General features: G+C 45.3%; 3 protein-coding genes across 3 annotated transcripts in view; 1 reads left to right on the top strand and 2 right to left on the bottom strand.

The window, feature by feature from the left end:
• Window positions 1-9,120, bottom strand: part of LOC144097753 (uncharacterized) — a 10,146-nt gene extending 1,026 nt beyond the window's left edge. The window contains exons 1-2 of the mRNA XM_077630390.1: window positions 8,088-9,120; window positions 7,366-7,598 (exon numbers count right to left, since the gene is read on the bottom strand). Of these exons, the coding sequence (XP_077486516.1) occupies window positions 7,366-7,598; window positions 8,088-9,071 (1,217 nt within the window). The 5' untranslated portion in view covers window positions 9,072-9,120. The remainder of the gene's footprint in view (window positions 1-7,365; window positions 7,599-8,087) is intronic.
• A 60,962-nt stretch (window positions 9,121-70,082) lies between these two features.
• On the top strand, window positions 70,083-89,986 carry LOC144097752 (uncharacterized). Its single transcript, XM_077630389.1, has 10 exons — window positions 70,083-70,413; window positions 72,197-72,396; window positions 72,473-72,499; window positions 73,449-73,511; window positions 73,614-73,685; window positions 73,882-73,956; window positions 74,471-74,533; window positions 75,043-75,458; window positions 89,251-89,496; window positions 89,765-89,986. Exons 1-10 carry the CDS (start codon window positions 70,172-70,174, stop codon window positions 89,984-89,986), a joined length of 1,626 nt encoding a protein of 541 aa, XP_077486515.1. The 5' UTR covers window positions 70,083-70,171.
• Window positions 89,987-95,388: 5,402 nt separating this feature from the next.
• LOC144097751 (sodium-coupled monocarboxylate transporter 1-like) lies at window positions 95,389-136,033 on the bottom strand. Its single transcript, XM_077630388.1, has 15 exons — window positions 135,674-136,033; window positions 129,956-130,021; window positions 129,805-129,856; window positions 128,047-128,114; window positions 122,467-122,624; window positions 120,348-120,488; window positions 120,142-120,271; window positions 109,864-109,952; window positions 109,156-109,265; window positions 109,009-109,076; window positions 108,197-108,283; window positions 106,768-106,940; window positions 101,789-101,892; window positions 96,130-96,224; window positions 95,389-95,472 (listed from the first exon to the last, which is right to left on the bottom strand). Exons 1-15 carry the CDS (start codon window positions 136,004-136,006, stop codon window positions 95,389-95,391), a joined length of 1,758 nt encoding a protein of 585 aa, XP_077486514.1. The 5' UTR covers window positions 136,007-136,033.
• Window positions 136,034-144,179: the final 8,146 nt, after the last annotated feature.

Genomic DNA, 144,179 nt, shown 5'->3' with positions numbered 1-144,179 from the left:
CAGATGTGGCGAAAGTAGTCAGGAAGAAGCGATTACACATTTTAGGGTGGCATTCAAGGGATGGAAGACGTCGTCAATGATTGCTATAGCATACACGAAATTCTCTTACTTAAATGCAAAAATCTATTTTGACAAAAATGTTGTTTGGGAGTATTGCAAAATCGGGCGTTATTTTTAAAGAATTTTTTTCCTTGCTTTTTCCTGAAGAGTAATAAACGCCTTAGGCGATTCTTGAGGCATTTATTTAATAAATGTAGTTTTCGCCTGTTTATGATTTCTTTACTCGTGCTCTCTTACCTATTTCACGCAACGATGCCACATGAAAACTGTTGACTGTAATTACTTCTTAAAGTTACGCGTTAGTAAAACAAGTTCTAAAAGATTCAAAGCTTTATTCAATCCGAATGCACTTGTTCATAGAAACAAAGGTAAGAAGCACGTGAATTTCTATTATGAATTGGTATCTCCTATACGTGACATTTGAAATTCAGGCAGTTGTTTAAAACTCTACTCAACATGATTACAGCATTTAGTCCCAAAGTGGTCTATTCGTCGCATAGTGTAAAAACCGAGATTCGGGAACAGGAATGTTTGCAGCTGTACTAAGTAAATTGTCTAGGCCGCCCAACAAAGGCTTTAGCCGTCAAAATGGGGTTAAGTTGATGAGTGCGGCTTGTCGATATCGATGAAGCAGTCGCACCGTGAAAAACGCTACGCCGATGTTACCCTACATTGTAGAGAGGCGCAAAAAGAGCGCAAAGTGGCGATATACAGGACAGCGCGATAGCAGTCGCATGGTGGAAGCACCTTGCTTTTATATCCTTTTCGGTACACAGAAATAACATCAACATCGCCAACGATACTGCACGCTTACATTAACGACAATAACTTATTGAACGATACGGTTAAGACATATATTAGTGTGGGCATAAAAAAAAAGAAAAATAATGTTGCCCGGCCCGTGCAAATTCGCAATAAACGAAGCGACTGCACGCTAGGGCTCAGTGCTCACTGCAGTAACGGCATTGTTTCGGACCTCTTGCACGGCTCTCTTAATGAAAGGGTGGAGGGGGCGAACCTTACACGCATAAGCAGCGGTGGAAACTGTCTCACTTTCAGAAGGCTCGAGGTCGGGGGCAAGTGAAGTCTCTACGCACACGTGTCTATTGCATCATTCTCTACAGTTTTCTCCTGAACAGTTTGTAGAGGACTGTACAGTACAGCTTGCGCATTGCCCTGGTCATGATCTGAAGCTTAAGCCGAAAATACCTTTAGCCGAAAAGGTACTCTTATTTCTCTACTAATCCTTAAACGTCCCTAAAAACTATTGAATGTTCCGTCTTCATAGTAGGCCCAACTTTAGAGCGTAGTCCCCGTAAAACGAATAATTCCTCGGATGCAACCTTATTAAACACAGTCTGGGAAGGCGGAGAATTAGGTAGGGGATGTCATAAGTAGTATTGGAAAATGGAGAGCATGGTTTACGCATGATATGGCTGATTTGATACCATTTGAAGAGGTCTGTTTCCTGTATGGACGCATGCTGGCTGTTATTGATGATGATGAAGTCATGGTGGATGAGATGGCAATGGGGGTCATGTCTACCTGCTTCAGATATGAAAAGTAGGCGTATTTATACACAGATACCTAGAATTTTCTTCTGACATACGTCTTGGCATATTATGCCACACCCAAGGGTATGCCTTGCATTTTGTGAGGTATATAAGGAAAATATAACTAATAATAGCTACACCCCAGCTGATATGCCTATTTATTGACAAATATCTAGACATATATGGAAGGTACGCCTATAGAGAAGTGGCAGGACGAAGGCGTGCACACATATGCTTGACTTGAAGAGTGCTTGGAATTGGACGAAAGACAACTGTAGGCAAAGACCGAAGAAAGAGCGTGGTTTGCGTCTACTCAACTATATCTAATCTTCAATTTTGGGCAACTTACCATTACAAGTTTTGGAAGGTGCGCTACGGACTTTTATGTGACACAGGGTGCGTCTAGTCGGATGGAAATTCGTGTGATTGGGCCGTTAGTTTTTATACTCGCTGCTACTCGCTATGCATGAGGAAATTGCGAACATTGCATAAAGCGGTTAGAAACTACCTAGAACTCATTTTCACATGCTATCTTAGAGGCTTCGTACGGCCTGTAAATATGCCTTCGGCAATGGCGCTCAATAAGTGCCCTCTGATTAAGGAATTGAATATACAGGTGTCGCCGAAAGCCTGCTGCAGAAGATGAAGTCGAGGGCAGTGAGAGCTGGGGCAGAGGTCTCTCGAGAAGAGGTGAGACCTGTGGCGGTGCCGTATGCACAAGTTGACCCACAACCTGAAAAAGGTGGCGAGTAGGCATGGTGTCCCGCTCGTTTTCACAGCCTCCCTGAAGCTCGGAAGTGTTTGCCCTCGATTAGAAAAAAGAAAGCAAAAACAAAAAGAAACAGGCTGCGGAACCAAGCACGGGCGACAATTCATGAGGTGTACCGAAGGGGTAGTAAACGAAATTCCCCTCTCGTGCGGTCGTTCCTATATAGGACAAACCGGGCGCTGTGTCAATGAGCGAATCAGGGAATATGAAAGAAACGTGGAACAAAATAAAGAGGGCCCAAATTTACCAAAACATATTAGATCCTGCCCTTCGTGCTCTTGTGAGCCATGTTTTTCAACGGTGCGGATTCTGGCCAGGAGTGACAATGTAAAAGCAAGAGAACTTATTGAAGCATTCTATATCAGCAAGAAAGGCAGTTTGTGCGTCAGTGAAACATCATTATCTTTATACAGGGCGGAAAAACAGTTTTTTGAAAGATGTTTATCGTGTACTACTTGATGTATGAATATGCTCCTTGCGCAGGCGCCGGTTGACTGTATATCTAGGCATGTATGTGGCTTCCCCAAATTAAACCAGTTGTGAGTGGCGATCTGTCTCGTTTCCTTTTCTTGTGTGTGTGTGTGTGTGTGTGTGTGTGTGTGGTTTTGGCGCCTAAAAAGTATAATGTTCAAGTACCAGCTTGCCCAACAAGAAGTCTTCTTAATGAATATAATTCGACAGAGGCACCCAAGACTGCTTAGGTATGGGAATTCAAAAGCATGTCGTGTACGCAACACCAGAGACCCTCAATACTTTTACTGGTCATGAAACTTCTCCGTCACGCTATGGGAGAGCTTTGTGCGCTGCCAGCGGCGGCCGCAGTGCGGCGCTGCGTGTAGCCGGGGTGCATCGGGGAGGCGAGAATCAAGGTGGCAGCTGCTGTCATTACTTAGTAGCGTGGCATGTGAGCTCGCAGTTTTCTGCTTCGCGCTGTGCTGTGTTTCATAAAATGTGCCCTGGGTGTGCCTCAAAGTCAGGTCAGGATGCCGCGTACTTGTTGCGTACCTGGATGCCGCTCCGGGTACAGGGGAACTGAAGACAAAGTGTCGATGTTTTGCCTGCCCAGTGACAGCGATAGGCGTGAAAAATGGAAGCGCGCCATACCACGCCGAGAAACTCCTGGCTTAAGTTTTGACTCCCCGCGTGTGCGTGTCTGTGAAAGGCACTTCGATTCGAGTGACACTGTACGTGCAGATCAATGGGTAGTTGATGGCGTGGTTGTGACGTCGCAGCGCGATGTGCCAAAACTTTCGTCGGGTGCCGTGCCGAGGATTTGCGAAGGCCTCCCTGCGTATTTGTCAAATCCGACAAATTGCAGAACTCACTCGCGTCGACAGCCTAAGGTTACCAAGCAGGGCAGAATGATGGGCCTGTTGGTATGACATGTTAAAGAAAAAATACACCAGCCAAAAAAAAAAAAGACGAGCACACAACAGCCAAAAAAGACGAACACACAAAGAGAGAACGACAGAACAACAGGCGGTCTGTTGTCAATGAAGAATTCAGTTGTTAGTCCAGCCGTTGTCCTGTGTTGTTCTCTCTTTGTGTGTTCGTATTTTTTTGGCTGGTATATTTCTTCTTTAAAATAAGGTTAACAAGCGTCGCAGGGAACCGTCGGTTGATCCGGAGAGCTCCGGCGGTATCCGGCACACGGGAGGTCCATGAGTGAAATTTTCGCTTTTATCTTTTACGTACGCACTGAGGTGAATGGAAGCGGACGTGCTGACGCTGCATGTCAAACAGAGGGAGCTGTATGCAGCTTCTCGCTGTTTAAAATATTGAAGCGCATATCGGTTGCTTGGAGCACAACTTCAGCACTGCCAACTAAAGCTCGCCGGGGTGACAGCTAGAGAGATGAAACAACGAAATCTGAACAAAATTTGCGCGAGCTGTCAAAGCGCGAAAAGTTAATATTTGATCAGTGTTTGATGAAAGCGAACGTGAAGTCGCCAAATGCAGTGCGATAAGCTTCAAATAGATAGGCACATGGCTCACCGTTTTATTTATTGAGATTTGCAGATTTTTCTTTCTTCGCTACGGAGAAAAAAACTTTGCAAACAGGTACAAGAAGGAATGGCTTCATGACTAGATGCTGCTGAAGGAAAATGTACACATTTCTTTATGAAAATGGTTTCTTCTCCTGCCCCATCCTCGCACGTTATAAACTTATTTGAAGAATCTAAAACCAGAGGTTGGATTTGACAAGAATTTGTTTCATATTTTGAGGGAAAAGCTCCAAGGTCTGTCTGAAAGGGAGCGCCGAGGTGTGCTTTTATTAATGACGGTTTAAAGTGGTGACTAATTTGTATTTCCTGACACTTCACTCTGTATATTTTATCCCCTTTCAGGAGTTATGATGCTTGATGAAATGAACGTGAGGAAGAGTGTTCACCTACGAGAAAGTGACATGAGGCTTCTGGGCAAAGTTGATTTTGGTGAATACACCAGGGAATCTGGCCACTTCAAGAATGGCCATCATGTTTTGGTGTTTCTGTTCCGGCCATTCCTGGGCGGCTGGTCACAGACCGTAGGAGTGCTCTCTGCGTCTGGTGCTGCTCCAGGCACAGTCCTTGCAAAACTCTTGTTGGAGTGTATTGTTCACCTTTGTAACACAGGAGTCGTTATAGATGGAGTCACTTGTGACAATTCCGAGCTCACTAGGTAAATATTTTAATGTATCACGCTTATTTTTTTGCTTTAAAAATTGTTGTCCTGTTTTCATGAATAAAACTATTGTCCCCATCTTTCTTCATCTTTGACGTTGGAAACGGTTCTGACTTAGTTTACCTTATTAATGACGGTCTCGGCCATGAAGAACAATTACTTGATTCGATTGATAAATTATCAAAAGAGTTGCAATAAAAACAATAATAAAAGCAGAATGAAAACTACAAAATACTGTATGAGCAACCTTAAAGTCAGATGTGGCACGAAGGCGCTGGCAGTAAAAAAAAAAAAGCAAGAAACTCTTATGAAACAGCACTCGGTCTTAATTGCTTATTCCGGGATTTACATCACTGCTTCATTCATGCTGGTTCTGGTTACGAAGAAAATAAGTTCAATAAAAGAGAAAATAAATGTTTACAAGTAAGCGTCTATAGAGGAAACAGCGGAGAAGCGTGGTCGCGAGTTGTAATCACTGCACTTTCGGAAGGCATTAAGGCCGGTCCGAGTCTTTAAAATTCTGTGGATCGGCTACAGAAATTTGGACTAAATACTTTAGGAAAAGAATGTTTTACTAACATTGTATATTGCATAGCGTAAATAACATGTTATTATTGCCATCAAATTTCTAGTTCTAAAGCTAGATTTAATACTAAGTCCCCTTAATCATCGTTTACCCAACCCAAATTTCCTCCAAGTTGTGCGAGCACTGCCACCAGATATACGCCTGTCTTCACGTGAGCAGGCATAGCCAGGGGCGCCCGCGCCCATTGCCGGAGCATGCATGCGCTCTGCACCTCGTACCTTCAACGGCGAACGGATGCGCCAGCCCCGCTTCATCAGACCGGCAGGTGATCATCTCCGTCTCTTAGATACGAGCCAGCACATACCATGCTGGTGCCTGTATTAACTGTTTTTTTCTAATAGGGACCCGTATTTCGTGAGCGCGGCCCGCTGGCTTGCTGCGCAATCGGTTGCGTCCGAGTTTGCTAAGTGTTAGTTACCAAGCTCGGTGGCCGCCAGTGTGCTGATAAACAGTCTTATTTTTGTCTGTGCCTTCATCTGCCCGTACACACATCCTTCTCAAAGTAGCATCCCTCCGAAGATGTATTTATTGGCATTTTTCAGTTCCGTCGTAGCCCGCAGAGCGCCAGCGCCGGATTCACTCCGATGCCCCAGAATGGCGAGAGCGCCCCTAGCGACCACTCTCGTCCCTATATGAAACTTTGGGGGGAGTTTCATGACAAGTAAAAGTATTGAGGGACTGGCAAAACGTACACGTTTGATTGCGGTTTGCGAACTGAGTTAATTTCAGGTGATGAGTCTATCGTTTTTTTTTCTAATTATGACACTAGCCGACAACTGTACAACAAACGGTTGTGTAACAAGTTTGATATGAAAGTTTGTAAACGCATACAATTCAAGGTGCATATGTCGTCGGTTCGAATCCCTGTTGCAAGCTAGCCTCTAACTTGACCAGCACATGTAAGCTATACGCAACGAAAAATGTCCTTACATTGATCAAAGCTGAGATTTGGACGTGTTGGTAAGCATTCATGGTGGGTGAACAGCGCAACAAAGTCGGGACAAAGGCAAGACATGAGCTGATTAACAAATTAGTTTATTGAAGAATGAAAAGTGGCAACCATGCACTTTTCGATGCGCTGTTCATCCACCATAAATGCCATTACGCCACCCAGAGTACTGTAGAACACACACGGCTCCGTCAGAATTTTGTTGGGAACGTCGGCGAAACTGGCGTCACATAGAAGTCGGCCAGTGGCGGATAAATATAGATGAACGCTCCGCTTCTGATCCGGAGTTCCCGGGTTCGAATCCGACCGCGGCGGCTGCGTTTCGATGGAGGCGAAACGCTAAGGCGCCCGTGTGCTGTGCGATGTCAGTGCCCGTTAAAGATCCCCAGGTGGTCAAAATTATTCCGAAGCCCTCCACTATGCCACCTCTTTCTTCCATTCTTTCACTCCCTCCATTATCCCTTCCCTCACGGTGCGGTTCAGGTGTCCGCCGATATGCGAGACAGATACAGAGTCATTTCCTTTTCCCAAAAACCAATTTACCAATTTGCAATTTACAACGACATGTATAGGGTTGTCTGAAGTGGGGGTGCTCGGCTTGCTGTGTGCGTCATATGGCCGCATGATGTCCTGAACCTTTTCTATTCCGATCGCTCGAATTTCTTTCATTATCTTCGACTACACACAAAGACACAGAAACGCTGCCGGCTTTTCTCTTAATAAGACTACTAATGCTTTCGCATTAAAAGCAAACGGTTTCCTCAATCTTAGAAATCCTCCTTACCTGCTGCACCAGGAAAACAGCGTCTTCTCGAAGCATGACTCCGCGGGCAACTCCCCATGGACACAGAGTTGTTTGCAGGCCCGGAGCGTAGCGAACCGGTTGGGTGAGCGGTTGCACACTTGTGTGTGATCCGTTAGGGTGCGGACGCAAGAGCGAGTCGTGTGCCGGTAGTATGTCTCATCACGTAGCGCAGAGCAGTACGTGTAGAAAGCCGCGCCGCACCTGTGTATAGTCTGTGTTCGGAGAGAAGACCCAACAGTGCTGTCATTCCCTATTTTTTCTACAAAGTCATAGAGTGTGCCAGCTGACAAACAGCGGCTCAGTAACCGTAGAAATATAAGTAACGTGCTGGCTAACTGCAGAATGGGTTAGTATTCTCAAGATTACACGCTTCCGGAAAATTGATGCCGACCCTGAAAATTGGGAATGGAAAAAAAGACTGAATTTCAAAGCATCTATAGTTGCTCGCCATCCAAGTTAATCCACAATTGCTTTCTCGCAAAGACCTTCAAAAACCTCCAAGACTTCTTAGCCTGCAGTTCGTGACCCCACGCTGTTGCCATCACCTTCTATAGACACCGAAATATTTCAGAAAGAGTTTAGATTGTTGACTAAAGAAAATCGCTCCTAACTATGTCACTGAAGTACCAAAACGGCGGGATGGAAGCGGCGGCTCTTTCAGTAATATTCTGAGAGCAGTCTCCGAGTGTTCGGATACTTACAGGCCTGCGTATCGGTGCTGACAAGATGTTTGGTCGGCGTTTAATCATAGTTGTGGCTCGGGATGTTTCCTCCGCAGGACGCCAGTGGTTCGGTCGTGAAGAGGCGAGTTTCCTTGTTTGGGATGACCTCTTGTGTTTCCGTTTTTTCTTGTGCTTGGAGGCAATAGTCGGCACGGTAGTGGCAAGAGATGTAAGCTGCTCTTCCTCCTGTTTCCTCACATGTGTAACAGCTTCACCCGCTGCAAAATATTCCTTCTTCTTTTCCTTCCGCGATGTATGCCTTGCAGTCGTCGCTGTGGTCGTCACTGTACTGTCGTCTTGCTTTTCGGCACTCCGTTCGGTAATCGTGGTGGTGAAAGGTGTGCCGTCACGGCTGACTGGCTGAGCCGGGTAGGTTGGTGCTTGGGGCTCCCACTTTGTATCGATCAGCACAGCAATGACGCTGGCGAGTGCCAGGAGAACAAGAAAAGCCGTCAAGGTGTACCTGGAGCGCGGCTCATCGTGATGCCGCTGCTCTGGAGATGCCGAACTCGCAGGTTGCGGGTGTGAAGCGCGGTCGAACTCGCCGCCGTACGAGGAATGGGAGAGCTCCAGTCTTTCACGTCGCCGGCTCCAGAGGAGCTCGCGGGAGCTAGAGGACAGGTTCTGTCCCTCCCTGCGGGCTTCGCGAGTGCGGCGCCGCCCGTCCGCCCGCAACACTGGGTTAAATCGACGTGCACCCTCCTGGTCATGCGTGGGGATCTGCGTCATACGCTGTAACGATAGTTGTCTACTTGCGTCCAGAGATATGGGGCTTCGCAGGCACAGCTGAGGATCACGTCGGGAGCTCTGCTTCGATCTGCACGCAGGATCCTTGCTAGGCACGAAGCGCGAAAAATCCTCTTGCTGCTGCTGGACTTCATCTGAGGAAAAGTCGCTACTGACACTCAGGCCATAGAAAGACAACGGTCTGGATATAAAGTCTTGGCAAGGTTCAGCTTCCATGACTGTTTCTGCAGACAAACGGCGATAATGGCGAGCGCTTGGCCCACTCCGCCGCGTGATCAAACTGTGTCGTCGTCTTCGTTTGCGCTCGTCGAACTATTAATAATGAGTGAAAAAAAAACAAACTTCCTGATGTATGGAGTTGAAACTGGCCACAACTTGGAAGAATAAATTGTAATTTCAAAGTTGCAATGATCTTGAAGTTCACAATAAAGATACAACACAAGTTGCTTCTCTAAGAACACAGGTAGCCTGATATAGCAGAAAGCAGAAACCGATCACCATCCTGAGTTGTTGTGCCTCTCTTTTTTTTAAGTGACAACGATTACACTCTCAACAACATAGTCAAGTTTAACCAGTTTTAGATACGCTGTCCTGTGAACTGCTAGAAGAAGGAAACTAAAGATAAAAGCGTGTTATAACAATCGCAGAAACATTTCAAAAAGAAGTAGAAGAAATAGAAAAGCAGTAATTTCAAACACTGACATTGCTTAATTGCAGATTTTCAACATGCCTTTTAAAAGGAGCGTCTCTATTTGTTGTGCCTCATTTCACGTCTGATGACGCATATAGGAGAAAGCAGTTTGACTCGAGAAGATGGAAAGAAAAAATTACGATACGCACGTATACAGGACTAGCACCAAGGAAAACAGTAGCGCAAAAGACGAGGACGAAGGAATGAACAACACGAGCGCTGACAGGAGCGCGCTCTTGGTGTCCACTCCTTCATCCTCGTATTTTGGGCTGATTTTCCTTAACGATGTTTATTGCCTCAGGGCATCAATGGACGAAGGTGTAATGAAGGATGCAGTACTAATTAAAGTAATGAAAAAAGGTTAGCTGATATTTTGAAGTCTAGTACTGAGCGATGGTATGGTCCCTGCGTCCAGGCAGTACATGAAAGGCTGCTTTTCCCATTGCTGAAAATGGAAAATTAGCCCAGGTCCATACTCTTAACAGGTGAAGCCCCGAACACTATCATTCCTGAGCTAATGCTGTCACTGCGCAAAACTCTTTTCCGCTTTCACGCCATAAAAAAAAAAACAGTAGTTTTATGTTAGAGAAAGGTGTTAGCCAAGGGAATGCAGCAACAGACCTACTAGCGGCACAGGTGCAAGCATTTCACCACAAAGGCAGTTGTTGCAGTATAATTTCGCTTAATTTTTTCCTTTGTACACTACTACGGCGCTCTAGATAAACCTACTCACACCCTACGTCCTACGTGTAAGACCATGGCACTAAGGTCAGTTTTGCTCGACGAGTAGCGGGTTCATTAATAAATCCCCCTATGAAAACAAAAAAGCGTATCAGTAAGGTTGTAGCCTTCATGTGACGCAGGATTGGAGAAAACTAAGAATAAAGAGAAAAGTGTAATGAATGCTACAACGTTTAGAAACGTGCAATAAAAACTAATTTACAATGTTGTGTCGTCCTCAACTTTGTACAGGGTGTTTCACCTAAGACTTTGTTTAAAAAAAAGCTTTTTTAGTTAGAAGAGTGCTTTTTTTCAGCATAGCATTGTCAGCGGTGTAGGACATTAGAAACAACATAAGATGTGCTAAATAGCTGGCTGGTTAACTAATACCGATAGTTAACTTTTAACTCTTCCTGTTAGGCTTCTTAATTATTGAGAGGCGTGCAGGCAACCGTAAGTAATATCCATATCAGTTTTATAATTTCGAAAATCTCGTTTACCCTCGGCGCCGTGGCCCAACGAATTTTGGCTATTTCGACGAGTTACGTGCATAGGAGGGGTTACTTTGTCTGCAAGCTTCTCGATAGCACATGCATTTTGGCGCGATGTAGCAAACATTTGTTGGGCCATAGCGCCGAGGGTAACCGCGATTTCAAAATTCTAAACACGGATATGGATATTACTTACAGTGGGCTACACGCCCCTCAATAATTAAGCATCCTAAAAGTAGTAGTTAAAAATTAACTATTCATTATTAGTCAACCAGCCTGATAGCTTGCACTTCTTAGTTGTACTCTGTTGTATTACACCGCTGGGAATATTGTGCCGAAATAAGCGCTCTGCTAACACAGCAAGTCTATTTATAAAAACTTTGTAAAGTCTTAGGTGAAATACCCTAAATACACATTGCATAAAACAGTGCATGTCTTACCTCATATAATATTTTGAGCACATTTGCTGAATGCAAGGTACAGTTTTTATTCGATTTGTTAAAACTTCTCAACGGACTACAATTTTCCGCTGATGACCTTTGAACCTTATACGGTAGAAAACTGACTTTTGATTTCGTCGGAGCCCCCCTCTACGCCCTTGTTCTTTTGCTACTGAGCTCACGGAGAAATCAAAGTGGCATGGTGGTCTTCTCACATTACGGCAGGAATGGAGATAAATGTTTTTCTAGACGGGTGGGCAGCGCGTCTAACAGGTAGGCTGGGAAGAGAAGATTAGCTTCCAGTGATAATGTTAAACATTCGCGAGCCTGACTGTGGAAACGGAAGGGTACACGAAGGTATCGTTGGTTTGCGGTGAACTGGATTAATTGTGGCAGTGATGATATCGCGCTACTCTGCCATCTCCTCTCTGGCTGCAGAGCGAAGACGACGACAAAGCAGAGCGCACAACGTGCTGGCTGCATCGAGCGGCTTCTCCTTTCTGCCCATCAGCGAACAGTCTGCTTGACAGGGACGCAGAGCATTGTCATGTCGGGGGTGTACTTTTTCCGTCCGCACGACGGCACGTTATTCAGGAGTGCCAGCCCCCCGACTGACCAAGGAAACCTGCCAGCGATGCTTGGCGCTCGCGGGCATCGCATCCTTCCAGCGCGGGCCACCCAAGGAGCCGACGGTAACGAAACGTTTTATGTGTTTCCCTTAGCTTTCAAAAACTTACCTTTCCTGATTTTAGCATGTACCTTGACTCACGCTTTGTTCACGCTCCTCTGAGTCTTTGTAAATCAGCGGTAGTACGGGACTTTGTGCCTACGTGGTGCGATTCACTTGATTTGCGCGTAATAACTTGTGGCAGCCGCCTTAATCTCGTGAATTATTGTCATTATCAGCCCGACTATGTCCACCGCAGGAGAAGTTCGTCTCCCATACAGCTGTAATCAACGGCGTCCTATGCAAGCTGCGGCTGCTTTTTCCGCCAACCTAACTTGCGCCGCCCCCTGCTACGTCTGCCTTCTCTTGGAATCCACTCCGTTACTCTTAAGGCACAGCGGTTATCTTGCTTTCGCATTACATGCCTTGCGCAATCTCATTTCTTGCTTTTGATTTGGGCTTGAATATAATTAACTCAAGTTTGTCCCCTGAACAAGTCTACTAGCTCCCTGTTCTTTAACGTTGCACCAATCATTTTCCTTTCCATAGCTCGCTGTGTTGTCCTCAACTTAAGTCGAACCCTTTTCGTTAGTATCCAGTTTCCAGCCCCACAGGTGAGTACCGGTGAGATAGCGCTGTTATGTAGTTTTCTCTGGAGGGGTATTGGTAAACTTCCATTCATGATTTCAGTAAACCGTCAAAGTGCGCTATACCCACTCTTATTCTTCTAGTTATTTCGCACTTATTTGGTTTATGGTTTACGGGGTTTAATGTCCCAAAGAGACTCAGGCTGTGAGGGACGCCGTAGTGAAGAGCTCCGTAAAATTCGATCACCTGGGGTTCTTAACGTACACTGACATCGCACAGTACACGGGCCTCGAAAATTTCGCCTCCATCGAAATTCGACCGCCGCGGCCGGGATAGAACCCGCGTCTTTCGGGCCAGCAGCCGAGCGCCATAACCACTCATCCACCACGGCGGCTATTTCCCAGTCGTAACTCCGGATCTGCGACCACTAACTGCCCAGAGTAGACGTATTTGCTTACCAGTTCCAGCACCTCACCACCGATTCTTAACAACAAATATATACAAATTAATAATTAATTTATTTATTTAATAATAAGTACTCGATCAGAGAAGAATGCTTTGCATACTTTGTAGAGCCAATGGTTGTATGTAATGCGTTAGAGAAATTTTCCTGCTTTAAGGCCGCTAAGACTTAACATTACTAAAATCAAAGGTGTGTGCGCTTTATTGGCCGAACTAGTTATTCGGAACGAGTTCGCCACATTGCCGTGCGATATTAATGCGGCGTAAAAACTTGTCCGGAATTTTTGTTTTTCTTTTATTCGGTCGTCCGTGAGTGTAATAGAAATTACAACATACTGAATGATTTACAGCTAAAGCAGATTAACTTTTTTATGATGGTAACCTAAGAAAAAGCAAAGTGTCTGATTTGTCTCCTTAACATTACCTTACATTTCTTCACAAATAGGCTGCAATTCTATTGCAACATGACCTTTTCTGCTCTGGAGCGAGAGTAAGACCAGGCACAGAGGTTTTTCTGAGGAGCAAAACGTGTTTACGCAAGCTTCATGGCACCCTCACTGCAAGAGAAGTGATATGTAGCGGTAATCTCTTTCTATATGAAATAACGTAGTGGGTATTTTAAATTAAGCTTGCTTGAGTTCTGTAACGCAACTGCTGCGGTTTTACGCAAAGTGCTATCTCACAAGGTTGTGTTATTTTTTAAATTTTTAAGCACGTCTAAGAAGAGGCTACTGTGCACATAGCGGAAAAAATGGCATTTATACTGACGACATGATTCGAATCAAAAGAGCTACAGCTATAATACGCGACACACGACAAAGAAAAAAATGCACATGCCACATCAGCGACAAATGTGTGACAAAACTTCGAATCGGTAAACAGCATTGCTGTCGGATTGAGGGTTGTTGTATATCCCCACCGAAAAACCATAGTCAGCTTCTGGCTACGTGAACGTGAACGAGAGACTTGTGCGTTGGGGCTTGTGGTCCTTGCTGGTCTAGGTGCGAGTTCACATATAGGGCGAATGGCAAGGTGCGGTAAGCCGTCGTTTACGCCTGTTCATCTTGGAAAATGCGAAAGCCTGAAAATAGTTTTCTTCCCTCAGGACGGGCGACAAATTGGATGCTATCGAGCACAGCGTTCCCGGATCAGCACGGGCCCGTAGCGGCCGGCGTCGAACCGAACAAGCCGTCCGCATCGGCAAGTTCGGCCCGGCGGCAGCGTACCGCTGCCGAGGAGAGTGGCCCCACGTCGTCTACCCAGGTTGAGGACGGCACGTTCGACTGCAGCAGCTCGGCGCCGTACTGGATCCCGGAGGACATCAAGCATTACTTCGTGCATCGCCACTCCTTGGCTGGGACGCACACGAAAGACGACAGTAGCCAGCAGACGGACAGAGCGCTGCGCGCTATAGGTCGAGAGCGGGAGCTCCCGACGGACAACCACGACGAGTGGTCCAGGTAGGCTTGACGAAACGGAAAACGTCTTGCAGGTGGCAGGAGAGCAACTTATAACCACTGAGAGTGTTTGAAGAGGAGGGCTGGGTTGGGGGGAGATTTACGAGACAGTCAATAGTCTGGACGGATTAGAGTTTACCTTATTATCAAGGTCGGTTAATGAAGTTCAGAAAGAGATTAGAGGGGAATCAACAGTGTGTGGAGGGAGGGTCACGATCACTTGTGCCCATAATTTCTCCCTACGAGGCGCTAACTGGGCCGAAAGGATAGCTAGAAGGCAAATCATATTTTAATTTTTGAAAATATCAGTGAGTTCCCCACCTAACTTAAGAGATGATATCATTAGCCCAGATATGTAACTCTAGGACAAAGGTTCCTCTCATCCCGTTCTATTAAACGTGTCTTGTGCCAGCTGCGGTTACCCTTATTCCCGCAAACTTCATAAGTTAATCTGCCCTCCTGATGTTCTGCCACTCGCTCCTCTGTTTATCTTTTCTTGGAATTTACTCTGTTCCTTCAAGCAACTACTGCTCATCTATTCTCCGCTATATATTTCCTGCCCATGCCCATTTACTTCTTTTTAATTCACCTAGTACAGAACCCACGCTTCTTTGCCTGCTTTAATTTCTTCTTTAAACGTTACCTTTCCAACGTTCCAATTAACAAATACGTACTGAAATAACCAGCTCGAAAAACAACGAAAACATTCCTCTCAAAGTTCATGCATTTTGCGTAGGTTATTTGAGTATGAATGCTTTCAAACTAGCCCAGTTCGCCGTCCTAATTAACAAATATAGCAGGTATATACAGCAATAACTGTGCATAACATACGTCATCTGCAGCAAATACATAGCATGTCAATATAATACACGTAAGTATAATTGCGTGCCAGTGCAAGGAACGGTGTGACAACCAAGAGATCGAGCACCAATGCCCATCGCCCATGCAGGTGGCGCGACACGTTGTGCCGCGTGCCACGGAGCGCCGTGGTCACGGCTGTTGCGAGCGCCACGATGATCGCGATCGTGATTTTTGTGGCGCTTGCTGGCGATCTTCGAGGCGCCGACTTGGGCTCCGGAGGTGGTGCGCACGAGTCGGCCATCTCTGGCAAGCACGACACAGGCGGAGGGGCTCACAACGACTTCCTGATGCCAGAGCCCGGCGACGACAGCGGCTTCGACCAGCAGCACACAGAGAAACCAGCGGCTGGTCGGGAGCACGAGAAACAGAAGGGCGGAAACGAAGGCCCCGACGAAATAATGGACGACGCTGGAGCCGAAGAAGCCGCCGACGCTGAAGCTGGCAGCGACGAGAAGATATCGGTCAGGGAAAATGCTGAGCCGGCTGGAAAAAGTGCGGTCGAAGAACAGGAGGTTGTTGCACTGACGAGCTTGAACACACCGGCGAGTATTCACGCAGTAGAGATTGCATTATTTGCTGGTATGAATATTAGGCTAGGAAAGCACGACGCTATAGGGGTGAGACAGTGCGTAACTGAGGCTTTACCATTGATGACAGTATGGTATATACCTCCCTTTTCAGCCAATATTATCTATGAGCCACTTCAGTATGTTTATGGTGATTTCTCGGAAGTGTGCTAGGTGTGCTCGTCACTTCTTCCTTGTAGCAAAGCATGGGTGGGTTTCACTATTCACAGCAGGTTCAAGGCAGAGATATTCTTTTTCAAACTGCGCGTAGGGTGTAGCGAAAATTCCAAACTCTTCAGGTAGTTATTTATTTCCAGCTTTTCTGTTCTGCAGGATATGATGCTGGCTCGAACACGGTGCTGCCTACTGTTTTACATGTATTACATCATTTTGTAGCCGTGTTCACTCGAAGCTTTTGTTAACAGTTTGCGGCTTTGATTACCGGTCTCCTTCTCCTTTCGGTTTTCTCCTACTAAGCCGTTAGCCTTCGGTTAAGGTATAAGGCGACTTTCGTCACCATCATCATCAATATCCGTCACTGCAAGACAAATATATCTCCTATAAGTATACAACCAACCCTTTCCTGTGCCAGCCGCAGCCACCTTATCCCCGCAAACTTCCTAATCTTACCCGCCAACCTATTTCCCGCCCCATGCTTCCCTTTCCTCCTCTTGGTATCCAGTCCGTTACCATTAACGGCCATCAGTTATCTTTCCTTGACATTTCATGCCGTGCCCGAGCACATTTCTTCTCCTTGATTTCGACTAGGATGTCATTACCCCCGCTTTTGTTCCCTGACCCACTCTGCCCGTTTCCGGTCTCCTAACGTTACACCTATCATTTTCATTTCCACACCTCGCAGCGTTGTCCTCAAGTTGAACCCTTCTCGTAGCTCTCCATGTTTTTGCCCCATATATAACCGCCGGCACAGCTGTTGCATACTTTTCTCTGCAGGGATTTTGGTAACTTTCCATTCACCATATGAGAGTAGCTGTCACGTGCGCTGCACCCCATTTGTGTTGTTCTAGCTATTTCCTTCTCGTCGTCCAGATCTGCGGTCACTACCTGCGCTAAGTAGACATATTCGTTTACCACTTTCATAAACTGCTTTTACCTTCCACGGCGACTTTATGGGTGATTAATGGCAGTTACAACTTCAAGTGCGATTTCTCGTTTCTGGATCTGTTTAGCTGTTTTTTTTTCTGGGGAGAAATAAGCCGTTACCACCAATACTTGTCGCAAAAACTAATCAGCTTTGTCTAAAGCTAAAGTCTTGTCTTCCGTTTTTTGACAGCCATGTTCTTATATATGAATTGAAATTTTGCAGCTGATGTTCCGTCTCAGTTCTTGTGCTACAGCTTTACTGAACACTTTATTCCATGACTGCTTATACCATCTGCACCTTCATGCTTTGATAAAACTACAGCTCCGTGTGTGAGGGAGGTGGGATTTAGGAATAGCCATGGTATTTGTTCGGAATGGGACCCAATTTTGTGTATGGCTTTGCAGGATACAAGGAAAATATTGAGAGCATTTACTGTCTGTCATTGCAAAGTCATCTCTGGAGTTGTCCTCCTACAATGAAATCAGCAATGCGAACCACAAGGCATTCTCGGTTGCTAAGGTGAAGGACCCATGGCCCAACACTTCAACAATGTACAAGGGCACCCGACTGCTGCCGCAGTTTTTGAAGCATATTGATGTAGGGCATAGTTTACCGAAATCATACACACCAGCACTAAGAAGCTTATGGACTGATATTTGAGGAAAAAATTTAAACATTGGAGGAGATTTAATGCAGACAATGGTCCTGAGACAATGATTTCTCTGCATATATTTGTTCCGGGCTGTGTTTCATGTGTTCCGGGTTAGTGTTGTGTACCAATAACTCTTGACTCCGAGTGTGCCTCTTATAGTCACCGCGCAATATCTCCGATACTTTCGCCTTCTCAGGTCTTTCCTTTTTTTTTATCCTTCCTCGGTCATCCCGGAAAGCCAAATGATCAGAATTTCAGTTAATCTTTTTGACTTTTCTCACTCCGGCTTTTCGCCTAAATGAGAAGGAATGAACGCGAAAGGAAACCGATTAGCATAAGTGTTTGCAAAATAGATTCTCTGCTCCTTCAGTTGAACATCGCGTGTGGAACACCTACCTTCACACCGTGTCCGGTGGGACGCAAGGAATTCTACTACAGCGTCTCCAGAAACGCCTGCGTGCCGCTGGCCTTGGACGCAATCGGAGTCTGCGCTCAAGGTTCAAACCGGTTTGCTTCCATGGAAAGCTGTCTACAACATTGCGTCGATGGCAAGAAATTTGCGCCGGAATGCAACCAAAGCGCCATCTTCAAGGAATGCCAGAGGTGTGTACACACGTGGGCTACATTCTTGATGACACATTCCTGATGACACAGCGTGCAGAATAATCTCAGGTGTTCCGGGACCATGTTTCATTTAAGTTAGAAAAAGTACGACAAATAAAAACTGAAATAAACGACGACGTTTCAGAACCTAGTCGGTTCCTTCACCAGGTGTGACTGCGGGCGAGTTACAGCTTGCCTTTTTAAGCCATGTTTAGTCAGCGGATGGGTCACTGACCGTAGACCGTATATGTTGAGGGAGGAAGGGTTCCAAGAGAGTGGTTAAATCCCTTTCCCAACCAGACAGACCTCTGTCGCATGTTTTCGTTTGGAACCATGGTGACTGCGAAAACTATCTACGCTATAACTGCAGCTAAGGCGATTGAGAGAAAAATTCATACCGTTAACGCATCATGCAATCTTGTCTCTCACTCAGCCGGATGCTGCGTGAAAATACCAAAATGGGCAATAGTAAAGAACAAAGCAGTATTGTGAGCAATGGGCTGAAACTACAGAGCATTTCTAAGAAGACAGCCCAGCTATTTTTGATGGAAATATCGATATGTAGGCGCTCTGATATTTCGGCAGCGTGGCGAACATACACCAGAAGATTTGAAATATTTTACGAAGGCTTTTCAGCATTTTGCTGATCACTGTCGGATGCTTCAAAGAGCACACAAGAGAAGGTATGGAAGCTCCGAAAATTGGTATTTTGATCTTGCAGGTAAGAGTACTAGCGGTACCAGTGGGGCTGCAGTTCCGCGTTCCGGTATAATAGCTTAACGGCTCACAAACCTCAAGTGCCTAAACAGTTTCCATTTCTCTACTGTAATATGAGTGATCACTATGCAGGCGAAGGGGCAGTCACAAAGCGACATAAAATATGCGCCAGGTTTTCGCTCTCCTCTCCAATGCTCAAAACCTGATTCAAAAGCACGCTGACGAAAAATAAGAGTTGAATTATATCAAGACGGTACCGCGTTATAATAACCAAGGGACCGCTCTCTCAGAAAAAGATGAGTATAGAAGCTGGAAATAAAAAAAACTACAGTAGTCGCACCAACCTGCTAAGTTCGTAGCTAAAATGCGTGCGTCGAGACCGCTCAATTGCGAATCCCGGAGGCTAAGCAACATCGCCATTCACACAAGTGCTCCACTGTACCATTGAGAAGCAAAGCGTGTAGCCTGGTTAATTTTAAGAAATACGACGGGCTCTAATCATGTTAACTCTTACTAGAGGTGCACGTTTTAAGTAATCCTGCCCCTTTATATTGGAGAGGTACTGTGTACCGTATACTTTTTGCCCGGTTACACTGCGCCTTTAAATTTACCGTCGTATGTGAGGTATTTGCAGGTTACGCTGTAAGTCATCTTTCTCTCACCTGGGAGTAACTTACACGCGAAGTTGTAGCCTACATATCTGACTGCCCGCGAAGGCTCGGGTGCCGCTCAATACGCCCCTCTTCCTTCCCCCCTCTCCCTACAGCTCGGCGCCTCCACTTGCATTTCTTGCCCACCATATGACACGTTTTGGTGTGTCTTCGGTGGCTGCAGTGCAGAGATGAGTCACACTGCAGGTATCTCCGCTCTTTTTGGCATTTGGTGGCGGCCAGCTGGAACTGCAATCTCAGTTTTGTATGCGCAATTAGTGCTTACAGCATCCTCAACTAATTTGTCGAAATGTTTTGATTTTATTATTGGTATTATTCTTCACGTTATACATTTATTTTAATTTAATGAATGCAGAGGCGGGTTCAGTGTGCAATATCTGAATTAGCTTAGTGTAAACAGAATTAGTCTGTCATCAGTAAAGTTCAGTACGCACACGATGGTTCGCAACCTGCACAAAGTAAACGCCACACTTGAGTAACGCTTCCGGAACGGTAGCAGAAAGAAGACAATTCTCTAAAATCATTTATTTTGCTGCGTGAATGTCAGAAGACACCTTTCTTCGCATTTCGAAAAAAAAAATAACCTTGTTCTTGGTCAGTCCAGCGAGCACGGCCTTGCCAGTTCAAGCGCGTGATGTAACAGCAGTGTTGTAGAAAATGCATTTAATCGTTCCAGATATTGTAGAGTCCTTATTGCACGCCACCTTGTATTTCACGTCAGCTTCGGCTATCTGAGCCTTCGATTCTGTAACCATAGAAAAATTTCTCTGTGGCTCAAGATATAAAAAAATAAATTAAACTCTACCAGAAATAAATAGATATTGATACGCTCACAGTGCATGAAACTACATGAGAGTACACATAAGAGACTACATACGCAACATATTTGACAAATATATAGATTAAACGCATGATTATTACCAAACACGCGAAATAAACCGATGAAGGGTTAGTATGAAGTTATAAGAAGAAAGTTTGCTGCGCTGTGAAGTAAATAGCTTGGTAACATACTATAACGCGCAAATATTTAGTGGATCAAGCTTAGCGCACGCTGGCACACTTTTCCGTAAGGTTAGTCGACTTACAAAGCAAAACAAAACATAAAAAAATGAAATGACTTGCATACCCTATAATACTGTGCACTCTGAAAACCTACGCAAGTCAACCCGCGACAGCATGCATATAAGCCGAATAAAAAGCGGCAGTAGTATGACTGCTGGATTCCTGCTGAGACCATATAACTGTTCGAGTTTTAAAATATTAATATGTGGAGTCTCGAATCATCTGCATTACCCCGAACGCATAGGCGCCTACAAAACAGCAACGTGCATTGCCAACCAGAATTCTTGGAACACGAAAACCTGAATTCTTACCGCATGAAAAGGAACGCGTTACACGCCGACGTTGCGCGGCGGAGAAGTATACTCGACCATGCGTCCTCCGAGCTCCCGAAGGTTATATCCACAACAGATTACAAACTACAGCTTTGGAGACGTGCTCACACATGTACACGGTTGTCCACTTGCAACTTCCAACACTGCTACATGCAGCCAGAGCTCTGCGAAACGCCTCTCGCGGGCGCGTGGACAACTATTACATAGGCGCAGTGAGCGTTGTGGGTGGGTGTTCAAGCCTTGTCGTCTGCTACAGCGCGTCCCTGCGCTTGCCTCGAACTGTAGCAGCTGTTGCCGGCACTCTGTAGCAGACGGCAAACCAGTATCCTCCACCCAAGGCTCTCACCGCACGTGCGCAAAAGTTCCCCAGGCACCCGCGAGAGGCGCTCCGTGGAGGGCTTGCTGCACGTAGCAGTGTTCGAAGTTGGAAGTGGACAACCGTGTACCTCACCGCGATAACAGTACAGTTAGAACAGAGACATAGGACACCAGGCGTGCTACAACGCCACAGAAGAGAATTCTTACACCCCGGCTGCTCCACAACCAAGTGCGAAGCGCTAAACATGGCTGCATACGGCAAACAGCAAACCGGTTCCTTCCCTGTTTCCTTTGCAACTTGCTGATGTATGCTTGTAGGAGAGGGTGGCTACGCCGGACGCAGGTGGACTTGAATAGAAAAAAATATTTTCTTTATTTTTTTTGCACATTATCGGGGTTACTGAGTGGTCGCCTTTAAGAAACAAAAATCTGTCCTTTTTTTTTATGCCGGTGGGGTAACCAAGCAGTTTATGAATTACTGTATAGTCTTTAAGTTACAAATTCCCGAAAACCGGTGTTCTGTATGAGTTGTACTGCAGTTTCTTTCGATATAACGCAAAAACGTCTCTCTTGTGGATGGCGTTCAAAACTTTACACCAGTCAAGAATCACGCAAACAATAAAAACATCTCCACTCTAACGCCAATTTTCGAGGCAATTACTGTTTGTAATTTATATGAAGCTAGCATTAAGATAAAAAATAGTGCGCTTACTATCTGTTGAGTACCAACCTGTTGCACTATTATCTATGACCTGTGGAGACGAATGTTGCGTATTTTGAAAGGTCCACTCGTAATCCAACATTAATTCAAACCTTACTACCACATCACTGTGCCTGGCACTTCGCTGTTGCGCATGAGTAATCCTTATCTGTGAACACTCGTTACTTGTGCGAATATCTGTAAAAATATTTCTTACTCTATTCGGTTTCCAGCTGCACTTGTATTTAAATCTCTAGCAAAGCGACACTGATTCAATTCGGTTTTGAAAATGCAAAAGATGCGCAGACAGTGCACAGTAAGCTTTTGTCGCAAATATGCACTTCGGAAGGTTATTTTAATAGGTCACAGTTCTCACAATTGTGACCACCAACGCCATTACACTTCTTGGAAGCGAGCTCATTCGGCTGCATACTTTTTGGCAAACGCATGATGTGAGCAGTTATGCAGGCCTTCATTAGGACCTCGCCATTACAGGCGAGACATCGTCAGAACATGGTGGTACCATGACGGACGGAGATGTCGGCGCTGGAGCTTTCCGCGGGGTCACTGCCCGTCCAACGACACGGACGTCTTCGCGACGTCCGCTGATTGCTCCCGCCGATGCTCCGGTGGCAGAAGGCAACCTAGCCACTGCCGCGTCCCGGCAACCGTCCTCTGCGCCACCAAAGACATGCGCTTCGCGTACTTTGCGGATGTAAAGCGGGCCGGCTCAAAATCAAAGCAGTGCCGGAAAATAACGGCGCCTGGCGGGCACCGATGCCTTACCGGTTCTAACCGGTACATCTCGATGCGCGCCTGCAGAAAAAGCTGCGAGCGCGGTCACCCTTAGTGTGCATTTGTCTCGGAACAACACTGAAAATAATATTAAAATAACGGAAATTGGATTTTTTCACTCTTTGTTTGCACAAAGAGTCATAATGAGTGCAGAGTTTGACTGTGTGAATATGTGCGAGAAGACTGTGCCGTTGCTACTTTGGATTTTCTTTGCTTTTCAGTAGTAATGCTGCAATGTTGAAGTAGGCATGTAGTTACGTACATCGTTAGCAGATGCTCATTGCATGAGACACACACAATCATTGCCCAATATGATGCGGCTGTATGATGATAGCAGCTAGAATTTTTATACGTGATGTGGGGAAGAACATCTTCTCTCGCATGAGACGAGACAAACGTTGAAAGGTAGGTTTTCATCTTCAGTGACCAGTTCGTCCGTCTTGCACACTTCCACGAGCCTTATAAAGAAGCAAAGCCTACATGAAGAGTGTCGCTTCATTAAAACAATAGGCTAAAAGATCTACAAGTGTGCTTGAATAACAGTCTCCTTGGAAGCTCGAAGTGTCAAATCATTGATGTTGACAAACTTTTTGAGGACATGGTTTTCAAGTTAAAACTTAAGTCGCTGCCTAGAGGCGTGGCCTAACCTGTAGTCGGACATTTTGCAGGTCTAGTTTGGAGGTGCACAGCACACTCTTAAATTTAAGAGCTTCAAGTAAGACTGGCGAGTAATTCATTCGTGAAAGACATGAGAGCGCAAAAATGGCAACACGGATGAGTAAGGGGGGAAGAGGACGAGCGCTCGTCCTGTTCCCTTACTCGTCCGTGCTGCCATTTTTGCGCTCTCATGTCTTTCACGAATACGCACCAACAAGCTCAGTTGCAAGTACTTCTGTGCAATTACTTGTTTCTTGAGAACTGAAATGTTAAAAAATGTGAAGAAATTTCTCATTGCACCTTACAGAGCCGACACATCAGTGGCTTTGTACTTCAGCTGCGAAATAATATGTAATACATAATAAGCCGTGGTGGTAATGATTCAGACAGAAGCGAAAAGCAAACTCACGTGCTCTTCCCTAGACCTTAAAATATACCAAATGGTTGGAGCGAATACGCCATCAGAGACAGTAGTGTGCATCGTGACCTCAGCGTAATTCATTACTGGAAATTCTCAAAAGGGAATTGTGGCGTTCGTTTGAAGGGACGGCGTTTGTACCATTCTTCTTTGAGCTGCCCTGCAGGCAAGAAACACTAGGGATGACGGAACTCTAAAGACCTTGCCAACTCTCACTCTGTTCAGGAGCAGCGGTAGCAGTGGGCTTTGCACCCGATTGCCCAATCATTAGTGAAAAAGAGTTAGCCGGGGTCGGATCTTTGTAGCCGAAAGCAGACCAATCCTATACACGGAAAGGCTTCTTACGACCTCCACCAGGTTATAGGGGCTAATTTCTATTGACAGCATCGAATGGATACGGAATGGGCCAATGAGGGCGTGGTGTTGTAAATCGATATATACTGAGTGTAAAATATCCCTTGAGCCTCATTTTGAGAATCGTTGTATTCCCTTACAAGAAAATATCACTTCGTAAGAACGAAATTTAAGCTTCCAAGTAGAAGCTCCCAAATAAATCGGGATAAACCGCTATGTAATAGCGAGGTTTTATTGCACTTTGTGATTGCTTTGGATCACAATGTGTGGTACGTGCTGTTTGGCATAAATTTGAACTCGGTGTCACAAGGTTAGTCACAAACATCGCTGCGCCGAAATCGTGAGACTCGAGGGCACACTACACGGGGTTAGCTGAAGGCTGGTTTCAGTTGCATGACTGAAAGGGAATGAAGAGTGCGGGCTCCCAGAGCAGCTAGCCTTGTCCATTGCTTTCCACTTGCAATGTACGACGCCTTGGGAACAATTCGCAGCGCCCATATTTTCTTGAGGCGTCAAACATGAGCTCTACAGTTCTACCCGCTGCCGCACTTCTCCCGATCCGCCGACATGGCTGAGTGGCCGAGGCGTTCGGCTGCTGACTATGAGTTCGTGACTTTGGTACCAGTTTGGATGACCACATCTTTACTAATTTAAAATGTTCGTCTATTCCCATTTTAGTGCTCGTTTAAGACAATCGTCAAGAACCAAATTATCCTGGCGTTGTTATGGATGGCCTCTTTCATAAATCACATTGCGGCTACGGTGCGCAAAGGACTGTTAGCAAGTATAATTTTTCGTGATTTTTCTCATTCTTACACGTATACCTCACGACGAGTGTTTCCGAGATTTATAATCGACTTAAGAGCAGCAGTTGTTGCGTGTAGTTAACTGTTTTAAAGTTGAAATAGGATTCTTGACACTGTTTGTAGTTGTTTCCAGGTAAAATTCTAATTACACTTCTCTTTATGAGGAATGACAATCACTTCAGTTAAGTAGCGATGACATTTGTGTTCTTTTACGACCACGTGCTTCGACGTCGTGCTGTCCACATGATACGTGTTGCTTTCACCAGTTGCCGCGACTTTATGTCCATTACTTTTCGCTCTTCCTACGCGCGTAATTAGGGCACCGCAGTAACTATAGAACGTACCGCATTACTGTAGTGATTCCCGTCATCATTGCACGGTTGATATTAACATTGCTTCGCCGATACGAAACATGTCGACGCAGTGAATATGTTAGTGTGCGCTGTACCGTTCTCGAGCTGCAATCGCTGCGGTTTTCATTATAATCGACATCAGGCTGAAAGAAAGAGATCGATTCGTCGCATTGAGTGGAAAAATAAGTTCACCCCGGCATTCGAATCTGAGAGTGTTTACCTTTGCAGGGCATTTTGCTGCTTTTCAGAACACATCTAAAGCAGGCTGCTCACACCCATGGTCTAAAAAGGCAGAATTGTATAAAAGTTGGTTCACATTCGAGCAGCAGAAAGGTGCCTACTTTACGGCGCGTAGCGTGCCATGAGCATCGTGCCATTAGTATAACAGGAGGTTCAATAGCAAGGCTCTGTCATAATTCACCCTTCCGACCGGACTTATAGACACACAGGGTTGATGCTTTAAGCCAGATGGAGGGCAAATTTATTGAGAGTAGAACAATTAGGCAGATACGCTCATTACAGATTCTTCTAGATGCAACAGTACACGGGTGTTCACTTGTGGTTGTAATATTATGTGCTCTAAAAAAGACGAAAGCGCATGTTCCGTTTAAGGATGTTTTTACTAAGGTCTTAAAGTTAAATGCCTCACTTGCTGAAAAGCTCCCATTAACGAAAAAAAAAAGAAAACCCGCCAAACACTCTTAAAAGATGAATAGAAGGTCGATATGATAAATTTTATGAAGAAGAAGGAGAAGAAGAAGATGTGGTAGTGGATGGGGAAGTGGTATCAAAATGTTGCAATGGAATTGCCGCTCTGTATTGTCTTCTCTTCCAAATCTATAAATACTTTTTCAAAAACATAAACGTGATATTGTGCTTTTACAAGAAACATGTTTATCCTCTTATAAACCATTTTCAATGAGAAATTTTCGAGTTTTCAGGACAGATCCAAATGTTGGCAGAGGAGGTGGATTGGTAACCATGCTTGCTAAACATTTATGTCATCAGGCATCTATCTGTCAGGAAATTCTTCTCCCTGACTGTGAGCGTTAGCGATCAAAATTTCATTTCCGTGTTTTGCCGATATTAGTTGCTAATGTCTATTTTCCTTTACGTGTACGCACGACAGACTCTTTAGACAGCTTGGTGACTGGCACAAGCAATGCAGTCAAGCAGTGCAGTCTTCGCAGGAGATTTTAACGCTCACCATAGTGACTGGGGAAGTCGTAGTGATTCCTGCGGCCAGCTTTCTGGTCGTGGCTGTCTGAAAATGCTGTACGCTGCTGCAATTACAGAAAAATAACCTTAATGCGAGGGGTTGCTCACTCAGACATTGACTTAACTTTATCAGCAGGTAGGCTAGAGGTGACTGATTGGTCGACACAGGTTTCGGGCGCATCTAGTGACCACTTTCCTATAACTTTCACTATCCAATTATCTCCGCTCAAAACTTGTTGTGTAACCCATAGATTTGTCAACCACAATATTTATAAAAATCTTATGTCCACCTCAATTTCCCCTCTAGTTAGTACAAGCCTGGATGACAGAGCGCAGCAGACGGTTTCATTTTTGTAAAGATTCAATAGACCACTCAATATTCACTGTGCCCGCAGCAGCCACTAATAAAAAGCCGTCTCCTTGGTGGACAGAAGAATGTGAGGCGTATCGTCGGAGAAAAGCGGCCTGGAAGAAGCTATCTTGCAACCATAGCCCAGCTAATTGGTTAAATTACAAATTCTTCTCTGCATCTTTCAAAAGAACAATTGCAAAAGCCAAGAAGGAATATAACGAAAATTTAAACACATATCTTTCAAATGCTTGTAATCGGAAAGCCCTGTATAGATTCATGGAACGTAACAAGCGTTCTGCAGTCCATCTCCTGAATAGTTCAAGAGTTTTAACACAAAAGGCACAGGATACCCTGGAGCGTATTGCTCAGGGATGGACGTTACGTTTCCAGACGCTGAGAAATGTCCCTTTGGGCGCAATCTCGCCCTCTTTGGATTATACCGAAGTTGACGCGCCAGAGCTCCTCTCAGCAGTCCTGACAATGTTGCATCCCGCAGCTCCTAGACAAGATGGTGTCACTGTTGGTATGATTAATATTTGACACAGGATTTTACAAGCAACCTCTTAGATATCGTCAATGCTTCGTTGGAAAATGTGTGGATTCCAAGCATTTGGAAGAAAGCGAAAATGAAAGATGTAGGAAAAGGATACGTCTCACATATTATTCGGCCAATGACGCTAACTTCAAATTTAGTCAAACTAATAGAAAGAATAGTGAACAGTCGCCTCTTAAATATGTTTATGACGTCAACGGTGTCAGCTCAGCCCAGATTGCCTTTCGTCGCCGATGCTGTATATAGTCGGCGCATGTGGATCTACAGAGCAGAATCCAGATTTCGCTACGCAGACGGAAGTTTCAGCTTCGGTGACCCGATGTAGCAAATGCCGATGACAGTGTAGAACATACTATATTAGTTAACAGACTTGCTCAGCTACCTCCTCCAACCTAAATTTATGCGTGGATATCTGGATTTCTGAAGGAGATATAATTTTACTGCACAGAGGGAACCCTATGTTCTAATACATATTATTAGTCAAGACGTGTGCCCCAAGGATCGGTGCTATCCCCGCTGTTTTTTAATATTTTGGTTAGTGGCATCCCCAATCGCCCTGATATAACAGTTTTTGTGTATGCAGATGACAAAGCTCTTTTCGCCTCGGCCAGGGATATCCAATCCCTTTTCCAGATTCTTCAGGGATATTTGGATGCTCTTGGAGTATGGTTCACGGTATTAATTTATCCCTGAATGTTGACAAATGCGGCGTTGTGGTATTTCCTCCAAGCACGCCATTGCACATTTCATTAGTCCAATTGTCTAACCAGATTCCGCTAGTGAAATTCGTTAAATATCTAGGTGCAACTTATCACCCAGCATTAGATTGGAGCCTTCATATGAAGAACAATGTGTCTAAAGGAGAACACGCTCTAGGCCGGTTGATAAGAATTGCCAATAAAAAGTGTGGGATGCGCCGCGACACATTATTGTTACTATACAAAGCCTATGTAAGACCTGTACTTGAATTTGGTTGCATTCTGTTCTCTGGTAGTGCAAACTACAAGATTCAACCCTTAATCTTACTGGAAAAGCGCGCTCTACGTCTCTGCCTTGGTCTCCCATAATCAATTTCAAACGCCCTGTTTTATCTGGAAGCCCGTATCTCTGATCTAAGTTCCCGCTTTCAAATACCCCCGGTGCGAACTTTCCTCAGGTCGTTGGACCCGGTGACTGATTACAGTACTCCTATTTTTGTGTCTCAGCCGGCCTTATTCTTTCCTCATCATTGGCAACGGTAGCAAATGCCACAAATTATGATAACGGCGAACCTCTTAACACCGATTGGTGTTGATCTCAGTTATTTGCAGTTCTTTGCGGCGTGATGGCACGCCGGCAGCAGTGGAATTCCATTTTGACCACATCTTCCCATTTCATGCGAAACACATGCCCGCGAACATTTTAAACGGTCATCTGTCTGATCACATAGCGGAATATCCCTATCATACGGTGCTTTCTACCGGTGCCTCCGTCAGCTGCCAAAAAGCTGCAGTTGGCATCTTTTCGCAGGATTTGGTCTGGAGCTATTCGGTCCGAATCCCTGATTATATTCCTATAATCTTTACGGAATTTTTGGCTCTTGGAATGGCCCTGCACAAACTTCCACGTCATGTGTCTCACGTTATTATTCTCGCCCATTGTTTGTCATTTTTAGTCTCCCTTGAAACTTCACAAAAAAAATTTTCTGAGCCATTTCCTGCGATTCTTTGTCCCATGCACTTTGAAGGAGGTCCGTTTTGTCTGGGTCCATGGGCATGCAGGTATTCATTCAAATGAGCTGACTGATTACTTAGCAAGGTCGGCTCTTGACGGGTCAGTGACACATCCAGTCCCGAATTTCAGCTTCCTGACGATTTCCAAGTTTCAGCGGTTCCAACACATATAAGCCAGGTTACGTGATCCCTCACTAAATACCACTGATTATCAGCACTTAGCATATAATTGGTACGTCCGTTCGTGTTAAACCAGGCTGCGCGAGGTATTAATGACGCAGTTGCGGTGCAGGATTCCCAGTTTGAATTTATATCTATGCAGGTCTAAGCTGACACCGAAGAACCTATGTGACGCATGCGGGGAAGTTTAATCTGCAGACCACTTTCTCCTCTACTGGCCACAGTTCGCACTTCAGAGAAAGATTTACCTGAAGGTCCCTCTCTCCAGGTTAGGGCTCCCGTTATCTCTGCCAATGTTATTATCGTTCGGTGCGAGCGCCAAATGAATTGCATTCGGTTCAATTTGTGGGATTCTCCATGATTACATAATTGCAACTGGTAGGTTAATCTGCTAATTCTTTTAAATTTCTTCGAGCTCTTCTTTTTTCACCAAAATACTGTCTGTCATTTTACTTTAAATATTCTTCTGTCGTTTTTATTGATACATTTCTTAAAATTCACGCTTCGTGCTAAAATTTTGTCGTAATCTTCTATGGAAATTTTCTTGTTTATGCCACTACACCTTGGCCAATCCCCCCTAGTGGGTATGTGCCATGCTATAAGAGGAAGAAGAAGAAGAAGAAGAAGTGGAGTTTCCTGCAGGTTGAATATCCCCCCGTGTTGATGTGCCATCGTATTTGAGGCAACGACAACAACGGCACCGTCACCACCAATGCGTAAGCTTTGATTTATGGTCCCTTTTGAAGTGTTAGACCCATGAGGAAGCATCTGCAGCACATACCTTCTGCAACTGCGTCATGTAAATACTGGTAGCATTTATCAGCAAGCAGTGACGAGGAGACCCCGAATCCAAGATACGTGATAACACTGATCGAAAACAAAATAGATCAAGCACGCATTGTTCTCGTTCATTTCCCTCTGATTATTGCGTGAGGCTTTGTACCGAACTCTGCATTGGTTTGTTGATTCTTTGTGTCATGATAATTTGGCAGAAATGACTTAAGAAGGTTCACCAGCTGCGAGATAATTCCAGGACCTGTAAAACAAAATCATCGGTCTTTACATCAGTGAAAACTATACTTCAAGAACAAGGACAGAAAATTCCAACAGAAAAGAAAGCCGGAGAAATAACAAAGTGTACTCATGACAAAAGAATTATATAAGCACTGCAAAGTCCTCTGATATAGTGATTCCACCCAGGAAGGCGGTAAAATGCAGCAGTTGGGGTTTTGAGATTGTGACGTATAAAGAAGTTTACTACACAAATTTATTATGTTATTATTGTGTTTTCGTCTTACTAGTTTTTTAGGTGTCAAAAACCTCCGAAGCATACTTACAGCACGGTCAGGCGCGTGGACAGTGAGCCTCATGTACAGGACTATGTTGGCCTGTTATTTTAACGTACCGGAGAACTCTATGGTGGCGTGCTTTAGCCATTGACCATATTACGTTAGCGAAATATTGAAGAAGTGTTTCATGAGAAGTTTTGTTTCTGGAGATGATTTCTCTGCGCGTCTGTATTCGAACGGTGATTGCCGCTAGAGAAGAGCAAATTTCACGCCGCAATCCACAACTTGCTAACTTAAGAGCCCTCCGAGGCTGAGGGATGAAAGAACGCTTCGCTCTCGTAACTGCCAACGAGACAATGGCCCAGTCGCGATAGCAAATGTGAAACATGCTGTCGAGTAACCATGCGCCTTCTCATAGAGAAGGCATTTTTTTGTGCAGCTTGCTGTGTTACGAAATCACTGTGCGTTCTTGTCCGCAGTTTTCTCTTTAGCTATACGTACAGTTTGCGTCGTCCTTGTGTAGAGCACTCCAGCAGTGTGATCCACGCAGTAAAAACTAAAATTAGAAAACAGCCCATGGCTTCCGAGCAAAGCGCTCTTCATGATCTTGCTTGCTATTCTATGGAGCTCTACCTGTAGGCAAGCGCTGCTTCCAAATTGTAGAAACTGCGACAGGGTGTCGGTTTTTGTGTGGGAATATGCGCTGCTTGAGCGCTCTACACTAGGGCGACGCTGACTGTACACAGCCATAGTGCTTGTTATTTTGCTTAGATTTACATCACATCTAAAAGTAATCTTTCGTCACAGCGTATGGCTTAAACGTGCTCCGTCTCTACGACCTGTCCAACCACTCGTCAGATGGTTGAGCTCTGGTCGTTACTGACTTTTTAAAGGAATATGCTGCTGACTTTTCTCAATACTGTTACCAAGGCACCTAACCATGTGGATATTTGACCACCGAGTAATCGAACTCGCTAAAGCTGCACTCCTTTCAGATGCTGCAACGGTTGGCTTCGAAAATGTGCCTTCAGGTAACGCAGTCACGAAATACAGAAAAAACGTTTGCGTCATTACAGTAGCTTTCTGTAGTTCATGCTGAGTTCCTCCTTAATGTGTACCTTTCTGCTATTTTGATAGGAAAATTTCGAAGGTAAGGACTGTTTCTTTGCCTCCAATTAGTTTGCCTTTAGTAGGTATGTGCAATAAACCATAAAAGGTGTGCTCATTTTCATCAAGATACCTTTGCCATGGTTGTATGGGTATAGCTAGCACAGTTCTTAAGTAAACGTCGTTTATTAACTTAAACATCCAACTTTTATGAAGCGTGCACTTTATGGCATTAAGGCTCGTGTATTGTAAAATTGCGCACTTTGAACCGCACCAATTAGTTATGTTTGCACGCACACAAATTCACAAAGAGAAAAAATCGCGAAGCAGCTAGTGAGGGTCGCTATGCGAACATAAAAGCGTCTTCCTGTTGAAAATTCAAAGTTGCATTTCAGTATCACACTTCTCCAAGTATTCACTTACTCCCTGCACTGTACGCCACAATGTCATTGCAACTTATAAATTGTATCGAAGGGCACTAGGTCGACAGGAATACAGATGCGCGCAGCCATCTATATTCAATGCTATCATGCGCTGCAGTCCACCTGACTGTTACTACTACGCGAAACTAGCAGCTCAGTAAACAATGAAAGCACCATTGTGTTAGAGCCGTCCTTTAGTGAGGTTACCGTAAAAAAAGATGAATAGAAGCAATTCGCATATTCTCTGAATGCCAAACTCTCACTTCGTAAATAATGATTTGATGAATTCAGTGCTTTCAGAAGCTGCCAGTTAGGTACTAGGAAGAAAAATACAGATGTTATTGAGTCGAGTTCTGCGCAGTTGTGTGACTAAACTGTCATTTGGGCATCTGCGTAATCACAAGCCGAGACAATGTTGTTGCTATACGTGGCATTTCCGATTGGAGTTATAAATATAACGCTGGCTTTACCTTCTTCCAGGCATATAGCCGAAATTTCTATTGGCCTGGGTTGCCTTGTTGTCCTCTCCATGTCGACCCTTGTGTATTTCTTGATGGACGAAGGCAAGTTCCCATATTCCACACTTTCTCATTGACGTGTGGCTGATGAGGCCTTCAATGCAGGGATGATGTTCCTAGATTTTCAAGCTTGTCTGTTGTTGCGTGCACCAGCTTGCTTTAGAATGGTAGCTTTTCAAGGGCAGTGAGCCATATTACGAAGGACAGGGGTTTGCTTTGCTAAATGGGGAACGGCTGCGCTGCGCAAGTGCGGACTTGATAGACTCGATCGAGATATATGGCGTGAAAAGCCGCGCTATCAGCAAGAGTCTTGCAAAACTAGGTGCTCAAATCGTGCACTACCGTCTCAACGAATAGGCTAAATGGAAAGAGAAAAAAGTTTGGTTCATGAAAAGGACACAAAAGAGCCAAATAAAAACAAAGAAATTGAGTCCACTATTCTCACGCGCAGTGCGAGGTTAACTGTAACAGACGCCGACGGTTCAATAAGTCGCATGAATATGAGGTTGGTGGGGTCCCGAAAATGTCGCGATGAAAACGTGTAGACTATAATCAGGCTTTATATAAAGAATGAAAGGTGGCATGTGTGGCGCGAGGAATTGCAGGCATTTATCATGGATGATGGCTTGACGCGAACGTTTATCAGCTATGAAATGAGCAACTTCCTTGAGCAACTCGCATTTTGTTTTAGCCGTCTCGAATATATTGAACTAAAACACTGCGCGCAATTTATAAAAGGCTTCTTACTCCTATTCGCGCCATCTCATGTATGATTCATACAGGGTGCGTCGCATGCGAGAAATCCACATTGGAGCAGCGTAGCCGCATAGTGTGGTGGAGCGTGGCACATTACGTCAAGATTAGTGTAAACATATTTTTGCATGGCTAGAATGCACTGTCACATGACACAATGATCATGCAGCTTTCTCTCGTGTTCCAACAGCTGCGAGTCGTGTAACTCAGTGAACAAAAATACAAACAACAACAATAACTAAGGTGACCAACAGCCCTTGTAGATTGCAGCGTCGTACACAATAAGTGTAGGCGGTGGTAATATTTTTTATTCCAAATATTTCATGCCAGCCTCAAGCGGTATCTTGACGACAGAAATAGCCCTGGTTCGAAATAGCAAGCTTAAGGCCACCCGTCGCAGCTCCCAGCAGACACGTCTGGCCGTTCACGTGGCGGCACCGAATGCTCCACGAATTCGCCGCCGCACAGCTCCGGCCAGTGAGTCGATGCCTTTTGTTCTGAAAAGAATGGCGAATGTATCAGGCGTTCTGGACAGCGTAAAGACATGTGCGCACTTCTCAAAACTTACAAGAAAATATCGCGCTTCAACGCAGACTGTCACTGTGACTTCGGAAGTTACCATTGCTTACACTCATGAACAAACAACTTTTTTCTCTGTATTCCTTACCGAGTACAGCTCATGGAAGAAATCATGAATGCTGAGAAGCGTAATGAATAAACACCTAGTGCTGTCGCATTCACCAGCAGTGCGTAAATTGTCTTAGATAGGGTAAAGACGTCTTTCCTAGTAACGTTATGAACAAGTCGGCAGACTGAACGTGTTGAGAGAAACACAATGTCGTAGACAGCTCTACGACGAGAATTACAGGAGTGGAAACGACGACACGTCTATACTTGCTTCTTGTCTACAGGTTAACCGTGTTATTGCGCAGTCGTATTGTCACTTGACTTCTTTTTTGCTTGCTGTGTGTTAGAAGCAGCACTACTTTGTGCCCTGGTTGCTCCCGGCCGGCTGCCCAGTGGAGCCACCGACCAGAGCTGGGTGCCATGGACACAGTTGCCAGATGCCAGCCTATGTGACTATATCATCCTCGATGTGGAGCCCAACCATGACGGATCGTACAACGGTAATTAATAATCTGCCACATGTGCTGTATCGCCAGACCAGGGGCCTATACAGGCTTATTTAGAGAACACGAGGCTACTGCCCGTTGCCTGAAATTGCGGTGCGAGCACACAGAGCCCCGGAGTACAAGCACACAGGACACGGGAGCAGGAGCACAAATTTCGTCATCGTGCCAAAGTGTCAAGGGTGCCACCTAGCGAGATATAACAATATGCATACAGAGGGACGAGAAAATTGTTATACCATAAATTCTTCCGTAAATCCTCCTCCGTTTTGCATTTTTTTATTCAGCCAACGCCTTCTGATGTTAATTCCTGCAAAATCACGCCTCCTCCTAGGAATTTTTCTCCACACTAGAATTATCGAGGTTTGGTATTTGTTCTGCATACTTGTACAGCAAAATAAAGAGTGTCCTATAGCAACCACCAGCAGCAGGACAGAAACGGGGCCTTGTTCTATTATTCCATGTCGTATATAACAACTACCGCACGTGAAAAAACCCCAGGTGGTCGAAATTTCCCGAGCCCTTCACTACGGCGTCCTCACAGCTTGAGTCGCTTTGGGATGATAAACCGTCATCATCAACAATTATAACGACCACCATAACACGAAAAATGGATGAACAAATGCAGTTATCGTTTTTTTTCGCGAGGGGGCGCTTTATCGACGAGCATAAAGAAGCATGAGCAAAAAAGCCACTACATCTTAAGGCATTATGCCAGTGGGGTCGCATCGCGAGGAGACAGCAAACTGAGATGTCAAAACGCATCCAGCGACGATGCTCACGCTTTTCCCTGCAATGACATTCACAAGTTGTTGCGGCAGGTGCCCAGTACATGTTTTCGGCACAGACCTCTGTTTGGTTTCTTCGGCTTTTGAAAAGAAGCCCAGGTGAGGAAAGAACCTTTGGCCTTACATATTCGACCTCATTTGAATCGGGGATGCCGCGGTCACTCAGTAGTCATCGTGCTCGACTGGTGACACGAAAGAAGCGGGCTCGATCGCGGCCCCTGCGGTCGAATTTTGATGAAGGCGAAATTCTAGAGGCCCTTGTACTGTGCGATGTCAGTGCACATTAAAGAACCCCAGGTGTTTGAAAATTTCCGGAGCCCTTCACTACCGCGTCCCTGATAGCCTGGGTCGGTCGCTTTGGAACGGTAAACCACCATAATTCATAAACAAACCATCACTTGAGTCTGTATTAGAGCCGGCATTGAAGCCTTGCTTTGAACTCCTCAAAAATCATATTCCGTGCCTCTGATCCTGTTCAGGAAGCTTACAAAAGCCGACATGCGCTGACACCGCGCGTGCATGTCTTCACTGAATTGCTGATGATTCTGATGTTGATAATTATGATTTTTATGGCGCAAGGGCATCTATGACCATAGAGCGCCATGACACAAGGTATTTTTGACCGCTCAAGGTGGGGTCAAAGACCCATTTTCAAAACATTCCACTTCAGACAAGCCGAGAACCAGGCCAGGGTAAAGCTTGCAGTCATTGTATTGCCAGTGGGTAAAAGGCAAAAATTTCGATGGAGGCGAAATTCTAGAGGCCCGTGTACTGTGCGATGTCGGTGCACGTTAAAGAACCCCAGGTGGTCGAAATTCCCGGAGCCCTTCACTACGGCGTCTCTCATAGCCTGAGTCGCTTTGGGACGTTTAACCCTCATAAACCAAACCAAACCAAAAGTTAAGCGAGTTAAACTGCGTATTCCCGCTCTTGATAGGCTGTATTGGTGTAGTGAGATGCCAATGTTCGCAGAATCAAAACTTAGCCGAATTGAAATCAATTTAGTGCATGAAAGATGGTAAAAGGACAACAGACAACACGAGCGCTTGTGTTTGTTGCTCCGTACTGTATCCCGCTTTAGCGCGGAATTATATCAATGAAAAACCAACTAGCCCAAATTCACGCGCTTACAAAATTAGTTGAACTTTGCACGTTCCTTCAGAGCTGGAATAATCGAACCAAAATTTAGGGATTGAAATGCATCTTGAACGTGTGTATTCCGCACCTGAATATGCCTAAAAATTTCACACTCGTAAACAACATAAGAGAATTTTCTTAAAAGGCATTTATTTCCATTTAAATGACTTCATATTCTGCGCGACGTCACTATTGCGTTATACGCCTTGTTTGCTAGGAATGCCGGCTGAACGACAAAAGTTTTAATGATATATGCACGCATTATCGACTCTCGTGCAGCAAATCTCGTGTGATCTCAGAGTACATGTTTTCCTTGACATTCCCTTAGAATGACAACCCAGTGAGGGGGCTGGCCATTGTATTCAGCCTATGCCCAAGCTACAAGCCAGAACGATCTTGCTGGCTAGTTGGTTCATTGCAGAAAAAAGGTTAGTACTGCGCGAATGAGACACAACACGAGAACAGGAACAAAAACGACAACACAGGCGCAGACTTCCACCTGTTAATTTGAGACCGAAATGCAAACGCTATGCAAGGCATGAACGCAGGCCCACAACCATTGCTGTCATTCACAAAAGACCTGAAAAAAAACTAGACAGCATTAATCACGTTTTTACGTTGCAGAAGGACCTATAAACCACTCAGCACTCAGTCAGCATGTCCCCAAACACTCCATGTCAAGAAAATGATTAAAAAAGAGTAAGGAACCTAACATTCAACCTGAGTAAAGAGGGTGAAAAATACGTGAAGTGACAATACAGGTGACCCAACAGACAACAAGAGTAAAAAACTATGCAAACGCGTTAAAATTATAGTGTGACATATTAAAAAAAAGCATGAGAGCATGAAAACAACAAAGAACACGTGTAAAGGTGAAGATTAAAAGCAGGTAAAAGAGTGGGATGAGGTGTGAAAAAACAAGTATGACATAGAAGCCAACCAATAACAAGTGTAAAGGTGAGGATTAAACTAGATAAAAGTAGATTTCCGTCTTTGAGGTACATACCTCTTAACCAAATAAGGACATAAGTTAAAGACGTATAGATAGAATTCTAAAAACGTGATTTCACTCGGTGAAAGCGAAATAAACGAAGTCCTGACACACTTTTCACCATTTTTTACGATGTGATATTCATTGACCACCTCCCTTCCCGTCTTATCTCTAGATTTAAACAAAACGTTGCGTTGCAGAAAACTGGGTTGGAAGGCACTTTTTTCGTTTCCTTCTCTATCCCTTTACAGTTCTTACAATGCTGCGCCAGATGACCTCCAATATTGTTCTTCACTGCCAAGTTATGTTCGCGTGCCCGTTCATTAAAACACCTACCAGTCTGCCCAATGTAAACTCTACCGCGAGTGAGAGGAATTTTGTAGACAAGGTCCGAATCGCACTTTGTGAACTTCTTTTCGTGACTGGTATAGCACTGCGGCCTGGTTCTCTTTTCAGTCGACATCAAAGGGCAGACGCTGCTCAGCTTAATCGGCGCAGAAAAAACCAGCCTGACACCATATCGGTTCACTACTTTTTTGATGTTGTGGGATATCCGGTGTATGTAAGGCATCACCTGCAGGGGCTTTTCCTTGTCCTTTTCCTTCTTTTTACGGCCTTTGAGCATCTGTAATAAGCTTTCACACGCTGCGGTGATGCGGTGGGGCGGATAACCAGCTGCGCGGAAACGTTGAACTTGCTGGCTAAAGATTTCTTCTGTTTTGTGCTTTCATGATTTTTCTAGGGCAGACTGGCATTCTAAGATTACGTTGGCACGTTTTACGAGCTTAGAATGTGCGCTTCCAAACGGCAGTGGGTTCTTTTTGGTTCTCGGACTGTATGACCAGCAGATGTGTTGAGAGGCACATTCGAGAGTTAGATCAAGGTAATGCAGTCTGTTGTTGTTAGCTTTTTCTTTTTTTTTATGCCTCACCATAATTTATGTTGTTGTTAGCTGACTCGTGGGTGAAGATTAAGACCTCGGAGGAGGTGTCAAATATCCCTAGAATGGCAGTCACCACCTCAACAACGTTATATTCTGGGGACTGGTTATGTATAACTAGGTAACCATCAACGCACCGTAAAACACACAGAACCTTGCCACTGGACAATCTTTCTTGAATGCGCTGGTCAACCACTGACAGGTGAATATCACAGAAGACAGGGGCTACAGATGACCCTATGCAACTTCCAGCTTTTTGCAAAAAATCTTTGCCTTTAAACTCAATGAGAGTGGAGCTAAGATAAAATTTTAACAACTCAAGAAGATGCTGCGTGCGGACCCCTGCCTTATTCTGAAAACCTTTTTCCCCACCATACCTCCTCCTATTCTATTAACTGCTTTTATTCTTCACCTTTACACGTGTTCTTCGTTGTTTCCATGCTCTCATGCCTGTTTTTTCATATGTCACAGCATGATTTTATCGCGTTTGCATAGTTGTTTTACTCTTGTTGTCTGTTGGATCACCTGCGTTGCCACTTTGTGTATTTTTCACCTTCTTTACTCAGGTTGATTGTTAGGTTCCTTACTTTTTTAAAATCATTTTCTTGGCATGGATTGTTTGGGGACATATTGACTGAGTGCTGTGTGGTTTATCGGTCCTTGTGCAGCGTAAAAATGTGATTATTGTTGTACAGATTTCAACCAGGCCTTTTGTGAAAAACAGCGATAGTTGTGCACCTAGGTTCATGCCCTATAGAGCGTTTGCATTTCGGTCTCAAATAAACAGTTGGAAGTCTGCGCCTGTGTTGTCGGTTTTGTTCCTGTTCTCGTGTCGTGCCTCCTTCGCGCAGTACTAACCCAGGCCCATGCCTACAGCCAAGGCGTACAGGGGTCGATCACTAGTCCGGTATTGGTTGGGTACCGGGAGTCGGCTCTTCCTAACGCAGCGACACACAGGACCTCTGGCATAGCAACCTATGCCCTTTTACAAAGTGGCAACTGACTTTTTCCGTTTCTGGCTCCGCCAGTTTCCGGACGCGGATATACGCGAAACACCAGTGGCATGTGTTAGTGCGGCGGTTGCTGTTTTAGAGCTCAGTGCTGACCAGGTAGAAAAAACATCTCCTAGAAAGTGGCAGCCTTTCGTTTCGTGTCCGTTGACAAAAGAAGTACAAGTCTTGTGAATAGTGTCGCCGTTGGCAAGTACTGCCGACAAAGGAGTGCCTCGCAAGATGGGGCGTCGTACCAAATGCGCGCTGAACCAATTGCGGCACTGTTGAGACACAGCGGCAAGCCCTAGAAGATTGCGTCGTAGCAAGTACTTTTTGGCTCCTGATCTACAGGACGTTTAGGGTGCGCCCGCGCCAGCGCAACTCGCGAAGGCGCTCAACCTTTGAGCGCCTCGTGGTCACAGTAGTGATATACGTGCTTTGGAAGCGACGTAACTTGGCCGAAGTGCGTGGAAGACGGCATCGCGCCATGTTTCCGCTCTTGAGAAGCGTGCGCCTCATAGTGTGGGAATTCAGAGAAGAGCTGACAGTAGGCGGCGAAGCGATGTTCTTGCGGCGCTGGTCGACCCAGTTTATTTCCATACATGGGAACAGAGTCGTGCTCCCACCCATGCAGTACTAGATAATATTCAATGCGTATGCCCTGAGTTTGTCGTGGTAACGGGCACCATCCCCTTACCTATTTATGCCTATATATGGGAACAAGTGTAGTACGCAGATGGTAACTTTCCCCCGTCCTTGCCCCTCACTCCACCCTTCTCCTTTGACTAACCTTTTTTCTGCAATGAACCAACTAGCCCGCAAGATCGTTCTACTTCGTCACATTTCTTCTACTCCGGGCTATGTTTTCTGTAGGCAAACGAAGCGCGATGCTGTGTCGACGTGTGTGAACCTCATCGCTGTGACCAGCTGTCAGTCCCGTGTCCTGGCGCACTGCTTGAAACGCAAGATAGTGCCGCCGCAAGTACGAGTCTTCTTCGGACCACTGGAGCCATCGTGGGGCCACGTAAGGAGAATATGTACGGTGTGGAAATTAGAGTGCTGGAGAAATGTGAGGCTCTATTCCAACTGGCTGCAGGCTTCACTTCAACAGAAGTTTGATGCTATCGCCACAGCTACCAGATACGCGGAGTACAAGAAGCAGGCAGCGAATGCCAGAGAATTCCTATGGAAGCATTCGAGACTGGTCCTTCCACAAAGGCCTCGGGGCTCTCAGACTGCTAACACGGTCACCGTCCTTGATGGAGCCGTACTACCTGGAGACGTACAGAGGATCCTAGAAAAAGGCCCCAAGTTCTCCCTTGAGCCTCCCGTCAAACGCTTTCACCTGGTTGCTGTCGTACTACAAGTGGGGGAGCGTGTTCCTGAAAACCATCGGGAACGAATCATCGGCGACGGAATGGACTGCATTTAGCGCTCTGTAAGTCACCTACCTGCTAAAAAGCCGCCTATCAAAAATGTAGTCAAATATTTGAAAGAAAATGGCCTGACCATCATGCAGTCGGACAAAGAAGGCGGCTTAGTCGTCTTACCTGTCAGTGCATTTGACAAAAAGGCCACGGAAGCAATAAGGAAAAACTTCAAGACAGCAAAATTAATTCCGAAGAAGCAAAAACGGTTTGCACTCAAGCTACTGCAAAGCATGAACCTTGAAACTTTAGCCAAGAAAATAAAGAAGAACGAAACTGGTAGTCTACAAGTATTGTTCAGTGGGAAAACCTATAAAACGGAGTGTCCTTTACGAGCCATCGTTTCCGAAAAAGAAACCTGGCAAAAGACGATTGGGGACCATCTACAGGGTAATCTGAATACGATAGTGGGGAAAGACCCGTTTCTCGTTCGGAGCTCAAGTAAAGTGGTGGCGTACTTGGATCAATGCTTGCTGAAAGCCACTACTGGTTCCTCAATTGACATTCAAGACCTTTTTTATTCTTTGCCACATGATGGCCTGTTTCATGCAATCCCCCAAAAAATACAAAAAGGAGGGGAAATGGGTTTTGAGAATAAAGCAGGGGTCAGCACGGAGCATTTTTTTTTGAGTTGTTAAAATTTTATGTTAGCTCCACTGTCATTGAGTTTAAAGGCAAACATTTTTTGCAAAAAGCAGGAATTTGCATAGGGTCATCTGTTGCCCCTGTCCTCTGTGATATTTACCTGTCAGTAGTTGTACAGCGCATTCAAGAAAGATTGTCCAGTGGCAAGGTTTTGCGTGTTTTCCGGTACGTTGATGATTACCTAGTTATACTTAACCGGTCCCCAGAAGATAACGTTGATGAGGTGGTGACTGACATTCTAGAAATATCTGACACCTCCTCCCAGGGCTTAATCTTCACCCACGAGTTAGCTAACGACAACAGACTGCAGTATCTTGATCTTACTCTCGAATTTGCCTCTCAACACATCTGCTGGTCATACAGTCCGAGAACCAAAAAGAACCCACTGCCGTTTGGAAGCGCACATTCTAAGTTCGTAAAACGTGCCAACGTAATCTTAGAATGCCAGTCTGCCCTAGAAAAATCATGCAAGCACAAAACAGAAGAAATCTTTAGCCAGCAAGTTCAACGTTTCCGCGCAGCTGGTTATCCGCCCCACCGCATCACCGCAGCGTGTGAAAGCTTATTACAGATGCTCAAAGGCCGTAAAAAGAAGGAAAAGGACAAGGAAAAGCCCCTGCAGGTGATGCCTTACATACACCGGATATCCCACAACATCAAAAAAGTAGTGAACCGATATGGTGTCAGGCTGGTTTTTTCTGCGCCGATTAAGCTGAGCAGCGTCTGCCCTTTGATGTCGACTGAAAAGAGAACCAGGCCGCAGTGCTATACCAGTCACGAAAAGAAGTTCACAAAGTGCGATTCGGACCTTGTCTACAAAATTCCCCTCACTCGCGGTAGAGTTTACATTGGGCAGACTGGTAGGTGTTTTAATGAACGGGCACGCGAACATAACTTGGCAGTGAAGAACAATATCGGAGGTCATCTGGCGCAGCATTGTAAGAACTGTAAAGGGATAGAGAAGGAAACGAAAAAAGTGCCTTCCAACCCAGTTTTCTGCAACGCAACTTTTTGTTTAAATCTAGAGATAAGACGGGAAGGGAGGTGGTCAATGAATATCACATCGTAAAAAATGGTGAAAAGTGTGTCAGGACTTCGTTTATTTCGCTTTCACCGAGTGAAATCACGTTTTTAGAATTCTATCTATACGTCTTTCACTTATGTCCTTATTTGGTTAAGAGGTATGTACCTCAAAGACGGAAATCTACTTTTATCTGGTTTAACCCTCACCTTTACACTTGTTCTTTGTTGGCTTCTATGTCATACTTGTTTTTCCATCCCTCATCCCACTCTTTTACCTGCTTTTAATCTCCACCTTTACACGGGTTCTTCGTTGTTTCCATGCTCTCATGCCGGTTTTTTCATATGTCACACCATGATTTTATCGCGTTTGCATAGTTTTTTTACTGTTGTTGTCGGTTGGGTGTCACCTGTGTTGTCACTTTGCTTATTTATCACCCTCTTTACTCAGGTTAAATGTTAGGTTCCTTAATTTTTTAAATCATTTTCTTGACATCGAGTGTTTGGGGATATGCTGACTGAGTGCTGCGTGGTTTATAGGTCCTTCTGCAACCTAAAAACGTGATTAATGTTGTCGAATTTTAATCAGGTCTTTTGTGAATGACAGCGGCGGTTGTGCGCCTACGTTCATGCTTTACATAGCGTTTGCATTTCGGTCTCAAGTAAACAGTCAGAAGTCTGCGCCTGTGTAGTCGTTTTTGTTCCTGTTCTCGTGTCGTGTCTCATTCGCGCAGTACTAACCTTTTTTCTACAAGCTATATTGGGGTCATAATAAACAAAATGAGAAATGCAAACGCCGAGTGCTGTAAATCGAATACTTGCGTAGCGAATATTCGTAAGCTGGGCTGCTTTAGAATTCCAGCGTTTCCAAGTTTAGAGGACAAATTTGCTGCACGACTGCCGTAATGATTCTTACTAACCCTAGGGCAGCATGTTAATGGCTCTCAAAATATTCGCTAAAGAAGAAGCTCCACATTGACGCATTTGCCATGTTAGGCTAGGAGTTTCACAAATGTTTGCTTCACTGACAAATTGCTGGAATGACGTCGTTTGAGGGTTGTGTCTCTGCACTTTGTTCGTGAAGTTACTGGGGTATAAGTGGAAGCGATGTCTGCAGTTTTACCGTAGCGAATGGCAATGTGATGTGGGTACCCGCATTAATAAACTGAACGTTAGCGAGCCTAAAGCCCCACTCAGACTAGCAGGAAACTTCTAGCAACAGTGCTGGGAGAGCATCGCTGTCGTCGAGTTATCCGGAGAGTGAAATCTTGGGTACTATCGAAATTGTGCAACGATAGTCCCGTGGTAGGTACTGCGGGCAATATTATGATCAATAAAAATCTGCGAATGCAAATGTACCGTTGCCAGCGCAGCAGACGCCCCATGTCTAGAAAGCTATCACATCCCATTCGCCGTTTTCACCAGCGGGATTGTGAAATCGCTCATGAACCCATCTTATGGTTGGAGGGGAAGCCCGTGGTCCCTCGAGAGAAAAACCATTCGATGCGGGAATCGGCTGCGGAGTGCGTTCTCCACTGCGAAGTGTTACGCTAATATCAACGGCGCCAAGAATGCAGATTTTCAGTAAAAAACCTCCCATGTTCACTCTCAGTTCTTAGTGTGAGAGATTTTGACTCATGGGCAGACATGCTGTTCTAGATGTCCGGTGCCGAAAAATAGTGTTCGTCTGCTGGGTTCACTGAAACCCGAGAAGCACCTGTCACGTTTGACAGGAGGCAAAGTGGAGAGAGAGAAATTTCCCTCTCGACTTGGTGAGATGGGGAAGAGGCCGGAAGCAGGCTAGGGCAGGAGGAACCCAGAGTGTCCCTCCCTACATCCCCTCCCCCCTCCCCTGGTCCCCAAGAGTGATGCCCAAAGGGTTAACATACGTCGGGACCAGTATCACCTTCCCCTCCCCTCCCCCCCCCCCCTTCATAGCGACAACCACCACCAACACACAGGGTCTGGCTACCGTTGTTTGAGGAGGTTCCGTTGCGGGTAGAGGAATGCGCAATGTGAGGGTGGTTGCCACGGGAACCACGCCACCGGTGGCTACCGTGGAAGGTGGAGGGTGAGAAGGAAGGTGGGCTGAGAAGAAGAGCGAAGGTATAAGAGCGGTGGGTGGGCACACCGGACGATGATGATATATTTTTATGGTTCAACCTAGTCATTCGGTCAAAGAGCTCTATGGCACAAGGCATTTTCTCTCCACACGAGGTAAAATCAGACTCGATTTCCAAGCAAGCATTTCCAAGTGCCGTAGGTACCAAGCTGATGGTGAGAATTGATTTAGAGGGGCTGCATTGAAACAGCGGCGTAAACAAACGGACCCAGAAGCACGCAAAAGGGAAAACGAAGTCATACAGCGTAAACTGCAGGAAGGCATAGCCTTGCGGTTGATGTAAAGAAATGTTTGAGGCATATCACGGCATGAAAAGTGTAGTTAACGTCAAATGGCGCGCATTTTCGCCATATCAGCGCATCGATCGCCTGCCAATATTTTACTGTTCCTTAATGAGGCTGCTGTTCCAACTCATAGTCCGTCTTCTTAAATAGCCGCGGCAGGTAGAATCCGAAAACTGCTTTAGAGAAGGCGAGAATAAAAACGCGTGACTTAATATGCAACTTTAAAATACTTGTTTTTGTCAAAGGAGACATTACTTGCTTTTCTCACGCAGATTCGCAATACCATTTTCTCATGGATTACAATACAACAGCCAAGTTCCTCTTCACGCTTTCTTCGGAGCCATTCTTAGAAGTGAAGGCAACGTTTCACAAGAAGAGCTTCCGGTATGCTGCTGCACATCTCTACGAGGCTCCAGGAGTGCGAGGGTTTGGGTTCTTAGACGGCGACCGCGGCACCCCTGGCTGGGCAGTCAGAGAGACGGCGATAAATCACGCTGTCGAACTGTATTCGGTGAGTGCTAGTGATGATGTGAGTCTTGAAGCAGTCAAGTGTTTCTGCTTGAGGCACAGTCTACAGAGACGGTCATTTTTAACAAGGCCTGCAGCACATAGGAGAAACGTAAAGACCCAGGCTGAAGAAAAAATGCAGTCTTGAATAGATGCGAGAGGTATGGAGGGAAAATGATCACAGCCTTTTCCTTAGCTGGAACATTTATTGTAAACTTTGCTGTAAAATTTAAGTTGGTTTTCCTCTCCGTTTCATTTAACATGGACAGCACAGCCTGTCCAGCTTTCTCGTTGAAAAAAATTTGAAAACTGAAAAATTGTGAGACACTGTTATAAAGATATTGGAGGTAATGGTCCGTTTTTGTGATATATAGCAAAATCTTTCTTTTACAGCGTTTGCATCGATCGCATCGAACAGTTAAGTCTGCCATAAAAAACAATGGGGAACGCTTTTGACGATAGCAAAAACGTGAATAGAAATAAAAATACGAGGTGGCCGTCGGGTGATCTGCGGCTATAGTGGTCGTTATAGTGAAATCATACATTATATGAAAAAATTGCGTTCATAAACGGTTTCCCGCTCAAAAATGCTTTTGTCCAGAATTGCTGGGTGTGTATCTCAGCTTAACAAGATATTTGAGATTCGAGGCGAAAAAAAGATCGACACATTTCTTGTGAGATCGCTCTTTTGATTTTCTTACTTCATGGCACTTTTTATGCTCCCTGGATGTGCTTGTAAGAGTTATGTTAATCTAGTAAATGCTTATATCAAAAATAAAATTTCTGGTAAAGAACCGTTTAGCGTGCCGCGAGCCACAAATGACAGTGAGTTCCTAAAACAAAGCTGTTATAACTGGTGGCCACAATTTTCTGCCACCACGAGCCTTTTCAAGCACTGCATTGGTTGCTTAATCTTTAACGTCAGCGTTATGTCTACGGTAAAAGTCGATAATTTCAGCTCTTACCAATGGGTTCGAAAACACTTAAGATAGGGTAAAAGCTTAAATTGGAGTGACATAAGTCCCGAGCGCGATTCATTGAAATGACAGATGTGCCTTGAAGAGGTCAGTAAAATTAAAAGTATTTCCTCTTTCTTGCACATATATGCTACAAAAGTGTATGTACTTTGAACCCAAAAGTGTTGGCTGCTTGTTGCTATCGTGATTCGCAGCTAAATTTGTAATACCCAGTGCTCCTCATTGACTCTATGTAACATATTGTTTGTTTCTTAGCGTTATTTTTGTGAAATGGGTAGGAACTTTAGTAAATTGCCTTTGTGATGCATAATAGCACGCCTTGGCTTTCCATCAGGCGACAGGAAATGTGATACTCTGCTTAATGCGCCCCTAATTGCACTAATGGCAAAATAACTGGGAAGAGTGCTCCTGCTTAGTACATCCTACAGAGTACTTGTAGGCGGAATCGTTTAGTGTTGTTTACATTCTTTTCGGCTATCTATGATCTTACGTACGTAGGTGGGGTAGGCTATTGAACAAATATTGTGTTAATAGAAGATATAGTATTTTCGTGCTGATAAGGCCGGCTTCTTTCCGCCTCCTATTAGGACAACACGATTTGTTTTCTGGATTAGCAGATTCCACGGGCGTGCAGTGATCACATAAGTCGTGAACTGTCTAAGGCATTTCCTGTACAAAAACAGACGTACACAATGGTAGCCGTAGTGGCCGTATCATTCAAGGGAAGAACGCCCTTTATAAATAGATTACGAGCCCTAGTGGTTGTACGTTCGAACAAAGTACGCCCTTTATTAAATCACAAAACACGCCCGCCACGGATATTTATTTGCTCTAGAACACTGTATTCGGTGAAATTATTCTTTCCTAGTTTCCATGTTTGTAGCACTGCCAGATATGAACGTGCTGCATTTCTGTGGAACATTCAGCTCCATGGCAGCGCAGAGAATGGGCTTGTTTATATTTTTATGTGGCGCCGCTTGCTCTGTGTTAGCTGATTTCAATATTACTCAATTCTTTGGCGTCGTATCTTTTCTGTAATGTCTGCACTCATCTTTCTGCTCTGCGCAAATATCAACTAGCCCATCCGGCAATTTTTATGACTTTTTTTGCCTCAATATTATTGTCTTTTTAGCTAACCAAGCGAACCATGGCTCTTCCTGCAAATGCGAATTTAGACGCAATTTGTGGAGAAGAATTTGTTTGGTGCCCGCACCAAAAATCTTACGATGCAGTAGGAATGCAAGGTAGTCCAGAATGAACACCTAAATTCCTGTTCGCGTCCTAAAAATGGGCAGTACCACGTCTAAAATACTCGTTTTAGTTTTCAGGGATGACGAAAATTATGATCAACGGATCGCCATTTATTTTTTCGGCTAGCTGAGAGCGGTACTGAACTAAGCGCCTTTGTAAAAGACAACGCAGTCGCTGCCTTGATGCGACCGATAGAATAGGCGCCATGGCGAAGCCCATAACATGAATATTTATTTTTCTTTTGATTTTCTTCTTTTTAATTTTCTAGAGGCTGCGAAGGAGCCTCGTTGCAGTAGGATACGAAGAAAGCGAAATATCTAACTTCCTGGCCCTGCGACCGGTCGGCTTGCGCCAGTACTTCCAGAACTTTTCCGAGCTTCTATCAGCGCTTGATGGGTAAGGAGTAAAACGAAGGTTTCATCGCTTAAAAAATATATACACATGTTGAACTAACTATAGTAGCTTGAACACGTGTTGTCATAAAAATATAAGCAAAGAGTCTATTGACTACCTAGCATATAACAAATCGTGCTCCAGTGTCTGCTTTTAGTTCAACACCAAAATTTCACGCAGCCAAGTTACGCGCCGTCACTACCGTTATTTCATGGTTTGTTTCAGCCATTGTTTCACTAAAGATGACAATGAAATCGCAGTGTTCACAGAGTCAGTCGATAAGCATGTTTGCAGAGAAAACACAATAATCTCAGAGGATTTCTCAAGAAACCAACACTAGGAAAAAACTGCGATGCTTATTGATTCGCTTCGTGCTCTTAGCTCTTAACAGCGCTGCATTTGAGCCGAGGCTAATGGAAACGAGGGGCGTCAAGGGAGTGGTCGTGCCCTGTAACTCTTCGGCGTTAGCGTCTGTCTTCCAGTGGGACTTGCACGGTACGCGTTACGCCAGTGCAAAGGCGTCTTGGATGTGTTTACTCAATGGCCAGCCGTGTCGACATCCACAAAGATATACGTCGCCAAGACGCAGCGAGCATTGTCAGAGGTCCAAATAAAACGAAGATGAAAGACTTCGTTACAAAATATCTTTTGCAGTATGTGAAGTGTGGAACTGAGGTTACCAGCGAAAACCAGGTTTAGCATACACCGCAAATTTAAGGGTATCTGCGAAAATTATTAGCGAAGGGCTCGCGCGGAGATCTTCAGAGCTTGCACAGTTTTCGCCGAAGTAGGAGGAGAAGGAAGAGGTATGAAATCAACGGATATGCATTGCTGATGAAAAGCAAACAAAACTAAATTCAGTGCAGGTGGCTTGACAGCTAGCATTTCAACGAAATGAATGTGGACTTCTGACATTCTCATATCTTCTATATGCATGTTCTGTCCGAACAGGTAGAAAAAATAAATGCACGAGAAAAAATAATTACAAAAAGCTTGTCTCCATCATGCTTTCATGATGACCACATGCGCAAGAATTTAGCAATTATCTTTTCTACTATTTTACTGACGGAAACAGGGTTGTGGACTTCCTCATCCTGATGTCCATATCCGCTCCCCGACCCACATGCGTTGTTGAGGCAGTTTCCGCCTGGGACCACACGAAGTGCTTCATGAGGGATGACATACATCCAACCATGGTAAGCTTGCGGCGTTTTGCTTGTGGCCAACAACTCGCGATTCAGTCACGCGAAAAGGTGGGTATTACTACACGTCAAAACAATCTATTTTACTATAGTGCCCGCGCATGTCTTAATCTCTTACCAAGTGGCCTACCACTATACCCTCCAGGTACACAGCTGCTTGCATTCTGATGCTTACTACACTAAAAAACATGAAGTTTCCATACGAGTGTGACATAGTATAAACGTTGCGACAATATCGTTATATATGTTGCGACCCCTCGTAATAAACGATGGTTAACATAAGCGAAATGACTCAGCTGAAAAAATTCACAGCGTGCGCCCTAACGTCCTGAAGGAAGGCAGACGTTTCTTATGGCAAAAAAGGCTACACTTTATTTCAGTAGAATTGAAATGGGTGGTTTGTATCTAGCGAACGATTGTGGTAGCCGTAAGGTCACCCTATCGGCGCCACTCCACTGCACAGATTCCTGCGGTTTGGAAGACCTGCCATTTCATGTTAGACTGCTGTCACACACGTGGCGCTAGAAATGAACAATTCTCTAGATACCTCGGCCTGTTCTTCGCAGGACAGCCATACCCTGAACACTGTGGCTGCTAATTTTCAGGACATTGCACTACTAGACAAATATTAATGTCTTTTTCCTTTGAACTTCGATGCGTACTCGCCTCAATTCAGCAATTGGTTATTGTAATTATCTTTTTTACCCATTAGATTTGACTATTTTCTACACAAAGTCCTTGCCGTCTTTCGTTCGCCAACCCCATCCCCATCGCTAGCAGTCTGCCAGCGCTTTAAAATAGCCTGCTAAATGCGCTATTCGTCCTTCAATAGCTTCTCTCTAGCTAGTGGTGCACCACGTGCCCTGTATGCAGGCGCATTTCCGGAGCTACCATTACCACTTCAATTGTTTTTGAAGACTGGTTGAGTGCTACTACTGTCACCTATTAATCTTACCTACCATTTCCGTTCGGTTTCTTCTTTTGTATGATTTATTATGCTCTCATGAACAATTGCTCCTGTCATGACCCAGCTGATATTCTTACACCCAATTTTCAATCACCATCCGGAAATAGCTTTAAGATGTCACGTTCCAAAGAAACACTATAAATTACGTCAGGTTCCGGATTAATTTAGGCCCTTGCAATTCTCAAAACGCATAAAACGTTTTGCGCACTGCAGTTTCCGCCTTTAATGCGATTGCATGAAATTCCTGACACCTAAACTCTGCTGATGTCCGGCACAAAATTCGCTGATTGATGGACAGAGGTTACGTGACCTTGTAACGTCCTCAAACCTGCCCCCCGTGGCATGTCGAAACTTGGCTACGAGAGTGTTAGCAACCTGCTCACTGTGGCAGGCGTACATGAGTTAAAGACTGGTCGAGAGATTTCACGTGAACTCATGACATCATCACTAAATGCTTTTTACCAAGCTAGTTTTTAGGCACTAACCTAGATAGAGAATAGAAATCAAACATAAAAACAAATACAAATATGCAATTGTCGTCATCATCACAGCATAGCGGATGCCTGCTGCGGTAGCTAGCAGTCCGAGTATGGTGCCTGATGGCCCGAAATTTCCAAAGAAACTGACACAGGCACGCGCTTAATTGGCAACAGAAGCTGCGAGAATTATGAAATTGAATGCTATCGCATTTCAGACCATAGGTGACTTAAGCGCCCCCGAATATTTCGCTTCTTCGAAATGCAAACCATGGCTGGAACCAAAGGCCTTATAGTCGTGTTCACCAGGCGAATGCCAGTGCTGCTCTGCTCACTCAGCGGCTTTTTTAAAGAGCGTCAGCTCTTACTCATCACGTTTCTCGATTTCTTGGGGTATGCTATCACCTCCCTTCGGCGTGAAATTACCTTAGTGCGAGGAATTCAAGATGGCGGCCCCCATAGTAAATCAATATAGCAAAACAATTGGTGATTGACTGGTGACTTCATTAGTGTATCGAATTGGTGATTGATTGGTAACGCCAGATGTATCTAATTTATTTATTGATTGGTGACGTCACTGATAAAGCCCAATAATGGTAATTAATTGCTGACATCATTAATTAATCCAAGAGGGTGGCAGAACGCTCGTTACTTCAGCGTCTTCCAGATGGTGGCGGCGGCTCTCTTACCTGCTACTTCTTCGGGTGCGTGTAACTAAGGCGTTGAAGACAAAGAACAAAGCGTCGACGTATCCTTCGCAGCACTCCTTTACGCGCTACAGACAACTGCGAAAAATTGATGATGCTCCTGCGCTAAAACTTTATTACTGGTTCGCCCTGTGTACTCGGAAGTTTATTGTGAAAGCTGTTCGCATAACTCCAAATAAAATATCCTGTTCATTGGAGACTATAACTAATTTAGAAAAAAGCGACAACTTGAATAACTGCATCTTTCCTAACAAGGCAGTACTATAGCCGATAAAGCTCTCAAGAAGGAAACTATGTCGCTCCTTTATTGTACTGCCGCTCGTATCTTGATTCTCTACTTTTCATCCATGAATAATAACACCGTTAAAGCAAAGCATTATTTTTAGCTTACCACGAATTAGGTGGTACACATTTACGAATCTGTTATCTCGAAAGGCAGAGCCCTTAGGTCTTGTAACCGTTTTTAGCTGCTTAGTTTTTTGCATTGTCAGGGGAAGAACGCTGTGATCTGCTATGTTCAGAATTCTGGCGGAAGCACTAAGGCGAGTGAAACGCTTGTTTGCTCATATTGAGATGTTCTTGTCGTTGTGTACCTACGTATGCACACGAACATATATATTTTTTAGCAAACCTTTCGCTTGCACGGGCAGAGAGCAACAAGCTCTAACGACGAATCATTCCGCATCACCTGTCGGAGACAAAGTTGTTAAGAATGCGTCACTTAAATCACACAGCAGCCGTTACTGTTCTGCGTCAAGATATAGCTTCTTCAGCTAAAAGATAATTTATTCTTGGTTCTTGAGATGAAGAAGTGATTCTAATATTCAGCCTAATTAATATTTTGGAAGTCAACTACATTGAAGCCTCTCGTTTGGCAACTACTTATTGGTTGTCACAAAACAGGCAGTATGTTATGCATCTCCATACACCTGGAAATTAGCTGGCACCTCTCATTCATTACCCCGAGCTCTCGGACAAGCCTGTAATTGTTCCTATAATATTCTACCTCAGGAAAGCCGATATGAGGCCGCCCCATCCCTTACTGCATATTGTGGTTGCTATGTCTCTAGAACGTCATGCTGCCATTGGAACCCCTAGTAACCGTGAAAGGAGTTCTAGTTGAAACGATCCTGAACATTCTTGAAATAGAGCGTTTCACAGAAGAGAAACCGCTACGACACCTCGAGTTCACGACTTATCGCTACCTCGAAGGGTTGAGATTAATATGAGATTATGATCAAGGGAAAGGTGTAGCAACTGCTGGAAAAAGACTGTAGTGTTGGGACGACGAGCTTGAGAGAAATCGAAAAACTCACGAATTCCGGCAGTAGCTTCGTTCAGAAACAGTGTCTGTTACATGTGAAACACTAAGGTAGATGTCCTTTGAGAAAGACTATTTGAAAACATGGTAGCCTTGACGTCTGTAGAAGTTTTTCTTTCATTTGGTGTTAATTGTGAAATTGTTTTTTTCGTAACGTCTAGCGGAGCTTGCTTGCCGAGTAATAAAATTTCGGAATTTAGCTTTATCTCCAACTCTGCACTTGTTGCCCGACATGCTCCGCAGTACAATACTCAGATTGTTTCACATAAGGCTGTCGGAACGTCTTTTTTTTTAAATAGGCGTTTTGTGTTAGCTCTTTTCTCGGCATAGCATTCACAACGGTGTAGTGCATCAAAATACACTTAAAACTTGCTAAGTAGCAGGATGGTTAGCAATTACTGAATTGCTAACTTTCTGCTATTGTGGTTAGTATCCTTATTACCTGAAGGCTGTTATCCCGCTGATAACCATCTATATCAGGTTCTAGACTTTCTAAAAAAATTCCTTATGTCGCTGCAGCACCTCCAATTCTGGTGCCGCCGAGAGAGCGAAAAGGTTACGAACGGGAAATGCTTGCACTTAGAGAATAAATTATATATTAAAATAGCCTTGCCAATACCATTACACTAATTCAATGCAAATTTTGGACACAAGTATCTGGGTCTCTTTCACTTGAAGCGATGGAACGAACCGATGACGGCGTCTCTGCTTCGTACTTCGCGAAATGGCCCATTAGTTTGTGGTAAACAGTACCAACGATTCCGTACATAGCCGATAAATTTTCGGCATTCACACTTAGATCTTGCAATGGGTATGCTGAGCTTGCCTTCGCTCGTTTGTGCGTGCAGGAGGGATGTCTTCGTTTGATCGCCAGTGTGGACAAGCCGACGTCGCGGTTTGCCCTCACTCTTAGCCTCAGGATCGACGCGTTCGTGGACGTCGACTACCCTCCTTCAGCTGCAGTGGTCGATGTCACGAGTGCATCGGTCGGAAAAAGCTGCTACATACGCACGAACCGGTTTATTCGGCGAGCGGTAAGGGCCCATAACGTGTGGCCAGCACCATTCTTTTCTATGCCTTAAAAAACATTTACCAAAGTGTGCACCGGATTTATCACTAAATACACAGCCCAATGTGAAACGGGCGCCACACAATTGCCATATGCTCACCACACAAATCATGTAGGTTTATAACAACTTGCTATTACGGCTGGAGAAGTCAGAAAAACAGTGACTATTACGTGATTTTTATCCCTTACCGTGCTTTACTGCTTCTGCATAAACGTATCTGGACCTCTGTATGGTAAAGATTAGTTTTAATTGGGTATTGATAATGTGAGCGCGACCACAAGAAACCAGAGAGCGCTGTCTTCCTACTGTATTTCTTCGGGCGGATTTTATTCTTCGCCTGGTTTCACAGAGTCGCAGTTGAACGCACGTCAGTGTCTTGTACATGTGCATCCCCTGAAAGAAAACGGAATCCACCCTTCCGCCATCGTGCGATGTCTGATGGCCACTTTGTGATTTTCTTTGATAGTGACAAAGACCTTGCTTTATTTACACGGGCTGTGTAGCGGTACCTTTGTGTCTGCACTTGTTAGTTCCTCGGGCTGGACGCAATTTTTTATAGTGCAGTCGTAAATTTACGAACGGATCTGTTTCGGCTTTTCTCTCCTCTATCCTGTTTGTTTTCCGAAAAGATTTCCTTGCAATGATCGTTCATCAGATGGCCTAAAACTCGGTCTGAATCCTAATATCGCTCTTCTGCATGTATCTTTATATCTAGAGTTTATACTCGCTAATTGTTACGGAGAGAAGTATTTCATAACTCTTCCGTTTTCCCATGCATGCCTCAATTAGGTGCAGTCATATTTCCCGCACAGATCAATTGTGGGATCAAGGCGACACTGGTAATTTGTGAAAATCATATGGAATGAAATTACGATCATGACTTTATACTACCCCGCAATAGTGGAGCCTTATGATAGATATAAGCAAAAAAAGTTTTATGACAGATATCCTTGACGCTTCATGACTTTATGCTGTGGCCATAAGGAAAACCAGAGGGAGGTAATTCTCCACATTATTTCCATGCAGGTTTGCCCTGCAGCTGAGCAACAGAACAACACTTTTTCGTCCATTGGTTTCTCCGGATCTTGCAACTTCGCCGCCAGCTTGTCGCAAAACGAGTGGCTGGTGAAGAGCTTTGAGACTCCTGTCAGCATCGAATACAAGGTGAGGTTTTTGCGAAATTACGAATACTGGTACATTCGGAATGTTTTTCGGATCACTAAACTAGCGCCATAGAGAAAGATTTTGCTCTAGTCATAAACTGCAGCATTCTGTTTGTAAACAGGATTTGCGTAGCCCATACCCACTACAGTTATCCACTCTGCGTGCTGTATAGTGAAAGATTGTATTTTTCTTGAATAGTCTGCTTTGGTTGGGCCCCCAAGTAATGCTGGAAAACGCGATTCAAAAAGCCTTGCTGAAGTTGCGGTCTCGAGATCTCTTCTTGTAAAGGCGCCTTTACCATCCTCGTGTGTTTAGTTTTAGCTGCGTGGATAATGGATGAAAAAGTGCAAAGGCTAAATAAGAGCATTGGCGGTACAGAAAAGCCTAAGGTGACGGTCGCACATCTGCCCACCGAATTTTCTTTTTTTCCACAAAAGATTTGACCACTCCAGTTTTTCTGGCAAGGGTGACCCGCGAACGGCTCTTAAATTATAGGTATCACGAAAAATTGAAACACATATATTAGAATTGCTTTATTTGGCCTCTCTGAACGAACGATAGCTGAGAGATGAATGCGCAGGTTAACAAATCAAATCTTTATTATTAAATCTAACAAATCACATTGCAATCGACTCAGCATGGGAAAAATATAGCAGTCATTTTAGACCCCTTATTTCTGGGCTTGATGTAATATATTTTCTGAAACGTGCCGCTTAGAATATGTCCTTCCAAACACACGGTGTCAGCGATGTAAATAACTCTTTGTTTAGCAACTTCTATTTTTTTATGATAACAAAATTTAAATTAGAAAGTTCGTTAAAAAATTATTCCCTTTGTAAAAGTAGCTAGTAAGTTCTTCCAGGCGACAGCTCACCGTGGCTGCAAACTGCTACGTTTATAGGGCAAAAAAAAACAAAAAAAAACAGACCAGCTGGACATATTATTTCACTTCGTAAAAATCGTGATAAGGAAACGGAAAATTAAAAAAACAAGAAAATAAGCGCACAAATAGTGCGCAGGAACAGTTAGCAAGAGAGAAAGCTCAGGAAGGCTGCGGTAGAAAAAAAAGTAGACTAGCTGTTGTCTGGAGTCTCAGGAACCGCTTGAAATAACAACAAAACGAAATGGACAGGGAGGCATTTGAGTTCGACAATAAGTAGTCCGATACATACGGAACAGCCTTTTGTGCTTTGAAAGTAGCAAAAAGTAAAAAGAAACGAGGTTATTTTGTAATCATGTCTAGAACAGGAGGAGTTTATAGATTCGAGCATCTTATCATCTCTGCGTCGCCGCCTGCAATGCTTTTCTGAAAATGTGTTTTTTTTCTTCTCGTGCAGATGACGCTGTCCTACAGAGAATTAAGTCGTAAGAACTACACTTCCCTGAGCTGGCTCCTTTACAACGTGACATTACATGTAGTTGACGGTGCCTGTCCTTCAGGGCGAACTCGCATCCACAAAGCCTGGGAAGTCGTACAGCGGTTTCGTCACTGATACCGACATCGAACAATTTCACTCTTTATTTTACGCAGTGTGTGTAGCGATGCGCAGTATGTGAAGTTTTGGTTAGTATTGGTAACGAAGATTTGTGTTAATTTTTTCTGGTGTTGTATATGTTCCTTCTGTCAATGGAGCAATTGTGCGCTGTAATGCTCGCAAACCGCTCATTTGAAGGAATACAGCTGAGATCCCAACTCACACATGAGTGTAATAAAAAACTATCGGGGACAATTAACCTCTGCCTTAAGAGAATGACGCAATAGCGCTTTTGGGTTAATGGCCATATACGCGCAAGTCGTCATTCTCCACTTAACTTTTATAGGTCCTGGGGAGTCGACAGGAAACCTTTGGTGCAGTGGTGCAGTGGTTAAGCGACGGGCCACTACCCTGCGATGGCAGGCACTTCGACCTGTGGGGCTTGTCAGATCCAGGCTGCTCTTTCCGAGCAACTGCTCACGACCAATCATTGTTTCAACTGGTACCTACCGCGGCGGACAGTTTCATCACAGCCTGGTGGTGATGTCGTCACAAGGCCAAGTGGCCTGCTGTCCCACCCGTCACCTATGTTGCTCCTCTGGGGATTTTTAGTGGATTTTTCTCTCGCGGCCAAAGACGCCGACGAGGACGCCAGTTTTCTGTGACACGGGGGCCTTAACATTTATTACTTATAAAGTGTTAGGCGCATGAGGTGTAACACGTTTGCTTCTAGTGCTTTATGATGTAATTCTTTCATCAGAGCTAAATTTTATATATAACCAAGATCATCACCAGCTAGGATATTCATACGCAAATTTCTACTGACAGGAAATCATGGATCATAGAGAAACCACTTTAGTTCGACGAATATGGTGATGCCTTCTACTAACCCATTTGCAAAGTACTTTAATTACACAATGTGACGCGAATAGGTTTTTTTTTCGTACACAGGCGCATTAAGAGAGTGTAAACTATACTGCATCGTGGCGAACAGTTTCGAAAGAAGTGAAGAACATGCATAGAACCATGATTCGATTAGGCATGTGGTCGTCGCTGCTTAAGCGACCGAAACAGAACACTCTGATGCAATCTAATAATAAATGTGAAAAACAAGCATTCTTCTTTTTCTCCAACAAATGAATATGGGGCCGAAGTAGCCGATCTTGAAATTTAACGTACATATTTAAATAAAAGGTTGTATGCCTGCTGAATAAGAAGAAATGGCATTGTTGTGCACAAATAACAAACCAGAATCATCTCAGGCAGCCTTTACAGAAAATTACAGGCAGCCATCACAGTCGCAGATCGGCATTTATGAGGCGTGGGTTCGAATTCCACAGATTCCTACACCTTTGCACCCTTGATTTATTTGCTCGAGCCTTCTCGGGGTGCGTATGGACGCACAGCGCCCGCCACAGAGGATAGCGTGCATATTTAGTGTTTGGTGCAGTTTAGTCCTAGGTGCTGTTTTACGTATTCATGCAGTCCCGGCACATGGAACATGACGTACCGTACAATCACACGGTGTCGAAACCAGTTGCAGTCCCCAAGCACAGGCGTCGGCAACGACACAACCGCAAACTAAGGCATCGCATGGCTGCGCTCACTCGCGAAGCAGAATAATATGCGAGTGCGCTAGCCTGCACAAACTGGGCCACCTTCTTTTAACGACCAAAAGGGTACATTAGACACCGAGCGCACGTAGGCTCCATTGCGCATTCTCGTTGATTCGAGAACCACTAAAACACATAAGGCAGCACCCAATGTCTTATACAGCTTGAGCTACAAAAGGGCGCCGATATAAATTGGCCAACTACGAAACACCAATATACCCACTTACTTTTTGTTAGCAGATCCATACAGACCGCCGCTACCTAATCCGGATTTATATTCCGACATCACCACAAGGGAAGTCCGCCGAGCACTCTTTAGTATTCGCAATTTTGCGGTGCCAGGGCCGGACGGCGTAACGCACAAGTTACTCCGGAACCTGGATCAGGTCTTGCTTAGCCTTTTATTGACCACTGGCGCGCCGGGACGCTCCCTTCAGCCTGTACCTGAGCCAGCATCAAATTTTGTACATTACTTTACTTGTACATTACTTTCGATGTTTTCTTTCAGTCTCTAGATGTCAGGCATACTACCTTTCTTTAAAAAAGATCAGCTGAAATAATATTTAAAACCCCACTACCACTACTGCTTTTGTTTTTCTTGCGACAGCGTTAAAGCTTGCATTCTGCGTAGTGAGCGAAAAAACAGGTGGCCTACCAGCCACCGTGGTAATGAGACCGTCTGGCTTTTTCGAAATCTGTCCCCCGTGCTGTGAGCAAACTGCCATCTTGGGCTGGTGGCACTTGAATTAGTGAGTCGTCTCTAAAGTTTGCTCTCGGATAGTAGACTTTGTATCACCACACCACGTGTGTTTGCAACAGCCAACTGCCGGGGAGTGGCGCATCGCTTGACCGCTGCACCACGACGTCAGATGCAGCATAAGAACTCCTCGCGATATGTGAACGTAAAGGGTGACAATCTCTTCATGGAACTGGGCCCTGATTATAAGAACTGTTTCAGGAAAGCCGGGCACAAATTTTTTAAACATGTTTTTTTTCACTTAAAGCTACTCTTTTTGTGCCATAGTGATACCAGTTTTGGCGAGCGCCGGAAAGCAGGCGAATAATGTAAACTAGGAGAGTGATTAACTAATTACCAATATTTAACTCTCTAACTTTCATTGATAGGCGGCTAACTGCAATTTTGGATGTGGAGCCGACCGTTACTAGTAGCAAAATGAGTTATAGGGTTTCGAAAACGCGATTACCCTGCTGCTGTGGATACAAAATTTTGGCGATTTCTCGAGCCATTCGGAAGCCGCCCGCCTGCGGAGCGAATGCTTCTGCAGGGGCCCATGAACGCTATCACTCTGAATCCTAGTGACGGTGTACTCATTTTATTTAGGTGAAGGAATTGAAGCCACGTTGTATTATCATCCATTGCGGAGGGCAGATTATACCTTTTCAGCATCTTCAGAGATGTACTGCGTTATGGTGTCCCGCTGAGCTTACTGCTCCCCTATGTAGCACAGAAATGGACGCGCTGAAATTTCCCGCTAACCAAAGCTTTTAGTAAAGCGCACATCTGCTGGACTCAACAGCCTCACCTGAATTTCTGCGGCTGTAATTCTCTGTTCATAAAAAAAATGTAATAAAGTTGGTGTTTTGCGAACTTTTTTTCTTCTAGAAGCAGATTCTGCGACTTTCGATGAATCGCAGCAATACTCGTCTTTGTTTGCTTTTCTAAAACGAATAGAGACCTCCACTCTCTCTTAAGCCTACATCTACAATCTCTTCATGACACTGGGCACTGACTATAAGAGCTGTTTCAAGGAAGCCGGGCACAAATTTTTTAAAATGTTTTTTTTTTCCGGTAAAGCTATTCTTTTTCTGCCATAGTGATTCCAGTATTGGCGTGCGAATAATGTAAACTAGGAGAGTGATTAACTAATTACCAATATTTAACTCTATAACTTTCATTCATAGGCGGCTAATTGCAATTTCGGAGTTGGAGCCGACCGTTACTAATAGCCAAATGAGTTATAGGGTTTCGAAAACGCGATTACCCCGCTGCTGTGGATACAAAATTTTGGCGATTTCTCGAGCCATTCAGAAACCACGCGTCTGCGGAGGCAGCAAAGAGACGTCCATCAGATCGCGTCACTCCCTCGCTTACATACCACCTGACATTCTCTGCCCGGCCTGCGCAGAGCTACTCACCGCTAGTCGCCACTTCGCTGCTACAGCCAAAACTTAGCAAATAAAACTGAGTTAAGCACTTTATTAGATGAAACGATTCGCCCGTTTTCTGATGTCAGCCAGCACTGGTGTTACTGTGCCGCACAAAGCTTCTTTCTACCTCAGAAATACCATTACATAAATTAGTGACAGCCTTTCCTGAAACATCTGATGTATGTTTTCAACTGGAATATAGTGTTCCTCGATGGGCCAGCCAGATGCATGGAGCTATCGTGCGCTAACGCTGATGACACGCAATCTGTATGAAAAACGTACTGTACCTTTACGGGATTGGTCACTAATGAGGTTTGGTTTCAACTCGAAGCCGTTTTTTAATGTCCTTGGAAGCTAATACGCTGTCGTACGCTAACGCTGATGTGGCTCAAACTCTTTGAACAGGTTGAGTTTGAGTGGACAGAAACTAAGGGTGTGTGTTTAAGCGATGCTAGCTGCGAACAATCGTCGGACAAGTTGAATGATTTGTTGCTAAGCAACATATGCGGTTGTGAAATAAGCATGCCGATTTTTGCGTCTTTTCTCACGTACGACAGTTACGTCACGACGCAGAGACCAGTTAGGAGGCTGGAAATCCATGACAGTTTCTGCTAACGGCAGATGACCTTGACAATGAGCACTTAAAGGTTTCTGCCTTAATAACGCGAAGTGCAAGGCTTAAGGTGTGCGTTCCAAGAGGAAGGAAGCGGGAAGAACTGCCGTTGCAGCGCAGCCAGCGCTTAGCGGCGCAGACAATTGAAACCGCGAAAACCGAAATAGATCGAAATAACTTGAAAACCAAGTCGAACAGCTATGCAGGAATTCAAAAAATATTACTTAATACAAAAGAGAGGGCTAAAGCGAAAGGATATCGCTAGGCTTTGGGATCTAATAAGAAAGTGGTTGTACGAAGAGCGCAGGGAGCCGCGGCGACCTTGACAAACTGTAGGAGGTGGTCTGATAGTAGAACACTATCGCAAATATGACTAAGCAATTCTACCTACTTCCCGAAATGAACAAAACTGCAGACAAACAACCATCCGAATCTCTATGTTTTGCTTTCACTTGGAGTTGTTCAGTTATGATAAGCCTTATTGCATTCAAATCATTAGTTCTAAGTGAGTGCCTGTTTTGTTTCTTAGTGCATGTGAGTCTATCAATCATGCTGCCGCTGTGCCAAACTTGGTACTGTGGGCGAGCGAAGATGTCCGCGGACTGCTTATACTTGCAGCTCCCCTCCATCTCAAATTTTCCAGGTGGCAAGTAAAATTTGATTCGATAAACAACAGGGACACCTTAATGTGCTTCCTGTTATTTATGCTCAGAGCTGCTTGCGGCATTCTCAGCTTTAAACAGACCTGCTCTCTTGGTACGGCCCGTCGCTTGAGCCAGCATTGCCCGAAACACGCGCAGCTGGTGGTCGGGTGGCTATTCTCTCGTTAACCTCAAGAGCACGAGCGGACCTGAGGTTGTCAAGGTTGTCTTTTTGTGCGGCGTCACCGAAGCCGGTGCGGGGAGTTCATGTGGTGTGGTCGGTAGAGTGTATTCACTGCTTCGCTAGCAAGCAACCTCACTTCCAAAGGTAGCTGTCTGGACTTTCCCCTACGCGTTCTGGATAACCTGCAAGCTGCCATTTGGACGCTCGGTATAAAGGCTCACAAGGGGTGTTTGGATTGTGAACTGCTACTCACGACCTGCACCAGATATCATGTACTGGCAACAACACGCTTGAACTGATCAGCAGATTGAGTTGGCACAGAAGCTAACTCTTTATTCGGCTGTCTTGCTCTCACAAAGAATTCGAGTTTGGCGGCGGCGATAGCAACACGCGTGCTGGGCGGTCGTCGAAGAACAGAACCACTGCCGCTTTCGGCCACGCTGAACTTAAAGTCAGCATAAAAGATTCCAGATAAGTGGCATGGAGGAACAGAATTCACCTCGAATGCCGTGACAAAATCAGCGGGTGGTTATGGCCTTTCGAGAGAGCTCTGATGCCGTCTTGCTTACAGAACAAAAAGGAAATAAGTCTGAAATAAACAAAAAAAAACGAAAACTCTTCGCGAGAATATTCCGAAGACTGACTGGCGTTCGTGGCCTCCATACGCGCACACAGACACACACATGCACACGCACACGAACAGACGCACGCGCACACACACGTGCAGACACGCACGCACGCACGCACGCATGCAGGAACACGCACTCACACAGTCCACGGCTTCTTCGCCAAAAGATGACTACACTGTTAACGCAAGAAAAAGACATTTGAATCTAACGTACGAGAAAGCAGCGCAAAACAGTCAGAAATATGGGAGACATGTGGAGGGCTCCGTCCGCAGCGAGGCATCGTGGGAGACGAAGGCGGGGAATCTTCGAAAATCCAGCTCGGACGAGGTTCGTGCTAGGAAGGTCACACAGCTTTGAGAGTGTACAAAACGTCAACGTTAAGGAGACGCAGCCTCCGCGTAAAATTTACTAGTAATGACGGCTCCCGTGAAATCTTTTAACTCTGCTGCTGCATAGTTTAGCCGATACTTTTTTGCTTGTTGCCATGACCGCTGGCATGAAGGACGGTAAGCTCAATCAAAAACGCAGCATATAATTTATTCCACATCCGTTAAGCCAGCAATGACCTTGAGTTCAGCTGATGGCAAGCACACTTGAAGGAATTTGAAACATGCTTCCTTCGCCGAAACATTGGAGAGAGTATGAAAGAGACTGAAATACGTCAGAGGCACTCTAGTTGCGCGTAGCGGGCATATGCGTGGTGAACAGTTTCTAGGGTATGCGAGAACGAGAATATAAAGATCCAGTGCCAGCGGGGAGCAAATTAAGAGCAATACATTGTTGCAGTAGTATCTTGTAAAAATGTGTCGCTCCAAGGCAATTTTTCAAAGACCTTTAATGGCTTCCGGAGAGCATCTGATATTGCAATGCTTTGCAGAAAAAAAATATATAGGCACCATCTACTCCTTGAAGACTTTCAAGTGGCAGGCCACCATGCAGCCTTTCAAGTGTTCCACTTCTTCTGGTCTCTTCTGCTAGAAAAAAAAATTCAAACACAAAATTCGAGAATAACTGAGCGCGAAAGTTGCCAAGAAAAACCGTTTTGTGAACTGTCTCAGATGGGATACTTGTGCCGGCAAAATGTCTGCTACTCTCCTATCTTTTATGAATACCTCTAACATTTCTAATGCCGCTCTCTCTCTCGCGTAGTGCAGCACCAGAAGTCCTGCATAAAAATATGAAATCTTATTTGAGCTGTTTCTTCACTCCTCGATTAAATTTCTAATCAACAGACAGTTGGTAGACCGTCTCCAAACCTGAAACCAGCCTAAAAGACTTCAAAAATGCTCAGGAGGCCACTATATCGCAATAACAATTTACAGGAGTGCGCATTTGAGACCCTGACTGGATTAATACAAAACCTTATATAAGCGACACGACCAGAAAAGCGATCAAGGCATAATTAACATTATTTTAAAACATAACTTGAACATTTCGCCGCAACGCATGATACTGAAATATTGGCAAAAAAAATTTAAAATGTCAAACTGAAGAGACATAATAAACAAAATAAAGAATTCCTATCGCAGTATAAGAGTTACCAAACAGGAATGCCCTCCTATCGTTTTCAGTGCACAATGTCTTTCATATCGGCAGGGCCTCACAGCATCAATGAAGCCGTGTTATATAACATGCGCCGTCCGGTTGGACTATGGATCACATTCCAGGCTCTTGAGTACCTTTTCAGAACCTCTAAAGCCTCTTTAGGAAATCAACCTTCAGCTGGTATCCGTTTGAATTTGATATCCCCATTACTTTGCTAGCGTCAGGGGCCACTGTTTACAATTCATGTATATGCCGGCAAAATGTTGAGTTATGGGCAACGAAAAGGTCTCAGCGCCTTGCAAAGGTCACCAAGACAGAAATTTCAAGAGGAATTTGTTCAATGTCATCAGAAGCGTCCAGATTAGAAAAATAGCCGATGAGCAAGTAGAAAGCGCTCATAAGTATGCCTTCTCACTGTCGCGCATTTAGTCATTCTTTGGAGCGCACATTAAGTACAGGCTATAGTGATTGCAATGATATGAACACACGTCGCTCGGATGGCGAGTGCTGCAGCTCTGCAGAAGCACCGCGCGCAGCGGAATTCAGCCGGCGTCTTTGCTTAGCCTCTGCCGGAGTACTTTTTTTTTCCAGTGATTTTTATTTTCGAGGCGTCCTCGCGGCAATGATTCACTAAGAGTCCCCTGTGTCGTCTTTGTCGTTCTGCCCATCCGCTGCGGACCACGAAGCTCTATTCGCCTGTTCTGCAGAGTTCTTTCATAAACGTGATGAACTTTAGTAACAGCGCTGGTAGTTCATCGATTCATAAGCGTCGAGTTGCCACGTAATCTGGGAGGGAATTGCGCGGCTCGGACAGCTGCATTCTTGCGGTGACGCCACTGCGCACGGTAAGCTTACCGGCGCTGTGCCCGTGAATGGCACTGGTCAAGTGACAGGCCTGAGCAAGAATGCCGATGATCGGGCCTACGCCAAATGCGCCAAGAATGACATAGGAACAGCGGCGCTGCAAAGCTTGCTGTATAAGGCGGTGGTATCAGTTTATCCAGGTAGGTGCTTTCTTCGCCACGCGCTGGGCTTTTCCTCATAGCAAAAAGAGAACGTGCAGATTGTTGTACTCTTGACGTTGATGGCAATACAACAATTTGTTTTAGTGAGGTTGTAAATAATTAAAACCTCAAATTTCCCACACGAGCCTTGTAAGTTGCACTATTCATTTGTTAAGGAGCAAAAAGCTAAGGATTTACCCCACATTGCTGACAGTCGGAGTATTAAGGCTTCAGGAGAGTTGTGTGCCTTGTGTACGCATGTACGCATCCATTAGCCAGGTTTTTTATCTATAATAGTTTGTCCTTGTTGCGATGGCAGTCTGAAGTATGAGCTCCAATTCTGATATTGGTGCTATTCGGTTAATGCCCATTATAGTACAATGCATTAGAAAGATCTTCTTTTAGACATTTTGACTTATAACTGAAGATAGTCAAGTAAAATCCTGAAAGGAGGAGCCAAATAGACACCTCCTATTGTTGTTACATCAGGTCAGCTATAAAGCGGCGTTTATAAAACAATTAAAAGAACATTTCTTCTTTATTTCTACGAAAGATTCCGCGAACAAAGTACATAACGTATCAGAAACCCTTATTCAAAAGAAACTGCAGGACAACACAAAACTGGCGGTATCCAATATTGCCCGCATTTGACATTTCTTTAAAAAGATGCGTAACCTCAGTACTTGTTTCTATCCGGCAGGAAAATAATAGAAGCAACCTTTGCATTTTTGCATTGACAATTTTAGGCGCATGCTGAACGTGATACCAGACTATAGGGCCAGAGAATTTTAATATTATATGTTGTCTGCCACTACCATAACATTAATGACGAGGAATTTGTTCTTCTGAGCGACTTTTTTGGCATTCCCTAACGTCGTGCTCAGTACACTGATATTCAGTGTTTTTGACGGATTCACTTTTTAAGGAATAGAATATGCTCAAACATGGATTTATTAAATTATACGCCTACACCTCGTTACCTTCAATATATTTGTCGGGAGACGATTTCGTACAAGGAACTGATTGGGTGTTCAAAAAATATAGAATGTTCTGGTTCAAATATTGCCGAAACCCCTGGTTCAATGTTGAGAAGTTATTCCCAAAGTTTCGCCATTACGCTTGAATTAGAAGAAGATTAAAAAATAAAAGGCTTACCGCATTCACTTCCACGAAATCTTGAAACTAGAGGTGAATAAAAAAGAGGACACAGTTGGATTGGCGCAGCATCCCATTGAATGTCGGCGCTTACTACACCTATCTTGAACAAAACTCCTCTTCAGCTATTCCGTCTTATCTAAACAATTACCCTTTCAACCTAAGACATTATTATAGTAAACACAGTACGCTTTATTTTGAAGGCTATCGTTAGATACCTATAGCCTCCAAACATTCCTAAAAGCAGAATTGTTACCACTCTATTAAGAATTGCCTCCAAATAAAACTAGGCGGGAACCCCCATCTCCACGCATTCCTTTAGCTTTGATTACCACGGCATACACAGGCAATGAGCAAATTATGTAAAGTCAAGTGTCCTTAAATCCAACTCGCGCAATTCCAAAAACCGTGAGGTGCGCACTTAGTCTATAGTGTTTTTAAACACACTTGCATTTCAATGAGTTAAAACGCAAATAGGTGGTATGCACTTCCGTAGTCACGGCCGTATCGAACGGGAAGCTGCAAAAAGCGAGCAGCCTACCTGATACAGACGGTGAAAAACACTGAACGCACGTTTCACAAGGAGCTGCAGGTGCAGGCTGGGATTGCTATCGGAACCATCAGCCAGATGGGAAGAATGAAGCCTAAAGGCGAGCAAAATAACTGCGGCAAGTGGAAACACTACCGTTCGTTAGCGCGTGCAATACAAGTTCGAGTGCAAGACGCACATTACTTCCGAGTGTGCGCGGTGACGCTTAGATGCCGACCTTTGGTTTTCTATTGAGATACGATAGCCTAAAAAATTCCCAAACATCGCAAAATCTTCTACGGCGCGCAATAACGCCGTTGAAAGCTTAAGGGTAGCGGTGAGGGATTGGTGTTACACTCATATACAATAACCGGGCTTTTATTGCTTCCCCCGCAGGGGAGATTGTTTTGTCGCATTTCGGTCTTTTTCTTTATTTTTGTTTCGTTACTGGATACGCTGCCAGGCTTCTTCTTTTACTGTAGGTAAACGGCGACCTTGATGTTATTTGCTTAGGCGACGTTATGCAGGAGTTACTGAAGTTTGATTGTGAGTTTCTTGTACTGGACTGCACGACCATAAATGGGGTCATCGGTTTTGTCTCTTGCAGCGCAGTAATCAGGCCGAAAACCACATAGAGCACGATTACGTCCCAGGTCTTGTATTCGGCGTCAGCGCACATAGAAATGATGTCTACAATATTCTTGTTTTGGTCGCTGGTCCCCTGATAGCATGCAGTTCTCCCGCGAAGGCTTGCGTGGCTTTAGTACAGGACGATTTGCGCTATCTCGGACGTAAAGGCTGTCCTCCTTATTCACAATGAGCTGGCGCTGGACGGTGACGTGTTAAGTTTATTTCTTGCATATCTTCATCATTTACACTTAGGCGGTGCCGTGCCACGCGACCATCCATTTCACGAAAACTTACTCTACTTCAGCCGCTCTACCGTTGGGCAGGATGGTATTGTCGGCGCGATCTTTAGTCACTGACAATGTAGGCAGATTTTCACAGAACATGTGACATTGACACTTAGCCATGGCAGTATAATTTCGGTTGAACTCGGTGAAAGGTGCAAGGAAGCGAGAGGTGCTCAGCTTTCAGTTCATTTAGTGAAGCCTTTAGAATTCCTACCTGAAATATCTCCAACCATAAACTCTGGTTTTGTTTCGTAATATCACACGCAATGTCAGCGTTAACGCATAAGATCTTATAAGAGTCAACGGAAGGAACACTCCGATCGAGCAGAGCCATCTTTTACACTCGTGAATTTTAAGGATTACGAAAACTACGAAATACTCTCAATGAATGTTTGCAGATATGCACTGTATAATAGTTTTTTATATTTTAACAAACGGAAAACCTCTTTTGTTTCAGCTCAGATGCTTTGGAGGTAATATTGAGGCAATTTGTACATTAAAAATTTCAATGGGCAACTTTTATACATAGCTGGACAAAACTTACCGATGCGCTATCTCTATTTGAGCGTAACGTGATGGCGTGTGATTTGAGGTGTAAAATTCTCAGACCGCTGCATTAAGTCCTCCCTTAGTTCAACTCTTGTGATCTTTCACAGCAGCCCAAAGCCTCTGTCATCATGCCGTACACATCATTTAAATGCTCATACAGCCTGCAGAGAAAATTTCTCAGGGAGTTATGGCTCAAACTCGCATTTCGCACATTGGTTAGGCAACAACATGTTACATAAAGAGCCATAGGCTAGGAAACAAGCTATACATTTATGCTATTCTCTGTGCTCAGTAATTTCGTGAGGTTGACCAGAAATTTGCTTTCCATAATTGGCCACAAAGCAGCAAAGTGAACTTTCAAGCTGAAAAGCGGGATGTTTGGCATTCATGAGGAACAGAGGTGCATTACTTACCATTGCTGCTGAGGAATCCAACGATGCCTTGCACATCAGCTGCACTGCTTCCACAAACGTCATGCCGGCGAATAACCCAAGTATTTCAGAGACTTTTTCTGAGAACTTAAGAGAAGACACAAAAAGTTTTGTGGCTTTAAATGATGCAAATTTAGCCGAAGACAATAGATCAACACAACTGAAATATTCTTTGTGTCACTATTTTGAGAGCGCAGCAACGCCATCTGTTGTGCTCGCAGCAAAAAACTTTTCAGAAATTGCCATGGCAGGCGACCAAGGTGGGCACAGGTGGTGCGCTGAGTGATATTTCTGCAACGTTTTCACGATGGGTTTCTCAGATCTGCAAAGAGGATAAATGCAGCCGCGACAGGGGTTGGTTTGGAATTGGCGCGTTTTATTTCGGCGCTCAAGCTGCGTGCACCAGCGCTTACTTCGTCGTCGGCGTTTAAATAGTATGAACACAAAAAAGGCCGGAAGAAGGCTCTGGTCAGATATGGCGTGGGGCTTCCTTTGACGGTGTCCGTCTCCTGCCTGCCTGACGCGGCTGAATTGTGGAGGTCGAGTTGGGGCGGTGGGGCAGAACTGAACTGCAGCCAAAAGTGGAGTGCCGACAGGCACATTCAAAATAATCGTAACGAGGAGGAAACATGCATCGCTGTGAAAAGTATGCAGCACGGTTTCAAAGAACTGGTTCGGTGAGAGCAATGACGCGACGTAACATATGTCTAGTGCAGAGCTTGGCGCATCTAAGGGTGCACGTGGAGGTACACTATCTTGGCGGACATGAAGTGACGGTATAGGCTGGGCGGCGCTAAGCTGTTCTGGCATAACGAGAGAACGGACAAAAGTGCAGCCGTTGCGTGTCCTGGGATTGTGACTGTGCTCGAGGTAGCCGCAGTTTCGGTCTTAGATTTGTGAACATCATGGCTGACGTGTCGACGTTCTCATGTAGCGATATAGGCTGCTCAGCGTGCGCTTCCGGCGTGGCCACAGGACGGCTATTGAGCTCGTGGGAGGTAGCTATGGCGAAAAATTAGTAGTGGCTTAGCTCGGCTATGCCAGGATATGCGTAGCGTGAGCTACGCTGAGCCGCTCAGCATCAATTGCCGCTGAGCAGCAATTTCGCTCTCCTTACCCATGACTATACCACAATGGCAAACGCCCCGCAGTACGTATACCCCCACTGATACCTCTGCGCATGCGCACAAAATGAGAGCCGCTATAAAGCGGCTCCGGCGCAGCGTCAGACTTTGCTGCGGCGCAACGGAGGCGCACTGCTGGGCACGCGCCGGCGCCAGTGCGTCTGCAGCGGCTATGACCGGCGAGGCGCGCGCGGCGGCGGCGGCGGCTGCGGCGCGCCAGCTGTGCGTCGTGTGACGTCACTGCTCCTCGCGAATGCGCAGCATGGCTCTCCAGGAGCCACCCGAAACTGCTCAACCTCGGCCAGTGTAGCTCACGCTACAAAAGCTTTGCTTGATTTCCGGAGCTTCGCATCGGTGACGCAGCGAGTTTAGTGAGGATGGCCCAGCGTGCTATCTTACGAAGAGGTTTAGGTTTAGGCAGTGCTGTGGCATGTTGCAAGTTGCGCGTCCGCGCCGTAAGTGTCGCCACGGTCGGAACGATTGCAGCGATCCTGGTATCTGGCGGCAAACGCGGCTGGAGTCAAGCCTAATAAAAAGTTAAATTTCTCGACCATAGTAGACAACACAAACATGCTTATGAATGAAAATATAACCAGTCGTAAGCATTAAAAATAGTATATCAAAGAAATAAATTGCGAAAATGACACAACGCGTCTGCGCCGCCAGCGCCGCCGCGGGCAACGCTGCAGCGCAGTGGCAGCAGACGACAGCGACCGGCGCAAGCATAGCGAAACTACGCGAGCGACTGCCGACGCGACGTGCGCACTGGACCAGCGTGATTACCGTCCTCAGCGTCATGTCGCATATGTATTGTTGCGCGAAGTGGTGCAGCACATCCGGCAAGAGTGGAGAACATCTCTTCAGATTTCCTTCTGACCACAGGTATTTATGAATTCACTGACTATCGTATCCCTCTTTGCATAGCCGTTGGCGACCGTTGTGCCTTTGTTTTGACCGCCCTTGGTCGTTACCATTTGAAATTGCCGACGGAATAGAACTAGTTTTACCTGGCGCTGTTTACTGCAGTGGCTTTGGTTTTGCGAGATGAGTTTGATAAGTACGTTTAAGGACATTAAAGCAAAATTAAGGGAAGGTGCTGCAGTTTGAGATGGCCCAACAGCCGTTGCCTCTCATAAGCGTGGGACCGTTAGTTACCTTGCTTGCTTGTTCGCATGTGTGTGTGTGTGTGTGTCTGACTCACTGACTTTTCTCGCTGCCTTTAAAAGCTTATTCCCCGCAGATTCCGGTGCCCTCAGAGTGTATTTTAAATATGAATATTCTAACTTCTGTGCCTATAGCGTCGTCAGCGGAGTAATTGTAATGCTCAGTTTGGCTGTTTCTTTACGGAGTTCAGCGCGCTTGAATATTATTTCTTGCGTGTTCGTGCATGGTTTCTGCAGCAGTGATGCACGTCACATAAATTATCGAGCTGTTCAGACTAACACCACTAGTGTTGGACACCGCGCTGAAAGTCCATTGCACGCCGTGAGCCGCATATAGAAAGTCCGCCGGTCTTGTTTTTCTTACTTTTACCGGAGCTTTTCCTCGCGATATCCGCGCTCAACCACCCATGTACTCCGTGGAAGCGTTTCTCGAAACTATTGCCTACCGTAGTGCTGCCGCTCCAGCATTGTAAATTTCGCTCCACACTCCACCCCGGCTGTCCTCTACGCTGCTCGCTCGCGGGGCGCACGACTGACCTTGGAGGGCTCTGAACTCTCCGCATTATTCCCATCTCCTCACATATGTCTCTTATCTCGCGCCTTGTCCTTGACAGCTTTTGGGAAGCTCGCAAATAGTTTCGCCTAGTACGCCGGAAACGCTCGTTTCCGGCGGGTGGGTGAGGGGAAGGCGAAGGTCGCTTTCTTCTTGTCTGTGTCTTTTTTGGGACATTTCCCTTGCTTAAGCACTTTTTTCCCCTTCTTCTGGACCCATGCTATTTGCCTGCACCTTCAGTTTCTTGAAAGAGCAGTGTTTCCTGTTGATGTTCTGCTCACATCCCTTTCACACTTCCCATTTGATCACAGTGAAAGCAAAAGATGAAAAACTGTGCCTACTGGTTCATTTACCTGCTGTTCTTAATCCAGACTTCAAATTTGTGGGCAAGCAGCTGTCTGCCATAGCATAGCTACATTGGCACTTGTGTTTAATGGAGGAATTAGAAAAGAACGAATCATGGGTGGTGGTTAGTATGCAGTTACCTAGAGAAAAGTGTGAGTGGAATAATTGCTATGATCAGATAGAGCTTAAGTCTGCAGTGAAGCTCTGTCCCCATTTCTATCTGCTGCACAAAATTATGCCGCACCCAAAAAGCAGTTGGAACAAAGAACTAGTTATTGTTACCTAAACCAAAAGCAGATCACAAAAGAAAACATAAGCTCAAGAATTTTAAAGGTTCTGGCTTGTCGATCATAGCCAGACATTAAAAAGGTGATTTCATTCATCGTTTCGATTGGCCAGCATAGCAATAGACTAGCAGGCTGTGGAACATTGTTACAAACTGCTGTCTTATTTTGCTTGCATCCTGCCACAGTTGTTTTCACGCATATATGTTATATAATGTTCGTACCCCTTTGCTGTGTAAGGAGATGCTAATAAGCATTCCTGAAGTGAGGTATGCAAACCTTTAAAATGTATGAAATCATGTTATTTGGCTGTTTTTCAGATTCTCCATTTGGCTGAAATATGCCAATAGGCTTGAACTCCTGGAGACACCAAGGGAAAAGGTCTACAAAACATACAGGCTCTGCTCAAAGCACTTCACGAGGGATTGCTTCACTAGTGATGCCTGCACAAGGCTCACGCATGAAGCAGTCCCTTCCGTGAAGGTGCATGAGCCTCGTCTGAGAGCCTTGGTGCACCCGGGTAAGCAAAATTCCTCTCCCAGTAAATTCTTCCCAAGCTTGATCCCTCAGTATATCCTGTGGATTTTTTGTTGCAGATTTCTATGAAGGAGGTGCGGCACAAGGTGAGGGCACTATTTTCAGAAAAACCCATCCTGTAAATGTAAGACCAAAGGGAACAATTGCATTCATAGAGGCTAACTGCAAACATCACTTCCCGGGCACAAAACTTTCCTGCTTCAATGTCATGTGGCCATTGTTTCAGTTGCATCAGACTGTAGTTGTGTACCATGTTGTAGCTTAAATTTCTCTTAACCATATTAACAATCAGATGCTGGATAGTGCACTCCAGCAGCAGTGAGGAAAATAATTTTTACAACTCTATGTTTAGTATTCTTGTCATTATTACTTACTGTTCGCTGCGGTGAATAGAGGGCAGACTGCGCGAATTCACTCCAAAATAGCACACAGGGTCAAGAAAGAACACACACACGCACAAACTGCCAGCAGCTTACTGTGACACACGAGGCGGTAATTATACATGAAGTGGCCGCATATTGTGCAAGCATGGAGGGTAAACATTTTACCGGTTTCTAAGGTAAAAATGGTTCTTTGAGGAGCAACCCGCCAGGATATTTAGCGATGCACATGTCACTTAGGCTATCTGATTTCTTCCTGAATGATTTCGGGAATAAGTTTGCAAGCATTAATAGTGGTGACATTGCACGCTTCATAGATAGGTTTGCAGTTTGATTTGTATTTCCTACAATGCACATCAAGTGAATTTATGGCCTCGTGGTTCACAGTAAAGTGTTCGTTTGTGTGTTTTCATTCTTCTTCCTGTGTGCTGCTGCGCTATTTTGTATGTCGCGGTATATTGATCGCACAAATTTTTCCTTTTTAATCGTAACTGCCTACAAACTCACAAAAACGATTTAAGCCCAATTTAAGATCACACTAACCCCCAGCAAGAGAAACCGTTCCAAATAGAACATCAAGGCCATACTGTGCACTGAGCAGAAGGTGCTGCTATGCAGAGCTTGATTGGCTATCTTTTTTTCCTTGTTCGCATAGGCATTGAATCCGCTTCACCACTACAGTCCACTGCTGCACCAGTGGAAGTCATGCTTGGTCACGGTAAGTCTTCCTGCAATCTTGCATAGGAAAACATTCCTAATGTCTCACTACACCAGTTGGTTTGTTTTCCTTGGGAGTAACTAAGTGGTACCTATATTTCAGACTACTTGCCGTTGCCATCAACACTTGGGCTAGGCACAATTGCTGGTGCAGATTCTGCTGTCCATGACACAGGTAGGTGCAGTAAGTCAGGATCTGTTTTACATTACAGCTTGAAATGAAGAACTTTTCATTTGGTTCAGGCTAACCCTGTAATGCAGTATTACTTATGCTGAGGGCTCTGTCATAGCACAAAAAAATAAACATATGTAATTACTTTGCTGGCTGATTTCTTTAGATTGGGAGTGTCTAAGTGGTCGTTTAATTGCAGACGACCCACACTCTTCACGTGCCCCGCAGCTCACTGATGTGCAGACTACGCCCCCTCCCCCAGCTGACGAAGAAGGTAGGTGCAATGCACTAATAGTGCAGTGATAATCTATGAAAATTCAACAATGGACTGCAGCACTATTGCTGCAGATTTGCACGTAATAAATTAACCCTCTGCAATAGCAGCAGTGTGCAATTATGTCGTGGTGTGCAATAATTAGGTGCACGTCGGCACATCTTACTGTACCACTACTTCGGATGCCAGACATTTGTTTCAGAAGAGAAGAAACAAGTGTTAACTTTATGCTCACCAACTAGTATTTCATATATTTTTCTGTGTGCATATGTATGAATGCATTGTTTACGTGGTGGACCCCTGTGTTATCTGTACAGAATTATATTTACAGGTAATTTTTCATTCAGCTCAATGAAAACATTGGATAGCCTTCTCAGGTACTTGTTGTGGAAATTGCTTCACTAGCCTGTTGCTTACCATTCACATACACGCTGCGTAGCCAGGCTAAAAATGTGCACCTGAGAATTAAAATACTTGGTTGAAGCCTCCCACAGTGTGTTTATTTATTTGACAGGTGCTGCCCAAAGCACACCCATCAGAGTGATTGCATCAGCATCATGGGACTCACCTGATTATGGTAAGTACTCAAGAAAACATTAGAATTTATTGCAAACTACAACCTTCCACTTCAATGAAAAAGTATGCATCGGTAACCTTGATATATTCATGATGGGTATCGGCAGGCCCGTAACAGCGTGTAGGTATCGCTTTACTGCACATAAATATTTCTGGTTTTTTCCATTTGCTTAACTCAAGCTTGTCATGAAAAATTGCTCTGAATATTAAGCAGGCAAAACACATGGATAACAATGAGATCCATTAACTATTACCCTGTCTGTATTACGAGCAACTAGTTTCCATTTAAGCGAGGCGTAAAGTTGGTCGCCAGAAAAAACTGTCCCTATCAGCGAGGATCATATTAACGGGGCACGACTGTATTCATCATTTCACACAAAAACATTGCCCTGCAAGTTTGGCAACCTGTAGCCCTGTGACTGCACCCTAATCTTGATTTTGTGAGGGATGTAGATGTAGGTCTCGCTCTGAGGCAAACATAAATATGCTTTTTTTATATATTTTTTGCAGCTGAAGCTGGTCCTAGTGGCCTCAGCGGTGCCAAAGAGAGTGTCAGACAGCCAGTGATGACACCAGCATCAGGAACGCCCAAGAGTCGGCGGAGGAAGGGCGCAGTTGTGTACACCCCTCGCACCAAAAAGCGCTTCGAGAAGTTGCATTCTCGAAGCGACAGGTACCGAAAGGCACTGAGTCGGATTAGGAAAAGGCACGACACAAGGCGAGTAACGCAGCAGGAGGCTCTCAACAAGCTTGAACCGCATTTGCCACAAGACCTTTTTGAATTGGTTAAAGCTCAAATCAGGCTCTGCTCATTTCCGAAATCCAAAAAGCACTGGTCAAAACAAATGAAACAATTCGCTCTCAATTTATTCTTTCACTCTCCAAAAGCTTATCGCTTCCTCAGAGAAATGCTCCATTTGCCACATGTGAGGACGCTAAGGCGCTGGCTGGCAGACATCCCAATGACACCTGGTATCATTCCAGGTGCCATGAATGCAATAGAATCAATTACAAAAGATTGGCCACTACAAGACAAAGCATGCTGTCTTTTATTCGATGAAATATCCTTGAAAAAAAATTTGATGTCTGATCAATCAAAAGATATTGTAATTGGCTTCACAGATGATGGGAATACTAGGACTTCTCGTGTGGCAAACATAGCCCTTGTTATGGCGGTGTCTGGCATATCAAGAAGTTGGATGCAGCCAGTAGCCTTTGCAGCGTCCCACAATGCAACTTCAGTTCTTGCAATGCGCAAGCTGCTATTAGATTTAATTCAGCAGCTTCAAACCAAAGGTCTTCTGGTGAAAGCGGTCATTTGTGATCAAGGGTCGAACAATGTGAGTCTGTCAAGAATGCTCATCCATTCTATCCTTGAACCATATTTTGTTGTCAACAACCGCAAAATATACTTCATGTTTGACACCCCACACCTAATCAAATGCACAAGAAATAATTTGCGACGACATAAGCTCACCATTGGCTCTGAGGTTGTTGACTGGACACACATCGAAACCCTTTACAAAAAAACTCGTCACATTGATCGGGCCTCCAAAACACCAGTTGAGCATCTCAAAAGCAGATTGGCAAAAAAACTAAAAGAGCAACACATCTACAGGATGCCCTTTGCTGACATGAGAGTGAAGTACGCCACACAAGTGTTCAGCGAATCCGTATCTGTGGCACTCGTCACTCTCATTGCCATTCAAGAGCTTCCTGTTGATGCAAAATTTACAGCAGAGTTCACGGAAAGGATGGATAAGCTTTTTGACTGCCTGAACAGTTCGGCCCTGAAAAAGCAGGACGACAAGTTGCGGTACGCAATGACAGAAGGCTCGGAACATCATGTCTTCCTTGAGTCGTGCATAGATTGGATCGCCCAATGGCATTTTGGTGGTCCTCTGGACAAGCAACCACACACCATCAAAGGTTGGCAGATTACAATCAAAGCCTTACTTCTGCTGTGGACAGATCTAAAGGCAGATTTCGATTACACTCATCTTTTCAGTCGTCGGTTGCAGCAGGATCCGTTGGAAAATTTTTTTGCAATAGTTCGTCAAAAACATGGCTGCAATGAGACACCTAATGTGTACCAATTCGTGGCTGCTGTAAAACATATTTGGATTGGCCAACTTTTCAAACTTTCGCAAGGAAACTGCGAAGTGACAACACATGCGTTCCTCACCAACTTGGAGAGTGTTTCTGCAGTATTGTCACCAAGCAGCACTCCAAGCACAAGCCACAGCAGGCAGCAAGGCTCAGGTTCATCTGACTTGCAGGCGTCTTCACAAGATGCCCCTGACATAGTATACGAAAATGTTGTGTACCATGTCGCTGGCACTCTTGTGAAGAGCTTTCTTGACCAGAGAACCACAGAATGCACATGTGAGGGAACACTCCTTGCAGCAGACGGTGGCTCTCTCCATGGACGACACCAATTCTTTGCACTACTCAAGGAGAATGGTGTTCCCGAGCACCTTTTCCAGTCAATTGCCGCAACTTCTGAGGCATGTCTAAATTATATAAAGAAATTGGATTCGGCCTTCAGAAAAGAAATCTCTTGCTGTGCTCATTTGTCCAATGTGTCCAGGAATCTTGTTGAGAGGATGCCTAACCAGCAAGCTGTTTTCTGTTCATTAGGCTGCAAAATTAAATTCCTTAAATTATTCTGCCGCACAAGGCTGCATTGGCACCTTTCCTTTTTAAACAGGAGCATGACGTCAAAAACAAAACAGAGTGCTCCCGCCAGAAAGAGGCGCAAATTAGCCGGCTAAATTCATGAGGCACTGTGTTAGGATATTATTGTATTTGGATTTTTAATGCTGCCTACTTACTACACATGTGCTCTCTCTTTAACTTTTTGTTGTACTATTTATTTTTTATGTATATAAGTATTTATGTACCTGTTTATCCGTAATTCTGCTCCGATTGCACATATACTGTACTGACTGCTTTTGCTCCTGCTGCGTTACTTCTTTTACAAAGTACAAGTTTGCCTTCTAGAAGCCTTGTGTGCCTTGTTAGTATGAGCATTGCTATGACCATTGGTTCTCAAATTAATATTGCTGAATGCTAACAACTTACAAGAGGTGCTAGGGAAACCGTTTTGTTTTGGCTTCTCTTTCTTCCTGCGTGACAAGTATACAGGCTCAGTGCCCTTCAAGGAATGCCAGAATTCAGTTAATGACTGGCTGTATGCTAACCATAGTTCTTATGATCAGTAACAGTGCCATTTGTGCAAAAAGTAAATTTGTGAAGCACACCATAATGTTGAAGCATACATCGATTCAGGTGCTCGCAAAAACCAAAAAGTGCTCTGCGGAACCCAGGAGTTCTTGTGGTATATAACTTGGCAACCTCTGGTCATGGCTTGCCCTCTGTTATGCTGCTGGGAAAATTGGTGATAGCTACAGTTCATTTCATACATAAGGTACAACACAGTGAAATGTACGAAAGTAATCAGCAAGGAAAAATGAAGGGAGGTATGTTATTCCGTGCTTGTTTTGTGGCCGAGTGGTTTGAGGATTGACAAAGCAACAGCGTGTCGTCAGCAATAACAGTGCATTTAATCAAGCTCATGACAAATGCGTCATGTAGTAAGCCTGTAGGCAAAGCATTCACCATGTTTCGCTCACCACAAGGAACGCACTACTTTTTGGTCATGGATGCAGGCAGCGCAAACAAGAGCGCTAGCTTTGACAGCATTGCACCTGATGTATGAAACAGAGAGCAGAACCCACAGGCAGCAAACGCGGACTGGCTCAGGTGCTCGGCTCTGTAACATTTAAGAGGGGTGTACGCATAAGATGAAAAATGTTTGACATGTTTGCTGGTGTCCAATACAAGCGTGCTCGAAATATGCTGCGGTGCTATTTGTAGTTGCTTTTTTTTCCTTCTGGAAGTTGTAGCGTTTGGGGTTTCACCTTTTGGAGCAACACATGGGTCATGAGGGGCACAGTAGCAGCGGCCGGCGCATTACGCTGAACTGTGTGGCGTCCATAAGCGTTTGCAGATACTGTACAGTACACGGACCACTTGCAATTTACCATTCAGTAATATAATAACTGGACATTGTGGTAGATGCAGTATAACGCCACATAGAGAAACATTACTGGCCTGTTACGAACCCTGTGCGTTTTCATTTCTCAGATGAGTTATTTATACGCACGCATATTTTGTTACACCCCAATGTGTCATCGCAAGCTGAATTAATGACCTCCAATTACTGTTCGTCACCAGCCACGGCCACAACTGTTCAGAGAATTTTCATAAAGTCGCTTCTCCACACAAATCTCGGCCTGCCCTGGTTGCATCTTCCTCCCCTTGGTATCTACAAAACAAAGAAACCAAAATAGGGCATGGCAGACGAGCTGTGTCCTAAAGCATGCAAGCCTGTAACTCATCTGCCAAGAGCTAAACGTGCCCAAGGTTACCTAAGTTCTTTTCATGGCATCTGTTTACTAAGTTATAGCACTGCAGCATATTATGTTGTCCTTAGTCTGATGCAACGAGTGAAAGGCTGAAACTTTTCGCTGCCCTTCTCTGTATGTGTGTATGCATAGCCACAGACAGATACATTTCAATACATCTCGGATGTTGTACTTCACTGCTGTTCATCTGAACCTGCACAAAAGCATATGCTACATGAATGTAGCACATGCTTATATGTACCGGACCTACCTTGATAGTACCTTACCTCTTTGTACCCTGTATATATTCTCTGTGCACTCGCTCATGTGTTCTAGGTTTCCATAATGGAATTTATTAATTTTGATTTTTAGAACGATTGTCACTGATATTGCAATGCCCAAGATGCCTAAAATCACTTTTGTACATCGATTGTCACTACTGATGTTTCCTTTAATAAACTGTTCTTTGGAGAAAACTATTTACGTTTTTGGTACTCGAGCGAGCGCCCTAAGCAGCTGCTAATCAGCCGCGCTGGCCGCGCCGCTCGCCACCATGCACCGTGCTGCCTCAACAGACACATCGAAATGCAAAAGCGGGTAAGCAGATGTCGTAAGTACTTAGGAAATCAAGCGGGAATGCAGCGCGGGAGCAGCAAGTCACCAGTATTTACGAAGCTTGCATCGAGCTAGCGGCCGCCAGCACCACGAACGCGCGAGCAACCGCCCGCAACCAGCCGGGTAAACAAACGCCGCCATATTAGATTTTTCTGGATTGGCTTGGCTGAGCTTGTTTAAAAAAGTTTTGAGCAATTTATGCCTTTACCACCAACTCCCAGGCACCGCCACGGTCGCATTTCAAAATCGTCCCCATTGGCTCTACGGGAATGTCACACCCTTGGTTTAGGTTTATGGAGGTTTAATTTCCCAAAGCAACTGAGGCTATGAGAGACGCCGTAGTGGAGGGCTCCGGAAATTTCGACCACCTGGGATTTTATAACGTGCACTGACATCGCACAGCACACGGGCTTCTAGACTTTCACCTCCATCGAAATTCGACCGCCGCGGCCGGGATCGAGCCCGCGTCTTTCGGGCCAGCAGCCGAGCGCCATAACCACTCAGCAACCGCGGCGGCTTTCCTATCTTACCAAGAGTTGTGTTGTTGTACAGAGGAAGATTTCCCTGGGTTTTGCAGCGAGACTTGGGAAAAAGCTAACCGCGCATGGAGGCGCCAACGCTTTCAATGGTGAGGGCAAGCAGAGGATCGTGAATGGCTAAGGGGCTGGTTCTGAAAAAGCTTGGAGTGTGGTCTAGGCATCGCCCTCGGTTATATAAAAAGACTGCAACTCACTTCGCAGTGGCTCAAGCCAGCAGCCCTAGGGTCAGGATTTAAGGTGTAGCTAGGGGGTTGCTCTTTAAGGGTAATGGAGTGGATTCCAAGAGAAGGCAAGCGTAGCAGGGGGCGGCAGAAAGTTATGTGGGCGGATGAGATTAAGAAGTTAGCGGGCATACAGTTGACGCAGCTGGCAAAGGACAGGGTTAATTGAAGAGGCTTGGGTTCCGCCTTTGCCCAGCAGTGGATGTGGTCAGGCTGATGATGATGATGATGATAATATAGAGGTCTCTCAGAAGTTCAGGCATACGCCTCCAAAGCAGCGAGTCGTGCTTAAAGGCTTCGTTGGTTATGCACTCGGAAACAAGAATGCCTCGAAATGCCAACGGCCTGCCACAGTACTTCAATCGAAGCTGAGTTGAGGAGGGCTCGGCTCAAGCTCTGACAAGGTAGCCTTCACAAATTGCAGATGGCAAAAGTGTTGGGCTCCCAGTTTAATTATTTGCAGAACAGCGGGAAAGACGGGGTGCAAAGATCAGGAACCAAAGTATAAGCGCTCTGAGTCTGTGACTGGAGCAAGGCCGCCAGCGTGGTGTCACCTGGATGTGTCGCCTGGACGCCGTCGACAGGAGAAAGGTTCATATGACATGTCGCTGCCGAAATGACAAAGTCCCCATGCTTCCTATCGTATTTTTGTACCCACACCTTCCAAACGAGCTGCCACTGCTCCTGTCGCTACCACTGATCTGTGTTAGACTATTCCTAACTAACAGCTTTAAATCTGGCAGCCTGCGAAATCTTTGAATCAGAAAACCAAACATGGTTTTTGCTGACGTTTTTATGCCCCGACCATTCGGCAATTACTTTTTTTTCAATAAATACATCCCCACGAAGAGCTGCTGTAGCCGCTTTGAAATGCTTTTGTTGCACTGTGCAGGTGACAATTCTTTACTGGGCTAGGGACATGGAACTGTGACTTTGATGGTATGCATGGTTTAAAGAAATGAGTATTCCAACTATTTTTGCCTCTCTTGAGCAATGCATGGCAATCGTGAGAGTGCGGTTCGTTACAGGATGGCACTCCACTGTGCCTGTTGCGGGGCTGCTCTCACACTGCTTGGTCTTTCATGTGTCTATACATACAGAACACGCACCGTAGACCAGCCGAGCGTATGCCTGGTTACTTGCCGCTGCCGCACGCTGACTGTTTGTGATGTGCTTGATATATAATTTTCCGTAAACCATTCCTGGAGGTAAGACAAATTGCTCTCTGTTTGGGTTTTGAGAGTGCATGCTATATTTCTATCGCCTAAAAATCAAGTAACAATGAACAGAGTAATACTAGAGGTTTTTTTTTACTAGAAAACGAAAAGCGCAAGTAGCCATAGGCACCGTAACCGCCACACTGAACGGAGAGCGCATGAAATGTCTCGCGGCCGAGAACAGCCTCATCACCAGTTTCGTAACACGGAAAAGAACCATGCATTTTATACCAGCTCTTCTCACGGCTAGTGGACGTGGTGCGGCCGCAGCCCTGTACGATGTGCACCATAACCTTTGTGCAAGGCTAACATTCAGTACACATACGACTGCAATCAAGGATGCAAATGTTCCGCAAATGTCACTGAGCGAGCCCCCTACCAACCTGTTCCCCAAAAAATTGGCGGTGGTTTTGCTCTGGTTAAACCTGGAGTGACGCGATAGCTACAGCTGGCCGAGTGGAACTTGGTCACGTGACCAACCACGTGACGACCCACGTGATCAGCCACGGCGCCGCGACGCCGGCAGCTGCTCCGCACCACGTGACCAACCACGTGGCAGCGTGGCGGCGCAGCCACAGGGTGGCGCGCCGCCACGCTGAAGGCTCGAAATGCTACCGTAATGTAGCTATCGCTACAAAACATGGCAGCCCTAAGCGATTTTTTTCCCGCTGGCTGCAACAGATGGCGCCTGGCACTCTAGATGGTGCCACACTACGCACTATCAATCAGTGTTCTGGCCTTTACATAGGGTAACAATATCAACCCGATTTTTAGAGCGTAGGGCGCTGTCAATATCATCAAGTGCCCAACTCGCGTTGACCACGTTGACCAATTTCGTTGACCACGTTGATCACACACAAAAACATAATAATACTGAAAGCCAGAAAAGGAACGAAAAGTACAAACGTTGAGGTATTTTGCCTCTAGGCCACTAAACCTCGCTTAAATACCACAGGGCTTAACCGACCAGCTAATAAATACACGCTTCCCTAAGACGCTGTATTACCCGAAAACTGAGTAAATTAGTAAATTAGTAATGCACTGTGATTCAACGACTTGACAAGCTAGTTGTGCTTTTGAATCTTTCATGCCAAGCACTTTTAGATAAAAAAATTCTTAAACGGGAAACCCCTTTTTAACGCAGTTTTTTCATATAATGTAAGGTTTCACTACAACAATCAATATATCCGCAGATCACTCGACGGCAGTCTGGATTTTCACTTCTATTAACGCTTTTGCTATCGCCAAGAGCATTTCCCATCGGTTTTCTCTGGGAGTCTTAAATGTTCCATGCGATCGGTGAAAACACTTTAACAGAAAGGTTTTGCTACATATCAGAAGAACGGACCATTACCTTCAATATTTCCATAACAGTGTCTTACAATTTTCCAATTTCCTAAAATTTTGCCCGAGATTGCTGCACACGCTACTTCGTAGAAAATAGCGCAGCAGAAGCTGGAAAAGATCTCAGCTCATCTCGGGGACACCGGTATAAACGTGACCAAATCCTAGATTGCGTAGACTGCAGAAGAAATATTTCTACTGTGTCGTCCCTGATGTCCCATTAGACGAATTTCTCAATATGATCACCTCAGCTCACGAGCTGAGCCCCTTTCTCCCCTCCCCCTCCTGACCTCGGGCTACGTCTTTCCACCTTTTGAAATACAATCTGTTGCAAGAAATATTCTCTCTTGTCTACTGTACTCCTTGCATGTCCCATTCAAGTCGACATCCTGATTAGTATCTCCTTCCTCTTGTCAATGTCAAGGTGCTCGGCATGGTACTACAAAAAAAAAATTAGAGTTATCAAATCTCTAAAAGTCGTAGTTGCAAAAAAAAAGCAGCCACGGTGGCTGAGTGGTTAAACGCTCGTCTACTGAGCCAGACTACCCGAATTCGAACCCGACCCCGGTGGCCGCGTTTCAAGGGAGCGAAACGCAAAAAGGCGCCCGCGTGCTGTGCGATGCCAGTGCTTGTTGAAAATCCTCAGATGGTCGAAATTATTCCAGAGCACTCCACTACGGCACCGCTTTCCTCCTTTTTCTATCACTCCCTACTTTATCGTTTTCCATATGGCGTGGTTCGGGGGTTCATCGAGATATATGAGACAGTTACTGCGTCATATCCTTTCCTTCAATTTTTTTGCCGTTTTCCGTCGTTGCTAAGCGCGTGGCGTGAGCCATCGACAAAATTACAACAGAGTGTGATTTCCTCCAGGTAACACGACAAAGCAATCTTGTATTTCTACAATGGGTTATTTAAGGCGCACAACGAATTACACCAGCTCTTTTTCAACTCGCGGGTTTATGATCACAACACCCGACATTGGTTAAGATCCTTCTCAATGCCGTGATGGTCGCAAATTAGAATGATATTTTTCTGCTTTGTCATTCGGCTATCCTGTGTCTTTTTTGGTTGGGGTTACCTGAGGGGAAAAGAATTAGTTGCATTTGTCGAATTCGTTCGTAGTGTGAATTCCGGACATGGCTCTTGTGTATTCCTGGCACCGGAAACATGATTTCCTTCTATCTGCTTACCTTTTACTTACAGCCAAACTTCCCCATTTCAGTATCGCATAACTACATCGTGTTACATTTTCATTTCATTAATGCCTAATAAACACGATAAGCAATTGCGTGGTGCCGTGTTTTACTTGTGAAATTATATGGGTGCATATACCTGGTTTGCCTTGAATTTCTACTGGCTATAAGCGTAGATTATACTAAGTACGATGCTCTCGATAAAAAACAATCTTTCGTCGGTGTTACTCGCTACGCCTTTGTTCATGATACACTTGAACACTATCGCCTACTTTGGAAGGTCCTCGTAGCAGAGTAGAAGCACGTTCCTGAGCATTGATGCTCCTCATCGGTTCTTCTAAACTAGCGTGACCCACGACATCCAATTTGCTTAAGCCGCCGTGGTAGCTCAGTGGCTAATGCGCTCGGCTGCTGGCCCGAAAGACGCAGGTTCAATCATGGCCGCTGTAGTCGAATTTCGATGGAGGCGAAATTCTAGATGCCCGTGTACTGTGCGATGTCGGTGCACATTAAATAACCCCAGGTTGTCGAGATTTCCGGAGCCCTTCACTACGGCGTCCCTCAAAGCCTGAGTCGCAATGGGACGTTAACCCGCATAAACCGAACCAATTTGGTGCGCTACCGCAAAGCAAATAGCTACAGCAGAGTAAGCTGGTGATTAGGCACTGACTTATTAAGCTGGTTTTGTTAAAGGGCTCACCAGTCTGAGTGAACTGCCTAAATCTTGCAATATCCCATACATGCTCTGATTGCGCCCTGTACAGTGTAACCAGACCAGCATTATTAGTCAAAGTACAAGCGCTAAATATTGCCCGGTTCAGTTTATAATAGTGGCTTGTACTGACCAAGAATTATCCTCTACTGCGTCACGAACTCCAAGAAGTTCAGTTACTGCACAAGTGGCATAGAGTACACACAGAGAAAATTGAAATAGCTACATTGAAGTTGATGGCCAAGTGGTTGATGGTCAGGGGGTCACATTTTATTCAACCCAAAGGTGCGAATTTTGTCCTTCGCTCGCTGAAAATATTGAATGCGGTTGCGTTTCAGTAATTTTAGCTCCTCTTTTCCTCACGTTCTTAGCCGCGTTGAAGCAGCTGTCTGGCATTGTAAACACAAACTCTCACAGTATTGATTTGTCATTTAACAACTTTTTGAGCAAATTTCCTTGCAAGCATCGGTGGCGTCCTTGTACGAGAAGTTTTCAACGTGAACACTTTTTGCGTTTTGCCTCCAACAAAATACGGCATTGAGCGCGCATGAACCCATTTCTCATTCTCTGGAATATGCATGGTTCCTGAAGGTAATTTCCGAGCCAAAAACAGAGGCACGAAGTGCTTAATACTTAACACATTTACTGAAAACTGGTACTTTTATAAAAAAATATGGATATGTTGGTGCGGCACGTTGATATTTACACAACTTCCAAATTACATTATGCAAAGAAGCGCAAAGAAATGCCACTCAGGAACTTTATTCGACGAGTGCATTATACAACATTCCTTTCAAGCAAAAAATCACATTCTGAAAGCACCCCCGGGTTTTAGGCGCACCGTCAGTGTACTCTTATGACTATGCTGTTTGAAGGGGACTCCCGTGTACTACTATGTGGCTGAACTCGAGAACACTTCAGCTGCTCGGCAGTGCACAGTCTACTATTCAAATGACGCTTGCTGGACCGCGCAGTGTTCCACTGAAGCGCTCCCAAGGAGCAGTTCTAGCTCTCGACACAGAGGCATGAATTCGGTGCAAAATGGACAATTCGTGTACATACTCTTGTTGGGAAGGTCTCCAGGAGGCAGTTAACGAATTCGTCAAGAGGCTTCTCGTCGGCATCTGTATACAGTGGTCAGCATTAAACAGAATTGATCTACAGTGAGTTCAAAGCTGGAGTATGGGCGTTGGACTTAGGAAAGTTGGACGTAATTACACGAACTGGGTTGAAATTTTTTATACGCATATCTCAGGACACAAGCGCGTTACTAAAATTGCACAAAAAATAATAATGATCAAATGCCACAATCTCGAACTTTTCATTACAAACATGCCTGCTAACTGCACTGAGTAAAAAGTTCTTTATTGCATTTAGTTAGTTACTGATATTACGGTGACAATTATCCTCGCAGTATGCGCCCCCTTGGCCGCATATCGCATGTACTAAAACAACTTTTTGTGTACTGCTCTTTATTTTTTAAACAATGCTGACATTCTAACACGGAACGCCCTCTATGTTGTGATCGTATTTAAAGTATGACTGATATATTACTATAATAATATTCACATAAAACCTGGTAAGTGATGGCAAAAAAGGAAGTATATATGGAGTATATTATCTCTCTCCTAACTTGAGTGCTTACAGCAGTAGGTCCCGACCGTATCTTCGAACGTGATGGCTTTTGCTGCGGCACTGAGTAGCAAAATCTTGAAAGCGAGCATTTCTGGCCAATGGATGACAGCAGTCGAGATTTTATTAGCGGCATGTACACTCGTTCGCTAAAAAAACGGCTTTCATTTTCAGTAAACATCACCAAACATAGGTTTTGTTTGTTCAGTCGCGTTTGTTTCGCAATGTAAATGCTGAATTTTGAATTTTCCTCCATTCCACCTCCCTATAACTTCAGCAGGAGGAAACATTTTTGGGCACTTGGTCTCCTTAAATCTTGCGTGAGCATTTCGAAATGTGAAGGAAAAGAGAAAACTTTCTTTTTACTGCTTTTCCAAACTTTTCCACTAGTACTCAGCAAAGAGGCTTTTAAAAGGTCTGCTTCGAAAATGCGAAAGAAAGTATCATTAGTGAATCATTTATCGGGGAGGACATTGAACGAATGCAGCAGTCCTTGAATTTCCCATCTGCGTCCATTCAGCCCCGCTGAGCAAATAGTGCTACATGAATAGGATCAAAGCGGAACTCCATATTACCACTTCAGGCAGGCGGTTCTCATTCTGTCGTGCCATCGAGAACGCTTAAATGCCTACTTGCTATAACAGTGATTTGTTCCCTCGTAGACTAACTGAGTGCAGGTTAATGAGTTAGTTTTCAGGCCTAGCTCTGCAAACAACATTCTAACTTGCTGTTCACTTTTGGCTGACTTAAATCTGAGGTACTTATAAAATTCGAGTTGAAATATGCATTACAAATGTGCTCCATCACCTCGCACTTCGGGTACCTTTTAGCAATATATCGGTGTTTTTACCGCGTAATATAGAGCGCGAATTGGATCTTGTGGGCATTGTCTTAGCTACCTGTCGTAGACCTTTGTTCGATCGCACACACAAAGCGGAAGGCGCGAGGTCAACGTCGTTCAATAAGATTGAGCGTGCAGTGTTCGTGCACTTAACCACGCTTGCAACAATCTCATTTTTACCGAGCTTTCTTTAAACATTTACTGACTGCGCGTAATATAATCTTATGAGGCTTGTTGAAATTCCTATTCATTTTCTGCATTTAAGTTCTATTAAGCACTGCCCACCGTATTCCAGTACCAGTTTATTAGCCCTGCATAATACTTCCACTTGAAACTGAATTCACATGAAATAATAAATTATTTACTTGTTTAATGAGTCGCACTAAACAATTATTGAATTTTTAATAGAAATTCATAACGCATCAGAGCTGCTCAGACTTTACTCCTTTCTTATTATTGCTGCGAATTCGCCGGAAATTTAATTTCTACTCGAACCGGTACCCTGCCCAGTATCTAGGGAAGCGTCGAAACGAAGATGCGGCTAGAAGAAGTAATGCCACGTCTCGGAGTGACTCTTCAACTGCGGAAGAGATCGGTTTGAGTTCTCGAGAGCGTCGGAATGAGACGCTGCGTAGACGACGTTCCGAGGAAAGGAAGCTTTCGGGATTCAACTGGGGTTAATGAGAGCTAAACCACAGCCAATTTTTTGGTTTCTCTATCCCCAACGCCAATTTTCTTCTTTGTTGCATGGCTTTATAAAGTCTGATCTCACGTCAGCGTAAACAAAAGCCCACTGTTCGAGTCATGCTGCAGGCTTCCCTATGGGTACATAATGTTGGGTCAATGTTCAGATTGCGTCTGAATGAATGCCCTCATCTATGTTATGGTGGAGGACAAAGCCCTGCATTCCAACTTGTTTAGCCTTCTGTAAAGAAACAGCAGTAATGTTTCTTTGGTAAGTGTGTGATCTTGACATAGATACACTGAAGAAGGACGTTGTGGCGGGCTAGTTGGTTCATGATGAGCAGAAAGGGTATAAACTGCGCGAACAAGACGGGACGAGAGGCATACAAATCGACAGACAAAGCGCAGACTTCCAACTGATTTTATTTGTGAAAAACACATCGTTAATAAGGCCAGAGAACATAAGAAAAAAATAAGAAAAACACTATCACCATAGGGTTCAACGATAGAAACATCAGCAGAAGTTTACAGGTTAATCAGATCTGATGTGAACACGAACGTGCCCTTCTAAAAACTCTACTTCTGGTGTCGATAGCGACAGAGAGGGCGAGCTAACGCAGTCGTCACCCCTTTTGGCTATCAGCAAAGCTTCGATAAGCTCCCTTTCAGTTTTGCTGCGTGCATAGGAGAGGAAAGCAGTTTTGTCTAGGTAGGGAAGGCAGTTGCGGCTGTCACAGTTTTTGCAGTGTAATGGCAGATTGCTGCCTGTGCTGGTGTGCATCGATCGTCTATGTTCCAGGGCTCGCTCACTGAAGCACCGGCCAGTTTGGCCGATGTAAACCCGCCAGCAAGATGAAGGTATCTGGTAGATAACCTCGGAGGCACACCTGGTGAACTTGGTCTGATGATTCTTCTTGCAAGACCTGCGTTCCGACCTTGTTTCTTTTTTCTCTTCCGAGAGCATGGGACAAACTTTTTTCAACTTACAAGGCGCTGAAAACACTACTTTAATTCCATATTTGCCTGCCACCTTCTTGATGCTGTGGGAAAGGCAGTGAAAATATGGCATGACAGAGGAAGGGGTCCTGTCTGCACTTTTTTTTCCTATGTTCTCTGGCCTTATTAACAATGTGTTTTTCACAAATAAAATCAGTTGGAAGTCTGCGCTTTGTTTGTCAATTTGTATGCCTCTCGTCTCGTCTTGTTCGCGCAGTTTATACCCTTTCTGTTCATCATGAACCAACTAGCCTGCCAGAACGTCCTTCTTCATTATATTTCTTCTCCCCTGGGCTCTTTTTACCTCTCAAGACCAACGATCAAGCACTCTTCTTTGTGAACCTGATCGCTCTGTCTACGTGCCAGTCGCGAGTGCTGGCCTACTACCTCAGGAGGAAGATGGTCCCACCTCAACTTCTGGGGCTCTTTGGCGTCCCGGGTCCTTCCTGGGGGCACGCTCGCAAGATGTGCAAGATAATGAAATCAGAAGCTTGGAGGCGAGTGAGGCTCTACTCAGACTGGCTGAAGTTCATTGTCTTCCAAGAATCTAACGATTGGGTAGCCGCAAGACGGTTTCAAGAATACAAGCGACTTTCAGCGCAGACGACCGAGTTTCTCTGGCAGAGAATGCGTCTCACGCTTCCGGCAAAACTCCGGACAACACTTACAGAGGGTTCCGTCTCGATACTGGGCAATATCGACCTTCCTAGTAACATCAAGGAGACGCTGCAAAAGGGACCGATGTTTTGCTTCGAACCTTCAGCAAGACGTTCTGAACTACTAGCCATGGTACGCCGTGTGGGGGCGTTTAATTTCCTCTCTACAGGACAAGGAACGGGCTGTAAACGACTCTGTGGGCTGCTTACTGCGAAACGTAAGTCGTTTCACTTCACGGAAGGCCCCAGTGAAGAGACTTGTGAACTTCCTGAGCGCCAACGACCTTTCAATAATGGAAGCGGACAAGGAGGGCGGCTTCGTTGTCCTGCCACAGGGAATGTTTGCTGAAAAAGCCCGGGAAGCTGTCCTGAAGAACTTTCACCCGATTTAATTCTAAGGGAAAATACAGCGAAAGCAAGCTACCAGGCTCCTTAAGAAAATGAACCTTAGTTCAGTCGCGCTTTCGGTCTCAAAAGCCGAGATGGACTCTTTGGAGATGTTTTTCACCAGCAAAACACACAAGATGGATTGCCCACTTCACGCTATTATTTCGGAGAGAGGCAGCTGGCAACACATCGTGAGATCCTTTCTAAAACCACACCTGGACAAACTTGCAGGCGGTGATCCTTACCTCATCCGCAGCTCGAAGGACCTGGTAAAAGTCCTGGAAGACGGAATTACGTTATCTTCTACGGCCTTTTCCATCGACGTAGAAGATTTGTTTTACTCCGTGCCTCATGATGGTTTACTCAAAGCAAGCACAGACAGTATTGACGAACATGGTGAAGTTGACTTCCAGAATACTGCTGGCATTAGCACAGAGCAGTTCGAAGAACTTTTGCAGTTTTATCTTAACTCTACCGCTAGCTTTCATGACGGGCAATTTTATGTTCAAAAGTCTGGCATTTGTATCGGTTCTTCTGTAGCTCCTGTTTTGTGCGACATATTTTTGGCTTCCTTTGACAGGCGCCTGAAACTAGAGCTTTCAAAGCATCCGGTGTTCCATGTGTTCTTTTATGTTGACGACTATCTTGTGATATTAGATTACAGTACTAATCATGACCTTGACAACACGGTTGCTAGCATTCTCGCCACCTTCTCCTCTGAGGGGTAAGGACTCCGTTTTACTCATGAAGTAACAAGGGACAACCGCATTCAGTATCTAGATTTAAAATTGCATTTTTCTGATGTTCATGTCTGCTGGGCTTACAGTCCCAGGTCCAACAAAAGCCTCCTACCTTATAAAAGTGCTCATTCGAAGTTAGTGAAGCGTAGCATTATCATGTCGTGTTGTTTGTCTGCCCTTCATAAGTCATGTGTTCACTCTCTTTCATCTAGTTTCCATAATCAAGTCAAGCGACTTGAATACGCGGGCTACCCTCAGGAAGTAATTCGCAGCTCATGTGAGTGCCTTCTTCAGAGGATGAAAAAAGCAATAAGGAAAGATCCAAGTGCAGACAGGACCCCTCCCTTCGTCCTGCCATATTTTCACTGCCTTTCCCACAGCATCAAGAAGGTGACAGGCAAATATGGAATTATAGTGTTTTCAGCGCCTTGTAAGTTGAAAAAAGTTTGTCCCATGCTCTCGGAAGAGAAAAAAGAAACAAGGTCGGAACGCAGGTCTTGCAAGAAGAATCATCAGACCAAGTTCACCAGGTGTGCCTCCGAGGTTATCTACCAGATACCTCTATCTTGCGGGCGGGTTTACATCGGCCAAACTGGCCGGTGCTTCAATGAGCGAGCCCTGGAACATAGACGATCGATGCACACCGGCACAGGCAGCAATCTGCCATTACACTGCAAAAACTGTGACAGCCGCAACTGCGTTCCCTACCTAGACAAAACTGCTTTCCTCTCCTATGCACTCAGCAAAACTGAAAGGGAGGTTATCTAAGTTTTCCTGATAGCCAAAAGGGGTGACGACTGCGTTAGCTCGCCCTCGCTGTCGCTATCGACACCAGAGCTAGAGTTTTTAGAAGGGCACGTTCGTGTTCACATCGGATCTGATTAACCTGTAAATTTCTGCTGATGTTTCTATCGTTGAACCCTATGGTGATAGTGTTTTTCTTATTTTTTCTTATGTTCTCTGGCCTTATTAACAATGTGTTTTTCACAAATAAAATCAGTTGGAAGTCTGCGCTTTGTCTGTCAATTTGTATGCCTCTTGTCCCGTCTTGTTCGCGCAGTTTATACCCTTTCTGTTCATAGATACACTTCCGTGACAAGAATACTTACTCTCAGATTGAGCGATTGATTGACGCCTCCCTCGCGAACGAACATTCTTTCCTCGACTTTCTGACATTATCTTTCCTGCAGTTCACATTAGAAAAGTACTACCACAACAAGATTGAAGAACTGCTTTGGTTTGGTTTATAGGGTTTAATGTCCGAAAGCAACTCAGCCTATGAGGGACGCCGTAGTGAAGGGGTACAAAGAATTGTCTGAATGAAGTTATAAAAATTCAATAATAGAAGTTTGATCTCAGTTGGCTGTTTTTCGACACTCCATCGTGTGACGCAGAAGCTTCACCTCTGTACTAGATTTTGAAGCCGCAATGTGTTGTTGTTTTTTTTATTTCCAAGCTGCCACTCTCAGCAGCGCGCGCCTGCTGGCTCACGCTGTTCGCTGCAAGCGAAGCCCTGCGAGCTCTGTGGATTAACTTGTATATTGTTGGCCTAAAACAGCTGGCTTCTAATCAGGCGTTTCCGGGAAAATTGTATTCGTCGGAGCAGCTGTAGGTTGTATTGGGGAGCGAAAATGTGCCGAATACTGCCATGATCTCGTGCTTCGTTTCATATTATTTTGCGTAGTCTTCTTTTTAATACACCTGGTTGCACCACTGTTAACATGACATATCCTGATTACACGCACGATTCTTGCAGAAAATACGTAATTAATCTGACGTGTATGAAGGTAAAGTGGTGTTTTATCAGATAATTTAAAATGGATTATTTTGCCTATTCCGTGATTGCTTCCTTATATTAGATATGCAGTCTGATTTTGTGGCGTACAGGCAATGATGAAAGCCAGAGCTGTGCGCTAAAAAAGAAAGCATGTTGAAGGCGCTAAATTTATTCACGTAAAAAAGACGGAATAAAATGACTGCACAATTTATGAAACATCTAGATTATGTGAAACAGTAATGAGCACAATCTTAAGCAGTGGCTGATAAGGAAAGCGTGATGCAGGCCTAGTAGCAGCATTCGAGGCAGCTGCTCACAGCCATCGCCTCGTCACTGGCGTAAAGATATATCCTTGCACGGCGGAGATACTTCCTTAGCGTAAGCCAACGGCGGTTTTCACTTAACAATTAGAGTATTGTGGGGCAAAAGTTTATTTTAACTGCCCCAATTTCTCGCTGCCAACGTCCTGTACAGTGTGAAAAACGCGAAAATTTCGCTTACTTCCTAAATTGTCAGAAGTTCCTCTGAAAATTCCTATATGTGTCTTTGAACCCGAGAAAGTGAATAGCGCTCTATTAAGCAGAACCGCCTTTGGGGTCGAAATGGAAATCGGACGGAGCAATCCGGAATCATACCCTTAACAATACATGTGAGAATTCTGCCTCATGTGTTTCGAGACGTCATCTTCACTAGCTTAATATTATTTAATGAGGGTTTCTTGGTAGGAGCTTGGACAATGGGTAGAGTGTTGATAAGGGTCCTACATCAGCCTTGTTTAGCACAGGCGTGTGCGGGGGTATATTGATACCACTGAAGTGAGTCTTCATCTTTGTCTGTGCAATCTCTCCCGGAGAGACAAGCAAAGCCGTGGCGATCTAAGGCGACAGCAAAATGGAAGGTTCGTAACATGATTTGAATCATTGAACATGATTAATCTTGTGGCCGCGGCGGATGAAATCACGAAAGGACGTGAGACGTTTGGCAACGCAGTTAATAGGAGATTGCGCTTCACGACGCGGTAGCGGCCGTGATACATGGCAAGTAATTTCAGAGAGCAGTCCAGATATATCGACCGAATACAGAGCCACACAAGAGTTCCAGAAGACAAGTGTGATGTGGTGTCATTGTGGCCGTGATGGGAATTCTGGCCAGAGTTGTTTTCAGTCTACTGCCTGTGGCGCGACTTTAGAAACAGAGGTATACTCGGATTCGTAAGGATGGTAATGAAGAAATCACTGGTACCTGACGGCTGACGGGCTCAAAAAATACAGAAAACAATGGAGCCAGCACTGGACTTCGCAGCGATATTTTAACAGTGACATACAGACTCATGAGATCCAAATTTGAGCGTTACAAGCGATGTACCCGGACATGATGTCGCCGACGGCACGGTTAGTTCGCTAGCTTAGGCCGTTGCTCTGCGAATGACAGGCGGAGAGTGTGCGAATAATTACGTTGCGCTTGGCGAGCAAGGCTTTTACAGCGTCAGAAAAAAGACGCGTCCTCTTTCCCTGAGAAATTCAATGGACGGGCCGTGACGAAAGGCGAACCACGGAGAAATGGATGAGGAAACGTCTGCCGCTGTCGCAGACTGATGCCTAGTCACATGATCAACCGCGGTGATAGGCTAAAGGTTGCTGGCTTCAATAGATGAAAACGGGCGAAATGAATCAACGTGGACACGGTCAAAGGGGCGTCGAAAGCACTCTGCTGGAGAAGGATGAGCAGGTGTCCCACGAAGTTAACACGCGAGGCATAAGAGGACGCACTTGAGGACGAAGTTCGACATGTCGCGATGTCTTGAGTACTTCCACGTGTCTCCACTGTCGGTCAGCGTAAAAAAGGTGCATATTTGCGAGCGGAGGTGTAGAAGAGGAAGAGGCCATCACCTGCAGCTATCGGAGCCAAAGGGATGGCAATGAAGGAGATTCTTAAATATCGCGAAAATGAAAACATGGCAACGGAGAGCACGCGATGGAGAAAGAGTGGGCGCCGTCGTAGCCAAGGTGAAGGGCGGCTGGTGAGGGCTGATCGGTCAGGTGAAAAAAGGACGAATTGTTGGAGGCTCAGCAGGCGCAAAGTGCGGACTCGGTGGAGGCCAAAACTCGGGAGCTTGCGAAGTTGTCCCTGCGAGTTGGAGGCGACGACAGCAATCACGTGCTCAGCAATCCGGAAGTGTAGCATAAGAGCTTGTCGGCTGTGCGGTAAGCATTACTTAGTCGCTTATCAGGTCGTAAATAAGGTGCCGGCGCTCGCACAGTTACAGGAGGCGAAGGGTAGCTACGCCGCGGAGGTGTTCCTACGACGCAAGCCCATGTCAGCGCAGCACCGACCCGTGGTGCCTGATGAATCCGCCTCCGCAATACCAGCTTCCGGCACGCGAACGTTCACACGTCTGCAAAAGTCGACGACAACTCTAGTGTAACATGTAAAGTTTTCGCCGACCTTTCTGCGACAGTTCGTGCAAGCGTTGTTTGGTGGGATGTTAGCTGAGAGCCGGACGACGATAGATTTCTGAGAAGTTTGTATTGAGGGTGGTCCAAGTTCGTATGCTCACACCACCGTTGTGATACCAAAGGCTGGTCGAGCAGGTGAACAAGGACCTGCGATCTCTTGAAGCAGCTTAGTGGAGGAGAGAAATACGATGGACGACTTTCCGCTGTATGCTGTAGAACACAAAAAACCAGGTTGACTCTTGGCTTGTAAACGGTCTTTTAGGGCGTCCAGAATATAATAAATATTCAAGATGCCAGCAATAACTTTGCACCTGGGTTGGGGACTAGTACTGGCGTCAATGAAATATATATATATATATATATACCGCCGTGACAGCTACACTGCGACAAAGCTGTACAGATGTTAAGATAGAATGAAACTTTGCGGAAGCCGTTCAGAGAACGGCTTCAGTGCTCAGTGGCACTTGTTCGCTGGTGTCAGCCGCCTCAAGTTCTCTCCTGCCGTCTTGGATGAATTTCTGTAAAAGCAAAAATATTTCTGCATTAATAGTCTGAATAAACCTCCACTAAGTTTAAGAAGATTTATTGGCAGCTCCGTAAGAAGCCGGAAAAGAGACAGCCTGTCTACTAGTCACAGTGCGCCCTTTTCAAGTTTCTCACTCAGTTGGTATCCATTTGGAGAGAACGGTATTTTTGGCATTAAAAATTTCACGTTACCATCAACACTTCAAATTACTTCAGGAGAACAGACCGTGCAAAAATCTTTGACATACTTTCATTGCTTCGGCCTCGTCGCTTTATCCAAGTATATTTGCTACGCCTGTCCATTTATCTGCATCAAAGACACACCCTGCACATTTCCCGTCCATACGCATCAGCTCACCTAGCATATGAGGGAATGTATGTATAAAGCGCCATACTGAGTACAGCCACAAAGAAAGTGGAAATTGTAGAAGTAAGACACAAAACTCCGTGACATTGCTTTTAAGAATTCGTTCAGTTGTTTATGGCTGTATGTGCGCACGCAAGTGACAGGATTCAAAAAATTCTGCGATAAGTAAGTCTGAAAACTTTCATTGTCATTTGCTGTGCTATAGATTTTATGCGTTCGACAAGGGTGTCAAATTAGTTGCTGCTGTTGCAAAATATTCATGAGGCCTCATACATACCACTACCTTCTTAGGAGGCAGGCACCCTAGACGCTGCCACAAAGGGAAAACTAGGGGACTCGTCAAGTTGCACTTGCCAACCGCAGGGCACTCCCTGCCACCTGCCAAAAAAAATATTATTGATTTCAAACTTTAAATCACATTTGTGCGGCCTGGTAGGATGAGGTATAGTTTTGAATTCCTTGCCCTTAATAAAAGAGCAGCAATTAGCCGCAGGATTGATCTGCAAGTGGCGGCACCGTCATTCCGCTAATGTTGATCGCCAGTCGGCGGCTCTGGCGGAAACGGAGGCTGCAGCGATCCGTTTTCAATTTTACGAATGGTCTTCCGCCTAAGAAAACGTGCGCTCTGAAATGTATGAGTGGTACACTGCAAAAAAAAAAAATTTGCACAAATAAACTATGTCGAATTGGCGAACACTACCTGAAAGAAGCGTGGTGTTTAGAAAAATGGGGACTTGCACACAAGCACATAACCCTTGTTTTGTGATTTGTTCACATATTTGTCGTGTTTTCTTGCCTTCTGTTGAGCTCACAGGCCTGATATTTTATTGTGTCACGCTTGCCTAATGTGCGTGCCACTGCCGGTCTCAGCAGAAGTAACATACAAAGATTTATTCACACCTTCAAGGAATGTATTTCACCTTGCGGCAAGTGTGGCGACAAGGTGCTACACTAAAATTTAAAGTGTTATTCGGAATGTATCTTAAGGCAAAACCTTTAATGGCCCATACTCGCACGTCCGGTGTAGCAGAAAACGAATGTAGCATGAGAAAGGAGAAAAAAAATACAACTCCGACGACAAATTTGATTACTTTAGAGCGATCAGTTAATTATAGCTAATAATAGCGAAAAAAAAAAGAAAGCAAACAGATGCGTCAATTTAGTGCGGATTTTGATATAGCGACAGGAAAGGGTGACCTCACACCGGAGGTTGTCATCGTAAAGGCTAGCGCGTGGGTGGCGCCACCTGCGCGCCACCATCAGTAAACCCAGAGAAGAAGAGAAGAAGGAGGAGGCCAGAGAAGCAGACCGCCTGTATATGCAGCGCTGACTGCGTACGGTATCTGCTCTTGCTAGACGACGCCGTCACTGCCACGAACAGTTCCCCAAAATACCGTCTACCCCGTATTGTAGAGACATTTTTACCGCACAAGAAAGTAGGCTGTCCATGCGCACAGTGTGAAGGGAGCTTCAGTCGAATGGAGTGAGTTCAACGAAACCGCTCCGAGGCGAGTGGTTTTGCAGCCAAAGTCATGAAAATTAGTCGTGCGACGCTGCGCGAATGATTCTCAACGCGAGTGCCCCTCCTTCAAAATGAGACTGAATTTTACCGCGTGACAGGAATAACACACATTCAAATAAATTACGAGCTTCTGAAATTTATTTTGTGTTACGTTGAGGGGCAAGCTATGAATTAGACGCTGCGATGACACTGCAAATGACTGCGTATAAGAGAGGTTAGAATAAGGGAACGCAGATTTCGTTAGCACTATAATTATCGGACAGTGACTTCTGCCTTATGCAGAACATAGTTTTAAGGATATTTGCAAAAAAAATGTACTGGAAATAAAAACGTTCCGCATTCTTGAACTCTTCAGAAAAAGAAACGGTTGTCCTCGCATTCATGTGGCTATCAAGGTCTATTACGCCTCTACAAGCTAACGCCGCCATGCAAGTAGGAAAGCGAAATAGTTAATCAGGTATGATTTTAGTTATATTACACATCGCTTCACAAAGCTACGCATCGAAGATGTTTATATTCCTCACTAAATTTTGACTTGCTAGAGGCAATAGGCTCGCGTAGGAGAGAGCACTAGCACTTAGGCCAATAGCAACGTTACTAGGCTGACAATAACGTAAAATAATCTACTTTAAAATTGATGACATTTAAGTGCCGACATTCATGTGCCAACATTTCATTGCCTAGTACGATATGAATCCTGGTACGTTTTCGCAGTTCTACAAGAAAAAATATCCTCCCTGCAGAAATGCGACGAGCGCGCGAGTCTTCAAGCTCAACAGAAAAAAGAATATATAAACGGCTTACCAATATAAACAGCGAAACCAATTAACAACGCGAAAAGAAAACACTCAAATACTCGATCATGCATAAAGAAGCGCAAAAAAAATATGGCCCATTCAAACTGCATATCCGCTTGATAGCAGTGCTCAAGGCGATCCGTGTGTCAATAAACCTGTAGGATCCCTAACATAACACACGTCAATATGCAATCGCTGGGCGTTTGCATTCCACTGTAGGGACGGCCGCTACATGTTCGTTTTATTTTTACATCACACCTAGCATCAACGCTCGTGCGTTTGAGACGCCGTGCGGCTAAGAACCTGAAGTGTCGACGATCGCGGGGGAAGTCATTATCTGGCATGGTGCAGTAGATATGGACAACTTTTGCCTTTACTGTAGCATAGAGTGATAGAGTGTTCACATTTATTCTTTTGAGAAGCTCACAAGTAAATAGTAGCACGCAGAAACCCTGAAACAAAAAGCAGTCCACAGGAATGTGGGCCTAACGCGCACAGGTAAACACAGCTGGCTAAGAGACGGCGCGTGCTGGCGCCCACAGTAAGGAGGATTCGATCTCGCGGTCATATTTTACGTTGCTGTTGCAGCCTTTCACACAATCAACACACCGCTGGTTTCCGTCTTCCTTGAAACAACCTTCCTAATGTGTGTAAATGAGTGAAACAAAGTCGTTTCTTCTCATTTTCATCCATAAGGGCAATCATGTAGAAACATCTGCAAATGTTAGAGCAGTGTAAAATTCTTGCAGCATTGTACACGAAACCTGGTATCACGTAGTGGCTCCTCAAAGCAGCACTTCTAAGGGCTCAGAGCCATCGGCCCTTGCCAAGCCACTCACGCCACACAAAGACACGGTATTTTTGTTTCTTTGCCTCGATGTGATTTCTTCTCGTTTTTCTAAGTATTCATCTATTAGGGCTTCAAATGTAATCCTGACACATCCTTGTGGTTACCTAATGACCTCAAAACAACGATTCTCGAGCTGTATTGGGTCATTACGACGACATTCGAGCAAAACACAGTTTTTTTTTTTTGGCTCATACGAAGCATGTTGTCGACAGAGTAGTTCAAGGAAGAATTGAAGCAATTCTCAAAAATATGTTCCTTTAGGGTTAAAATATGGCTTTTTTCGCACACTATTACCAGTGTTGGTGGACACCAGAAAAACCATGAATCGTGTTAGTAAGCTGACGAACTAATTTTTAATATTTAACTTTTTAATAAATAGAGTCAGGCGCCTAGTTGCAAATAGACATTTTTACCCGGTGGTTAGTAATACCCATATCGGTTTTTAGAATTTAGAAAACGCGATTACCCTTGGCGGTGGGGCTCGACAAAATTTGCCTTTTTTGACTAATTACGTGCACTGGAAAGGCTGCTTTCCCTGCATGACTTCGAAAAGCGCATGCATTTTGGCACACTATAGCCAGATTTTGTCGAGCCACATCGACGAGAATTATCGCGCTTTCGAATTTCGAAAAAAATGATATGGCTATTACTAACGACCGGCTACAAATCCCTAACTGGGAACAGTTGCCTAGCTGTGATAGTTAGAAAGTTAATTATCAGAAATTAGTTAACCAGTTCGTGCTTAACACGATTCCTCGTTTCTCTGGTGTCCGCCAACACTGGTAACATTAGGCCGCAAAAGCCATATTTTTAACTCAAAAAGCCTATTTGTGAAAGTTACTGAAAGTCTTCTCTGAAACACCCGGTATAGAGATGCTATACGGTCAAGCATATGCAAAAGCCTGAAACGCATTGGAACGCTGAGGAAACCGTACAGAATATATGGGCATCATAGGTTACGCCGATGAAAGTCATTCTGAAAGGCGTAGACGATATTTACTGTGTACACCTCCGCCCTATATGTGACCGCTGCAGTGTTCCGAGAAGCTTTGCAATTTCAAAACACCCAAAATGTGGTTAGTTTTAGAACAAAAATTAATTAAAGTTGATAATGAACGTGGCTTCCAGAAGCGAAGAAGAGGGAAGACCGCCAAATTACGTTGGAAAGCACACGCAAGTATCTGCACGTCATCCTGTGACAACTGTCACGACCTATATAAAAGGCAGAATTTCAGGTACAGTTTCTCAAATTAGCAACCTCATTTTCAGTAGCCGCTATAGTAGAGGTGCATCTGTCAGCGCAGTCACGGGGATTTGCGACTCCTGGTGCAGTCCTTGGAAGACACCCTTGTACCAGCGGCTACTCGCGCCGTGGTACTGTGCAAATGGCTTCAGCCCACTCACACACGAGTACGTTTCAGAACGACCTGTTAGGTTTGAACACTGTGTTGAAAGCGCTGTTGGTAGTATATATTGAGAACAAATTGCAAAATCGTCGCTCAAATATGTCCTGGTCATCATTGATCTCCAGCGATCAACACGGTCTAGCATTTGATATGGATGGCGGACGACTCACTCCCACATATTTCTGAGTTTGTATTACTGTGCAGTTCTTCAAGCACTGCTGTTTTAAGTGTTGCCTGTGTGCATGAATGTAACTCCTTCATGTTAGCATCTGCTTTCAAGTCTTTTGACACCAGGCCCCTCTCGGAGGATTTGATTCTCGGCGCATGGCCAGATAGTTCGAAACCTCTACAGGCGACGCGAGCGCTCTCACGCTTTTTAAGCCATACGTGCCTAGATTCGCGTTTGTGATGTTGAAAGTGTGCCTTGACTTTTTTATCTTTTGTCATCTGCTCCTCCCATCATCATCATCCCCCATCGTGCCCCTCTTTTTTCTCGTCTTCTCGTTCCCCAGTGCAGAGTAGCAGACCAGATATAATTTTTCCGGCAACCTTTCTGCCTTTCCATTCAGTAAACCCTCTCTCGTTTCCTTCTTACAAAGAACGCTTGGTTCCACGCAAAGATTAATTCAGGACTAAATTCCAGTACCACGCAGAAAATGCCTGTGTGTTTGTGTTGCTATAGCCATAGCTACACTACGCTACCTATTCGACCCTTCAGCGTGGCAACACTTGAGCTCCGTGGCGGCGCCGTTGGTCAAGTGTATGGTCACGTGGGTTGATCACGTGGTTCGGCCGTTGGTCACGTGGTTGGTCACGTGGGTTGGTCACGTGGTGCCCAGCAGCTGCTGCTGCCGGCGGCGCGCCGCGCAACAGCTGCAACAGCTCTGCCCATGTGCCATGTCAAGTAGGACAAAGATGAAGAAGCAACGCCCAGCGAAACAGAGCGGCGAAATACTGACTTTGCATTTCGACTGAGCTAGTTCCACTTGACCTGATGTAGCTACCGCGCCACTTCAGGTTTAACCAGAGCCAAACAACTGCTATTTTTAAAGTGTTAGTATAAAAATTTGATCGTTTCTCGTTGACTGTGTGCTTTGTATTCTTGGTTAATCATGCTCACTTACCAGCAAGCCCAAACAGCCAGTTTAGTTTGCATTCTTGTCAGCTGAGAGCGAGCTTCACGCTGATCGAACTAGATTCGCTTCAAGCATCGAAATCAGCAGTACTTTTAAAAGGCGACGTTGGTAATATTCGTGTATAAGGCTGGGGCGAGTCTAATTTTACACATGATGCAATAACGAGAAAAGCATATCGTAATCGTCTTTAATACATGGGGTATATACCTAGAGGATGAGAAATTTACGTACCTATAAGAAGGCTCAGCGCAAGACCTCCAGCATAGGTAACAATGCCACTGAAGAAACTGCTCCAGAATGGAGAAAGACTGAGAAGCGGAACGCTGTTCTGTGACCTGCAATTAATTACACCAGGAACAACTGGTTAGGAAAGAACGAAAGCCTTAGAGGCGCTTCCTTCGGTGAGGGCACATGAGCCATACAGCGAGAGAAGAAAAGAGAGGGCGGTGAAATGAGGGAGAGAAAGAGCCACCGCAGTGCAGAGTTCAAAAATATTTGAACACTTCGCCATTAGAACAGTACAATCATCCGTTGTTGGGATAGAGAAATGTATAAGGCTCTATCTATGCCGTAAAAATTGCGTAGATACCGCATTTCGGCAAAGAGCATATTCTATCAAGCAGTCACTAATCTACATAATGAGCAGTGAGACGAAAACATATGTGCGCAAAGGTAACGCGTTTAGAAATGCAAGCCACAGATATACCTCCCTTGATTGTGTTCTCAGTACTTGTCGCCCAAATTTTCAAAGCGCGTGCCTGTGGCCGATGCTATCGTTCGCATGCAATGCTGCACTATTCCTACATTCGTGTTGCAGGCCTGGTTTTCAATAATCTGCACAGATCCGTGCACGCTAACTGGCCGATACTTTCGGCTCATCGCTTGCGAGAGCAATATTTGAGCCCGGCGCCTCGCAGTGGGTTGTGCTCGCGGATTTTGGCCCTTTTCGCTTTTCAGATGTCCCCAGTTTCACCAGTTTTGCAAAGCAGCGTCCCCACTTTATGCGAAGCACAACCCGGTGGCTCTCTTCAGCGCGCCTATTGAAAAAATAGAGCGCATTACGCCAAACGCTTACCGAAGAGCCGTATGCCTAAGAAGCGCAATTTTCTCACAGCGAACAACAAAGAAAAAAAAGTTGGTGCTGAATCAAATCTCTTCTGAATACGTCGGCGCCAGTGCCGTCACTCAAGGTTCAAAAATTATATTCTTCGACCAGACGGAACACGCCCATCGGGGCATGTGCATAGTCCGCACTGGTGACCCTTAGGCAAGAAGTTTTAAATGTTCCACTAAAAATAAGACTTGCTTGCCTAACACTGTATTCGAAGCCTGAAAGGACTAAAAGTAGCATAAGGCATAGTGTCTAAAAGGAATTGCGCTGCCAAAAGCAGTAGTCGCTATAAAACCCAACAATTACTCCCGCACTGACAAAAACAAAGGAACATAAGCAACAGTTAACTTTCGTAGGGACTAACCATTCGTCGGAAGGAGGTAGTGGTGCTGTTAATTCCGTTGTAGCCGCCTTAGGCTGAGTGTAGTATTGTATGTCGTCTTAGGCTACAAAGGCAAAACTGCTTTTTTACCTTATGATATGCCGACAGTGAAATGTTAAGTTCCATAATAACACCATCTGTCGTGCTTCTTGGTTGCAATCCGTATGTTTCAGCAGTGCAAACACAATCAGGAAAAAGATGGAGATAGGACAGAGCGCTCAAGTTCCAACGTTATTGAAGAAACTAAAACCCGCACTTATAAACACACGATGTCGAAGTATCTGCACCAGGGGAATATCCTACCTGCAACTTTTTTCCTGATTATGTTCGCGCTGCTGATATGCATGGTAAGTTCCTGATAGAAAGTGGGACCCATTCTGCAGTGTGTTGCATCGTGTCATGCAGTGCGCCTTGTAGAAGATTACTAGTGCCCCAGATCTGTTGAGAGTGAACAAATGTTTATCCTCTAACCCTCGTGAGATATTTGAGGCCCCGAAAAATGTCTCGTACTGCTTCACGAAGACGGATGGAAGACTGGGGCTGCGACCGTCTATTCAGTGCTGGAGGGATCATCCATCAGAGCTTCGAATTTCGCTTCCTTTGTAAATGGCGGAAACCTTCGATTGAGGTTTAGAATTACTAGCTAATTTAAATGTAAAGTTCCAGAAATCGTTCTGCAGTAATCAGAAAATAGCATCAAGTTTTTGGAGGCTTCGAGGAAGTAGGAATATAATGTTTTGCTTCCGAAATATTGTTTTTGATATCCACAATAACCCGAATGTCTGCGCAGCTTCAATCCTGCAACCGATTTCACATTTCCACTAAAATGGTGACCAGGCGAGAGAGGAAGTTTACATAGGGGTTGTAGCAGAGTGGAGCAATGAAAAGAGAAAGTCAAGGAATAACACAGAACGAGTGATTCATCGTCCTCGCTTATTCATTGTTATGTCCTGGTCCTGCTGCAACGACGGATTCATACCAAGATGTCCAAGTTTCCCTCAAATTTAAACAATGTTTATAATTAACAACATCTTTCTGGGGTACGAAGCCCTTACGAAGGAGCTCGCTCTCACAGCAGCGCCTCTTTGCACTAAAATAAAAATTGAGCCGTGTATATTTAACGAGGTGGTATTAAGCCTATGTTAGATAATCTAGCAGCGAAAGCTAATTCCGGGGAGTTTTAATTAATATCAACCCAGGAAATATTGGCAAGCGTTTGTAGTTCTAACGACAGCCACCACATGCTGCGTGGTGCTGAGCACTCAAAATAACCGCGGAAAATTTCTAATGTTTGGTACATCCAATTGATTTTTTTGACTGTCGGAAATAATGCGAGTTGAGAAATCATGTTATAGGTCACATTTTCCAGCTCCGAGGAGGAGTCACCCATAAGAATCACCATGCTCGCGAGGAAGTTTTCGAAGCTCTCGAGTTTTGTGAAAACAGACAAGTTTTAGACATCCCAACACAGTTCTATGGCACTGGCGCAACTAGCTGTCAAAAGATAACTTCATTTGCTAAATGTCCATAAGCGTTGATCATGATTGTACGTGTCACAACTCAAAATCTTTACGCAAGAATCCAGGCGCTGTCTTCTGAATGCGGAAATAATTTCAAGCTGTTTGGAATCACAATTACCTATCTTAGGCGATACAGCACGACCGAAGTTCCTGTCTTCAACTTCAGGACCGGGTCATTTCATTCAAAATGAGTGCCTGCGCAAGTTCGTGCTCCCTGTGAGTAGGGCTCATATCCTGGCATATACTGATAATGATGTTGTTTTCTTAAAAAAAATAACAAAAGCTCGAGTTAGATTCTTACAAACTCAAGTGTTTTTCTTACATTGCTGCTACAGTGGTACATACTAGGCTATTACTGCAATCCTTTACATGAAAACAGGCGAAATAGCAGCTATTGATACATTCAACAGCATGACAATTACCACAGGCCCACCTTAAACTTTGGCATGCTCCTTGAATTTTGTTGTTACAACTAGTCCGGCTGGAGGAGAAGAACCGCTGAGTTTCGCAGATGCCTCACAGAATCACTTATTTGAACTTTTGGATGTCTGAACATAGCGCTTCCATGCTTCTTTGACAGAGAACGTTACTGTGGACAGAAAGCAAATTATTCCTGCCGCGCAATAGGAGACGCTTTACGAGTTTTCTAAAGTTCCTGTTTGGTTCCTTTTTGAAGCGGGAAACTCTAACTGCCTTTTTTCGTGGTGTTCTGTATAGGAAAGCCGTTCATGTTATGTGCACGATCTTTAGTGATGCGTATGGTGTGGCCGTCACAGCCACGAGGTTCCTGCTTGAATGAAGCGGTGCCCGTCTAACTGGGCAAGTGTTCTTATTATTGAAGCCGCCTTTTCGCGAGTGATAACGCGAGAGGAAAATTTTGAAAAAATATTCTAAATAGAGAAAACAAATGAAAAGACAGATAGGTCATTTTCACTGATGAAGGTAAACGATAAATTCCAACCTGTAATTTCATCCAGTGTCTCAGTTGAACAGACACCAGGCAATAAAGTAACAAAAATGTTTTCTACCCAAAAAGAACGCTGCTTGATGGCAAGGTCAATGACCAATATGGCTAAATTTTTTGCTGCTGGAACTTTTCATGTACTGAGCAAAACCTTGTTACAGGCGAAAAATAAAATTTTTCATTACGCTTGTACGTTTGTGATTTTAAGCTGTTTTAAATACCAGCTTTGATAAGCAGGCAATAGAAAGATGAACTCATGTGTAACATCACTGCCTCGATACTCTGACAACATTTAAATTAAAAGCCAGCGTATCGCCTTAGAATAAGCTCGCGAGAACAGCCACTAGCCACTTCTAGAAAGTTCGTTCAATAGCTAGTGTAGAAAGGAGCTTTTTGGCTTGGTTTATTGGCGTTTAACGTCTCGAAGTGAGTCAGCCTATGAGGGGCACCGTAGTGAAGGGCTCCGGAAATTTCGACTGCCTGGGGTTCTTTAACGTGCACTCACATAGCACAGTACACGGGCCTCTAGAAACCCCTCCCTCGAAATTCGACCGCCGCGGTGGGTATCGAGCCCGCATCTTTCTGGTAAGCAGCGGAGCGCCATAACCACTGAGCCACCGCTGCGGCTTGCTACTGTTTATCGTTTTGGACAAAGTCTGATAATCCACGTCGCTGTTTTAATCATCAGAGATTGTTCCTGTTGCTTAGTCAGCGTCTATGGTGAAAAGTTTCCGCACCCGGCATTATTTCTCACTATGCAGCAAAATATACAAGAAGGTTGCAATCGCTGCTTTCGCAGGGACTTCCTGCGCCCCAAAATGCATGAAATAAAATTCTTTGTGCGTTTATATAGTCTGACAACATCTAAATATAACCTCAATATCGCTCATCGGAAAAAAAGTCTTGTTAAATAAGTGTTAGCTTGCTAATAGTTCCTTTCTTTCGATTATCTTCACGGACTTCGTCCAAACTGTCGACTGTGTCGCACCCCAGCATGGTTTTTCGCTGTTAGCTCATGTATGTACATGCTTACACTAACAATAAACACGGTGGATACTATCAGCAAAATTTGCGGGAATACGACAGGAGCTGAAGTACCTTAATTTCTTCTTAAACAAGCACCATGCTCTTTTATTCGTGGGTTTTGAAAATTCTGTCCTGAAGAATAACATTGCACACCTTAGTCAAAGTGCCTACAAGTAGCGTCCCAGCAGCACATTAAGGCACACACACCTTTCCGAGGAGGCGCCAAGAGTGATGTTTGACACTAGCACATTGCTTGTGGCATTGTCGGGACAGTAGTCTAGGCTCACAGGCATCCTGACTGCTCGTGCGCCAATGTGGAACCTGTACGCCATGTGTCCCACCTGGTAGGCCACCATGAGAAGGGTCACAATGCCAGCACCCTGCAATAGTTGCGAACAGTTCGCTTAGTAAAAAAAAAATTGGCAATGTTTTCGCGTAATTCGTTGAACTCAGCGAGAGTTGTGCTGTATTGCTGCGCTGTCTAGACTTTTTGCAGCTTCGCGTCTGGTTTTGATGACACCATTTTTCCTCGGACCAGGCTTCACATCTTTCCCTTCCCCTCCAAACTTATCTTCCTCTCACTCGGTCTCAGCCAGAAGAAAGCTGTGAGTTTTATTTCTCTGAAAGTTCGCACCATTAATCCCTTTCCCTCTCCCACACGTAACGGGAGCATCAAAAGGCCTCCAATAAACAGGTCACGCTGTACAAAGTTTCCAACGCGGACAATCTGAGGCACAGAAGACAAAGTGATCCTATTCGTTCCTTCACACTATTCGTTCCTTCACATATAGACATTCTCTACTGATATTCCTACACCATTTCATGTAATCTTATAGTCCCCAATATAAATCACGAGAGATGTCTATTGTTTACTAAGCTGCTTTGAAACTCACCTCTTAAGAGTTGCTGCAAGGATTATGTTGCTCATAGAAGAATCTATGCCCGTAAGCGTTTTTTTTTTGTACCTTGTTCCTGATTTGGATACTTGGTAGCGGATCGGCTTCGAAAAGTCATATTCAATGGTAATAATTTTTTTTGACGGCGGTAGAAAAATGAGCACAATTACACGGTTGTGACACTATGGCGCACTAGCTCTACAAGACCAAATTCAAGCAGTTCTTCAGTAGTGTTTACTTCGGCGCAGGAAAGTAAATAGCAGTAACCTGGTTATGTCATCTTCTGTAAAAATTGTAATAGCCGCTGTTATTCTTTTTTTTATGCCATTGCGAGTTATCTTGTGACGAATGAAATTCTAGTGCAGCAATCAAAAACGTGGCACTTGCTCTTTCAACTTTCACGGTTCAGAAATTTATTCATGAAACCTGTGTATTCTCACAACAAAGTTCGTTGGTAATGTCCACAGTAAATTTCCCTGGTTTGAAGCAACCGTTTAGAAATTAACGTTAATAACGCTCTACCATTTTTGCTTTTCGTACTCGCACTAAGCAAACTTTCTCCCCCCTCCCCCCCACCTCCCTTGAACTGTTCATAGCGATATTTATTTATGTATTATTTCTCTAGGACCCGACAGCACCCGTGAAAGGGGGGGAATGGGGGGTGGGATGGGGGAGGGAATGGGGTGTTGTTAACATTATTCGGAGTAATTTGCACTGCGCCTGCATTAGCGTCAGCCTACCTTGCTGTTGGCGAACGGCACCGTGAGGCCGAGAAGCAGAAGTCCAACAAACGGGCCAGTAATAGCTGCGTTTACTGCGTTGAAAATCTGCCATAGAGAGATCGACAAGAGAGGGCATTCTTATTAGGGTCAAGTTAACATTTACCTACCACAACAGTTAATTTTTCTTGCGGCCTGTTAACAATTTTTACGGGAAAGCGAAATGAAAAAAAAAGCAATTAAGGCAGCTGAGTTGGCGAAGGGGTGCCAATACATGCGAAACGGCGAGTAGGCCTGATAATCACTATAGGTTGAGACACAAGCTCAGTGAATTACGTTAAGGACACCCACTAGGCTGAATAAAAAAAAATGTTTGTTTTCACGTAAAAAATTTCAAAATTTGCCTCAACAAGTGTCTTAGTTTGGTTTGGTTCTATTGTGTTTAACGTCCCAGAGCAACTCGCGCTATGAAGGACGGCGTAGTGGAGAGCTCCGGATAATTTAGACTACCTGGGGATTTCTAACAAGCACTGACAACCTCGCGTGAAATGTCATTAATCAACAAAGTTAACTCCACAGGAAGAGTGCCAGTTTTATGTCACATATTTTCTTTTCTTTTTTATACTGATGCAGTACGAGTGCTACAACAGAAAAACCTCTTCACTGGTGTGATGCTTTAGATTTGATTAAGCACCATTTCTTGAGTATGGTTTTCAGAATTTTGTTAAAATACTGCCATTTATGGCCGTGTAGTCTCTTGACAAACATTTCGTACCGTTGATCTCAATGATACATTCACAGCGCGACGATAGAATTGACACAGAGCTGCTTACAGCCAGAGCAGAGCCCAGGTACGGGACAGCCACGCTCAGTGCTGTCATGACGCCACCAACTGCAAAAGCTGTTCACAGAAATTATTGTCAAACTCTCTGCTGAAAACGCTATTTATTAAAAAGGCAAGAATACGCGCAGTTCATTACCTAGTGCCTTGATTGTGCAGCTGACGCGCTTGCTAGGCACTTTCAGGAAAGGCGTCACAACATCGAAGTACCAAACAGCTGCTTGGGAGTTCACGATCGAAGACACAGTACTGGGAGAAAGCAGCGAAAAAAAAAGATGAGGGTGGTAAAACATCGCGGAACATAATTTGAGATATAATTTGATTGAATTAAATTCCCTGAATATTGTTACCGCAACTGCCCTAAAAAGGCAAAAACCTTTCCGGATAGAGTTTTAAAACCCCAAAGTTCTACCGTGTTTGTACCAAAGTGCTACGTACGTTTGTAAAATTTACTGAATTGCTAGGTGTGCATAGTTACAAATATTACCTGTGCCCTTTGGTGACTTGTATCAGTGACCGAAATTACACGCTGTACTCGTACGTAGTGCAGTTAAATAGAAGTTGCATTTCTTTTTTTAAGAGTCTCTGAACTTTACATATTGCCTTCTGGAGCGCGCGACTCTCTTGCAGGAAACAGCTAGAGTAGGCACGTTTTTCGCGACTAACCTTCAGAACCGTCTCTTTGGCAGCGAGAGAACGCCTAAGAGCTAGTTTAATGTCGAAGCTCAAGTTAAGAGCTGCGGCCGATTCCGGTCACCTCAAACAGCAAGTTCGGCACACAGCATACAATCAAGCATCTTGTCATTGTCGATTAAGTTTTTTTCTACTGCAGATTTTGATACAGTACCTTATTGATGCACTCACGACTCCAGCTAGAAATAGTCCAGACAGCCCGGGAAAGTTGCGAAAGTCTTGAATGATGTGAAATGGAAGCAACTGGTGTAGAAAAAAGAGATAGATCGTCAAAGTTATAACACTTTGGCGCTTTTCAGGGAAGGTTTTCAACGCGGTGTAGGCCAACTAATGAAAACTGAGATCACCTAAACTTGAAGATGGAAACGACGAGGTTCCTTACTCTCATGAGCAATAACAGGAAAACCAATGCGGCGGGACTGTTTGTCTTAAAAACGAAACAAAATCTGCTACTACGTAATAGAAGCGTTACATAATTGAGGCATACCCCATTTTGTTCAGGAAATATAAGACATTATCCTCAGTAGCATCTTTTCACAAAACGATTTGCATTTGGGATATAAAACAAAATCTGATTGACTGGCAATGATATTATCTTTCGAAGGAAAACAATCAGAGAATGTGAGTCTATACCCAGTTTGCAGAAAACATGCGCACTGAATACCTGTCTGAGGGACTCCTCCTTTAATTCGGCAAATCACATTTGTGACATAATCAAATTGAAAACAAATCCACAGAAAATACTAGGCTTCCCTGTGATGCTCGAATTAATATAACGTAACATGCGTCACATTGCGAACCATGCCCTTCCACGCAGTCTCTCCGGCTTTCTTATTTCAGATGCGCTGCGGCAATAGCCCGCAACAGCGTCCTGGCGTGCTGCCATGTACGCCGAGCGGACCAGCGCCGCTAGCGCTACCGTCAGTGCATAAAAACGCCATGCGGTTACTCGCGCGATCCCTATGTCTGTGCTGCGTACGGCGTCGACGACGATGGCGCTGGGACTGAGGACCACGCTAAAAACAGCTAAGGCTCTGAAAACGTAATTCTCTTTGAAGTAACGGTTTACTGATGGTGAAGAGACCACAAGCAAACGGAACAGCTTAGACAGAGAAGGGGATAAAGAGGAAGAAGGAAGGCAGGGATGTTAACCAGGATGGTGTCCCGGTTGACTACCCTGCACTGGCCAGGAGGAATGAGGGGTTTGAAAAGAGAAATGGAGAAGAGGTGAGGAGCACAGTCAAAGTTTGTCATTAAAGCCAGTCGCTATCGCGAATGGCGTAGTAGACCTTGAGAGTATTCGAATGCTGCAGCCACGGTCCGGGGATCTAATCATCTGTTAATTGGCGATGATCCCAGCGGTCCAGAACACGACACAGCGGGTCCCTCTATCCCAAAAGGCTTTCAGCAATCCCACTCATTTATGGGGAGTTTATTGGCTGTTGAACTCTCTTGCAGACCGGAGGGCTGCAGTTCAGTTGAGCCACAAGAACTGGATGTAGCCGATCCAGTACTTGCAATGCGTTGTGTGCTGTTGGAGGGCGCAGGCAGCAAAGCACAGCATGCATGCGATGCATGAGGGGCGTGAGTACTTCAATTACTTGTACATCTTGGCCGCAGTCCAGATCGTGGATTTTGTCTGGAGCCGTAGTAGACGTTGGACACTGGCGTCGGCATCGTAAACGCGCAAGGCTTCGGTAGTGGAGGCCAAATAATATCAAAAGCAGCAGGGCCGGTGCCACCAGACGCCGGGCTCCCTTGATTTAGCGCGGTTGCTGGAGAAGGCGGACACGCTGCCGTGGCGCTTGAGGCCTTCCCATCAAAGGTAGTTGCCTTCTTTGAATACATTCGGCGACGCGAACGACGTCGACGCACCTTTCCTGCAGCCTCTCTGTGCGTTGAATGAACTTGCTCCATTTGTTTGAGTACCGCCTGTTCAGTCTTAAGACGGGGCAGTCTTTCGAGAAAGAGTCGTGAGGGCCACGTCAGTTTGCGGACTTCAAGGCAGTCGCTTAGCAAATGTCCCCGCTGTGTGGCTCGGAGAATCTCGAGCACACGATGGAGTGGTTGCAGACGCTGCTCACGTGACCGATCCTTATGCATTTCCTGTACTGTAGCGGGCCTCGGCACGCAGGGTCGAACTGAGTGTCGAACCTTCACGTATGATGGTATGCAGTCACCTTTGAAGGCGAGCTTGATGCATTTGGACCTGTCGGCTGGACATCGATTATTCAAATTCTGTCGGTCACCAGCTTCATTAATACAAGCAAATCTGCGTCCCAGATGGCGATGTTGACGTTGTAAATTAAGCCAGCCGTAGTGTCACTGCCTTTGAGGATATGCTGGCGTACGCTGATGTTGTCAAGTTTAGTGATGGTGGCCAGACTTTCTAGAGCGCTCCGCTCTTTGACATCAATGGCAGTCACGTTTTATAGGGGTTTATTCTCACGTCTTTGATCCCTCCCGATAGGAGGCTTTCTAGATATATAGATGTGGCTTGCCTGTTCAGAAGGTTTAGGTTGTCGGATGGTTCCTGGAGCACAAACAAGACGGTTTGCGCCGGTGCACTTCGCGCTCTCATGACCGTTGACGCGCCGGATGAGGATGACTCAGCTCGTCTTCGCAGTCTGCGCTTGGTTTTCTTGCTAACGGGCGGTATGAACTCGTCGTCTGTCGAGGAATTATCACTTGGCACCAAGGAAACCAGTGTCCTGGCTGCTTGAGTCACTCATGTGGTAGAGGTGCTTTCGCTGGGTGCCCGCTGGCGACTCACCGGGTCCTAAAGGAGGCCCAGCGACCTTGACGTCCGTCGCCGTGACAAAAAGGAAGCGGCACCTCCCTGGCTGTGGCACAAATTACAAAAAAATTTCATAGTCACGAAGGCAGCGTTTTGATACAGAACAACTCCTTCGTCTTCCCCTGTCAGTAGCAGCTTAGACAGATCAGGCAAGAACCTCACTAAGCTGATAAGATATGAAATTGTATTTGCTGATAACTCATTCACTTTTCTTTCTGAGAGCAAGGATGTCTCATTAAAGATTTTCTCGAAGACGACTAGTTTTGCAACCATACTGCATTAAGCATCAATTTCGTGTCTAATACTGTGGGAGCTTGTCGCCAAAAGTGCTTATTCAAATAAGTTGCACAGAGCCGGGGAATATCGAATATACCCAATAAAACCGCGACTGGATCAGCGGAGCTGCATTTATCGATGACATGGACGGAATACAAAACTCAAGTTACTTGCTGCATTCGCTGAGCGCAACTTAAGATCAAGCCTGAGAAATTTCATTTCGGCTTTGAGGAGCTTCGCTTCCAAGGACATGTTAGCACGCACGGCGTTCTGCGAGATCGTGACAAGACTGTTGTCGTCTCTGGTTTCCCGCGACCAACCGACAAAAAGGCCCTTCGACGGTTTTTGGTCCTCTGCTCTTAATATCGACGCTTTGTTCAAGACTTCTCTATAATAGCTGACCCCTTAACTCCGCTCACTAGAGACGACACAACTTCTTGCGCGGAAGCGACCAAGAAGATGCTTTCATAGAGCTCCGCTGCCACCTAAAAAGTGCACCAATAATCGCCCATTTTGATGAAGCCACTGCAACCGATATACACACCGATGTCATCACCGCCGGTCTTGGGGCGGTCTTGATACAGTGGCAAGACGACACCGAAAGAGATATTGCTTACGCGAGCTGTTGCTTACTTTCGCGATCGGAATGGCACTACTCAACGACTACGAAAGAATGTCTTGCGGTACTCTGGGACATCAGTAAGTTTGCCCATGCTTTTACGGAACAACCTTTTGCGTTGTCAGTGATCACTGCTTGCTATGCTGGTTAACTAGCCTTAAAGATCCGACTGGGCGGTTGGCGATATGGTGCCTCCATTTACAGAAGTACGACGTAACGGTCGTGTACAAGTGGGGGCGGAAGCATCAAAGTGCGGATTGCGCACCAAGCGCGCCCGTGGACATGGGTTCCCCGAAAATCGCCAAAGGTTTCCCTTTCATCGGTGCTGTTAGCACAGCCGATATGGCGCAGCTTCAATGGGAAACCCTGGAGGTAGCGCCGCTCATCGCGTACCTGGAAGGCTGCGATGGTCATGTTCTGCGTGATTTCCTTCGTGGCCTGCGATCCTACACTCTGCGAAGTGGCATCCTTCACCAGCGCAACTATGAGAACAACAAAGAGGCGTTTCTTCCCGCCGTCCCATCATAGTTTCGACATGATATCCTGAGCGCTTGCCACTACGAACCATATGCCGGCCACCTGGGAGTCAGTCGTACCTTAGCAAGGATTCGGCAGAGGTACTCTTGACCCAGCTTACTTCCATCAGTGCGAACCCATGTTAAAACCTGTCGCGACTGCGAACGCCGTAAATATCTACACTTGAAACCTGCCTGATTTCTTCACCCCATAGCGCCTCCGAGGAGGCTTTCCAACAAGTGAGAATGGACGTACTCGGCCCTTTGCCGAAGTCATCCACTGGAAATCGTTGAATTGCGGTCGCGACGGGGCTATTTGACGAGGTACGCTCAGACAACGCCATTTGCAAAAGTAACTGCTGTCGAAGTAGCCGCGTTTTCGGTACACAACATTGTTCTGCGTCACGGCGCCCACATGGTTATCCTCACCGACCATGGAGCTGCTTTCACGTTCCGCTTAACTCAGGCTGTGCTAGATCTGACACACACCAGTCATAGGCGTTCGACGGCATACTGCCCACAGAAAAAATGGTTTGGCGGAAAGTCTTAAGAGAACCATGGCCGACATGCTCCTCGTGTATGTTTATGTGGAGCATAAAACAAGGGATCAAATTCGTCAGTGCGTAACATTCGCTTACAATGCGGCCTTGCCCGAGACAACGCAGCTCACTCCCTTCCAGCGTGTCTTCAGTCGTCCAGTTAGTACATCAATGGATGCCATGTTGCCATCGGCCCTCAGCGTGACAGTGAGCCTGACCTCGACGTCGCCGTTTTGTTCGACGCGGTGAAGAAGCACGTCAGATGATCGGAAAGCGAATACAGCCTCAGCAGAACGTATACGTTGGCAACTAAAATTTAAGACGGCAATTTGTTCCAAGCCAGGCGACCATCTGTGTGCTTGGACACCAGTTCGTCGTCGCGGACTGTCTCAAAAGTTACTGCGCCGATACTGCGGTCCATACCGTGTTCTGCACCGCATTAGCGACGTGATTTACGAAATTTTCTCAGAACCCCGAGCCCGATCATCGCACATATCACCCCGTACAGACGTTGTACATGTATTTCGCATGAAGCCCTACCTCAACCACCCTTCCGACTGTACTTAAAGCTGCATGACACCCAGTTCTGTGCTGTGATGCCCATGTCCACCCTCACGCATCCTTTCTTTCAGTTCTTCGGTTAGCCGGACGCAGGCTGCATCGAGGCTATGCTGCAGAGGAGGGAGCAATTACACATATCTGCGAAGTGGAGGAAGCAGAAGTGTTTCACCACTTTGCTTCCGCCCCCGCGGCAGGCTGCAGTTGTTCTTCTGCCCTCGTTTGCGAGCCACGGGATATTCGTGACAATGTGATCGTTTATACCATGCACCGTTTAAAGCGAAAGCTTTACTCCGCCAGCCAGCGACCCATTCCGGCTCGTCGCGCATTTCAGCCGTATGCCGTATGCTGTATGTCGGCTGCGGTGTTGCCTAGAAACGCCGCAGCCACACTCCAACAAATGGCGCCGCCATCGACGCCGTCGCCGCTCGCTCCACCAGATGTGCTACGCTGAGGTATAGGGAGAGGAGGTGTCGCCTCATGGGGTATATATATATATATATATATATATATATATATATATATATATATATATATATATATATATATATATATATATATATATATATATATATATATATATATATATATATATATATATATATATATATATATATATTTATATATATATTCGGTTCGCCTCAATGTATTGCAGTCGTTATTGAGAGCGCGAAAGAGACGCAACAACGAAAGAACGGAGCAAGGAAGAGACAACGCGCTCAAGAGACGCCAGAAGAACGCGCCGCGCGACTCAAGAAGCGTCGTAACGAAGATGCAGCTAGAAGAAGCTGTGCCACGTCCCGGAATGACTCTTGAACTGCGGAAGTGACTGCTTTGAGTTCTCGAAAGTGTCGGAATGAGACGCTGCGTAGACGACGTGCCGAGGAAACGAAGCTTTCGCAATTCAACTAGGGTTAACCAAAGCTAAACCACAGACAATTTTTTCCTTCATAAATGGAAGCGACAAAAGCTAAACAAGAAACTCCAAAAGAAAATAGCGGACATCACTAAACAAACGGAGGAATACGCGACGCAGCTGGCCAGACAAGGGTGGCAACAGTTGAGCAACTCGTTAAACGGTACCCTCAGCACGGCCAAAACGTGGCGCATCCTCAAGGCCCTAATGGACCCCAGCAAGAACAAATCGGAGAGCGGCAAAGGGATCCAAAGACTGGTCCACCAGTACGAGGGCTCTGACGAGCAGCTCCTGAAAGAAGTCCGAGAAAAGTGCCACGGGAAAGATCAAATCGAAGGCTACGAAGGGGAATACCTCGGCGAGGAAAATCCGCACATGTACAAAGCCATCACGAGAGAGGAAGTTACCGAGGCTGTGAGAGCGGCCGCGAAGAACACGGCGGCGGGAGCGGACAAGATTCGAAACTCGCTCATAAGAAATTTAAGCGACGAGGCAATCGATAAGCTGACATCGTACCTCAACACGCTTTGGCAAGAGGGGAAGGTCCCGGCGGAATGGAAACACGCCGTTGTGGTCATGATACCCAAGCCGGGCAAGAAACTACAAATCGAGAACCTCAGACCAATTTCGCTCACGTCGTGCCTGGGAAAACTGTACGAGAGAGTAGTCACCAAAAGAATCCAGCAACGCCTGGGGAACGGAAGATGGTACCCCGACAGCATGTACGGCTTGAGGGCGAACCTCTCGACGCAGGACGTCCTCCTACAATTAAAAGAAGAGGTACTCGACACAATGCCTAAGGCGGGCGAAAACGTTGTGATGGCGCTCGACATCAAAGGCGCCTTCGACAACGTCAGCCACGCGGCCATAAGGGAAGGCCTCAACAACACCAACTGTGGAAGGAAAGTACACGACTACGTCAAGGACTTCCTAACCAATAGAATGGCTACGGTAGGGCTGGGGGAGCTGAGAAGCGACACCTTCACCACCCCGCGCAAAGGCACACCCCAAGGCTCCGTAATATCCCCCGTGCTGTTTAACGTGGCGACGATCGGCCTGGCAAAAAGACTCGGTGAGATCCAGGGCATCCAACACGCGATGTACGTGGACGACGTCACGGTATGGGTCACCCGAGGATCGCTAGGAGAAAAGCAAGAGAGGCTCCAAGAGGCGGCGAGCTGCATCGAAAAATACACCAGAGAAAGGGGACTAATTTGTTCTACGGAGAAATCCGAACTCCTGAGAGTCGGAAGACACCCCACACAAGCAACACTGGAAGTTAAACTCGAAGGTCAAAACATTCCCGAAAAGAACATGATCAGAATCCTGGGCATGTGGCTACAAGGCAGCAGCAAGTGCAGCCACACCATCAGCCTGCTGAGCAAAGCGACGGAGCAAGTGGGCCGGATGATCAACAGGGTTTCCCAAAAACGATACGGCATGAAAGAAGAAGATACACTCAAACTCGTCGGCAGCCAGGTCGTCAGCCGAGTCATCTACTCACTACCATACCACCCGATGACCAAAGGAGAGAGGGAACAGGCGGATACGATACTCAGGAAAGCCTACAAGACGGCCCTTCACCTGCCAAAAAACACGTCGAACGAGAAGTTGCTCCAACTGGGCATCAGCAACACCTTCAGCGAACTGGCGGAAGCCTTGCTCGAAACGCAAAAGATCAGACTCAGAAGCACTGCGGCAGGGAGAGCGCTCCTGACTAGGTTGGGAAGGGATACGAGCGGATACGCCGACAGATACGCAGACGTACCCGACAACCTAAGAAAAACAATAAACGTTAGGCCGCTACCCAAGAACATGGACCCTAACCTCCACGAGCGCAGGAGACAGGCGAGGGCGGAACATGTGGAAAACACACTAGTGCGACTGAGCAATACGGTATATAGCGATGCCGCCACATACTCGCGAGGAGAGGACCGCGCGGCCACAGCGGTGATGGTAGATTGCACAGGAAACCTAATCACATGCGCGACGGCGAAAATCGCCAGTACCGCAGAGGCCGAGGAAATTCCCGTGCCGCTGGCGGCAGCAGAAGGTTACAGAACAGGCAGACCTCTAAACATCCTAACAGACTCAAAGGAGGCATGCAGGAATTACGCAAGGGGCAGGATAAGCAGAACCGCCGTAATAATAATATAATAATTGGTTTTGGGAGGAAAGGAAATGGCGCAGTATCTCTCTCATATATCGTTGGACACCTGAACCGCGCCGTAAGGGAAGGGTAAAGGAGGGAGTGAAAGAAGAAAGGAAGAGAGAGGTGCCGTAGTGGAGGGCTCCGGAAAAATTTAGACCACCTGGGGATCTTTAACGTGCACTGACATCGCACAGCACACGGGCGCCTTAGCGTTTTTCCTCCATAAAAACGCAGCCGCCGCGGTCGGGTTCGAATCCGGGAACTCCGGATCAGTAGTCGAGCGCCCTAACGACTGAGCCACCGCGGCGGGGCCAGAACCGCCGTAAAAATCCACGGCGGGGTCTAGCTCGCCAGGAGAGTCATTACACACAAGTTAATCTGGATTCCGGCCCATGCAGGCATAGAGGGCAACGAAAGGGCAGACAGCCTAGCTCGAGAAACCACGTTCCGAGCCGGAAAGTCGCATGCCCCGGAGTATCGCACACACGCTTGTGAGGGAGGATATACAGACATCCTAAACCTACACAGGGGGACGAGAGCTAAATACCCCCCACCGCATAAAGCCCTGACGAAAGAGGAAGCAACGTTTTGGCGCCGACTGCAAACAAACTCCTTCCCATATTTATACATCCTAAACAAAATGTACGCGACGCAGTACAGAGATACCTGCCCCTGGTGCGGGGCCACACGCACACTCTACCATATCACATGGGAATGTAAACGCAACCAAACATTCCACCAACACAATAACCCGAGTGCGGAGCAATGGGAGAGTCGGCTCACCAGCTGCGAGCTCACGGCCCAAAGGGCTTTAGTGCAGCACGCAAGTGAGGTAGCTAGGCTCAGTGGAGCCCTGGAATAGGGGCCCAACCTTGCTTAAGAAGAGGCCTCAAGTCGCCAGCGCAGTGAAGACGACGGAGGCCTCGAGACGCCAAGCCCTTGAAAGCACCCAAATAAAGTTTTTTTTCTCTCTCTCTCTCTCCTTCATAAATTTGACAGTGCTTATAAATGCAAAAAAAAGGCAATCAAATGTGCTCCGACGGACAAATAATAAGCATTTCTACATATTTGGGGTGTTTCATCTAACACTTTACACAATTGTTAAAGCTATGGCTTTTAGTTAGAAGAGCACTTTTTTCAGTGGTGCAGTACATCAGAGCACAGCTAAGGCACCCTAACTAACGGACCGGTTAACTAATCTTGATTAGCTAACTTTATAACTATTATAGTTAGGCTCCTTAATCCTTGAGAGGCGTGTAGCCCACTGTAAGTAATATCAATATCAGTTTTCAGAATGTTGGAAATACAGGTTACCCTCGGCGCTGTGGCCCCACAAATTTAAGCTATTCCGACGAGTTACATTGACTGGAGGGGTTGTTTTGCCTGCTATCTTCTCGAAAGCTCCTGTATTTTGCAGCGAGAATTTGATGGGCCACAGCGTCGACGGTAAACGCGTTTTCGAAGTTCTAAAATGAGATATGCATATTGCTTACGGTGGGCTATATGCCTCTCAATAATTAAGGGGCCTAACAGTAACAATTAAAAAGGCAACTGTTCATCCTAAGTTAACCAGCCTGCTAGTTAGCTTGGCTCAGCGGTATTCTGATGTTCTGCCCCACTGACAATGTTATGCCGAAAAAAGCGCTCTTCTAACTCAAGAAGCCTATTTTTAAAGATTGTGTAAAGCCTTAAGTGAAACACTGTGTATTCTGTTCACTATGCTTGACTTCTAGCGTTCCACAGTGAAGAAGGCCGCTTTTCGCAAGTCTTATTGAAGCTTGACAACCGTGGGGCTATCCTTTGAAACGAATAGCCTCACTGGCTGCATTCATGGCTGTTTTTTAACGTCATTTGACACGTCCGACTCGTGGTTTGGTTAATAATGCGCCAGTAATGAGGTTGCAGAGAAGAGTCATGAATAGCGTCTGCTTCACTGCAGGTTTTCCTCGAAAGTCTACGCTCCTCCGTCTGTTACAAAACCGAAAGTTCATCATATTTTCCTTGGGAACAAAACCGCGTATAGAACGAGTGTAGACGAGCAACTGCGAAGATTACTCCACCTGATCGAATCTTTTTATGGATCCAGCAAGATATGGGTCGCAGCCGCGATACCTAAGAATGAGAGCTAGTGCAGCGCCGGTCACGATGGTATAGAAGAAACAGCTCATCAGTGTTCCAACGATGACAGTCCTGTAATGAATGCAGCAAACTACTTTTCGCAGGCCGATCTCTAATTTCCGGTCCTGCACTCTAGGTACATACTCACAACTTCGCTTCCTGAATAGTCCTAGATGCGAGGTACCTCTGAGCTGTCCCCTGATCCAAGCAGATGCGATTTATAAATATTGGTGCAGAAGCAATAAGGATTGACCAAAGGTTTTCATCCGTTGTAAGGTCAACGGCGGTGCTGAAAAACAAAGGAAACAGGTTGAACCACAGCTGGGGAATATTAAGCTTATAAAAATAAATATGATGTTAGGGATGACAGTCGTGCTTCAGTTGGTTTCAAATGAATCGGACGCCCGTGTTCACGTCCTAGGTATTTTGCTGCCAAGGCAGCGGCAATAAAAATTCACAACCCTCGCGCAGTATGTTCCTGTGTCCCATGTTCCTATGTTTTGCTGTGCATCTTCCACCTTGCAACTAAAGGACATAATTCCCAATGCGATTTTAGGCGCCAACAGGACACCAGTATTCCATGGGCGGCTTACTGACAGCTTAGCCCGAAGGGGCTTTCGCAAAATCTATTGTTTCGCGCGAGTAAACCGCTGTAAATGCAAATGTAGGAGCACTCGGCGACGCCAACGCTAGCCGCAGCAGCGGGCTGCACATACGCACGAAACAATATACCATAATTGCGGCGCTTCTGCCGCAGCACACAAATTAACTTGCTACATTTAGTTCCCAAAGCTGAAGTTTTCACGCTTACGACATGGTATTGAACTGCAGCTCTGGGCTGTAGTTCTCAAGATATCATCGGTGAACATATAAAACTTGTCAGAAATGAAAGCACTGGACAACTTTGAAGCGGCCACTCACGAGTTTTTGTAAGCTCGAACCTTAGCGGAGCGATTTGCGGTAACATATTTTCGCGAATTACCTTCAGACAACCTTCAGCACGGTGATGCGGATAATGTCTCATTGCAGTATTACTATGAACGCCTATTTTGGAGCCTCACAGGACATGGCCATTGTTCACGAAATGTCCAAGCGATAGTCTTAGGGGGCACAGTACCATCACAAAAATTCCGAGCGAATCCAGTTGGCTATTATTTAAGTTTTCATCGACTGTAATTTCTGGCGTGATCGAATACTTCGGTGTCAGATTTTCGGCAGTAGAGGATGTGCACGCTCCGGCTCTGAGCGCACAAGAGGCAGCCGCGTCGAGACGTATGCTGTGTTGTCGCATCACGGACCTAAAAATGCGTGGGATAGACCCACGCTTAAATGGTCTTTACCTACTCTCTTATCTTCAACCTCTATTTCGGTTCAACTTTACCTGCGTGGTTCAGTTCCCTATGCAGAGTATAACAATTATAGGGCCTTCCCTGTAGTCTCGGAGGATTGCTCCTAGCATATTTATGCCTAGCACTTATTGCTCCAAAAGGCAACATTTTCTGCCAGTAGCTATCATAGAACCCACCTTGAAACATCTGACAAATAAGCAAGGTCTTAGCTGGAGAGAGTGTTATTCAAGTGTTCTATGCAAGGTGCTATTATCCTCTAGTCAGCTTGCGGCGAAAGGTGTGGCATAACAAAGGCACATCTGCATTCTTTCTTGGGTGATGACTTTCAGGTAACTGGGATTTCAAAAAGAAGACAAAACTCTTAACGCTACTACATATCGGTCTAATTTGTACGATTCTTACAGAAGGGTCTTGCGGCGCAATATCACTGGCGCGTTTTTTGCTAGAAGTTTTTGGCAGCAGTGCGATTTGAGATCATTGCTTGCTCTAAAAATTTACACGCGATAATATTACGTTAGCGCTGTTGGTGCTTATTGAGGACTGCACTTCCCTTTTCTTCGATCTTCAACTGTTTCGTCTTAAACTCATAAACTCCGTAAACTTTAAATATTTATTGTGAATTTTAACTTCTTGGTTTTTGTTATGGCACAAAACAAACCCGGAGTGAGCGTCATAGCATGGAACACACTCTAACAGCTGGTTAGGCAAAACTATTTCGCACTTCTCCTGCCAATCGTTTCACGGCATTTGATATCTACGCTTAGCAATGTTTAGGATCTATAATTGCTTGCAACACCAGCTGTTAATTGTTGGGTATAAGGTTCTACAGTTTTTTCGTAGCATAACCAATTAAAAGCCAAAAAATTAACTCTACGGAAGCTCGATTAGTATGCAATATTTACGCACTGCGGAACTCACTTGAAAAAATACTTGCGCGGGTCGATTTCAGACAGCGGCTGTACATGCACGCGGCCAGCAGTGCCGTCAAATGCCACTTTTACTATGATGATCACCGGCACGGAGACAGTGAGGAGTGCCTGCAAACAGTCAGCCCAGACGACGCTACGGAGCCCTCCCTGAGACAAGAAAGATAGCAATATCTTTTTAAATGAAGATTTACAACGCTCGCCAGGCTCGCCACTTTCAAGACTACCAGTTTCAACCGAAGCGATTGCTGAAGCAACAGGCGCAACCAATACTCCTCCTCATAGCACTCTTGGAACAGGCATGCAGTCATGCAACCTTATGCAAATGATATTTGCATATATAACCGTTACTTTGCAATTAGTTCGATTTGATATCAACAAAGTTGTTAAAATTTTGATCCACTTTCGTATGGACCGAGGCATATGAAGGAAATCAATGATTTATATAAAAGAAACTGTACGAGAGATAAATTTTATTGCTTATGGATGTGCAATATCTTCATGGTATAACAAAAGAGAGTCTCATTGAAAACGCTGCACATTGTAAAACTTTCAGAACGCGCGGGGCGTCTTTCTTTGCGATAAGATGCCTGCAAACTTACGTTCGCAGCTTCCATCGCAAGGGCTCTTGTCCGCGCTAGCAAGGGATTGTAGTGTCCGCGTTTCTCTCTTCGAATGCGATGGTTTGTCTGTGTCTCGCTGGCTCAACGCGTCAATAAAGTGCTGTAAACACGCTTGCATCAACGCTAGCGTCCTCGTTCCTTGCATTCGTCAGACCGACCTCACTTCGAACCCAGCCTTATATAAAAGTAAATGAAGTTAAAAGGAAATCTCTCGGCTGAAACACCGTAAACAGGCGACAATAACATGTAGTAATGATACGCTTTTGCTGGTTGCTTACAAATGATGTAATAAAACAAGTGCATAATGTTTTCTTTGGTGTGAAGGTTCCTTTCATTGTTCCTTGTATATTCATGAGGTCCAAACAGGAATCAGCGCACATGCACTGCTGCACTAGGGTAATCTAGCCGTTGCATGGATAAGACCGCTAATTATTTCAAGACAGAACATTGTTCTGCACGTGCACATCCGTTTATACAGTTTCGGTGTCTAGATGGACGTGACATGCGAGGGTGGTCTGTGTGAAGAGCTAATACAGGGTCACATGATTGATTAGTTCTCAAAAAATCTAGCGCACAATTAAGAAGCTACCAAGATGTGAACGAAAATTCGTCCGGGAACACCACAGTAAGATCGACAACGGCGCAGAAAAGTCCACTAATATCCTACGGAGAGCTAGTAGCCTAGCGCGTCTTAGGTGATGTCCCCTACCTTTCCAAACGAAGCGCTCGCGATCGACCGGAGAAGAACGATAAGCCGAAGCTTATCGTCAATTGATGGCCATCTCCTCATAGGCGACGCGCACCTCGTAGGGAGAGTGAGAAAATTGTACTCCACACGTTACGTGCGTGTGCACGCCTGCCTTGGCTCCCAATGAGGGACAAGGCGAGCCCCATAAAAGCCGTCTAGCACTGGTGGTTAATCATATCTGCACTTGACTTCAAAAGAGCCGTACCCGCATGACACCCGGGACAACATCACTGGTACAGCCATTGATCTGCGAGAGAGTGGGCGTCAGTCCTCGAGATGACTCTTCTTGGCTTTTCGGCCATTCGTCTGTCGCAGTGCCCGGTTAACATTTGGTGCGAATTATGCAGAAGGGTTGAAATGCGGGCCAGTTGGTTCATAGTAACTTAAAAAAAAACAGTCACAAAAGACAAGGGACAAGAGAAGGAGTGTACACGCCACAACGACTGTTTTTTTTTTTGTGTCGTTGTGGCGTGTACACTCCTTCTCTTGTCCCTTGTCTTTTGTGACTGGTTTTTTTTCAAGGTGCGAGTTATATTCGCCTGTCTCCTTGTTAGTGCTCTATGGTGCAAGATCTCTCTCCAAATTATAGCCCGTGTTACTGATTGCGCTACGAGCGTTGCACGGTTGTCTGGAACACTGTACATGTTTTCGTACCAGTAACATGTAATAACTGTATTTTCTCTTAACCATATAAAACGTGTTTTTTTTTCTAAGCCTTTGAATCCAACCCATTAAATGGCCTGAGACTGGCGAAAGCCGGGTATGAAACGATTAAACTCTCTTTGGCTTTTGGTAATAGTATTCCAGCTGAGATTGTCATGCTAGGTCGAGAGCATCCCCTGAGAAAATGAAACAGCTACCCACACACGGTCTAAGGTTGTCCGGTGAGGCACACCACCAGTGCGCATATATCAAATGAACGAATTACTGTATAAGAAAAATGAATGACACCGAAGCCCCCAATATGCACAGCCGCACAAGCTGCTTCATACTTACTGGGGCAGCGCATATTCGGGCATTGGTGGAGTGAAAGCGTTTTTTGCATTTCTGGATAAAAAGTTTGAATTAAGCAAAGTAGCTTGTTCGTGTATTTGTTTCACGATGATTCACGCAGTGTGGTGGAGTTCAGAGCTCGGACAACGAAGCACATAGTGTTTACTTGCAGTGTGTTTGTTCTATGCGAAGGCTGTGAATAAATGTGGTTCAGTAGGACTCAGAAATCACCTCCCCATCCCTTACATATATATTGCTGCTCTCATAAAATGCGGAAAGTATAGCGGTGATATTGACGGGAAAGAAATCAGACCACTGGCCATTTTTATTCATTGCATTGTGTGCTCTGCCTCGACTTTTTCACTTTTTAGCTGCATCATTCCTGTTTTTGCCGATGACATCACTGTCTTCGTATAGTGGCGTGGATTAACCGTCCACGCAATGCACCACAATACGCCAATCACAAATGTAGTCAACATTCAACCTCACTTCATGAACCCTGTCACTGAGACAGCTTTTCGTGAGTCCCTCCCAGCACTTGCCACATATCAGTGAGATTTCACACACAGATCGGTTTGCATCAGACGCGAAACATTTTATTTTTCACCGCGAGGTACAACTGTACTGATAGCGCCAGTAAAACTGAAGTTTCAGCTCAGCAGCTTCCAAGTAGGTTGTGAGATAAATTTATTGTTAACGAGACTTCTAAGTTGCACATCTATGGACACGTCAATGCAAGGCAAAACGAATTTCTATTGTTCTTTTCTCCTAACTGTGTAACGGACAGAACTCTTCTTGATTTTCAGCCTCTTAACAAGACCTTTTACTATTAAGGCCAGTCCCTGCTCCAGAGAATTCGTTTTCGACAGGCTAACTGTCGTCTGAAACCTTCTAAAGAGGCATGCGGACTTGGCGCTCATGAAGCAGCAGTTTGCAGCGAATATTTTTAGCTTTTAATTGTAACAGTGAATAAGGCCTGAGAAATTAGAATTCGACTGATCCCACAAGCACGAAACGACGTAGAAAATAGTTTCTGCCCTGCATATGCGTTTGCCCTACCAGGTTCCACAAAATGGGAAGAGCGTAAGGCGTCGGATCAAGCAGCCTGGCTTTTATCAGTATCCTTGGGGCTGCTGAACGTGTTGTCACTGGGGCTGTACAAGTTCTGTATCTGGCTGTGAAAGTGCGTGTAACAAATCACACCTTGCGCATATACAATGTGACCAGGTCAGCTACCTTTTTCTAAGTAGCTCTTTTCTAACACCTGCAGGTGTTAGAAAAGAGCTCTCTTAATACTCTATATAAGCATGCATCAAATCCCAGTAGAGAGGTTGCAACAACGGCAGGCTATGTGAGCAAAAGTGCAACGTTGGCAGCATGTTTGATGGGCATCCCACAGGGACTGCAGGGCGTGCCAAGCATCTCAGACGTTTTAAACTCAAGCGCCGCTGCTTGAGCATTAAGGTCGAATAGCAATACAGATTCTTAAGGTTCCTTGAAACTGATTATATAGCCGTATCAATTAAGTCTGTGGCTGCACTGCTGCATAGCGCACAGATGCGAGAAATATCATGGAGTGAAGGGAACATGGATCAAGAAGGAGCGTTGCATAATTAACGATAATGACTCAACTGTATCAGTGCAGCAGGCACTGGCTGCTGCACTGTTTCACGCAACTAATACCATTACCAGTAAAATAATGCCACTTATTCTCACTTCGACCAGTATAGTCCTGCAGGTAAACTACATGCATAACAATATCAGTTCGTCCCGCATTTTACGCAATGAGGTGATAGCTACCACTTACCCACGAGGGAATGCCGAGCAGCGAGCCAAAACTAACCACAAATAGAATCATTAAAATAAAGATCTAATTGCTGCGTATTGTTTTTTAGGACGGAAGGTACAGAGAGAGCTACTTATTTCAGAAGTAAGGCAAATTTCTCCCTCTGAAAACGATCGAAATTGCTTACGAAGAATTTAAGTTTACCCTCAGTAGAATACACTTTCTAAGATCTATTTGGGATAGGTTTTGGGATGAAAAGCTTCCCGTGTTCATAGACCGGATACCATGCTGCGGTAGCTTCGATTCATTCAGCATTTTCTTGCTTTCTCGTGTAGCAGCATGCTACTGTACGTGTAGCTTCCTGTCCTTCTTCTCTCGTATGTTAATAGGTGACTGAAGCGCAATAGTAAACTTTTACACAGAGGTAACGTGCCGAATGGTTAGCTGCCTGGTTTAAGTTGAGTTTTGCGCATAGTTTACAGTCGCACAAGAATTTTTTTGTGAAATATTATACAGACACGCAAATATCCTGGGCAAAACCGCTTATGGCTCGCAAATGCAATTAGGACCTGCTGACTGTCCTTGAATGGTCACTAGAGGGAAGCTTACATTTTAGTTCCAAATTGTGGTGGTGAGCAGTTTTCGGTAGTGTAAGGCTCTTGCAATGAAATAAAAAGTTTTCGAAACTACAAATTGCACCATGAACGTAATATAGAATGTGAAAATTAGCCATCGTGGGGTGCTTAAGCACATTTTGCTATGCTAAATTTGTGTCAAATGTTATTTCCTCAGGTGCATGTCTAAAGTAAAATAGATTGCTTTTGCAATAATGATTCTAATGTTGAGTGCACCAAAGAAATCAGTATTTGGCTTAATACTCTCAATCAAGCTGTGAGCGCAGTTCACACAATTCCGTAAAAAGCGCGTACAGGGCTTGTTATGCTATCTATACAGAACTCAGCTTAGTGACTCAATATTGAAATGGAATCAGCCGCATGCATTGAGAGGCCATGTTTCGTTTCAGATACCATGCCAATTGTTGAAAACAGATACCGCATTTTTACACTTGATAATTTTATATGTCTAATTAGGTTTAGAACGTACGCCTGATATGAAGGTAACCTCTTGAACGGGCAGGAACATGTTTTCAAATAGTCATTGAATGGAAATATCAGTGCTCAGATGGTGACATCCGATGTGGTTATACATGAGCGGTTCATCCACCAGTACACTTTCTTTGAAACGCTGCCTTGCTCTCAGTCTCTGCACGTATGAAACTTGCGATGCGTGCGTAAACTGAATGAGGAACATTGTTTGAAAATACACGAGATGCTTTGTTTTCTAAAATCCAGAAGGAAGTATTCTGTTGTCTGTACAAAATTGTGGCTCAAAAGAGCTCGCATGAAACTTGAAAATATTTACCAGTGATGTATATGCTGTTGCTGCCAAGCCGATGACGACTGAGCACCATGCCGCGCTGATGCTAAACACTGCAATATCAGAAAATATTATACCCTGAGTAAACCTACTAGTTGCCATATTTATTATGTGCTGTTCTACCTGATCACTGTGCAAGAACCAGACAGTATTCTTAAGAAGGTTGAAATTTCCGGAGACCTTCACTACGGCGTCCCTCATAGCTTGAGTCGCTTTGGGACGTTAAACCCCCATAAAACCGTAAAAACTTAAGAAACGCAACCCGGCTGCAGACCTTGTGACAAAAAATTGGCGCTGGTTTAGCTCTGGTTAAACCTGGAGTGACGCCATAGCTACAGCTGGTTGAGTGGAACTTGCTCAATTGAATAGCAAAGTCAGTTGTTGTTGTTGCCTTCGTTACATGGCACATATCCACGACGGGAGATTGGCCAGGGTTCAGTGGGGAGACCACGTTGAATAGGGTAAACTCGTGCCAAGCTATAATGATTGTGCCTTGGGTGAAATTTACGAGTAATTAAAAAGAAAAGGAAAAAAAATAAAAATATCGGGAGAGAATATTTTAGAATAAAATATATGGAAATACCCAAAAGTTCTTTTAAATTCCTAAAGATCAGTCTTTCGCCGCACCGTTTCGCTGGGCGTTCCTTCTTCATCTTCATCCCACTTGACACGGCGCATGCGCACAGCTGTGGCAGCTCGGTTTTGCCGGCGCGCCGCGCCGCGCCGCCGGCAGCAGCATCTGCTCCGCACCACGGGGCTGGTGACGTGACCAACCACGTGGCGACCCACGTGATCTGCCACGGCGCCGCGCCGCCCGCAGCTGCTCCGCACCACGTAACCAACCACGTGATAGCGTGGCGGCGCCGCCACCGCCACTGGGCCGCCACGCTGGAGGCTCAAAATGCTACCGTAATGTAGCTATCACTAGAAAACTTTAAAATGGTATTAACAAGAAATAACATTCGATGTAAAGAACAAAGCAAGGGAAGACAGAGATGGTACGCGCTCGCGGGTGTTGTTTGGCGGGCGTGGAGGGCCAGAATTTCTTGCGTCCCAACACCGAGTAGAATCAAGTTTCCAAATTCTAAAAACTGCTACGGCACCTAACTGGTAACTGCTAGGACCAGCCTTTATTAGTTGTAATTGTGCAAAATTATTTGCTGCAATTTATTTAACTAGAGTACAATGAAACCAGCATTGCCTTTTCTTCGTTGTCCGCCGCGCATGTCTCTATAATGCAAGTCCTATTTTAAATATTTCTCTAAGGTTTTCTTTGTATGTCTCCTATAAAGATAATTCTCATGGCCTCTTCGCAGTCCGAAGAACGTAGTGTATACAGGCCATGAATGTTGAAAACCTTCATCAGAATTCATTAAAATGATGAAAACCCAACCAGAAGAAAAACAAATGGTGCTCAAATTAATGCTATGATTACGAAAGGAACACCGTAGTGGGTGAGAGCTGTTATAAGGTGAACTCGTATATGTATGTCCCCAAAGAGATTTTCGGAGCACGGAAGCCACAAGAAAGTTTAATTTCATCCTTGCCCGGGGGCACGCCCAGACGAAGAGACGAGCACTGTGCATTTGATGTGGGACTGTTCAGAACACACCCTTCATTTCATAGGCACCCGCTAGGGCTACTAAAATTAATCGTTTCGATGATTATCGTGTTTCGAACATATCTTTGGGCTACGTATACCTAAAGAGATACGAGCCAACTGCATATAAATCAGACACTTACACGTTGATACGGCCACTGCTGCTGCGTAGATTGCTACGGCTCCTACCATTTGCTGAAAGAATATTTAAAATGTTAAAGTCATAAAAAACAATTTGCAGGCAACAAATTTTACGGTGGTTTTTTAGCATGAGAATATTTAATTAGTACTTACTGATAACGTGACGTACGTTAGAGATGCTATGACGGACACTGTCAGGTTGTAGCGCAACCGAACATACTGAAAGAAAAGACATGTTAAAATTTAACATAAAATTTCAACAGCTGTGATAAAATGTTGCTAGCCTGTTGCTCGGGCTCGTTGGAGTACAGACGCGAAGAATTGACGTGGCGTGTTTCAATACAAAAATATTCGCGATGAAGCTGCAAAGATAGGCCTTAAATAGTTCTTTCTAATAAAGCTATAAAATGATGAAGCTATGCTTTAGCGGTAGAAAAAAACTGTTATTTTGTTCTCTTTTATTCTCCCACATCCTTTTGAAAAGAAAGCTGTTAAGCGCCCGGTCTTCGGTTGAGCGTCGGTGTAGTATAGTAATGGCAATAGTCTGCAGAACCGGTGTCTGCGTTGCGAAGGAGCAGATTATGACGATGGTGGAGAAATGCGTAACTGGTTGACTGGTTAGAACCAGACATCGATTGCCACTGGAGCCACCCCGGTAACCACATCGGGTGGTCACCATGGATGGAGCGGTGTATGGCGAGAGCGTAACAAGCAGCAAGTAGACGGTGATTGTCACGGGAACCACTCGGAGTGTTGGTACTTAAGAAGGAGGAGGTTAAAAGCTAGAGGAAGGTGGAAGGAAGGAGGCTCCAGCGACGCACAGGAGAGGAGCGCTTGTTGAAAAAAGAGCATGTTTGGAAAACCAAAAAAAGAGCGCTCTATAACTATGCTCATATGAAGTCGCCCTCCGACTCTCCACGTTATTGTATCGGGAAATATATGTACCTTAACCGTTCTCGCTGCATCTCGCGTTACACAGCGGTAATTGACGCATGGGTTTGTTTATTTTTTTGCACAATACAGTTTTGTCTGCGTAGTAGGCTTTAGGTAATTTTCATGGTTTCAGTGAACCTACGTTAGCTGATACCGCCTGTATCACCCCTTCATTTTGTCGTACCTGTATTTTTGAGGTTCTACAAGTGAACTTTGCTTCTCTTAAATGTGCCGCGAATCAGTACGCTGATTTCATCTTTAAATATGCAGCTATCTCTCCCAAATCGGTGAGTGAATTGAAAATTGTGCGGACGAACAAAAAAATCTCTGCCCGAATTGCTTAAACCAGCTATCTAGGCCGCAGAGAAAAGTGTTTCAGTAATTGATAGTGGTCGATGATTTCATGCGTTACGAAAAAGTTTGCAGCAAATTTGGAGCAGTGGTAGAGCTTGATATAAAATTCAGGATTTTGCAATGCCTATCGCGGCGCTGAACCCTCCATCCCAGGCATACTCATCGGGGCAGCATACGCGGCGTCTATGGTTCCTGTTTTTGTAATTGTCGTGAAAGAAAAATAGGACGGATTTACACGAACGTCGCACCAATTATTCGAAAAGTATACCAAAATTTGGGTACAAATTCGATTCGTATTGAATCATTTTGGCATACGCTATTTGATTCGTTCGAATAATCGAATAGGAGGATATTTGATTCGATATTAGAAATTTCCTAATATTCGTAAACGCCTAAGGTTTATCACTTGTCTTCACCGCCATTGATATCTGGGCCTGCGCAGCGTTGCTACGGTGACGAAGACGCGGCTAGGAGCGTCGGTTGTTCCCCACGGCGTTGCGGCCCCAAAGCCGTTCGCGGCGCTATGGTACGATGCAAGTTCAAGTCACGTGCTTGAGCATTCTACTTAAGCAGCGCTGGGGAAAGAAGGTGAGGGAGAGAAGTCGTCTGCTTCCACGGCGGCGTTAACTGAACGGGTTTTGCAGGAACGTAGGGATGGCTTTGCAAACACAACAGCAGTGGCAAAGGTCTACACACAGTCTTCTCCATTTCCCACGGGCCTCGGCATGCCCATTTGTTTTGAAGCGAAAAGCTTCACTGCGCGGGTCAGAGCCGAGCTTCGCGTGAGCCGAACTGGTGAGTTATGCGCATGCGCAAAAACGAGTGACGTCACGCGCCGCGCAGGTGGTCGCTCCTCGCCCCTACCGCAGCCGTCGCAGCCGCCGACTCCGTCGCCTGGCCTTTCGGCGCAGCCGCGCGCTACTGCACATGTGCGTCATGTGCATGCGCAAGGAGGCTATATAATTGCCTCTAGATAAACAATGTATAATATACCAGCTAAGCTACTAAGGAAACCATGACGTCAAACCAAGCATAACTGAATTTTTTCGCTTGTGTATCCAGGCTTAACCAGAGCAAAGCCACTGCCTAATTTTTTTCATATCCAATTGTCATTTCAAATTTTTTTGCGAAGTTCAAGCATTCCGACTTTCCCTTCCAGACCGGCATGCCGCAAAGCAAAACTTTATAAAATAAATAATTGGTATCTTTTGTTGAGAGCGCAGCTTCTCAACGCTCATCAGGAGGCCTCATTAGGTCAATTGATTGTATGTCGCATTCAAGAGACGAACCCTCCGAAGTTTCCGGCCTAATTTTAGTTAAGTGTTCGGGTATTTTCGCTTTCTAATTTAGATGGCATTGCTACGAGTGACATGCAGAACTTCCTGCCGGACTGCGATAGAGCTTTGCAAAAGTACTTGATGACAACGTCGACGGCGGCTGCAGTGCCATGCCGTGTCTGCACAGCCAGAAAGCGTAAGTGTTGTAACCTACCTGGCTTACATTAGCAAACCGTAAACACTAATTCCTCAGAGATTTTCGCCCTTGATATTATGGAGCAGCTGCCACACAGCAAAAAAAAAGGTAACACCGATGTACTCGTAGTTAATGATCATTTCAGTGGCATGGCTTAATTGTAATCGACGCGAGAAGCTGCAGCTCTGAAGGTCCTGGCATAGATGTCTTAGGAGTTTTGTTGGTGAGGCTTCGCCGAGGGTCTAACCGCCAACAACAGCGCCTATTTTCACTTCGAAAGACTTTCGCGACAGCTATGCAGCGATGGGCGTACATTGCGAGTGAGTGTCCAAATGTAGTTAAAGCCACTCCTGGGTGCGTATTCTAGATCCCATAATGTCTGGGGAGCGTACCTCAGCGCCATATCCTTCACTCCTCGGACGAGTATAACGCGCCCGTCCTTTCTCATACTTCGAAGGCAGCCCAACACAGCGGCCGGTCAGGAAGCGGCACATTGTCTAAGCAGTCGTGCCAGACAGGGTGACTACGCACGGCGATTGGTCGAGCGTTTAAAAGATGTTATTGTGGAGGGGAACCTCAGCCACGAGAATCCCGAGGCAAGTAAGAAGGCTGCATATGAATGAGCGGTAAAGGACTTCGACTTCAGGTCTGCGACACAGCTCTGAACACGCAGCAAGATCCACCATCCTGCCAGACACCAGGCGGCTCCGGCGGCCGCGGCTACATGACAACGCAAGACCGAGCTGACGGCTGTCAGCCTGCAAGCTGAGCAAGGCATCTTTCGTGGCCGCTATCGTCCCCTTGACCCCAGACCCAGAAGGAGAGCCCGCAAAACTGGTGCCTAGCTTCTCATCCAGAAGGCTGGGCCTGCTGAAGGACATGGACATGAAGGACTGGTCTCTGGTTTCACGCCGCGAAAGAAAGTGGAAAATGGCGCGTGTTCGCGCCCAACTGAGTGTCACTGTTCACAGAGAGAGCATGTGGGAAGTATCTTTCTTCCTTTACCGCCCAAGAGGCGAAAGCCGACTCCGATTTTCAGAAGTCCACAAGAGGTGTATATTACCGATACTCACATATGGGGCAGAAACATGGAAGCTAACGGGTTGAGCTCTAATTAAGGTCAGCGCAGCAAGCTATGAAAAGAAAACAATGGAAGAGACACTTAAGCTCCGCTTGAAGGGTATGCAACGATAGCGCTAATAGGTTAATACGCATATATACGGAGTTGGTCATCCTGTACATTCATAACTCCTTTCCAGTGCTGACAACACTCCTGGCGTAGTGGTGCCCCGGTTAACAGGTGCGCCGGTCTCCTGCGATGGCAGGAGCTGCCACCGGTGGGGCTAGTGAGACCAAGGTTGTTCTACCCGAGCAACAGTTCGCGACCAGTCATTAATTTAACTGCGACCTGCCCTAGTGGACGGTTTCCTCACATTCCGGTGGCAGGTGGGCCACCTGCCACCTAGGTTCCTTCTCTGGCGATTTTGCGCTCAAGCTAATGACACCGCTTCCGATGACACCGCCGACAACAGACGAGGACGACGATGGTGGCTTTTCTGCGATACAGATTACTCGACGCTGTCGCGTTATATGTGCAACATTAAGAGACTGGAAGACAGCTGCGTGGATCAGGGAAACAATGCGAGTAAAAAACATTCTAGCCGAAAGCAAGAAGAAATGGGCATGAAGAAGTCATGTAGCATGGAGGCAATGTAACAAATGGTCCTTAAAGGTCATCGACTAAAGCTGAGAGATACTGGCACCAACCAATAATCTTTCAACTCAAACGTTTTGGGACCAATTAGATCACTTCTTCATGGGTGGCTGAAATGCGAGGGAGCAGCAGCAGGTGCGGCCTTCACTTTCCGTTAACACTTGCTGAAGTGCGTCCGGTCAATGAATTCGAAAGCCAACCACCTCGCCGAGCACTGCGAAAGCGCCGAACAGAGAATCGCCTTCGAAGAGGTCAGCGTCATAGCCGGGGAGCCTAATCCATTCAAAAAATGCCACGTCGAGTCCCGCTCACGAAGTTTTCTACTCACGAAAGCGACGGTGAATAAGATTCTGGGAACACTCCACCCCCACCCCCCCCGTGTACGTTACTGGACTTCGTCACGTGTTAAGGGAAATCGAAGCGAGCTCCCTGCTGTTGCTGGCTCGCATTTCAGTCACCTCTAAAGAAGAGACCGAGCTGATCCCGAAACGTTGGGTTGGGTAAATTATTGGTTGACGGCAGCATTTCTCAACTTTTGTTTCAAAAAAATTATGAGGACTCTGAAGCTTCGCCTTAAGGGTAGACGCGATTGAACCTTTTCCTTCTTTTTATATTTTTTGTTACTAGAGCATGAGTACACATCCTGAACACACTTTACACTCATACAGAGCACAACGCGTTCACTTGGTGCTACTCTTACACGCTTGAACCAAAGACCGTTTGCGTCATAGGCGTTGTGTGTCCACCTGGCATGCTGAGGGCCTGCGGTCCAACACCATTTCCGGCGAGTTTCGTTTTTCATTTGAAACTTCTGGGAATATTTCGGTCACGTTTCTGGGGCATTCCTGTCAATCCCAGGTCACTGTGGCCGCTTTTCGACCGAACCAGCTGTGTGCGCTGTGGCGTAAAACCCAAGAAGCCAGGCACCCGTCGAGGAGGCTGTCGTTCAATTCGTAACGGATTTGACTCCAAGAGAAGGCAAGCCTAGCAGAGGGTGGCAAAAATTTTGTGTGCGGAATAGATTAGGGTGTTTGAAAGAATGAGCTTTGCGCAAATTAAGCGAAGTGTCTTGGCAGAGGCCTTTGCTCTCCTGTGGGTGTAATTAGATTGGTGATGACGAGGATGTGTTATATTCATGATTACTTCATGTGACTGTTTGTTTAGAATTTTTTGCCTCTATTTTATGCCAATTTCGACTACCGTATTCCGCTTCCGAAACCTGCAAACCTAAAGCCTTTGTGAAAGGCCCTTGAGAGGTGATTTGTATATATAAATAAATAAATGAAAACAAAAAGAAAGAAATCAATAAATTAGGAACTTTCTTGATAATCTAAAGGTTTGAGCAAATGAACAAATCGGTCATGCAAAGCAATATAATAAGAGACCACAAAACACACCTGAAAAACCGACGTTATGTTCAGCCCATATAAGACAGGCACGACAACGCTCACGGCAATCGGGATCAGCAGCAAATTGGACACACAGATCCAGCCCGTGTGCATGCCGTACGCATACATGTGCGACGGCCATCCAATGACGCCAGTCGCTGAGCCCACAGTTGCCAGCACTGAGGCTGCTAGAGGTAGCATCTGCAGAGACTTGCTGCCCAAGAAAACTTCGTCCGTGGCGTTCCCCAGTGGTCGCCTCTTTCGGAAGGAAAAGTAGCAGCCCACGGCCAGGCCGGCACCGGTCAGCAGCGAGAAAGTGGCGTAGTCGATCGGCTGAGCCATGGTCTCTTTCGCCTTGCGTTCACAAACTGCACGCTAGAAAAGACAGCAGTTGGCTTTCAGACGGTCCCGCGTTACCTCCCCGCCCTTCTCTCCCAGCATGCATTTGTCAGAGGCCTTGGGTGCTACGGCATTGTCCTACTTGCTGACAGGGACGTGTTTGCCGCAGTGATATGTCACCATAGGCTGCGAGCGCATCCCCCAAAAAAACTGATATGAAAGTGCAAGCGGATGTAGACGGGACAAATTAATGGCGTGTAACTCAGTTTTTCTGCGAACGGTATCCTGTAATACCGTCAATGATCAACCAGATAGCTGACGTGTGTGAGATTTTACTTTTATCTTTCCAGGACGGCAGGTTCGTGCAGGTGGTGATGGCTGCGTTGAAAACTGCAAAAGACACTGTTCAGTAAAAAAAAAGAAAGAAAAGCTTGTGAGGAATAAAAGAAGCGAAGAAAAAAAAAGAACACGCAACAAAGACTTCGTGCCTCGCACACCTGCTGAGCACAGTCGGTGAACTCTGAAATGCCCTCATTTTAATTCAGGCCGGGTCTTGTCGCTCTGCCTCTGAAACACAGGTTTCCAATGCTGCTAATTTTAAGCCTGCTTTTATTTCTGCTAGGCGCCTTATCCGGTAGACAGGCAATATGAGATAATTGTAATCTCGGTTTCCTTTCTTGCTCAAACTTGCAGCCTATTTTGAATGTGCAACACTAGTTCAGCCGCTCTAGTGGTAAACATATAATAATACATGGCTGTGGTAACAGCCGCTTTGGTCTCGGCACAATACTTTCGTAGAGATCGCTACAGTTTATGTGAGTCTGCATGCAGATAAAAATGCTGTGGTGAATTTATTTGTATTTACGCTGAGCTTTACCAGGACCTTTCTTTCGCGCTAGAAACTAGCCTCACTACGCACTCCATTCTACAGCCGCCCCCGCCAGTTCTTCCTCCCTGGCGTTTTGTGCAGCTATGCGACAACAAACTAGCTGACCTAAGTCGGCCATCAGCTACCCGCGCGGCATCGTCGTTTCGCGACCGAATTACAGAGCAAGACGCCGTTCTGCCGCATGGCTCCATCGTTATGTACGTTGACGCAAGCATCCAGGCCTGCAAAACAAGAACGGCAGTTTACTGTCCTTGCAAGCCTGCCCTGAACATAACGTAAAAGTTTCGCCTCTCAGAACCTCCTTCCTCCTTCTGTGCGGATATGCTTGCGGTTCAAGAGGCCCTTTGCTCTGTGGCCGCCGTTACTATGCTACCTAAGGCTCGCACTGTCATTCGCACCGACGCTCTTCATGTCACGCGCCTACTACGACGAGTCAGTCGCACCCCAGATATCTGCCAAGACATTGATCGTCTAAGGGCGCGCATCCCGCAGCAAATCCGTATTGATTGGGTCCCGCGTGGCCTCCTGAGCGCACAAAGCCGCGCAGATTCTGCGACCCGCCTTTCGACCCCAACCTCGTCTTTGCATCGAGTCGTCACTCTGGATGACACCACCCTCCTTTTAACAAGAAAGGTACACCTCCGGCGCCACACACATGCTCTAATCCCTCCGGGTGCGCTAACCCTCCCTCGTGGTCTTACCCGTGCAGAGGAGGTTGCGCTTCGGAGGATACGGGTCGGGGTTGCCCTAACTCCAGCTGTGACACGCAAGTGGCCGCATTTGAAAGACTTATATCCCCGCCCCGGGTGTCCAGTCTGCAAGATCGGAGACTGTGAGGCGAATATCCCCCACCTGTTGTGGGTTTGCACGAAGCCGACGAGAATTTGGCACTTGGCGGCGATGGGTCTCTCACCGATCAATCCGGATTCCTAAATTGCCTAGACACAGGGTTCATATCACCGTTCACTACTTGATTTCATTAGATCAGCCCACCTTTTTTATTTATTTAAGCATCTTCCTCATCTCTCATTTCATAACATTTATGCCCTGAGGCAATAACCATCGCTTGAAAAAAAATTCTAAAGGGATCTTCTGATTTAAAATCTTTCATTGTACATAGCTGTTGAACAATTTTATGCTGCTCCAGTTGTCTTCGATATGTCTACAAAGCGTGCTCTTACTCGATTACAATCCTAACAACAGGCAGCCTACGCACTGTAGTGAAAGGACAGCCAAACTCGAGGAACTGCGTAAATCCCGCACCTTCCGTCCTTTTCGTTCTCAGCGCCCCCTTTAGGGCGAATCCGGTCAGTTCCGGCGAGGAGGAGGAAATGCCCTCCTCCAAAACCTGTGAGGCAACCATGCCCGAAAAAAACTTATCCCGCAGTTTTCTTCACATTGCCGAACTCATACCCTACATGCTCAGCATCCGAACAAAAAGGGCGGCACACCCCGCTAGATAAATACAGCAAAAGCCGGTCCGAAAATACCAGAAATGCTTTTGTCGTCCTAATGTTATGACATATTTTATTGTAATATTGCGAACCACTATGTTGTCGCGACATAACCCACTCTATCGCTGCGACAGTAGACTATGCAATACTAAAAAAAAAATCCTGTCGTTACTACAAGATTTCTGTTCTCAGGACCCAAAATACTTGAAGTAAATCTGTTGTGACAACACAAAATTATATATCGCATTTTTCGATGGAGAAATATACTTTGAAAGCCTGCATGCAACGGGAGGTTGTGTCAAATTTTTACCCTGCCCGATGGTCGTTCAGCCATTTTCTGCCGACCTCAGTAATGTTGCCTTTCGTCACAACAAAGCACTGAGACGTCCTTTACTCAGCTAGAATTTCAGCCTAATCACCATACACGAGTGTCATCAGGCCCCAAGCATACATGAATAATGAAGGTGTAATATAAACTACGCCTTAAACAAATTTTCCGTATTTTCCAATGACAATGCTGTTGAGGTGAAACAGTAAAGAAACGCTCTTCACGGCGTACAACCATGAAAGTGGCATGATCGGAGTCAGGGGACCAGCAGAGAAGCTGCTTTGCAACCATGCTAGTTTCTTGCATTACTCTCAGACACGAGTATAGAACAAGTGGTTTTACTCGCTGTTTCTCGCCAGGCTGTTCTGCGGCTAAGTTCTGCAAGGTCTCGGTAAGTACTTGTTGAAACAAACACTATATAAACAGAGAAAACAAGTTCAAATGGCCGTAAATATAAATTAGTCTTCATTAATTTTGAGCACCTACCTCTTTTATCAAGTGAAAGATAACCGCACGTATGCAGGAACGCAGCTCCCAGGGTAAGCCAGGCGAGGTCGGTCTGTCCTAACCACTGTCCTGCGTTACGAAACTGGGGCTGATTCGGCTCGGTGTGTTGCGCAGATTAAGCGAGTTTTCGTTCTCGCATATCTTTTTTCCACTGACAGGAGCCCCGTCAGCTTCAGCAGGTAGGCAGCCCTAAATAACACAGTAACAGCGCGCTGGTTAACAGAGCGCCTCATATACGGTGCTCGCAAGTGTGGCTGTGCTTGAGCAGCAAGTCGGCTTGCGCCATAAGGACCTTCTGACATTTCTGAAATTATCTTTTTATCAGCGTCGTGTGCGGGGTTTTCTATCCATAGTATACCTTTGTAAACGCGAACCTTGATTTCGCCGCAGACAGAGACAGTTGCCTGTCAAATAAATATTCAGATTGATTTTTTTTTCGTTCTTCTATTCTAGTTCTATTCTAGTATCTTGCAGCATCATTTACTGCCCGCTATTATTTACTGCCATATCTTCTTTTTCGCTATTTCTAACTCATCTGCAAGGCTAGCTCTCAGAGAAAGAATGTTGTAATGTGACCGCAACATCTCGCGAAAGCGCAGTATGTTTAAGACACTGCTGACCGATAGTTTGCCGCAGTGTTTTCACAACCCAGCTGTGTTCGTTATTTCTGTCAAAACACTCGTCAATGCAGCATAGCCAACGCAGCCGAGGCGCAAGGTGTTCTCGCCTATTCATGGCAGGGTTACAATCATTGGCGAAACATTCACGTAAAAAGAGTACTGGATCATTGAACAGGCGATTGAACCCTTAACCTCTTGAATGCGAGGAGGGAGCTCAAAACCACTAGTTCACTTCTGCGGAAGTAACAGAGTTCAACTTTTTCTGACAACTGTATACATTCGGGCCACATTTACTGGTTATGGTTTATGGTCACCGCTGCGGGTTCTTCTGCATTTCTTAAAGCACCAGTAACTAGACGAAAGTAATTTGACCCATAGAACAAGTAGAGCTGAAAATCTGTCTTTCACTCTCTCTCCAAATCTAATACCAATGGCTACAATTAGACCGGTTGGATTACCCCGCCCACCTGAAATTCTCGAGTAAATTTTCAAAAAGCATTCCAGCTTTTAGAGACTGCACAGTGCGCACGTTTCAACGTGATCAACTTTGGAATGTCATGCGCACAGATGGCAGGCGCGATAAGCCAGACAGACGTTAAAGGGCGTGACATCACTAAAGTGTAGTGGGGATGTCCAGGATTCAAGTTGCCTCACACTTTCATTTGGGCAAACAACTTGTCGAACTGGAATTTGCACAGAAGAATGCGGAAGTGTCTGTTCGCCACGATATAGCTGCCCTGTCCCTGAAGACGGCTATACCTTGGGCCTGAGGTGCAATGCGCCCCGTACCGTTTTTGAGCACCGCGTCTACGGTGTGTTCATTACGTATCTGAGCAGAAATGAGTGTTAGAGCAGCATGCATGCGCCCGAAATAAGGAATTCATGCGAACTTGCACTTCTGCGCACTTCTGAATGTAAATAACCGCAGCTTTCGTTTTTGTTCTTTTCGTTAACGACACACTCTCTACCACATGTGTCTAGTTAATGGTGTAGGAAAAAAATGCCCTAGAAAGAAAGGTCCCAGGAAAAAGAGTCCCCTGCCACCAAGTGAAAAATTACCCAAAGAATAAATTCTTCCGGAACCCAGCTAACAAAACATTGCCCTCTTAACTCATCTCCTCTATGACTTTGAGAATGGATGTAGGCATGAAGTAATTTGCAATACCGGATCATACTATACTTGTGTGATGCAGGTAATACCAAGAAAAGCGTCGAACGATCCAGAGATGCTCTCGCCCTCGTGCACTCCCTTTCCGCCACCATCCTTTCTCTTTATATGGATGCCCCGCCGTGGGTGGCTGGTGGTGGTGATGGTGTTAGTGTACAGCAGGGATTAGTCCTTCAGTGGACTCTCGTCAAATACTCCACCGCTGTCACTGATTTAAATGGTTGTGCTTCTACGACTGTTAACTAAGGCCAGTGCCTTCTGCACATTCAAGGACGATTCTTACACTGATCGCCGTTTAGTTCAGGTGCCCACAGGGTACACTACAGCATCAATTACGTTCTTCGTTTAGTTCCTTCCATGCTGATGGCTGAAATCGCTGTGGCGCACATTGTTGCACGATTGTTGCTGCTGTGTCCTCCGTAAAGAGTGGCCGAGTGGACTCTCCACATCGCAGGGGGACACGTGGGTGGCGTGCACCGGAAATTTACCATGTTTTAGCCCTGTTCACGCGCCCGTAAGTACCGAAATATATCATGTATAAAAGCAGTCTAGTATTTCTCAGGCAACTTCTCGCATTAGTCTCTTGGTGAACGGTGCACAGTTGAAGCACCTCTGCAGCCATTAAGTTTAGCACAGTCCTAGCGCGGAGAAGTGTCCAGTATCGAGAGAAGGAGCGAACTTGCCGGGTCGTTGCATTACATGCAAAGGTTGTCAGTCATAGCTGAAGAGCATGCAAATTCCAGGCAAGAGCAACGACAAAGTAGCCCGTAACCTTCTAGAAGCATACCACGACAAGTTAAAGGGCGAGGAATGCGTTATTGATACTTCTGTTACCCTGTATAATGCGGAAGACTTTCTGCACGGAATATGCTTATTTGTGCGCAGGCTTAATTTGCCTCCTTTAGTCTTTTAGCCGCGTTTTTATACTCCCTATATTAGCTCTACTGAACTGAATAAAACCAGTTAATAGTTTGGGCTCTTCCCGTGTTCTGTGTCCTTTCTGTGCTCGTGTTTTATGTGCGCGCAACTTTTTATCAACAACAGTCATGCGCCAGCTCACCAAGCAAGAAGTTCCTCTAAGTTATCCTGTTTCGAGCAAACTGCTGCCAGTACTGCACGTAACGTAAGATTAGCTGAAAACCTGGACAGGAAAAAGCATATAGCCATACGAAAACCGGTGCGTACCCGGTGGTACTGGGGTTTGGACACTCCGCCTCCCCGCATGCAAGGCACGATGTCGAAAGCACAGTAGTGACGGGACATTTGGTGGCACCCGTTTGAGGACATTTTTCCCTATTTTGAAAACGGGAACGTTATTTCCGGGGGCAATTTTTTGGGTGCGTTTTTTTTTTGGAACCCTTCTAGTTAAACAGAAGATGACTGAAGATGTTAACAACGGAAAAAGCGGTGCTTGTATTAACGCTTCTTTCCCCCATCAACCAATGAGAGCACTCACTCTTAGGCCAATCTGGCGAGGCCTTCCTCCATCATGTTTTTATTAGCTTAGCAAACGTTAGAGTTAAGATGACCTGGCGAAATACCAACAAAAAAGGAGATTTTTCTTATGTAACTATGCTTGTGAAACATTCTTTGAAATTAATGGAATATCTCGAGTGGTAGGAAAATGCAAGTATGGAAAGGCATTATAAAATGACAGCCTAATAGTATGGATACGAATACCTGCGTTAAGGCTGACTCAGCAAAATATATCACTTTCGTCGCTAGTATATCGAGTCACGTGTCTGTTCGCTTTACTGCATCAAACGTTTAAGCCATTTTTACTCATCGGTTCCATATGGAGTGGTACCCGTACTTCGCGTGTTATGAAAGCATTAAAGCTTCTGCTATTCCTCTGGCTTTCTCATCTGCATCTGCCTGTAAGGACGTTTACGGTACTGAAGTATGAGCACGGCCATTCATTTTTCGGTAAAACATAATGATGAGACTATTTTGCATCTTAGGAAATTACTTCAAAAGCTGAGCACGCTATTCGCCTGCAAAAGTCACCCTTCTTAGGCTAAGCAATTTTTTGCTATTGAAAACTGCTCAGGATATTATGTGGAAACTGGCATATCACTAATGATAATGCATTTGCAGCCGCGCAACTGATTGTTCACGATAAACAACCTTACTTTCGCGCTGAGATTCACGGCGCAGTTCAGAATACGTTCGCACACAGCGCGTTACAAGCGTCGTTCCACACCATAGTCGCCCTATGCCAGGAATTTTTCGTTTACCGAAGGCAGCTTCAAAGTTGTTGTAAATCTTATCCCCATCGAACGTGAGAGAGCGTGCAGGCCTAGCATGACGAAAAATTGCTCGGCTTCTGTGCGAAAATCGTAACACTCTCATCCGGAAAGATTTAAAAAAATCAGAAAACGAGACTTTGCAAGCATTCATTTGAGAGACCTGCCAACTTAGTTTGTTTACAAAAATAGTATGAAATAAGCAAAATGTTTGTCTGCAAAAAATATTTTCATTACGATATATTATTTTTGTTTTATATACATGCCCAAAGATAACCAAAAGTGCAGAGTACTTTGTCACGAAATTCAGGTGCTATACTATTTTCAACTTCCAAGAAATCGCTGCATTTTGCTCGTTTAATTTCAACTGAGTATTGAATTTTTGCTCCCTTGCTTTCCCGCACCCAATGAATTAAAACGAAATATTCCGTTCAGCAACGTAGGCCGGCGCCTTAGTTCGAAAGCGCGTAGCTTGTTGAGGCTTGATAAACTATATACATTTTGGAATGAGTACTTACGAAATAACAGGAACGCGAGGGGGCTTCTGCACGGCAACTTAACACCTTGCTGTGAAAGGGACTTTAAAAAGCACGTGTGCGCAGCGACAGTGCCTGCAGTGAAGCATGAAATTAGATAAGGGTGCGCGTTCAGCCTGCGTAAAAAAAGGCACAGTGAGCCGAGTGCGTGGGCCCAAATCATCCGAGCACAGCAAGGCCAGCTGCGCCGGCACAGAAACAGCCTTTTTTGGTTTACATGCACTTCGATAGTCCAGGAAATTTGCGAGAGTCGGGTGATGTTTGCGTCTCTTTTTTTTTTTCCGTGAAACTCAGCCCGGCAGACAAGCCGTACATTGCTTTCGCATTACACGGCTTTGGCGTAATAAGAAGAACCACGCTATACTCGATCTATACACTTTAAACAAACTGCTCGTTACGCTCGATATTCTGAGCCCAACGTGGATCGG

The sequence above is a fragment of the Amblyomma americanum genome, chromosome 7, assembly GCF_052857255.1.
Source record: "Amblyomma americanum isolate KBUSLIRL-KWMA chromosome 7, ASM5285725v1, whole genome shotgun sequence".
NCBI lineage: Eukaryota > Metazoa > Arthropoda > Arachnida > Ixodida > Ixodidae > Amblyomma > Amblyomma americanum.
This window is presented reverse-complemented; position numbering and strand designations above follow the sequence as displayed.

Coding starts and splice junctions, on each gene's coding strand:
- LOC144097752 (XM_077630389.1), top strand. CDS start 70,172: ATGACACAACGCGTCTGCGCCGCCAGCGCCGCCGCGGGCAACGCTGCA. Junction 73,512..73,613: donor GGAAGTCATGCTTGGTCACG/GTAAGTCTTCCT, acceptor CCTATATTTCAG/ACTACTTGCCGTTGCCATCA. Junction 75,459..89,250: donor AAATGCTCCATTTGCCACAT/GTGAGGACGCTA, acceptor TTACCTCTCAAG/ACCAACGATCAAGCACTCTT.
- LOC144097751 (XM_077630388.1), bottom strand. CDS start 136,006: ATGGCTCAGCCGATCGACTACGCCACTTTCTCGCTGCTGACCGGTGCC. Junction 109,953..120,141: donor CCATAAAAAGATTCGATCAG/GTGGAGTAATCT, acceptor TTTCTACACCAG/TTGCTTCCATTTCACATCAT. Junction 109,266..109,863: donor GTCGTGAGTGCATCAATAAG/GTACTGTATCAA, acceptor GCTTTCTCCCAG/TACTGTGTCTTCGATCGTGA.